This window comes from Mus musculus, chromosome 2, assembly GCF_000001635.26.
Source record: "Mus musculus strain C57BL/6J chromosome 2, GRCm38.p6 C57BL/6J".
Lineage (NCBI taxonomy): Eukaryota > Metazoa > Chordata > Mammalia > Rodentia > Muridae > Mus > Mus musculus.
In genome coordinates, this window is record NC_000068.7 from 101549063 (window position 1) to 101693241 (window position 144179).

The 144179-nt window shown below is 41.4% G+C and overlaps 4 protein-coding genes and 2 long non-coding RNA genes across 10 annotated transcripts in view, besides 1 other annotated feature; 2 read left to right on the forward strand and 4 right to left on the reverse strand.

The window, feature by feature from the left end:
* Positions 1–774: 774 nt before the first annotated feature.
* Gm39887 lies at positions 775–8725 on the reverse strand. Its single transcript, XR_866575.1, has 2 exons — positions 6767–8725; positions 775–2735 (listed from the first exon to the last, which is right to left on the reverse strand). It is a non-coding gene; the product is annotated as a predicted gene, 39887 (long non-coding RNA).
* Positions 8726–11716: 2991 nt separating this feature from the next.
* Positions 11717–79969, reverse strand: Iftap (intraflagellar transport associated protein). 3 transcript variants are annotated; one of them, NM_001362688.1, is made up of 8 exons: positions 79819–79969; positions 61462–61613; positions 37250–37407; positions 36182–36253; positions 34459–34525; positions 26950–27089; positions 17286–17400; positions 11717–13292 (listed from the first exon to the last, which is right to left on the reverse strand). In NM_001362688.1, exons 2-7 carry the CDS (start codon positions 61592–61594, stop codon positions 17320–17322), a joined length of 651 nt encoding a protein of 216 aa, NP_001349617.1. In that variant the 5' UTR covers positions 61595–61613; positions 79819–79969; the 3' UTR covers positions 11717–13292; positions 17286–17319. The 3 variants fall into 3 exon arrangements, with proteins under 3 accessions (NP_001349617.1, NP_080868.1, NP_001349616.1); NM_026592.4 differs by lacking the exon at positions 17286–17400; NM_001362687.1 differs by lacking the exons at positions 17286–17400; positions 79819–79969 and adding an exon at positions 71836–71984.
* Positions 40926–45279: an enhancer, noted in NCBI's record as "VISTA enhancer mm1328". NCBI's record gives its function as "enhancer in: midbrain (mesencephalon)[8/9] | forebrain[8/9] | limb[6/9] | other[6/9]" and the evidence as "EXISTENCE:transgenic organism evidence [ECO:0001131][PMID:17130149]".
* On the forward strand, positions 75650–83466 carry Rag2 (recombination activating gene 2). Of its 2 annotated transcripts, NM_009020.4 has the most exons (3): positions 75650–75808; positions 79075–79137; positions 80260–83466. In NM_009020.4, the coding sequence occupies exon 3, from the start codon at positions 80285–80287 to the stop codon at positions 81866–81868; it is 1584 nt and encodes a 527-aa protein (NP_033046.1). In that variant the 5' UTR covers positions 75650–75808; positions 79075–79137; positions 80260–80284; the 3' UTR covers positions 81869–83466. The 2 variants fall into 2 exon arrangements, with proteins under 2 accessions (NP_033046.1, XP_017172095.1); XM_017316606.2 differs by lacking the exons at positions 75650–75808; positions 79075–79137 and adding an exon at positions 79315–79495 and having other exon boundaries at positions 80260–82728.
* A 5723-nt stretch (positions 83467–89189) lies between these two features.
* Rag1 (recombination activating 1) lies at positions 89190–100470 on the reverse strand. Its single transcript, NM_009019.2, has 2 exons — positions 100360–100470; positions 89190–95747 (listed from the first exon to the last, which is right to left on the reverse strand). The coding sequence occupies exon 2, from the start codon at positions 95731–95733 to the stop codon at positions 92611–92613; it is 3123 nt and encodes a 1040-aa protein (NP_033045.2). The 5' UTR covers positions 95734–95747; positions 100360–100470; the 3' UTR covers positions 89190–92610.
* An 8323-nt stretch (positions 100471–108793) lies between these two features.
* Gm34041 lies at positions 108794–116653 on the reverse strand. Its single transcript, XR_374820.2, has 4 exons — positions 116351–116653; positions 115529–115730; positions 114568–114650; positions 108794–108831 (listed from the first exon to the last, which is right to left on the reverse strand). It is a non-coding gene; the product is annotated as a predicted gene, 34041 (long non-coding RNA).
* Positions 116654–129357: 12704 nt separating this feature from the next.
* Traf6 (TNF receptor-associated factor 6) overlaps positions 129358–144179 on the forward strand; it is a 23249-nt gene continuing 8427 nt past the window's right edge. The window contains exons 1-6 of one of the 2 annotated variants that reach the window (NM_009424.3): positions 129358–129558; positions 131763–131965; positions 135417–135734; positions 139402–139552; positions 140994–141152; positions 142366–142437. In NM_009424.3, coding sequence (NP_033450.2) covers positions 135439–135734; positions 139402–139552; positions 140994–141152; positions 142366–142437 — 678 coding nt within the window. In that variant the 5' untranslated portion in view covers positions 129358–129558; positions 131763–131965; positions 135417–135438. The remainder of the gene's footprint in view (positions 129559–131762; positions 131966–135416; positions 135735–139401; positions 139553–140993; positions 141153–142365; positions 142438–144179) is intronic. The other variant, NM_001303273.1, reaches the window with a different exon arrangement.

The window sequence follows — 144179 nt, forward strand, 5'->3', positions numbered from 1 at the left end:
GATGGGATTAGACGCATGCCACCACACTCGGTATTAATATGGGTGCTGCAGATCAAACTCAGTGCTTTTGCTGGCATAGCAGGTAAAGTATTGGCTGAGCCAGCTCCTGAGACTCTTCTTCCCACGTTCCTGAACTCCACAGTTGTTAAATACATTAGACGAGCCTAGACTCTCACCCACTTGTGCTGGAACAAGCCAAAGAAGGAAAGGGCAGAACACAAATGCTACTTCCCCAAACACCCTCATCCTGTCGATAGGATGCCACCACAGTGACTTAGAAAGGCAGTAGTGAGGTTTGTTTGCCTCGACTGTGCTCCTTAAACTGCCTAAGGGGAAAATGAGGTGTTGGTCTGTCTTGTTTTTAATGTATAGTCTGTCTTACTTAGAGTTTCTATGACTGTGATAAAATACCATGACCAAAAGCAACTTGGGAAGGAAAGCGTCTGTATCAGTTTACAACTCTCAGGTCACGGGCCATGACTGAGAGTAGTCAGGGAAGGAACCTGGAGGCAGGAACTGAAGCAGAGGCCATGGAGGAGTGCTGCTCACTGCCTTGCTGGTTGTGAGTGACTGCTTTCTTACACCATCCATGACCACCTGTCCTTGGGGGCACCACTCATAGTGAGCTGAGCCTCCCCACATCATCCTCAGGCAAGAAACTGTTCCAATGACTTGCCTCCAGGCTAATCCTATGGAAGCATTTTTCAAGTAAGATTCCTTCCTCTCCAGGAGTTTCTATCAAGTCGCTATAAAAACCAGACAGCACGCCATCCATCTCAGATTGACATTTTATTGAGTAAAAAGAAAATGATCAAGAAAATAAAATGCTATTTGCATATTACAGCAACTTTAAACTGTTACACAGATTTCCAAATGCTTATTCAACATTTTTTAACTTCTCTTGTGGATGTCAGTAATGAATTGTTCATTATAAATAGTTCACAGAGCCAATCACACAGGACTGTGGACCGCATTGTGGATGGTTATGCAAATCATTATTCTATCAATTCCAGGCACTTAATGGCCAGCTTCTGTGTCTATACCAGGCACTGATGCTATTCAGACAACTGGCTTAAATGTTTTTTCAATATTTCAAGTTTCACCATGGCGGTTAAGAGAGAAGCCTACTATAGATAAAACCTAAGCCTAACTCAGCCTCAACTTCTCTTGTCTACTTTCTCTCCCCATAGCCAAACTCAGCTGTTTCCTCAGAACAAGCCCTGATCGTCCATTTCTCTTGACCTGCACTATAACACTCAAGCCACTCCTCTGTCACCTCCCACCAGGGTGACTGCAGTGGCTCTAAGTGTCTCCCAGCTTCCTCCCCAGATGCCATCTCAACCCCATCAAGTAGAGTTGATCTCTTCAAACAGAAAGTGTTTTACCACAATGAACACAACGCCTTGGTAAATACAACACCTTGCCATGGCCAATCTCATTCCAAACTACATTTCTATCCTTCCCCTAGCTACACAGATCTTCCCTTGCCCATTAAGTTTGCTCCCACTTTAGGGTACCTAATCTATTGCCTTAGCCAGGAACACTGTTGGTCTCAGCATAACTGTAACACCTTTAATGGGGCTTTTCACTTCTACCCAAAAAGTTTTTTTCCCTTCACTGAGATTTCTGTCATTGCTTGGCTCACTGCCTGAGTGACAAAACCTGCCATGCCATTAGCATCCAACAAATATTTACACTCCATAAGGAAAACTTCCAGTAATCCAGGAGTCTTTACTTGGTTGCTTCCTAATAATATGAAAAAAAAAAAAAACTAATTTTCTCAAAAGAAAAGAGTCCAAATAAAAAATGCTGAGGATTTCTTTGCTGACTTACTTGAGATCTAATTATGTGAAGAATTTTGATGAAAAGAAGGAAAAATATTATGGTGCATAATGGTGCTAATGTGCAAGTTTTTATTGTTTACCCCATCTCCTTCCTAGGGCTTTATTAATGAGCCAACTATCTCGTATTGGATAATGTATTACAATGAGTTCCATTTGGTTGCAGGTCAAGATAAAATAGCACAGTGTAATTTAAACAAAATGATGTTTGCTTGGTGAATGGCAGACTCATTATAATACTTGCTTCTTTCCTCTGCACTTTAGCTCTGCTCTCTCCAGCCCCCCTCCCTTCCAGATCTGGGGAGGAGGTAGACAAGCCAGCTGCTCCACAATCTAATTTGGCCTCTAAGCAGAACAAGAATCAAGGTGGCCCCTCAAATGGCCACATATCACAAAGGCCAGACACCTTGCCTGGCTGCCTTTGAACCATAGTGGGAGTTTGACAGCCATGTGTGAATTTCTGAAAAGCAAGGCAGGTCTTCACCACCTGGTCACTTCTCAGAAGCAACTCTGAGGCCCATGGCGCAGGACTAATCCCAGAGAGGCAGCATCCCCTCCAACAGCCAACCTTCAAAGGATGGGTAGTGCCCTACACCCACCTGTGTTAACCGTCAGCTGCCCACAAGGGAGTGAGTGCTGGGAATGCCCCTGTTATCTACAGCTTTCATCTCTGTGGTACAGAGACGCTGCTTTGGTGGGCTGCAAAGATAGGTTTCTAGGGTGCCTTCGCTTTTGATGCCACTTCACCATCACGATGAATGTGTGCCATCTGTGGAGCAGAAGTGCACCTGACAGGAGAGCTGGACCAGGCAGGGAGTCCATGTGCAGGCATCCTCAGTGAGGCGTGTGCTCAAAACCATCCAGCTTGCTCCAAAGGAATATTGAGCTCAAGTTCTAGAAAATACAAAGAATGCTTATTTATTTACCTGTTCTCTCAGCTATAAAAAGTACATATTGTGAGCCAATGAACCAAGTTAATATGGTCCCAAGGTACCACTGGGTCTCCAAGGTAGTACTCTGAGCACTTGGATCAGGGCCAAAAGGTGACTATCTGTGGTGCAATCATTTGTTCATTTATTTTTTTTTCTTCCCACATCTCATTTTAACATGATTTTGGAGATGTGGTAAATACTTGGCCATACTATACTTTCTACCTTCATCAATTACTGTTTTTTTTTTTTAATGTTGTGATTGTGCCACCTATTTGAAGAAGATGAACATGTGAGCAGAATTTCTGAGACCTTTACTGCATCTCTTCTTCCCTCATGATGCCACTGAGCAGTTTGTTATTTGATATACAGCATATTAGACCTTAATTACAGAACAATGCAAAGTGATCACTTTGGGTGCCATCTGTGTAAAACTCCTTGTGATTCTCTCAAATTGAGGACAACTAAATAAGATATAGTAGACTCATTTAGGCTGACAAATTCAGAAGCCATTATGTTAGTGAAAACACTCTTGAAAAGCAAATGCTATGAACAGCGCTCCATGCCGTCCCCGACATCTAGGGCCCCCACATGCCCGACTTGTTTATGAACTCAGAAGCATCTCAAGTCCGTCAAACCCTCATCTGCAACTTGCACGTGTTCTTCGTTTTGTCCTCAATTAAAACCCTTCTCCTGAGTTCTGTGCACCTGCATAAGAGCCACCAGGTGTTCAGCTGTTTAAATGCAAAAACAACAACCAACACACATTTCTATGTGGGACACACTTGATAGATGGGGGGAAGCAGAAGCTGGTTCTACAGGCAAAGGCCCCAGCCAGAACAAGAGAAAGGAAATAAAGCGGAATGAAAACAAATGCTTTGTGTTTTTCCCCGAGAAAGGTCAACAAATACAATTTCAGAAAAACAAAAAGCAACACAGCTTACCAACATTTGAAAACAAGTTGGATTCGACACAAAAATCTAGATACCGACATCCTGCATATATGCATAGTTTGTATATGTGCATGTACAGAAATGCTGAACGATCAGAGCCCCTAGCTAGTGCATCAACACAGATGATAACAAAATCAAAATATTTAACAAAAGACAAAGAACATTGTGGAAGAACAAAAAGCCTCTTCAGTTACCAGTAGCTGATCATTTCCCACTCTCTTTAAAGCACTTAGTAAAACATGTTTGCAAAGACATCTGATACTGTGGTTGGTTGTTTTTGGGTTTTTTTGTTTGTTTGTTTGTTTGTTTTGTTTTGTTTTAAGTCCTAATCTGTGAGTGATTCAAGTTCTTTGCAGGACTTCCCATCCTTGGAGAAAAGATGGCGAAGATGAGAATAATTAGTGGATTTTTCCTTCTGTCTGGTTGTTAAACACCCTAATTACTTCAAGCACCATTCCTACCACTTTCACACAAGCCATCCTTTGAAAACACTTTTCAATCGAAACAAAAATTGATGCTAATTTCTTTCCAAGAATATAGCCAGTATTAACACAACTTGGAGAGTCATTGGAATTACATTTTTGTTTTTGTTGTTGTTGTTGTTGTTTTGTTTGTTTTTTGAGACAGGGTTTCTCTGTGTAGCCCTGGTTGTCCTGGAACTCACTCTGTAGACCAGACTGGCCTTGAACTCAGAAATCTGCCTGCCTCTGCCTCCCAAGTGTTGGGATTACAGGCATGTGCCACCACTGCCTGGCCTGGATTTACGTTTTTAAATCTTAACAGGGATGTCAATATCCTGACAGCACACAATGGAGATAATCTACCACACCCAAAGTGGAACCAGCCAGAAACTCTTTACAGTGACTACACACTTTTGTAGACATAAAAAGTACTATAATTATATATCACGTACCATAACTTTTATTACTGGCTTGCCATTATTTTGGTACTAAAATGCCATCCTGTATTCCTTCATGCAAAATTTCCTTACATTAGAATTACAGTGCTGGACTTTTATTTTTCCCTCTTTTGTGCTGAAGAGAATAGCTTTTTCTGATTGTTATCTCAATAAATCAACATGTTGGTGAGGCCTGTGAGCACATTTTTCATTAGTTTCTTTGTCATAAATTCAATGGATTAATAAATCATGACATTATTTCTTTCTAGCATAAAATGTAACAATGGAACCAGACACGAGACACACACTGGCTGAATGAATAGTTTGTGTGCTCCAGTTTCGCAGCACTCCTGGCTGTTAGAGGCTAATGAAGTCAGCAATTAGAAACGTAATGCTCAAGAGACAACGTTCACCCGGGATGGAAAAAGAGTGAGATTTGTTTGACCCCTGCTTGGGGGTGGGGGGACAAAGTGTATCTAACAATAACTATAAAATAAAATGCAAGTAGCAAGTGTTACAAAATCACACCAACAGTCCCTCAATGATAAAATTACACCTGGCTGAGGGAATCAGAAAGATGGCATGCATGGAGCACATGACCCTTGGTATGCATTTAAAGGATAATAGAAATTCTCTGGGTAGAAATGAGTGGTAGCCATCCAGACAGAAACAATAAGAGCAAATACATACAGGCAAAAGAAAATGCACAGTGCCAAGTGTGGCCAGTTTTGCTTCTATCCTGGGTCCATGAGAAAACACCCTGAAACGCTATATTGAGACAACCTTAGTAAGTCAATAGTCAATGGGTAGCAGGTAGGAGTTTTAAATTGACTGCAACATGAAAATTAACAGGATATCAATGCATACAAGTTGGGATTGGCAAAATAAGGGCAAAGGATTAGAAAATACACATTCGATGGAAAATGAGTGAAGGTAAAAACACGAGTAATAGCAAAGAGAAGGCAGAGTGGTTAAAACTGTAAAATACAGGAGGGGCTGGGAAGATGGCTCAGCAGGTCAGAGGAACTTCTGCAAGTCTGAGACCCAAGCTCAAATCCCCAGCACCCATGTGAAAAATGCCAGGCATGGCTGAATACTCCCAGAAGCTGAGAGTTGGAGGAAAGGGGGCCCATGGAACCTGAGAACTCCATGGCCAGCCTGCCTTAGGAGTAAACAGCTAGCTTTTGGTTCAGTGAGAGACCCTGTCTTCAAGGCAGTAATGAAGAGAGCTATGAGAGATGCCCACCTCAAATCATGCACTTGTGTGGGCTTGTATGCCTGTATCATACACACACACACACACACACACACACACACACACCAAGCACATACTTCTATTATAATAGTAATAATAATTAATAAAGAAATTAGACTCTATGCATGCCTCTCAAGTTAAAAAATTCTTATGAGCATTAATATTTGTGAACTAATACTCAAAGCACCCTGCTTCAGACAGCTTATTGCAATCATCTTCTTACCTCAATCTTTAAGCTTTCTTTCCTACCCCCTTCCTCAGGCAGCAGTTTATACTCCTGGAGTGTAGAATATTAGTGACTTCTTTGTTACTTATAAAATGTCCATAAGTGGGATTTTTTGTTACCTTTTATTTATGTCATATGCATGTGCCTATGTGTCTGCACATAGTGGCCATGGAAGCTAGAAGGTGGCACTGGACATCCTGGAACTAGAGTTACAGGAAGAAATAAGCAGCCATGTGGGGCTAGGAATCAAAAGCAAGGGCAGCCAGTGCTCTTAACACCTGAGCCATCTCTCCAGCTCCAAGTGGTAACTTTAATACAAGAACTCATAAGAAAGAGTCAAAACAGAAATTGAGAAATGATTAAAGTTCCTTCAAAAGGTCACAGTGACAGAAAGAACTGGCATGCTGGACATGAGACAGTCAGACCGTTACCACTCCAGGAAGCAGCACACTACCTGAGCCTTGAATATAAATGATGTTCAGTAAATATCTCGGCAAAATCTGTGGCAGACACTCCAAATTTTTATGATAATAATCATACACTTTTAGGCTATACACCAACTATTCACACAATAGATACTTATGCTATAGATATTTATTGAGCACCTATCTTATCCTTTTCACAAAAAGATGGATAAACCATGAAAAAGACAGACTAAGTTTACCTTTCTAAAAGTCCAGTCTGAGCCCACACCCAATGTGTAGCTTACATTCCAACAGGAGTCAGATAGCAAAAGAGACATGGCGGTCACAGAATGCACAGTGTTGACAGGTTGAGAACTTTAAGTAGGGTTGACAGGGAGTCTGGCAAGGCTCCTGCCACCTGGGCCCTAACTAATAAAGGATCCAGCCCCATAATGACTAGGCAGAAAGGAGACTGAAACAAAGGTGCTAAAACAGAAATAAAACTGAGTGTTTGGAGGGATGGGAGGGGGGAATAGTTACAAATTACCAAGAACACAGTAAAAAATTTAAAAAGACAGTACAAAGTACAAGAGGCAAGTGGGGGCCTTGGTTACAAAGGCTGGTTCAGCCACTGCAAGAAGTTGGATATCTCATCTACAATGCAGAAATATGTTTTCTAAAATAGTCTCAGACTATTCTATAGGACTACTCAGATGGCTCAATGGTAAGACAGTTGACACCAAGGCTGGCAACCTGACATTGATCTCCAGGCCCCATGTGGTAGACAGAGAGAACTGGCTCCTGCAAGTTGTCCTTTTTCATCTTCATACATAGTTGTGGTTAATCCTGTCCCCCATATCCTCTTCTCACCCACGTCCCTACTGCCCATTGTCATTTGTACTCTTCTCTCCCAAGTATCCCTCTTCCACTCATTATGTTATGGGTATTATACTCCTCACACTCCTCCCCACACTCCTCCCTTAGAGCCTCATTTTTCTACTTTAATAGGTCTATTTCTAGTTTCCCAGTCTCAGCTCACAGTCACTCCCATGTGAATACACATATGTCAAAAGTAAAATCGAGGATCCACACATGAAAGGAACTAATGCTCTTTATCTGTATCTAGATCACCACATTCCACACAATATCTTCCAGTTCCATCTGTTTTCCTGCAAACTCCTTAATTTCATCTTCCTTTATTGCTGAATAAAATTTCATTGTGTCTATGTGCCACATCTTTTCTATAGTAAACATTTCCTAGGCTAGAGTCCCAGACTGAATCAAAGCAGCAGAAGGAGAAAAGCAGCTGAAGGGCAGCTTTCCTCTTTCTCTGCTCTCAACATCATTTGTCACGCATCACTATGTCCTTTGCACACTTTCAAACCTTAAGATCCTGCTCCTTTACTGACTCAAAACCAAGAAACATGGTTGTACAAGTATCTCATGGGAGGATATACAGTCCTTTGAATATTTTGACCAAGAATAGTATACCTAGGTCATAGGCAGTTCCATTTTTAGTTTTGTGAAAGGCCTCCACATTGATTTCCATAGAGACTCTGCTAATTTAGATTCATCAACAGTGAATAAAGATTTCTTTCCTTACACAAACACCAGTCCTTGTTGTACTCAGTTTCCTAATGGCAGCCATTCTACCTAGGATGAGACAGAATCTCACAGTAGTTTTAATTTGCATTCTAGTGATGCCTAAGAATGTGGAAAAATATTAAAAATGTGTGATCTGCCATTCATATTTTTGCTTTAAAAATCTGTTAGTTTAGTTCATTAGCCCATTTTATGGACTAAAAATTTTAGGTTTGATGCCAAACCTCCAGTAATGTTCTTCACAGAATAACAACAACAGAAACCCAAAACCTTCTAAAATGTATATGAGAACATGACAAAGAAAGCTGAAGTACAAAAGATGGCCAGAGATGATAACACAATACCTGACCTCAAACTACAGACATAGCCATAGTGACAGTCAGCATGGTATTGGTATAAAAAGAAAGACCAATGGGCTACAATGAAAGACACTGAAATAAACCCAGTGTACACACCAAATTTGTGACGAATGTTTCAAAAACTCTAGAATAAGAGACAATCTTACTAAGTATTATTAAGATGGTGTCAGCAAAACTAGAATGCCCACTGTAGAAGAACAAAATCAAATCCATGTCTCAGCCAGGCAGTGGTGGCGCACACCTTTAATCCCAGCACTTGGGAGGCAGAGGCAGGAGGATTTCTGAGTTCGAGGCCAGCCTGGTCTACAGAGTGAGTTCCAGGACAGCCAGGAATACACAGAAAAACCCTGTCTTGAAAAACAAAACAAAACCAAAATGAATCCATGTCTTGGTTTCTGCACAATGGTAAGTGGATTGAGGACCTTAGTTTAAAACCTGAAGCACTGAAAGTGTCAGAGGAAAGCACCTAAGTAAATACTTCAAGACAAACATATAAGCAAGAACTTTCTGAATAGATCCACAATACCACAACAGGGAGCCCCAAACTTTGACAAATAGGATTGTGTGAAATTAAAAAGCTTGTAAACAGTAAAAGAAACTATTAGTAGAATTAACAGTCTACAAGATGGGAGAAAATATCCCCCAGCTGTACTACGGACAAGGCATAACATCTAGAATATATAAAGAACAGCAAAAATTAAACACCCCAAAACAAGGTGTTCTTTGAACAAGTGAATTTGTCATAAATCACTGTCTTTGCTATATGCAATGTCACTGATGGTCATAAACTACCACATGCTGTTGGAACTCACTGAGGAGGTGACTCGGGGATAGGACCTTTGCTCTCCCTTCTGATTTCAAACCCAAGTATCCTCCAAGGTGCCTTGTCTGAGGAAGGGCTGTCTCTAACTGTGCAAGACAGCAGGGCTGTCTTACTCCATGATGCCAACCAGGAGGCAGAGAAGAGAAAGTCAGTGCTCAGCTGGCTTTCCCCTTTCTATTCAGCCTGGGACTCCAGACACTGGGATGTGCTGTCCACATTTAAGATTTGCACTACCTACTTCTTTTTTATATTTTTTAGGCATTTTTATTAGATATTTTCTTCATTTACATTTCAAATGCTATCCCCAAAGTCCTCGATGTCCTCCCCCCGCCCTGCTCCCCAACTGGCAATTGAAATTAACCACCATAGGAAGCTAGGGAATTGTCACAGAGGAGACAGCATTCAAGTTTGGTCATGAATCAGTAGATTCTGAGTCAGTCAAAAAGGACATCAGAATTGGAATAGCAAGCTTTCTCCTTAGGGTCCAGAGAATGGCCTACAACGTCATATCTTCAGTTTTAAATTAGTGAGAATATAGCAAGTCAAAGTAAAAGAATAAATATCTAATCATATCTCGTTAGCAAAACACACCAAATCAGGCACTCATGACCTCCAGCAGAGATTGACTGTGGGAGCCCCTTAAAGGAGTTCCCAACAGAGACGGTCCGGGCCAGAGCAAGTGTCTCCTTCCTGTCACCTGGCCAGAGCAAGTGTAAGGCTTCCAAGTAACACAACAAATAATAACAGAAACATCAGATGGGGAGCTCAGAACCCCTAGCAGAGATCAGCAGAGTGAAAACACTGTCCTTGAAAACAGCTGAAGGGTCATCCTTTGCAACAGACCTTATTGCTGCTCATCCTGGAATTTAAAGGGTCCTGCAGTGGGAAAGAGAAACTGGAGATCCGCCATGAGATGCTTAGTTGGGAACTTCAACTGCCTTACCTTTCCCAGTCTCTGCTAGAGGTAACAAGTGCCTGATTTGATGTGTTTTGATATTTATAGACTATTAGCAGTTTATTCTTTTACTTAGGCTGGCTCTATACTTAATAAGCTCACTCATTCAAAACTGAAGATACAACTTCATAGGTCATTCTCTAGACCCTAAGGAGAAAACATACTACTCCAACTCTGATGTCCTTCTTGACTGACTTAAACCCTCCTGAGTCATGACCAAAGTCAAATACTGTCTCCCCAGCGTCCAGTGGTGGTTAAGTTCAATTGCCAGCTTGAAATTGTAGTGCAAACCCTAAATTGAGCAGCACCATCCCAATGGCTGGAGTCCCAGGTTGAAGAGAAAGGGGAAAGCCCGCTGAGCACTGGCACCCGCTTCTCTCTCTGCTTCCTGGTTGGCATCATTGGAGTAAGACAGCCCTGCTGCCATGCCTTCCAATCATGACAGGTTGCATTTCTCTGAACTGTGAGCCAAAATAAGCCTTAAGTTATTATTGCTCACAGCAAATAAAATAAAATAAAATAAATTAAATAAAATAAATAAAATAAAAGTACTTCCCAGACATACATTGTTTCGACCTGTTTTTGCCCAGGACCCCTTGGTAAAACATGCTTAAGACCCAGGTCACCATAGGCCAAGTTACAACTAAAGGAAATATGCCTGTGATTTGTAGAATTTCAAGTTTCCCAGTAGCCTTGTTTAAAAAAGTAAAAGGAATATGATAAATCTTAATAATATATTTCATTTAGCCAGGTAATTCAAGTCACTTAAACCCATAATGCAAAAATGATGTAGTATTTTTCACATTAATTCATCGAACTCCAGTGCATTTTACATGCACAGCATATTTTAAATTAAGACACTATGCTGTCATCAAAACTAATTACTAGTACATACATGTAGCTACATAACCACTAATCCGACATTTCAATTTACAAAGTGTACATTTGAAAAAGTAGATTCACATTCCACAGTTCTAAATCTGCTTGAAAGCTTTCTGATAACTGGGTTAAGTATGTTCTTGATTTGATATTGAAATATAAATCACGCAACAGAGCTCAGCTCCTTGGTCACAGCTGCTGCATCCCAAGCCCTCCGCACTCCAGGGTGGAGTTAGTGGCTGTTATACTGGGTGCTGCAGCTCTGCCCTAACTATTAGTGCATTTACGCCTCCTCCTCACCAAAAGACCCGGTCTACGGTCCTTGGATCTTCCCCATGTCCTAGTGTAAATAGGGCTTCAGTTATAAATGATGAAAGCTGATTCTATAAAAATAAATATGCAAATCATCTCCATCTCCTGTCGGTTTAAAATTGAGAGAATTCTTTTGTACAAACTATAAGCAGCATTTGTATGAATATAAACACACACAAGTCCTCATACATGCACAAGCACAAACTACAGCTTGACTCACAAGAACCAGGATCCAGAAACAATTTAAATGTTCAGACTGATGAATAAGGAGAAGTGTATGTACATGATGTGACACTCTTTATTCAGCATTCAGAAGGAACAAATCCTGCCACGTGTGACCATGTGAAGGAACCCAGAGAATATTGTCATAAGTGAAATAAGCGAGACACCAAAGGGCAGACAATGCATGTCCATTTCCATGGGGTGTCTCCAGCAGTCGAACTCAGAAACAGAAGCCATGGAGAACTGAGTGTGGTTTCGGTAGCAGGTGGGTAAGTCCTAGAGATACGCCACAATATTGTGTACATGGTTTGCAATATTGAACTGTGTGCCCAAGCATTGAAGATGGTGGCTCTCATGTCTTCTTACCACAAGAGACGAAAAGGAACAGAAATAGGAAAGACTCAAAACCAAGCAGCAACAAGCATACTCTGTGGTGTGTGGCTTAAGTGTAGGGGATCAGAGAAAGGGAACGGACGGCAACTATGCTTCCTAAGACGATGATAAAATGTAAAGGCTACTTAAAAGAAGAAAGAATACCAAGCACACTTGCTGATTTCCTCAATAATAAATATTATTTCATACAGATTGCCCACCTTATCCTTCTTCAGTGCCTGTATCCCTCTCTACTCGTTCCCTCGGTGACCTTATGAGTCATCTGCAGAGTTACTACTCCATGGTACATTTTAAAATTTTTATCTTTTATTATTAGTAGGAGAAGGGGGGTGCGCTTGCCTTTGCGCCTGTGGAGGTCAGAGGACAGCTTTATAGAGTCATTTCTCTCTGTCCCCCTTTACGTAGTTCCAGGGACTAACTAAGGTCAACAGGCTTGCCTAGCAAGCACCTCTACAGAGCCCTCTCACCAGCCCCATAATACCATTTTACATTCTCTAGCTGTTCTTAAACTTCTGGAGACAGAGCCTACTCACTCTACTTTGTAACTGTCAGATATGATTTACTGATAACTTTTTTAAGTTCCAGAATTCCATGTGAGACATCAAAATCAGCTCTGCAGTGCCTTCCTTTTCAGTGAAGCTCAGTCTCTCCACAACCACACTGAATCCACCATCTCCGGACACACAGGACCAAAGCCCTACATACATATGTGATTCTGTTAGTCCTGGTAATGTTTGGAGCGTGTGATTGTCCTTCACCTCTAAAAAATGCACATACATTCCCAGTCTTCAGCACAACACACTCAAGTCCTTGTATGGTGCCTTAATCACATGCAGATTCAGCATCCCTTATCTCCTGCCCCATTTCCCTCTTCCATCGTCCCAAGCAGTCACAGGACATGGCCATGGGACAGAAGAGAAAGCGATCTCTTTGGTCTTGATTAATCTGTGTCCTGGTGATAAACAACAGTGACAAATGAATACAGCCGCGTACATTTCCACAGAGGGAATCAGTTGACATATGCTTTATTCTAATGTCGCTTGAGTGTGAACAAAATAAAACTAAACCCAGAGACATCAGTCATGGAGTTCGCACACGTTTGTACCGGAACCCACTCTCTTTTGCTTAGATAGCTCTTGGATGGTTGCTATCTCTCCAGCAGTAAACTTAGGAGTGAGAGTCACATTGTCATAATCAAATTCTTCATCGAGAAAGAAGGGCTGAACTTCATCTCCAAGTATCTGTAAAAGGTACCAAAGGCAGAGAGAAACATCACTGAAGTGAAGATGAAGTTAAAAACACAAACAGCCTATTAATACTTAATGAAGCTTTTTTTAGACTCTCGGCACTCTCAGCTGATTAAGCTGTTTTTAAGTAAAGAAATAAATTCAATTATTCAATTTGACCTAATTTAAGCCTCATAATATGCCCCATTTGTATCATGCTGTATCTGAGTGAGTATCATTAACTAGTTCTGCCCCCAAGGCAAGAATCAGGTCTGCCTTGCACACATTCATTTCACTCTTTGCCACGAGGTAGTGCCAGCAATAGAGGCATACGGAAAAGCTAGATGCTCCATTAAACTATAAAAAAAACACCTTAAGGTCTTCAACAACCTTTTCACCATTAGCTAAAAAAATATCTATAAGGAAGTAATCTTTCAAACTTAAATTAAAAACACTCTACATTTACTATACTTGAGATAATGCCCATAACCCCTGTCCAATAACAGGAGGAACTGAAACATGTATGATCAAACTTAAAGGTCCAACATCCTCCTCTTTCTCGCTTTTTATATATTACAGTCTACCTGTAAATCAGCATAGCTGCAAAGAAAGGTGAGTTTTGTATGTGTTTACATTTTTGTGCATTTTAAAGACCTTCTAAAGGATGAGCCATTCAAAGCCCACTTCCCAGGGCAGATGGTGTGTTCAGTTGACAGAGTACTTGCCTGGCACATGAAAGATCCTGTTTGGTCTCCAGCATGGGAGAAAAGTTTGGTTTTTTGTTTATGTTTGTTTGTTTCAAAAGAGTATATGTTCCAACAAACAGAAAAGAATGCCTTAAATCTCATTAATTCACACCCTGAAAATTACCACGCAAAGCCAATGGTGTGTGAAACAGTGAAAACACGCCCCCCCCCCCATCTGCACCTGGTGCAGACACAGCTGAAAACTATGGCTTAAACAGTAGTGCAAACATGCACAGAAGCTTTGCTGTTGTCAGCTTTCAACATTCTCGCACGGAAGATGATCTCTGGAGGAGCTTTTCTGCAGCATGTGTGAAAAATGCCACACGCTGCTACTACAGTGAACAGAAAAGCAGAAAAGCAGAGCTGTTCAGAGAGCCCTATTAGGGAGTAAAGTATGACGTGCCAATAGCAGACTGCCAGCCCCTCATTGCCCTGGGGCCTTAAAATCAGCCACTATGATCCACCCAACAAGTTCCAGAGGCCTGGTCCTCTCCTCCATGTTCCTGATGAGGAAAGGTAAGAGCTGCCATTGAACGATTTCCCATCCTGGGTCTGCCCCAGCATCAGGATTCACAAGTGTATCAACAGTAACGTTCCATCAGCCCTGCCAGTGCCTCCTATGGCCTCCCAGTCATGAAGCCTTGAAAGACTTCAGAGCATGCCCAAGGCTAGTAAAGAAGAATAGCCACATTTGAACACAGTTCAATCTGCTTCAAAGTCACATTTGTTCAAAAACCACAAACAAAAATCAACCAACGCTTAGTCCTTTGGGAGAAGCGACCTTTTCTGAATAGGCTGTACAGTTCCCACAGCCTCCACTGAAAGTGTACTCAGGGCCACGTGCAAGGTCATGACTGTATTCAGAAGAGCAGCTACATGTGGGAAGCAAATCAGCCTGCACAAGAAAGCGACTGATGTGCCCTGATCACTTTCTGAAATTAAATTTATCTTCATTACACAGTAACAGAGACACTGTTGATAAGACTGGCTCCAATAAGAGACATGCACACATGGTGACACTTGATGTTCTTGTCCAGAATGTACATGTCTAAGCCACCTCCAACTCTGTCAAGAATTACTGAGGCCTGCAGACCAGGCTGTAGTCTACCTTAACTAACTATGTAGGCACCTGATTCTCACTGATCCTGGCCAATATCCTCTACAAATGTATTCTGTCTCAGGGGATCTTTGAAGCTCTTTATGTCCTCATCAGAGAACAGTAACTGCATACCTACCAAGCTGCAGGCATCTCACATATGTCCCAAGAGAGGATTCAGAATCCCACCCTGAGCCTCTGAACCCATCCACTCTCATCACACGTGGACACTTGGCCTTCATCTACCTTCCAGGGGGGCTGGCCTATTACTTCAAATTAAACGACTCCCTTGGCTATGAAAATCCCTTTGATACCATATCATGCTCTTCCTACTTCCTACATAAACATTTCCAAACCCCTCCCCTTTACCTGTCCACTTAATAAACACTTATTAAGAATTAAGTACTGGGTACCACAAGAGGAAATCTGCCCCTGACATTGCCTGGAGAGCCAGGACCCAGAGACTAAATACTAGATAGCCCAGAGTAGAACAAAACCAAATATAACTGGCAAAAGAGAGGAGAAGGAGAAAGAGGAGGAGAAGGAGGAAAGGGGGAGGAGGAAGAAGAGAAAGAGGAGGAGATATTCTGCTATACTCATAGACTGGTGTCTAGCCCAACTGAGAGGAGCTTCATCCTGGCATCTAATGAAAACATACAGATACCCATAGCCAAACATTAGGCAGAGCTTGGAGAACTATGTGCAAGATGGGGAGGAAGAACTGTAGGAGCCAGAAAGGTCAAAGGATACCACAAGGAAACTCACAGAATCAACTAACCTGGGCTCATAGGGGCTCACAGAGACTAAACTGACAATGAGGGAGCCTGCACAGGACTGACGTAGGCCCTCTGCACATATGTGATCATTGTGTACCTTGGTCTTCTTATGGAACTCCTAACAGTGGGAACAGGGGCTGTCTCTGACCCTGTTACCTGCTTTTGAGACCCTTTTCCCTCATCTAGCCTTAACACGAGGGGAGGTGCCTAGTGTTATTGCAACTTGATATGCCATGTATCCAAGGGAGGCCTGCCCTTTTCTGAAGCAAAACAGAGCAAGAGTGGATATTGGTAGCAGAGGAGAGTTGGGAAGGAAGGAGTGGGGGGACTGGAGGAAAAGGAGACTACAGGTGAGGTATAAATAATAATTATTATTTTTTGTTTTGTTTAAAAAAATCACTACTTGGTAAAGTTACTTGATTTTTTTCATTTACTTAAAAACAAATTAAGCGCAGTTAATTAAAGGTTTTTGGTAGGCTGCAGAGGTCAGAACTCAAAAGTCATATACATTGTCTCTACTGCTAAAAAGATACTAGGGGTAATTTGAACAAACTCGTGTTGTCCGGTCACTAACTATCTTCTCAAACATGGTTTAATTTCTCTTTTAAAACCCCAGACTCATTAATACGACTTTTTAAAACACAGGCTTTAACTTGCTCTTAGAATTTAGTTCTTTATAATTGAAAAATATTACATATATCATTTGAAAAAACTAAGATCTACCAAAGAATGGTTAAAAATATAATAATAATAAATGTCCTGTTAACCCTAAAAAAAAAAATCAAAAGCCAGTATTTTCTAAAGACTTATGAAGTGGAAGTGACAAAGAAATGATGTGAGTGAATAGTGGCAGATTGGTAGAAAGAAACCGGGATGAACTTGGGAGGTAGTGATTATTTCAGCCTACTAATTTCAGGTTATAGTCCATTATTTTGGAGAAGTCAAGGAAGAAATTTGGAGCATCTTGGCCACCTTATATCTAGAGTCAAGAGTAGAAATAAATAAATAAATGCATACATGTCTACTTGTTTGCTTGCTTATCTGTAATCAACACAATTTCTCCACTCAAAGGAGGTTCTACCTAGGGAATGGTGCTACCCACTGTGAGCTGGGTTTTCACACATCAATTAACTTAACTGACATAGTCTATAAGGACTAAAGTTAATCTCTTGCCCCACTTGCCCAAGGACAGATTAGTCCCTAGAATGCTGAGGGCTACTGTTTATTTAAATTAATAACTCATATGTTTTCACTTTAGAAAGCAAGGTTGGTTACCCCAAATGTACAAAATGTGCTTGATCACAAGAAAGTGTGAGGTACGTGGGCAGTAAGTATGTTAAAATATATGCTTGGCCCGAGCTGGATGCAAGTGGGAAGTACCAAAACCTACATTCTGGCCTTGGTAGACACCTGACTGATCTAACTCAGCACCATTCTCTGGGAATCCCAGGTCGGTACCTGGCCAGTCCATGTTCCTGGCCAGTATTAAATAAAGCTTGCTTCAGCTGAAAACAAAAATAAAAGAATTAGATAATGGGAACACAACACGAGTGCAGCAAAACCTGGGCCTATAGGGTTTCATGACCAAGGAGAAGACAAAATAAACAAATGTTCTCACTAACCTGTGACAAGATCTTCACTAGGATAACTGCATAGCATAGCATGAACCTCAGAAGTCTCATTTTCCCAAACAAGAATTATTCCTCTTCAGAATGTATACCAGCCCCCATGTCACCTCACCTCACTCTCTGCCACTTTGTCAGGTGGTCTGAGTGAACTAGGCTCATGGTTTAGCCATCTCAGAGCTCCTGACCAGGGCTAACTCCTTTGGCTAGGTTAGATCTTCAGATACCCACTTCCAGTGCCACCTTATACCCCCATTTCCCTGAGATCCAATCATAATGTGGCTGGATTATTGTTCCAATCCACATTGGATTGAATATGATCCAGTCCATATTGTTGTGGAAAGTACCATCATAATGGTACTACAGGTAAAGAAATTCTCTCTTAAATGAAAAAAAAAAAGGTGTTTTTCCATACAGTTGAATTCTCACTGTGCTGAGAATTTTTTTACAGGAATTTTGAATTAAAATTAATAGCAAAGGATATATTTCTTTTAAAAAACGGATAGATTTCTGAAGGCTAAAAAACTTGCCAATACAAGCATTATTTATAATAAACTCCTAAAAATAAAAATATACTTAGATATTTGTCACTTACAAATGAATAGTTATTAATAGCGGCTATTGCTAGATCCTTTTCTTAGAAAATGACTTAAATGCTCAAACAGAAAAACAGAAGAAACTAAAAATAGGCATAATTTCATATTTATAATGCCAAAATACACTCCTCAGAATATGTGAAGCCATGTGGGGGATGTGCTTCAGTGTGGCTCAGCACCCAAGGTATGAGAAGAGCTCCCTGCAGCCATGCAGGCATTTTTATTCTTCTTAAAATGTACATGGCCCTCCCTATCTTAGCCATTGTCTGAGGCTCCAGGACACAAAGAAAGAGCAGCATAAAGTCACCGACACATTAGATCAGCACAAACCTCGCATGACAGTGAACTGTGAAGTGGTAGGATCTGAGGATCACAGGAACATCTGAAGTGGGTTGGGAAGGAATCAGAGATGGTTAGACACCTAAGTGAGATCTTAGAAAGTTTACTGGCTAGCAGGCTAAGAGTACAGCTTTTCAAACAGGAGAGTTTTTATGAGCAGGCTGTAAAGATAAGGTGCGGCATTTCAAGTCTGAAAGTTCAGCATTATCTGAGCATACCTGTAAGGGGGCACAGTGATAAGGGATGGCAAGGCAGCAACATCATCTTAGAGATGATCAAAAGCCCCTAAAGAATCTTTAGAAAGCAGGAAAGATACTTGGTCTTGTATGCACCCCTTCATGTCATAAACTTTTTAATGAACACCTATAATGGAACAGGTAGTAACAGCACCAAAAAGAAGGATGGCCTGCCTGTCATCTTGGAGATTAGAATTAAGTGACTCACACTGAAGGGTAAACTGAGGGTTTAACTGATTCGGAGGGATGAGTCTGGAGTCAGAAGGCTTTCCAGACCCTGCTAGAGTGGTCTGAGCAAGAGTCAAGGCAATGGAGCACTGGTAGGAAAGATATAAAAAACATGTAGGAAGGAAAATAGGCAGTGCTCGGTGGGAACTGGCAGCAGTGGCAAAGGGGAAAGACAGGCAGGAAAGCAGCAGGGAACACACTGTACTTGAGGATCTCTGGAAGATGCTGAAGACAAAGGCAAACCTGAAGCCAGAGTGGGGAAAGACCTGAAGATAGACATGCCCATTTAGAGATATAAGTGCAATAGGTAGAATTTAAATGAAAATTGATTCAAACATTTAGAGAGAGAAGAGTTACAGGGTATATGGATGGAACCCTGGGGAACACTGACTTCTTAGGAGAGGGTAGACAAAAACCTCCAAAGGAGGTGAGCAACAACTGGGAGAGGCAGTAAGGCAAGAGTATAGGGTAAAGCTGAAATCGCAGTATAGGCAGGGATCTCCATGTCCCAAAATGCCACAAAGGAACCACTGGGCTGGGCCCCTGAACAACTGGTACCTTCATTCTGAATGCTTACAGGAACTCAACTAAAGCCAAAGCAGTAGCTTACTGAAAGAGGAATGAGAGGAGAGTAGCCAGAGCCCTGATGAAGTCGGGTAGAAACCAGAGGGGAAAGGAATTCAACTGGAAGCACTAACAAATTTGAGTGAGAAAACAGGGAGAGAAACACCCCAGCCAAAAAGCAGTCCAGGGGACAGAAGGTTGTTCCCTTCTCTTGGTCCCTTCTTGTCAACAGTGGGAAGAGAGATGTCAACATGTAAAACATTGTGGGAAAGGAGCCAAGAGAGTAGAAAGAGACAAAAGCACTGGATTAGTTACATTTCAGATCACTGGGAGCAAAGACCTGACAAAATCAACCAAACGGGGAGACCAGTGTCTTGGCTCAAACGGTAAGAGGTACAGCGATCATGGTGAGGAAGGTATGATAGCAGGTAAGAGGTACAGCGATCATGGTGAGGAAGGTATGATAGCAGGTAAGAGGTACAGCGATCATGGTGAGGAAGGTATGATAGCAGGTAAGAGGTACAGCGATCATGGTGAGGAAGGTATGATAGCAGGTAAGAGGTACAGCGATCATGGTGAGGAAGGTATGATAGCAGGTAAGAGGTACAGCGATCATGGTGAGGAAGGTATGATAGCAGGTAAGAGGTACAGCGATCATGGTGAGGAAGGTATGATAGCAGGTAAGAGGTACAGCGATCATGGTGAGGAAGGTATGATAGCAGGTAAGAGGTACAGCGATCATGGTGAGGAAGGTATGATAGCAGGTAAGAGGTACAGCGATCATGGTGAGGAAGGTATGATAGCAGGCAGCTCCATGGGGGTAGGAGCACATGGCAAGCACTTCCTGGAATCTACATAGGCTAGGAAGCATAGTGAGGACCGGATGTGGGCAGGCTATAAAACCTAGAGGTCCACCTCCAGTGACCACACTTCCTTTCACCTTTTAAAGGTTCCACAACTTCCCAAAACAGTATCACTAGCTGTAGACCAAGTGTTCAGACATAAATCTACATGGTTCGTTTTATATTCATACCAGGACATTCCTCTTGCCCCCATAGGCTCATGACTGTGTTTATAATGTGAAATGAATGCAGCTATTTCAAAAGTCCCATAGTCTAGCAGTTCTGTAACTACTTCAAGTGCAGTCTCTTCTGAGACTCAGACAACCTTGAAACCATGAGCTCCTGTAAATTCAAGATGCCACACACTTCCAGCAATGCCAAAGTAAACATGCCAACTCCAAAGGGAAGAAAGAAAACACAGCAGGGAAAGATCAGCCCCAGCTCTTGGTGGCGTCATGTGGGGACATATTACAACTGCATGTTCCCATCAACACAAAGCAGGAAGCAGAGGACAGGCAGGGAGACAATGCTATACAGCCTCCAATACCTCACTACCTCCAGCAAGAGCCCAGCCTCCAAAAGCTCCACAAGTCCCCCAAAATAGCACTACCACTTGGGGACAATATACAAAGGCATGAGTATGTGGGGGACGGGTCATATTCAGACCATGACAGATTTCAATCATATGACTGTCACAAAGTGGCTCCCAGTTAGTAGTAAGAATTGGTGTGTTTTTTTGCCTGTTTGCCCTCTTTCTCGATGGAAAGCTCATTTATCCTGTCTCCGATACTAAGATACAAAGAAGTAGTATTAGAACCTACTACTTTGGGATTCTGATGGATACTGAAGACCAACAGCTCTCCAGGAAGCCCCTAGGTCTCCAGCACTGGTTTGGGACTGCTAAGGCATCCAGTCTTGTGCACTGGGCAGCTAGTTCATTGTGGTCTTTCCATCAGGAGACAGCCATTGCAGGACTCCCCGGAGTACTGGCTGTTAGCACTCCATACAATCTCTATCCATTCTCTTTAGAGAGGCCTGACTAACACACTATCCTTTCTCCATATCCTGTGTACCTGAAGACCCGAAGCAGGTTTCCTCGAAGGACACCTTGAAGCTCTTGTTCATCCCAACCGTGACTCAGCAACTCCTCTATCAGCACTGGTGCCCATGCCTCCCACAGCTCCTTCTTCCCCCGAATACTACCACGTCCTCTACAAAGGGCATGCGCAAGCCCAGATTGCCTGGCATGGAGAGACATACTGCCTGATTGGAGGCTACCGTGTCTACAGAGATGCGCCGCTTCCCACACCTGCAAAAGCTGAGCAAGAGAAGCCAGCATCCAGTGGGGCTCCTAAGAGACAGCGAGTTCAGGAAGAGTCAGATCAAGATCTAGGCTGTCCCAGTGCAAAAATTCCTCTCCTGAAATTGAAGCTTGGTGACAAACGGTAGCCGCAGAGAGGACAAGCTGGTAGCTGCCTCGGAAGGCTGAGCCCTCTTCAGCAATGCCCTCCACTGACCACCAATGTAGCAGAACCATAGCTGCTCTGCCAGTGCAGAGCCTGGTGCAAGCAGTGTTCCTAACCACTGAGCATCTCTAGCTCCTGGGCTTTTTAAACTTTGAGTTTGGAAGATTGAACTCAGGTCCTCAGGCCTGTATGGCAAGGGCTTCACTGACTGAGCAAGCTATCCCCCCTCGTTCCCAGCTCTTCATTTTTTCTTGGGAGTCATGAGCCCATGTACCACAGGCTGGTTATATCTTGAAATGCCCATTCTTCCTGACTCTACCTCTCAAGTGCTGGAGTCGCAGGACTCTCCAAGACTGATTGTATGTAGTGTTGGGGACAGGGGATCAAATCCAGGACTTCCTGCATGCTGGGCAAGCCTTCTCTACAAGCTGAGCTACATCGACAGCCCAGTATTAGCTCTTAATATTACCTGTGATTATTGCAGTTGTTATTGATGTCTGCTCAGGGCCCAGGAGCAGGATAGAATGGATGCCTAAATAGTTTGTACCTGGTAGAGAGGAACTTCCTAGGGTCTGGCGAACAGCACATGTAAGGGAGTCCAACCATTGGAGGCCCATGACTATTATATGTCCTGGCAGTCTGGCCTTTGTCCAAACAAGAATGAAAGTTATTCACCATCCAGTCATATTCCCTTCTTAGGGATCAAAGGAATTCTTTGAGGGATCATAAGAGTGGGAGTCAGTGGTTCAGTTTGTAGATTGAGATAAAAATACTAAGAACCCCAAAATTCACTTTCCCAAAGCCAGACCCACCCATTGGATTCATCTTGTGCTGAGTCCAACCCTCTGGGTTAGACAGGCCATTGCCAGCTTCCTTGAGCAAATGGTGGCCAAAATGCCTAGTTCTACAAACCACCAGTGCAGGAAGCCTGTGTTAACCTACTCTACTTCAGAGAAGGACACTCACATCTGTTTCTATATCCAAAGCATTTACTTCTAGGAAATATTTGCCCCTTCACAAGTGGAGGGACTTTCAGGGTACTAGAATGATATCTGAGAAGACTGGGTGGGTATCCTCTAATTTCGATTGTGAGAACTTGGGTGATAACTTGAGTATATGATATTCTGGACAAAAAAAAAAAAAGAATTGGTGTATGTTGTGGACTGGTTCTAATGCTACTTATGTTAATTTAGCTCCCAAAATTACAGAGAAAGCCATACATCTGTATGTAAGACACTAGGTAAGTACCTGTCTCCAGTTGACTTTGATTGGTAAATAAAGTTGCTGATGGCCAGTGGCTGGGCAGGGAGACAGAGGCAGGGAGAGGTTCTCAGACAAGGAATACAGGAGAGGGAGGAAAATCACCATTGCCAGGGAAGGAATAAGATGCGTGCTTGAGAGCTGCAGAAGACGGAATACCAGCCATGTAAGAGCCGGGGAAGAGCAGCCCCAGGCCACCACCCCCTGCCCCCAATTTGGGTCTAGGGTAGCAAAGATGGAATATAGATTTTAGTAAGTAATAACTCAGGAGTATCAGAGAGGAGGTGTTAGCAATATGGAAGTTTCAGAGTGGTCCAGCCATTGCGATGTTTAAAACCTATTAAAACAGAAGACTGCACGTGTGTGTGTGTGTGTGTGTGTGTGTGTGTGTGTGTGTGTGTGTCTTTTATTCAAGAATCCAGAGTTTGGGGCAGGTGGCAAGGAACATGTGAGCCACTGCCGGGGAGATTAGAGCAGAGTAGCCAAATATTTCAGCAGGTTTATTTAGTAAATTATTTGTTGCATATCTATGTTTGGTTCTGAGCTCATTCTGATACTTATGTTACAGTAAAATAAACTTATAGAGAGTTGGAGAAATGAGTGACAAGGCAGGGATATGTAATCCCAAGTGAAATGATGTATGCATGTCACGCCATTCAGAAAGCATCACTGAGACCATCCAAGTGATGCCCCTTCACATACAGTAAGGCTGCATGCCCTTCACATACAGTAAGGCTGCATGTCCAGTCCATGTTCTAGCTACTGACTGCTGTGTTAGCTGGAAGCCTTCTTTCTAGGTGAGTTTATTTTAGGATCTTAAGTTATATGACTACAAAGTTTCAACTACAAATCGAAATTCTGGCTTATTTCAGAGAAGAATCACTGTTATACAATGCCAAGTCCCCTGCTGCTAAACAAAAAACAAGTGTAAATTAAGTTATTAACTTGTTATTTTTGCCTAAGGATCTGAGAGAAACGTGTGGATTTCAGATGTCTAATTTCAAGTCTAATTGAAAATTGTTTGTGACCACTAAGGGAATAGAATTTGTGTACTATTAGGAAACTTTGAGTTTCCTTAAAATTGCTCACATGACTGATTCTTGCAGAGACACTGCTAAAGGAGGAGCCGTTTTCATTCAAAATACCACATAGGCAAATTAAGGAACACAGACTAATGCTCAAATCAATAATGGTAGCATTTAGCTACAGGCTAGAACAGAGTGGTGTAGTAAATTAACTAGCTGGGTGGGGAAGGGTTTCGAATCCCACTGTGAAATGGAAAACACAGGCCCTCAAGCTCCCTCCTGACCACTGCCACAGCTGCCTCTCCAGGGAACCAAGTTCCCCTCTCAATGGGATAAACTCTTCTTGCCCTAGAAAGCAGTTCCAAACCTCCAAAATTCATCCAATCAGAGGAATCAAGGCAAGAATTTATTGACAAATATTAGTTAGAGATCTGAAAAAATGCCCCTCTCAAAGGGGGAAATACACATACATAAACCAGTAATAGAACTGGTAGGGGCAGGGGCTCAAAGAGACCAATCCATATCAGAGAGGTGTGGGATCTGAAACGGCATTTGTGAGGAAGGAGGACTCACAGCAGACCACATTCAGCTTTCAGACTGAAGCCACTGAAAGCAGCCACCAGCTCCAGCCCTCAAACGCTCCTTGATGGTCCCTCAGGAGAGAGACACTTGCTGGAAAAGATGATTAGAATCTTTTAATGATCTATGTGGTTAAAGATAAGATTTGAGCTACTAAACCAAGGCAGAGTTGGTTCAGTGTTAGGATGCCAGGCAGTACTAAAATGACTCTCAAACAAATAATGATTTAAAATTCCCAAGTGGGCGTGGTGGTGCATACCTGTCATCTCAGTGCTAATCGGCAAGAAAATAAGCACATTCAAGGTGGACCTGGCTACCTCATGAGCCCCAGTTGCAAACAAAGCAAACAGAAAGCAATGAATCTTATGTCCAAAGAATCAGCCCAGAGAGCCCAATGGCAGCCAAAACTAGTCACAAGCAGCTCTGTAGTTATCAACACCAACGTTGCTCATATTAAAGACTCAACCTTTTTTTTTAGATTTATTTATTATCTATATCAGTACACTGTAGCTGTCTTCAGACACACCAGAAGAGGGCACTGGACCCCATTACAGATGGTTGTGAGGCACCATGTCGTTGCTGGAAATTGAACTCGGGACCTCTGGAGGAACAGTCTTAACTGCTGAGCCATCTCTCCAACCCGACTCCAACATTTTAAAATGTTCACGCTTTCTGTTAGGACACTTAGAGTCCTATAAAAAAAGTTGGCTATTGTGGTACTAACCTAACATCCTAGTACTTAGGAGGTTGAGGCAAGATAACAGCCAGCCTAAGCTATGTAATAAATTCAAGTGCAACGGTTATACAGTAGAGATTTATATAGTGAAAGAATTTATGGAAAACTTGGGGGAGAGGTTAAGGAGGTAAGGGTGAATTAGGAGAAGTCAAGAATTGGGGGTGAATATAATAAAAACACATTTCATGAGAATCTTAAAAAAATTTTAAATGGGGAAAAATAAATGCTTACCTATTTTGTGCAAAGCCTTGGGTATCAAACTTGCCATTTTAATTTGAATTTCACTGGCTATCATATAGATTCCAGAATAAGCACCTTTAACCACTAGCTGAAACTAATTTATAATAATTTCTATTACTGTTCTAAAATATATATATATACTAAAACTGACTTAAAAGTAATTGCATTTCTTAAACTACAAGGTGCCATGCCAAGTGTGACCCAGTAACTTATATGGCCACAACTAGCCAAGAATATAAACAAGCCCTAAAATGAAACAGACTTCTGCTTGGAGGAGCCCTGTAATTTTAGCTTCTTACAGCTCAGAGCATATAATCTATAATTCAAACAGCATATTGGAAAGCGGCTGTCCTGGCTGATTTGTCTAGTAAGCAATTTGGAAGTTCAGTGCAAGCCTGCAAGCACCCTGGGTACACTTTCAATATAGTAAACCGAATGCTCTAAGGAAAAGGAGCATTGAAGACGGAAACGCATAGGTTATCTCTGATTGAATGACTGGTTCCATAACTGAATATGCAGTTACAGAGCATCTGAGCGATTAAGTAAATCAAAGAGAGACCCTAGAGGTTTTTATTAGAAAGCACTAATAAAGAGTCCTTAGCAGCTTCCTGTATTCACCCCCCACCCCCGCAGTTATATTAAACAGGGTAAGCAGTGACTTCCCAGCACACCTGCAGTGTAGTTGTTAAATGTTTATAGAAGAGCTGTAAAGTGACAGCAAAAATGGCTCTCAGGTAACACTCTGGGGAGAATAAGCTAGAGTAGAGATTCTGTTCCTCCCTCTTTTGAAAACTATGGACAGGTGACATTCCCGAGCCTTCCGTGTGCCTAGATATGAACAATTACTAAGCAGTTGTCAATAGATTCAAGTCAGAGCCTTTGTTCTCTGATGAACAGACCTGTTCACTGTAGGAAGCCTGTACAGATTTTTAAATACAAAAAATAAACTTCTATTTCTTTCAGGCACGGATTTCAGCCTGGGATTCTCTGTTTCCAGTCTGGCCTTACCTTAGTAATAGAAAGGTTTATAGGACCTCAGAAATGACAATCATGGCCAGGTCAGACGAGAAGAGAGAAGGAAACTGCCCTTTCATCTGCTGAGCAGTTCATATGCAGAACTACTATGAGGTAAAACGTGCTTCTACAGCCAAACACCATTGCTTCATATAAATCAGATATAAATGGAAATAAGACCAACTATACAACATAGACTCTAAATTATCCCAAACCAAGGAAAAATACAAAAGCATGCAAGTATAGGGGTTCCCTGAAATAACAAAATCCCAGTACTGTCATAGAGGAACCCCCCGGAAAGTACCTCTTCGGTTTGTTTCTGAGTCCTTCCCACAGCAGGCTTTGGCCTCACCTCAGAGGTGAGCGGTAGGTCCACAGAAGGATCATAAGATGGAACGCTGGTGCTTATATCCTGTTCCACCTCACCTGGAAGTAGCAGGCAATCTGTTGGATACAAAATATTTCAGCTGATCTCTTGTGAAGTTCGTCATCTCCCCCAAGTAATCTAAAAGCCGGTGGCAATGCAAACAGGCAGATAGATCTGCTAAGGGAAAGATGAGCCCTAGTACATGCCGGCGGGTCTTCGTCTGTGAACCTGACTCAAGGGCATCCCTCTCATAAAACAGAAAGCACCTGTGCTCTGACCTTTATCGCGCTGTAAGATATAGTCCAGCCGGGCGGTTGGAGAGACTGAGGAGTGACACAACAGGCTAAGAGGCCTTCCAGGCCTGACTCTATTTCTACCGCTCAGGAAAGCAAGGCAGGAAGACGCTACTCTTGCCTCATTTTCCTATGGTTTCCTGAGGGGCTGAAGAGTAAGAAAATGGAGTGCAGACTTCATTCCCTAACAATGCAGCAATATTTCAAATATATACATATATATATCAAAATGAGGTTGCCAGAAGGAAAGTACTTTAACTTTCAGCAGAAAAATGAAATACTCTGCCATATGAAAAATGCACAGGCTCATTTTCAACACTTGCAGACAACATGTTTCCTGCTTGTTTAGCACAATCACAAGAATTCAAAACCAATCTTAGTTTCCCCATGGATTTATTGGAGGTGGTTGTGCTGGCTTGTTTTCACTTGTGTGACACTTCATGACTGTATCACAGATGCCAGTTAACTTCTGCGACCTTTAAGGTGAGCAAGCAGACACACTGAAGAACATGACCTTCCCACCTCGGTCTAAACTTCCAGAATACCTGAGAAGCTAGTGAGAGCCCCTCCCTAGTCAGTAACTGGAAACGGGGTGCTATTAGTGCCTGCTTCTCGAGAATGGTCCTCACTCAGTTCTCAGTGGGTGTGATTAATTAGCAGCACATGTCCCTGGGCTAATGGCAATGGCAGCATCTGTAGGAAGATAACCATTCAGGTCCGATACTCAAAACCTTACACTGTCCTGAGATCCACCCTTCACCTCTGTAGCCATCACACCAACAGAAATAAATCACTGCTGGCTTTTGATTGTGGAGAGAAAGAACACAGAATCAGATCTTCTGGAAACTGAGAGCTGTGCTGGGAGGCTGGGAGGAAGAAGTCTTACTGAGCTCAATTACTGGAATTTTGGAACATCATCTCCTTAGCTAGCATAAGTAAAACAAATAGTATCAACTGACTGTGATGTGTCCAGTATTTTACAAGTGCCAGCATGGCTAACCCTCCCAAAAGTTCTCCCCTGTTTTCTGTGTTCTAGGCAATGAGCTCTACACACTGAGCGATCTCACTCAGAATCCCGCAGTTAGAAAGGCAGAGTCGGCAGTCTGCCCAGACCTCAGGCAAACAGTGTTAAACAAACATTTTTATTACGTATTTAATTTTGCTTCATTATATGGAATGACTATGCTCAGGGCCAAGAAGTGTCACCTGTAGCTCCTGAGTGTAGCAGGCAGCAGCACTAAGTGCATTTTCCAAACATGTGATGCCCAGACACAACATGCTTATTAACCTCATTAACGGTAGGAGAGAAACTAGCCTCCTAATGTACCTTCTTATAAGTTCAAAGCCACACTCCTACACTGAGCTCCCTTGTGTAAGAGCATAGGATAGGTCCAAGGCTGCTGAAGACCTGCCAACAAGCAATAAAGACAAGGCTATGCCTCTCAATGTGAGGAACATCATCTATCTGGCCAATTGGCTGCTGGGGCAAACATTAGTTCTGATGTGAAATGAGAATCAACTCTGCTCTCCAGGCTTATGCTATGGTTCTGTCCAACAAAAGATGTGGCACGCAGGACAAGCATGTGAGTCCTTTACTGAGGCTTCACAGCCCTGGTCTGTTTTCATCGAAAGCAAGACTTTCAACAACAACAAAAATGACTTCGTTTATAACAATTCTACCGCCACGGGAACCGTTGTTTCAAAGCAAAATAACTCCACACCTCAGCACCTTACATTGTTGTCATCTTTTCCCTGAGGTAAAGAAAGAATTCAAGAATGCATACTGTTGGAGGCCAACACAGTTCCTTATGCACAGTGAATTCTAAACCAATACTCGGAAGCAGGAAATGAATGTGATGTGTACTTACAGTAAAAACCCCTCAATAGGAATCTCCAGCCTCAAGGTATGTCTACTCTGAGAGAGCTGCACACACACAGAAAACAAGACACAAAATTCCCAACAGCATGAACCCCACAGCAGAAACCAAGAAGTTGATCCACATATACCTAGGTTTTTTTTTTTTCCCTGATCTGATTAGGAAAACTCTTCCTTACCTTGGATAAATTATTAAAAAAAAGAAGAAGGAGGAGGAGGAGGAGGAGGAGGAGGAGGAGGAGGAAGGAAGAAAGGAAGGAAGGAAGGAAGGAAGGAAGGAAGGAAGGAAGGAAGGAAGGAAGGAAGGAAATAATTAGCTTTCCTATTTTACTCCCTTCTCAGGAAGAATATAAATATTTCTTTATGCAATAATAAGTACTGGAGAGTAGGTTTTTTTCCTCTGGTTAACATGGCTTTCCAATTACATCTTCATAGATGGAAAAGTTAGCAAATAGAAAAACTAGAATAATGGGAATAGAGGACCATTGCCTTCAAAACCTGTACCACCGGTGTGCCTCTTACACATTACCAAGTACAGCTGCAGCACAAGGTACAACCTTCCTTGTGCTCTCAAAAAACACTTCCCAGAAAATTCCATCTCAATGATGCTGGTCTCTTAATCACTACCAGCTAACCAGCATCAATTGCCCTAGTAGTCCCTTCTATTCTAGACTCTAAAGCTAGGACCACATGGCCGAAGCTGTCAAGTTCTGCTGCTTGCTGGAATATGGCCCCCTGGTTCTATTAGATTATCACTAGTTTTCTGTTTTCCAACTCCTTCCTGCTCTAAACTTGGCTGACCTGGATCTTGCTCTGTAGATTGACCTTGAACTAAGAGATCTGCATGCCTATCTCTTGGGATTAAAGGTGTGTACTACCACACCTGGATTTAAGTTTCTCTTCACCTAGAACTTGCTCAGTTCTAGGCTGGCCTTGAACTAAGAGATCTGCTTGTAATTGCCTCCTAGGATTAAAGGCTTGTACTACCACACCTGGGTCTAAATTTAGCTGGGTGGAATCTTGCCCCAAGATCTTTACTCCTTCGTTTCAAAGAAATATCCTTGAACACAGGATTCAGCTCCATTTTACTTCCTGGTGCCCCTTTAATGCTGGATTGTAGCTCATTCCAGATATAGTTAAGTTGACAACCAGGAAAAGCTATTACACTTCCTAAGTGTAAACTGAACAAGAACAACAGTAGGTGTGCTAAAGTGGATGCGGGAGAGACCACGAGGCCTTGATCCTACCTATACAAATAACCTTAGGCAACTCAAAGAGTGCAGAGGGCAGGAAGAACTGGCTATCAAATACCAAAGGGTCAGCCCTGAATACACACATGTACATAGTATAACAGACTGAACAAGTTGTACTTATGTGTTGAGAAATATATACATGTACATACACATATATTTAAATAACAGCAATTAATGAAAAAGAAGGCCTTGAATTTTAAAGAAAGCAAGGAAGAGTATATGGGAGGATGTGGACGGAGGAAATAGAAAGGAGAAATGATGCAATTATATTATAATCTCAATAAAAGAAAGTTTTTTTAACTTAAACATCAAATATGGCTGCAAGTGTTAAGCAGGAGTCGGTGCCCATCGTCATCCAACACAATGAACTACAGTGTAAATTCACCCACTGTAAGGGACCTGTCTGAGGATGATTATGAGAACTGGACCTCCAAAAACCAGTCTCTCCAGCCAGCCACACTGAAACTGAGAGACAATAAATATTTAAATAAATAAATAAATAAAAGTCTTCCTACCCTAATGACCTCCATGTAATGACTGCAGCCATCCCAAATCATAATTTTGTTGTATAGTAATTTGAGCCATCTTGTCTGAGGCAGGGCAATCACCAGGTTAACTACCCTATCCCGAATTCAAAAGAGGAAAAGGTGCTAGCTAACTAATGAATGCAGGGTACCAAACCTCACAGGAAGCATTACTCTGAGGCCACTCATATGACTGCATTGTGTGAGCTCTGTCAGAAACCTGACTCCAAAGCGCTACTCCTTGGCTGTCAAAATGATAAGGCAAATACTGAAAAAGAACTGTGTTCTTGAATCTTGGAGAATATCTATGATCATGGATACAGTGAATAAATAAAATCAATGGTAGAAAAACAAACAAACAATACAGAACATGCTTCCTTGTTGCCTCAGGCAAATCTGTTGCTTGAACAATAACAACAGAATCTAATCAGTAAACTTCCCAGCTGCCAAAATTATATGAGCAACTTGCCCATTTAAAAATGTCACATTCCCCATCTGATATAAACATTTGCCTTCTGCTCACATTCCTGAAGTGCAATACAAATTAGGCCACACACTGAAATTCACCTTGGCACAGAGTATTTAATTTCTTTCTTCTTTTCAAGTGACCCAGATTGTACATTATGAAAATTGGGAAACCCTGGTGGTCTTTTTGGTGATTAGAACTGAATCAATTGTCAACCATCAATTCACACATCATTTCACACAGGAGACAGTCTTAACTACTTCATTCAAGTCCACTGAGACTTGGTTCAGCCTCAATAACTGTTTATCCCCAAATGCAACACCTTCTGCTATCGAGTTTCTGGAAACATGAAACTAGTGAGATCTTTTATTCAACTTTTTAAAGAAGGAAGTAAAGCTGGTAACTGAAAAGCACACTTTATAAAAAATATTAAAAGAAAGCTATGTCACAAACAATAGAAAACGTTGATGTTTTACGTTGATTCCCCTGAGCTCGTGTCTCTAGCTGCATATGTAGCAGAAGATGGCCTAATTGGCCATCATTGGGAGGGGAGGCACTTGGTCTTGCAAAGATTATATGCCGAAATACAGGGAAATACCAGGGCCAGGAAGTGAGAGTGGGTGGATTGGAGAGCAGGGTGGGGGAGGGTATAAGGGGACTTTTACAAACTTTGCTAGCCACATTGGTTTATATCAGTGTGAGACAGATGAAGGGGAGCCACTTCTTTCTGATAACCTTGCCTGGTGTTCACCACTTGTACATGGTGTTAGAGGCTTATAAGTCACTATTAGCATTAGTGATACCTGTTTAGGTTCTTGTTGTAAGCAATGCTGATCATTTCCCTGCAAATAAGCAGAGATGTTGGGGACAGGACGATGTGACTCCCTAATTCACAGCTGTTATCCCATGTTGCACTGGCAGCCTTCAGCATTTGACTTGTAAACGGCCACCTGGATTTCTCTGATGCATGTACTAGCTGTTCTGAATACCACAGACACCTTGAGAAAAACACACACTAACCACACAGTGAGCCCAGGTGATCACTGCAGCTCCTGAAGAACTTTCACTCTCCAGCAACATTTTGTCAGTTTCACGGGAAGAGCTCTAGAAACGCTTCAAGCCTGGAGCCAAGGCTCTCAGACACCACAGGCTCTGCAGGTACAACACTGGCCCTGCCAGGGGTGGAGGAGTGCCAGCTCCCTGAGCCTACACTTATAAAGCTAAGGATTCTGGTCCCCTAGACCTATTCAAGAATAGCTGAACCAACAAGTAAAGCAAAGGGGCCCACTCATCAGAGCCAGCCAAAGATGTACAACTCTGGAGGCTGCTCCATGCAGGTGCTCCCTCCTGTCTGTGGCTACAGCTCACTGCTATCAAATGCTAAGGGATATAAAAACTGCCAAATACCACCCCTCAGAGAGGTTCTCCTCAGCTATCCACAGTTTCCATTGGGACGAGCAGAACAGCAGGCCATATGGCAAGTACAGACCTACTGCTAGTGATGAAGAAACTCCATCACAACAGTGCCCAACACAGCACTCTCCTGCTCGACTATGAAGCTGATTTTGTCAATGTTTAATATACAGACAAGAACCAACAGTTTCAATGTATCAACCTCACACAATAGCAGAATTAGGATGGCTAAATTCAGTTCACAGGATGCCACCAAAGGACTAATGAATTCAGTTTTCTTGTAGGTGCAGGATATAGGAATCTGCATTTTTAAAACAAGTTTTACTCTCAAAATCAATCAAAAATGGGTGCTTTACCAGCCTTGGCTCTCTCTTAAGCAGGTCTTACAAAAACTCAAGAGTGACTGGGGTATGAAGTCAGCCAACACTCCCTGAAGGACGCAATTTCCTTCCATCTCTGATCTCGCTGAAATGAGTAATTTCAAAGTCTTCCAGTCTTCTGGCTAATGGGTACTTGAAAAACATCTCCAATGGAGCAGTAAGACATTGGAGAGCAGAAGAAATATTTTCATTGCTTTAAATTCCCAAAGCCTTATTAATTCAAGGAGCCCAGAAAGCTGGGCAGGGCCCTACACCACCAAGTGAGAAGCTGTTGCTAACCCAGATCAACTCTCCAAAGCCACTGTAATGTCTATCTGGTTCCAAGGAAACCTCTTCTCTCAACAACAGCAATAACTTAGGTTACGACTAAACTGTGTAGCAGCAGGAGAAGATCAACTTCAAGATGTCCTTTCACATCCACTAGAGAGTCAGCATTTTCTGTTGTCCCTACTGTTATTGTTTGCCTGCTTCTTTTGGAGACAGGTTCTCATGAGTCCCAGGCTAGACTTAAACTGCCTTTGTACTGAAGGATGACAGGAACTTCTGGTCCTCATGTGCTGATGTTACCCCATGGGCTACCACACCCAGTTTTAATGTTGGGATGAGGACACTGAGCAAACACTCTATCAGTTGAGCTATATCTCTCCAGCTCAAACTCCAAAGGTTCCATGAAGAAATATACATGTTCTTATACAAAAATATTAACCAGGAAAGAAAGCAATCTTCTACATGAACATCAATGGATTAGCATACAGCCTCTTTCAGTAGATTATGAGAAAAGAACTCAGAAAAAAAAATATGTGCTCATTTAAATATTTCATAAATTTTAAAGGCAAAATTCTGAATATTATTGTTCATTGTGTGACCAATATTTTTATTTTTATGATTTTATGGTCAACTGCTGTTTTACGTTTTCCTTTAAAACCATATCAATTTGTAAGACAGTTCTGAAATATAAGGCAATGACTTTATAATAGCTGTATGTGACACTATTATTTAATAGTTTAATTTATCTGAATTTGGGGGAAAGCAAAAGGACAGCTCTATTTCACTTAAACCAAAGGTTTCAAAAGGCTTTGACCAATTGTGTAAAAGTTTTTGCTTTTCAAAGAGAAATTTCACAACCTCAGTTTTTGTCACATCAGGAGAGGTAAGGATTGCTAAAAATAGCAAACCAACATAAATCACTTGTCGTTTCTAAAAAGAGGCCACACTGTATGGAAAAGAAGGAGAGCACATACCCTTGTTCATCTGGGGCTTACTCTCTTCCTCCATGTCCACATCTTCTAAGTCTAGGAAGTTGTCTACCTACAAGAAGATTGAAATTATCTTGCATATATTAGACATGCAGAAAGACAATGCAGTCATGGATTCACACACACACAGCACTCTGTTGAAGGCTGGATATGCTTTCCTGTGAACTCTCAAGGCCCTGTTAAAGCTGCTGTCCACAAGCTTTTCTACTGAAGAAAGCAAGACAATTGCAAGTCCAGGGCTTTACAACACTGTAGTCTGTTTTCTACAGTGAAGGGAGACACGCACAGGCTGAGAGGTTTCTTGTAAGGGACTATTTCTCATAGAATAGCACTTCCCATTGCACACTGACAATGAGGCATTTGAGATTAACAAATTTTCTCCCCATGATTTTTAACATTACTATCAGAGACAACAGGTTCCTGGTTTGGTGCTGGTGGTGGTGCTGGGCTACCATCCTTCCTCATAGTATGCTTTCTTACAGCACTCTGGAGAGCCAGAGAGAGAAAACTAAAGCAAGCAGGAAAGAAAAGTTCACTCGGAACAAAATCATCCTGCCCAGGTAAATCACAGGAGAGGTAAGGAGGGCAAAACATCAAGTGTTCGCTCTCTTTCAGGCAAGTACATCTGAGAATTACTTCAATGGTAAAAAGAACAGCAAATGACCTTCCTAGACCCAATCGCAGCATTTCAATGAAGAACTATTCCACATAGAATACCAATGCACACTGACAATGAGGCATTTCAGATTTACAAACAAATGCATCTCAGAGGACTATCGAAGAGTATAAATAAGAAAATGCTGGCACATGGAATGTAGTAAAGGCACAAGGTCACCATCCATTTTATGCTCACAACCTGACCATAGGCTTAGCATGTACCTTAAAATTATAAACTGAGATTCCTTAACTGCTGTATCTTCCTGTCCTGAGCCGAATATGTAGTAGGCAGACCACACTGACCCCATAGAAAGTTCAATAGGTAGCTTCCATGTTTCTAAGCAAGTAACTGCAACTTTAACTTGACATACATACCCAACAGCAAAATTCATCTGACAGTTTCAATATTAAAATTTGAGAATCAGTTACATTATAGCATCTTTTTTCTTAATGATTAGGCTAGAAAGTCCTTCCCATCTGTTAAACCTTAGGGAAAAAAGATCAAGCATCCAGCCAAGCACAAACAGTTTAGATATTCCAACACCAACTTAAAAAAAAAAATCCTTTCAAGGATAAAATCTGTTCACTCATCCAGTTTTGTACAAAGGAAAGCAAGAATCTAGTGTGTGTGTACTGGCTTATATGGTAGCTTGGTAAGAGGTTTCTCTTATAGGCTCTAGTAATTGAATATTTGGTACCTAGTCAGTAATGCTGTTTGGAGAGGTTTAGGAGGCAAGGCCTTGCTGGAAGAAGTTTGTCACTGGATGTATGCTTTATGAGTAAAAGGCCCTGCCTTACTCTCATGCACTCTCATTGCTTCCTGCTTGTGGATGAGGATTTGCGTTCCTGGCTTCCTGCTGCCTGCTGCTGGTTATTATGCCTCCCCACCATGTAAGGCTTTTATCCTTCTGGAACCATAAGCCCAAATACACTCTTTTCTTCAAAATTGCTGTGGTCATGGTGACTCATCACAGAAACAGAAAAGTTGCTAATACAGTTCATTTGTTTGCTGTGTATTCTTCCCAAGGTAGGTAACTGAATCAGGCCTTACCTTCACCTTTCCAGCCCGGGTCATATCACCTTGAAAGGAACTCCCAACTTTGTGGCCTTCATCAATCACAATCTGAAAACAGTAAGAACACACAGACAAGAATGAATGGTTATATTCCTAGCTATTTATGAAAGGCCAGACTCTAAGCAACAGCAGTGGTGAGGGAGAAGGTTCCAACAAGTCTAACTGCAATTCTGGTAACCTAGTCTCATCTACCATCTAGCAGATTAGCTAACCCAACCACGCCTGCCTGTGCATAAAACAGGGAGCTACTCCACCTCCTAGGCCATCTCCCACTAAACCTCTGATGCACAAATCAGAGGCGGCGGCTGCTACAGTGTTTCCAAGGTACAAGAGGATGGGGCAATTTAACGGTTCTAGGACTCTTCATATTTACTATATCTCAACCATCACCAGTAGAGTGTGAATCCTTTATGGAAAACAATTCATAGCTCACAGTCATCAGCAGCAGCAAGGGGTTATATACAAAAGTGTTCTATACAAATTCATTTCTATCACAGAGACTTGTGACCCCTTGTAAAATCAAAATCTCTTGTAATTCTGTATATAGTATCACATGGAAAACATTCCAAAAAAGAAATAGAAACTCAAATGACTTGAGAAAACTAATTAAAATTCAAATAGCTTAAAAAAGTAAACACAATGAATTATCACTCCATGATAATTAAACACAATTGCCAAAGAGGAATAGATGAATAGTGTCAATGAAGTCTTGACATTTAGAGGATAGCATCTAATATCTAGGAACCAAATCTTAGAAAAAGCAAAATAGCAGCTTCTACTTTATGTCTAAACATGATAAACTTAGGACAGGTAAAAGTAAGTCCATTTTATACAAAGAAGTGGAAAAGGGAACTCTTATTAAAAGCAAAATATATAATTTCATGAAGCATTTACACATAGCAAGTCCCTAAGAAGTTTTACCAAAAATTAAGGATAACCAAACACTGGCACATAATGATTTAATTCTCAACAGAGTGCTGTTGCAATTCTAAGAAGAATGCTTTCTTCTTCTCCAAGCTGTTTCTATAAATGTAAGAGAATTACCTGGTCCTCTTCTGAGTGTTCCGATGAAGTGTGAAGAAAGATGGATGTATTTCTAAAATGACGACCATTTGATTCAGTTTTATGATTCCATTTTACAGTAGAAAATATATTTTCTGATGAATCAGTTCCATGTGCTCCCCATTTGGCCACATTATCCTCTGAAATGATAGTTATGAGTTATTAAAAATACCCTATGTGATCAAGTTGATTTCTTTCGTGTTTACCAAAAAAATTTCTTTTTAACCACTCCCCCCCCCAAAAAAAGAATACTTTTCAAAGAACTATGTAAATAAAGTTTTTTGAAGCCTTTAGGTCCTCTTAAATATATTAAAATTATTCTAAAATTGCATAGAAAGATAACACAACTTCGACACTCAATGAATATTGTCTACTATATACCCAGTACTATTTTTATCATTGTTTAAAAGTTCAAGAAAGTATAATTCTCTCAAGAATTTCAGACACTATTTATCTCATTTTCTGTTAAGTTTGGAGTTTTTTTCCTCATATGGAAGCAATGTATGCCTACTTTTTCAAACAGTATAAGGAAAAGAGCAAATAGGAAAAGTAGCCTACACAGAATCCTACATAACAGAATAACCACATAAAATTCTCTGATTGCTTATCTGTGCATTTTTTACATATCCATGCACTTCTAAAATTCAAAAAAGAATACATAAATTATAAATTTAATTTGTCAACATTTTATGTTTTTGAATATTTTTCTACATGAATTTTATTAGTTAGAGAAAACAATTATATAAATGTAAGAGAGACTACTTAGTCAATGCTCATTCTTAACTATTTACAATTATAAGCAATACCTTTCACTGGGTGGTGGTGGTGGTGCACGCCTTTAATTCCAGCACTCAGAAGGCAGAGGCAGGCAGATCTCTGTGAGTTCGAGACCAGCATGGACTACAGATGAGTTCCAGGACAGCCAGGGCTACACAGATAAAGCCTGACTCGGAAAAAAAAATATATATATACTAATTAGCATATGTATGTATGTATGTATATTGCATATATGTAATACCTCTGTATTAAATCTATGCACAGCTATTGTTTTTCCTTAAAATAAGAAAAGAACCTAAGATTAATTCAAAATTAAGAGACTAACAATCTATGATACCATGAACAGAAATTGGCAGAAGAAAATAGAGTCAGTTGGGTAAGAAATAATAAATCTAGATCTTGGATGTTGCATTTGAAGTAACTGTTGCATTTAAGGAAATGGTGCAAACAGGGCTCCAAATGTAGGCTGAAATGTGGAAGGTACATCACAGTTGAGGTGACTATCTGTCATCTACATTGAGGCAATGGGTTAAGCCAAAAAAAAAAAACCATTAATATTAGCATTATGATGGTTAATATTGACTGTCAACTTGACAGGATCTAGGATTGCTGAGAGACAAGCACAATGCACACCTGTGAGGAATTATCAAGGTTAGGTCTGATGAGGTGGGAACACTCACCCTGAACTCAGGAAGCCACACCCCATGGGCTGGGTCTTGATCAAATAAAAAGGAGAAAGCACACAGAGAATAAGTACTCATGTCTCTCTGCTTCTTGACTGGGTACAACGTGAGCAGCCACGCTACCTCACACCCTCACCACCACACCTTCCCTGCCATGATGGGCTTTGCCCTCAGACTGAGACGAAATAAATCCTTTCTTCTTTCCTTAAGTTGCTGTCAAGAAATTTTGTCACACACCGCAATGAGACAATTAATACAATTAGCAATATTGAAATTAATAATGGCTAAAAGTCACTGAGTATTGAGTGTCCTTTTCTGAGCATCTCATGAATCTTCCCAGAGGATTACTACTCAAGATTAAATCATATGTCCCAGGTAATGTAGCTGGGAGGTAAACACTGGGATTTGAACCCAGGCCCTTCTGAAGCTAAAACTTAGCCCAACTACTGCTTTGAGTAAAACAAGAGGAAAAGTTCTTGCAGGGCAAAATAGGAAAGAAATATGATAAGGAAAAGGGAAAGAAAATTTAAAAAATAAATAAAAGCTTTCTACAGTCAAAGAAGAGTCAAGGCTTCAGGATACCTATATTTAAAATAAATAAATAAATAAACTAATTCACTGTGTCAATCACATATATTTAAGAAGTGATAAAGGATTATAAATCAGTCATGTGGTCGATATCAAGCCATCCCTGGTTGGGGAATTCTATGCCATGCCCTAACTAGACTATGATGAAAATGTCCCAGGGATTTATTTTATCTGTGATCTGGAGATAGGTCTCTAGAAGCCTAGCACAGCAGAGCCACCATACTTACTTCCTTTGAAACATCACTTCCCTGACACCAAAATCTGCAGTTCATGCTTTCATGCTCACAGTCTGATAAGGGTCCAGTTGGAACCCTTAGGAGATAGGTTTCAATGAGATGACCTCCATAGGCTCAAATATTTAAATACTTAGTCATGATGTTTTGGAACTATTTTGGAAGGATTAGAGGAGATGGCCTTGTTAGCATAGGTGTGACTTTGTTGGAGACTGTATGTCACTGGGGGTGGGCTTTGAAGTTTCAAAAGCCCATACTAGACTGAATTTCCCTCTCTGACTGCTGCCTGTGGATCAAAATGTAAATCTCTCAGCACCATGCCTGTCTGCTTCTGAAAGACTCTGAGAGGAGCCCCTCGCTCAGGCCTCAGGACCAAAGAACTCACAAGAGACCAAGCTTGATGCAAACCACATGAGGCTTTATTCGGGGAAAGCCAGAGCTCTGGGGACAACTCATATCCCACTCAGGGGTAGAGGAGTTGACCGTGAGGGGAAAGGGGCCCCAGTTTTTATAGGCCCTCAAGGGGGGAAGGAGAAGAGGGGAGTAGGGAATTTCCAGATCTAAACAATATCTATTCTCAAGAAATGGGTATGGGAGGGGTACAAGGAAAGAGTCTGGTGCAGGTGTAGCAACTCAGGATTGGCCCGGCTATGGTTGCTGGGGAGATTTTCCGACTCTTCCCCAGCAACCAATATCACAAACACCTGGCAATGGGCTTCATCGGTGGGCACACACATGGGTTCAAGGAACGGTCAAAACACTGGCAGACACGGGTTTAAGGAGTGACCAGAGCATTGTGCACCTCTGTTTTTCTAAATCAGTGAAGCTAGTTCTGCTAACAATGAAATATATTTTGCCAATTTCAGGGCTTCTGTGACCTTTTATATTCTGTCAGGATCTTTCACTTCCTACCATGGTAAGAGTCTAGCCCTCTGAAACTATAAGCAAGCCCCCCAATTAGTAGCATGAAGATAGTGGTGCTATAATGGTAATATAAACTGTGGGGACTCAGGGGGAAAAGAACATTATCAGCTGACCTAGAAACTATTCTCATGATATTTTGGTTTTTTTTTTTTTAATGTGGTAGCTTTTCTCCTTTTCCTAAAAACCTGCCTGAAGACCCAGAGAGGACACTGCATGAAGCTGTGAAGGTGAAATCTAGATGGATTGCTTGGAGACCCAAAGATGTTGGTACTACTCTAGCCATGCCAAAGAAACCTGCTAAAAGGAGATGGGGCGGGGGGGGGGGGGAGGGGGGAGGGGAGAGAAGTGTGTGGCAGTCAGCAAAGCTGGAGTGAAGAGCTCTCTAGGAAACCCTTTAACATCGGACATGGAATTGTATAATTTGGAGTTTGTTCTGCTGGCGTTCAGTCTTGTTTGGCCCAGTATTTCCTCACTATACTCCTTTTCTGCCCATGTTTGATTCTGAATACACTGTTAAAAGTAAAATTAAGATTTGTAGGGGTGTTGTCAAGAATTAACACTAAAATTTTGTTTATGTGTCAGGGTGTTATGTGTAGGGTGCTTTGACTAAGTACATGTTTGTACATCTTTACATAAATGCCTAGTGCCTGAGGTCAGAAAAAGGCATCAGATGCCATGAGACTCAAGCTACTGATAATTTAGAGCCACCATATGGGTGCTGATAATTGAACATGGGTCCTCTAAGCCATCTCTCAGCCCCCACCCCTTTTTTTCAAACAATGAAATACTGTTATAGAACAAACTTAAAGTAACATAGACTGTAATAATAATTCACATTTAAAGACTCATTTTCTCTTAAAAAAATGAAAAAAAGCACATATCCATCTTCTTTGAAACCAGCTCTCCATTACTGTCTACTACACCAGCACTAGCAACTCCTCTAAGTAGCCACCACTGGAAAGATGACCTCTGCCTTTTGTGCCAACAAATTCTGAATGAAATCTCTGTTGAGAAGTGCGAGCCCTGGATGCCAGAGGTAGAAGAACTGAAGTGGGTAATGTGCTAGGAGAGTTGCTGAAACCACTGCTGGGATAACAAACAATATGAAGAGTCAGACAAGTGAGGATGAAAGCACTTAAGGCTTAGTCTCCCAGACCTCTCGGTGTTCGAGTCAGGTTTCTCATGGTTCTGGAGGTAACAGTAAGTAATGGTAGTCAAGTGATGTGGAGATGCTTAGAAACAGGACAAGCTACTGAGGGATGAACAGATGCCCCCGAGCTTCATCACAGGCAGAAGAGAAGGCTCTTCTGTGGCTCCCACCATTCCTCAGCACAGATTTTTTGTTGTTGTTACACAAATTATTGCAATAAAAGAAGGAGCAGTTTCAGTCCTCCTGGGTATCTTTTAAGTTAAACAAAACTACATTTGGTACTTACCAAGAAAATCTTACATACTCAACCCACCATTCCCGTTCTAGTCAACTGACTTCAATACTTGAAAAGCACAGTGGTCTCAGCAAGGAGACGTTCTGAAGGGACAGGTCATGTGTGTGCTCAGGTCACTCCATGCTCTCCTCTCCCAGTTCCCAATACAACGCCAGGGGACCTGACAGTCACCACATGAATCTCCTCTGACAAAAAGTGAAGTCCAAATTCCTGGTGCTGTTACTGAATTACTGATCTACTTAGTCCCATACCCAACAAAAACATCCCCTCTCGTAAACGTGAGGCTGTTAATCTTGAAAGCACCAAGAGACATAGGAAAGAACTTGCTCTCTCCTTGATTAAACTTAAAGTTGAAAATGCTTCCTAAACCCTGAAATTAACTTTATAAGACTGTAACACCATGTCCCTGCAAAGACCCAAAAAAGTGCTTTTGTATACGGGCCTGTTATGGGTTTTTAAACCTAGTAAGTAATAAATCTCTTGGCAGAACGAGATGAGAACAAAGTTCCTTTTCAATATGATAATGTCAAAATGGCAGATGCTGGCACAGCCCTGACTTGGAAGTGGCCAGCAGCCTGATTAGAGACCAGATGCTGCTTCCTTCCCAGAGTGAGCCTGGTGGCAACGCACACGTGCCACCCAACTGTTCATCTCTAAGCTTCTGTTTTTCATCAGAGTCCTTTTCTACCCTTTTATCTTATCCCTAATGCTCCTTGCTTTGAAATGCACATCAGGCGTAGTTCGGCATGGAAATCTAACAGCAGTGTTTCCGCGAACACACGGATTACAGAGACCAGAAAGAGCATTTCTTTGGGCATTTTTGAGTCAAACTTCAATAAAGATGAGAAAGTTTTTTTCTAAAGGTTTCCAGAGGTTTCATTATTCTGAAGCGACGAAATTTCAATTTCCTTTTGATACCAAACAGACAAGCTTCCAATAGGTCAGGCTTACAGGGCCATCTCCACACCATCAATGTCTAATTTCAGATGAAAGGGAAAGGTCACACTCCCTGAAAAAGCTGGAAGTTTGGGTGACAAGGTAAATTACACTTTACAGGGTAAAGTACATGTTGATTATACACCTTCGAGGTAAAAGTGATTATTTGGGGAGAGCTCAATTTTGAGGGAAAACTTTTATAAAAAATTCAAATTCTTCTATACAAAAGTCAGAGCCATATCTGTGTACTGAGAAACACTCCACACAACAGCACAGCCAGTGTCAGAATCTAAGAGCAAGTCCTGCCAGCCACCTCGAAGTATCCATTCTTCTGCAGTGTGGTCAAGAGCAATATAAATCAAGAGCATGTTCTCAGTCACAATGAGATACTGACTACATCGCTGGAAGGGAAGAAAAACCGCAGTGGGGAATGTTCTGTGCCACACTAGGCAGCCACAAACAGCCCTCTGCAAAGAGAACAGGGGATAAGCAATCATGCTTGTAACAAGGCTGGGTCCTCGCTCAGAGTCTGGGGTGATTTTCCCATTACACAGCAATGGTCCTGGGAACAATAATATCTTCCCCTAATCTGTCCATCCAAACTACTCCAGGCCACTGCTTCTTGTTCACTTGCTTCCCTCCATAGCCGGCCTCCCCTGGAGCCATAGTCGTTAGGATTAAATAAGCAATTTAAAAACCAATCAATCATAAATCAGAATAAATCCAAGGAAGCTAAATTCAGCACACCCGTGTTTTGTCTAAATTCCCTTTGCAGTGCTCTGAATTCCAACTGTTTTATGTTCTCCATCTGAAAGGGCACCGGGAGGGGAGGATTACCTCAGCCTGGCCAGGCAGGAATAATTGTGCTTTCCCTGAGGCTGGATGATAATTGACTCATTATTCACAGTCGTAGCTATCAACCTGCCAAGGCACAAATGCACAAGCCTGGCCTGGAAAAAAAATACATGTCAAAAGCCCTAGATGAGGGACACATTGGCAATAAGATGAAAATTTTGAAATGTCCAGTGTAAAGCACTTAGAGAGAGTGTAAAGTTGCTAACGTTTTGTTAGTTACGTTCAGGAAGGAAACCTGCAATTAGTAGGGCCCTGACGCTTAGAGAGTCCAAAAGCGATATTCCAGGCATCGACTATGTGCCCTCAAGATGAGAAAGACAACGGAGGCACAGTACCCCCTCCCCTTACAGAGTATCCAAGCTAGGAGGTAAAGACATGTGTGCAAACACCCAAAGAGAAGGCATCCGTGACAAACCACACAGGAGAGGCTCAAAGTCAGAAAGTGGCAAAATAGTAATTGGTTTTTGGAATCATGAAAAGCTTCAGTAGGAATGAGTCGTGCAAGATAGGCTTTAAAGAAGCTGACAAGTCCAGCAGGCTAGCTACAACTTCGAAGAGCTTATTATTCCATGAGGGATGGAGGGCAGGGTAAGCTCATGAGTGAAACTTCCAGGACCAGAAGGCCAGGGCCTAAGGCACAATAGTGAATCTTCCAGGAAAACAAGCACACACATCCTGTGGCATGGAACAGGGTAGATGTGGAGAACTTGAATAGAACTATGCGCTTGACCGTGGGAGTTGACCCCCAGTACAGCCGAGACACTGACTAGTGCAGACAGGCTAGGGCATAGGAAAGCCACCAGACAAGTGAGGTGCGCACTGTAGTGTCTAATGTGTAATTCAGGTGACGAGGAATGGAAGACACAGCTACAGAGGTGGTAGAAAGAACCACAGAGATTCAAGAAAGAAAAAACAGCCTTTGAAATGAGTTCTTGTGAAAACAAGAGAGAAGACACTATCTCCTATGAGTTACGGTCCCTCCCTCTAGATATCACAGACTATGTTCCTTATCTTCCCACTGCCATCTTCAGTCTTTTACAATCAAATTGGCATTCCTTAGTAACTTTCTCTGTTATGGAGGATATAGATAACACGGTATGCTTGTAACCTGTCAGGTGAACTAGAATTTGGTGCAGAGGCCACGCATGCCTACCCAACAAGCTGTGCTGAGCTGATCTTCCCCACTGACTGAGTCAGGAACACAGAATGAAGTGGCCCACCATGCAAGCAGATACAACATTATTTGAATGTTTCTTCCTGTAGCTTTGATCTCCATTAGAGTAAAAGCTACTGGTGACAATGTCAATGCAGGGTAGACTCCATGGCATCAGAGAAGTTCATTTGTTATGCACAAAATCCATTCATATTAATCCTTCAGATTAGCATACAAAGTATTAAGGTTCATTTGGGCACTGTCCTTAGCTTCATGAAACTAGTAAGTCAATGTGTAGTTTATTCCCTTGGCACAGAAAGTTTCACACATAAGCTAGACTCTTCTGGTTCTTGAGCTAAAGCCATGGGGTCATATGGTAAAGAACTCCATGAGAGACATCTGTCCCTCTCCACAGGTTTATCCAGGGGTAACTTATGCACCATCAGATCCATTCACTTTAGCACAGGATCCAATGATTACTAGTGAGTGTGTAGTTATGTAACAATCGAACGGCATGGAACTTTTAGTTTTCATCGCCCCAAAAAGGTGCTTAGAGCCAATCTTCAGACTCCTCCCCACTCCCAACCCCAACAACAGGCAGGAGTTAATCTAACTTTTATTGCTAACTGGACATTATTATTATTATTATTATTATTATTATTATACATTATTATTATTATTAGACATTCCATTATAGTAAAGCCATGTCCACGTGATTTATTTTATTTATTATAACAATGAGATGCAGCGATGTCATGCTATACACTAATATTTCTCTTCTTTTATTGTCAAAAACCTTTGACTGTGTCTGTTTCTCCTTTCACCTGATGATGGGCATTCGGAGTATTTCCCATCTTGTAATCCCTTGATTACAACACTGCATTCATGGTGTGGACCAGCAACACTAACCCAGTTCCTTGTGGTGTGGTGAAACGTAAAGAAACCACACCAACAGAAAACTACAGTCTTGGCTGCTGCTTTCCAAATCAGATGAGGGCAGAGATGCACTGTTCCCTGAGGCTGCGACTCCCCAGTCATACTTCATACTATCACCACAGCTGTACAATTGGACACTCCATCACACGGCCCTAATTTTCTGTCTTCTAATTCATATGTATGTCTATGCAGAGCGGGGAGCTCACTTTCATGGCTCCAGGAAGGTAAGATATGACACAGAGCTAGGAAACAGACTGATAATCAACTCTTAAACCAGCAAGTTCTGCTGGCTACCCTCCACGTGTTTATTACTTCGCTGGGCTAGAGGGGTATGGAAGGTTAGGAAAGTTGTAAGACACAGCCTTTGTGAGGGCAGAGCATTTTATTTATCTCTCAACTAGCATATCACCTAGAATTTTTTTAAAAAAAAAAAAGATTAAATATGTGAGCAAAGACTTCTCTAAAAAGCCAATAACATCTATTTCCTTGAAACTTTCACTTGATTGATGCTATAAATTTTGCTTATTTTTGAACTACCATTTCAATGTATAAAATGTGTCCAAATGCCACAAATAAGAATGCTACGAGGTAGACAGACAAAAAGAGAGAGATTGGAGGAGGAGGAGGAGGAGGAGGAGGAGGAGGAGGAGGAGGAGGAGGAGGAAGGGGGAGGGGAGAGTAGAGGAAAGTTAAAGACAAGAGAAGGCAGGAGAGAAGAGGAGAGAAAGGAGGTGAGGGGAGGGAGGGGAGGGGAGTAGACAGGAGGGGAGGGGAAGAGAAGAGAGAAGAGAGAAGAGAGAGAGGAGAGGAGAGGAGAGGAGAGGAGAGGAGAGGAGGGCAGCCGAGGCTAAATCGTGACGAAGTCCTACAGTCCTATGATGACCCGCCCCTCCTTACTTGCCTTCTGACCTTAACCTCCACTCCTCTCACTCTTGTTCTTGTCACAGAGCCGCCCTTGGCCTTTTCACGGTGCCTAAAGCAGGCCAATATCAGCTTTATGCGGCCTCTGCACTGGCTCCCCTGGACATTTTTGTAATGTCCAGATTAACCCCTTGCTCTTTCTAATCTCTTTCCAATCTCATCTTCCATGGCTGCCAGCCCTCATTAATAAAGAATTTCAACATGCTCCCTCCTGAGCCACTGCTCCCTCTCTGTTCCCACTGCCCAAAGTTCCCATCTTTGAATAGATGGTATTATATTCATTGTTTAGGATCTATTTCTCCATTCTAGAACGCAATTTTCTGTAGGCATTAATTTTTATAATTTTTGTTCACTTATATGAACAACACTTAGCAAAATGACAATAGTAAAACAAATTACAGTATAGTTACACAACTGAATACTGTGCAGCCATCCAACACTGTTAAATAATAATATTAATTTCCAAGGAAAGATATTCATAACATTCTATTTTAAAAAGCAAGTTCAAAGAGATTATGGATAATATGATATCAGTTTTATAAAATTATTACAATAAAATTTTCAAATATATAAATGAAGGAAAACAGTAAGTTGTGCCTTTATAATTTGGGCATCATAAGTATAAATAAACATATATGTATAGTATATGTGTGTAATATTTAATACTGATACAGCTATTCAATAGAAATTACTACATATATTTCAGTGTTAATAAAAGTGAAGCTCAGAGTGTGAACAGTGGGTCTCTGATTCTTGTGTCTTCTCTTGGTCTCTTTTCCATCTGTCTGTTTGCTTGTTTGTTCATTTTACCCAAATCTGATGTGTTAGTTTTTGTTTTATCTTATTATATGTCTCTTTATTTTATGATTATCCCTTAAAAGCCTGTAATGGTAAAATGCCCACAAAGAACACAGTTCTCCGGGCAAGGACATTTTCCTGTGGTACAGTAGTTTGGGTCATGGACAGGGGCACTAAGACTTGAGACAGAATGTATGTGTAACCAAACCAAAGGCCACTCTAAGCTCTGTAGGCTGTTCTATCTTAGTCTCTTTATCAGAGATCACCAGGGTCACAGCAAAGCTATTCCCATAATTCACTACGTTCTTCCAGTCTTTAAGATAATATAAAATGATAACATTAAACAAAGATATATATATATATAGCAAAACAAATTATTGTTTCCTTGTTTTAGTATGTCAAAACTTTATGAAAGCTATAAATTTACTCTTATAAAATTCAATTTGTACCAATTTGCACATTTTTTAAAACATCCATGTATTTCCCTTTACCCATTTCCTTACACAGACATATATACACATGAATATACACACAATCATGAAGACATACACACATATACACACCTCCAATTCATTTAAGGCATACTTTTAAAGCTATTCTGAAAGTCAAGGTTCCTAGGTTGCACAATGATACTAGTCAATCAGAATTTAAAGAAAGAATCCTGAAATATGCATTTTAATAAGAACCTCCCAGGAAATTTTTGTGGAAATATAAGATAGAATTCCCATGTCAAGGTTTTCTGAGGTAGAATTTTATGGTTATGTGAACACTAGTATTTAGTCCATCCACCAGAGGCCAGCATAGGACCATTGGCTGACTTTTATAGCTGTACCCTATACCATACACCATATACAATATTTCCTGTACATAGTTGGTTTTAACTACCTCAAGAAGTGGAGTTGAAACTGACTGATACAGCACATCCAAGGTTTAACATTTAACTTTGATGTTGTTCTTTTAACCCCATGTGGATAAGCCACACTAAACAAGCAGAATTAATCCTGTTGTGTGAGTTTAAAGAGTAAATGCCAGGGTTGTGGTCTTAGAAAATGAAATGCGTGGACTAGTTCTTAGGTCTTCTAATGCGGAGATGGAATAGTGCTCTTCCTATCACACTGGCCCTACCTACAACCAAAAGAAACAGAAGGCCAGCTCTATTTGTTCTGCATGAAACATCTTCACACCCTGAGATCATGCCTGTCTTGCACCAAAGTACATTTTGTTCAACTCATTTAAATTGGAGGGCACTCTGGGGATTAGCTTTCTCTTCTTCTTCACAGATAAGTCTTTCATAGACCATCGTCTGCATATATTTATAATAATCTAACATTCAAAGATGGCGTCTTTGCTTTTAAATTATGTGAGTGTTGCAAATTCATTTTTACAGGACACTTTAGAATACACGTCATTTAAAAAAAAGCTTACAGTAAAGGAGGAAAAGTCTGCGCTGTTCTAGTCATTCTTACTGTTTTTCTCTCTTTTTGGGGGGTCAGGGGGAGGGTGTGGAACAGGGTTCAAGACAGGGTCTCACTCTGTAGCCCTGGCTGCCCTGGAACTCACCTTGTAGACCAGGCTGCCCTCAGACTTAGAGATCTATGTGCCTTTCCCTCCCAGTGCTGGGATTAAAGGGTTGCATGCTACACCCAGCTTGCTTTTTTTTTTCTTAATCCATAAAGATTCACTCAATCAAAATCTAAGGCCCCAGAATCAAAACCAATATTCTGAATCTAACTCTGTCAGCGCTGTGCAAAGAGTAGTTAATACGGCCTCACCAGTGAGCACTAACTGCACAGTCTATAAGTGACAAACATGGACAGCTACCCTCATTCATCAAAAGCCTCGGAGAGTCATAGCATCTTTCATAAGCAGACAGCAATAAATAGCAACATGGCAATTGATGAGCTCTTCTAGTGCAGTCTCATTTCTGCATCCCTGGATTCTAGCTTAATGCGTACAGCACAGCTATCAAAAGAATGCTTTCACATGCCGTCCTACCAAGTAGAATAGCCCATGATGCTGAAATGCTGCCAACATTACCAAGAACGGAACTGGCACTATAATTGAAGACTAAACCCAGAGGCCAGACTTAGATGACAGCTTGCAGTCCTTCTTGTCTATCAGTGGCTTCTAAGACCACAAAACCTAATTCGAAAGTCAGATTAAGTCCAGAAAAGCACATGAAACGAACAGGCTAAGGATTCCTCCCTACGCTAAGGGAGCAGTGGGCTGCAAACAAGCAAGCTGGCTGCCATCACCTAAATCCGCCTCACTAGAACAAATCAAACTAGGAAGAAAAAAAAAAGACACAAAAAAATCACATACTAGAGAGCTGTGGTTTTCATATACGGAAGACACAAGGATGGTTAAAGCAAAGTTTCCTGTCTGTATCCCTTTGGGCTTAGCCAACCATTTCAAAGAAAATATTATTGTTTCATGGCTGAACGAACACTGCCAAAACCATTCTGATTTGAATACATGCTTATTCAACTGAATCAACACACACAGTCTTAGGAAACCTCAGCTTCTCGTGGAGCAGCTTACCTGTTCCCTTAGGTAACAGCACACTTGCCAACAAGAAGTAAAAATAACACCTCCCTTCAAAGAAATAAATACCAAACAACCATGCCCCTATTTAATATTGTGTAAATCAGCTAAAGGTCAAATTAATTTAGCTCACTATTAGTAATTTTCTATATTTTGTAAAAGTTTAAAATCCCATATGCTTATTCAATTCTTTAATTTATACCCATACATAAAACATTATACATATTATTATAAAATTGAAACTACATACAATAGAAGAAAACATTCTTTTAATTATAACCAAAACAATGTTCTGTTTTTAAAAAATTCCTCTTAATTCTCTAAGGATCATACCAAGGAGCAACATCATTGTAACAAAATGGTATGCATTAAGAACACTGCTGAAAATAAATTTAATGATCATAATTCAAATTGCTATACACACTTAAATATTTTCTTTCTGTACCCAATTACATCTAAATTGAAGAAGACACACACATTAAAAAAAAAAAACCCTAATGATTATCTATGGACCAAATATTCCCATTTGAAGTGACTATGAATTATAAAGGCATCCACTGAAGATTTATGCTAATATACCTAAAACAAAATGGCTCCATCAGCTTGAAATCTGTCATAATTTGAGAAGGGAAATTTCCTTCTGCAACTGAACCAGCAGTTTCTGTGTTTCATAATTTGTCAATTTGTTCCCTAAGTGTAGTGATTTAGTGACGATGAAAGAAGCTGAGAAACAAATGAAAACTGCTTAATTACAGTTTGCAGATGTTCCCCCCAAAGAGAAAAACGAGCTAGTGCTACAAACGCAGGAGGATTCCTCCATGGGCTTTGTGTAAGTCGGTTCCCTGTCCTCCGGTCTTTTCTTCCTCCTTTGATGTTGGATGCAGTATTTGATGCTACTATGAAGAGGTCACATATAGAAGGCTACTACATGATCTCTAGATAAACATACAGTTGATTCTGCCATTTTCTTCAAGGATACTAAAAGGCACACCAAGCAAAGCCCCCCGGGCTATAGAGATGGCTCAGCACTTAAGAACACTTGTTCTTGCAGATGACCTGGGTTCAGTTTCAAGCACTAACATGGCTGCCATGGCTGCTCACAATTGGCCATAACTCCAGCTCCCAGGGACCTAACACCCTTTTCTGACCTTCAAAGTCACCAGACATGCAAACTAAGGATTTACACACATAATATAATTATCTTTTAATTTTTTTAAAGAAAAGCTTTAAAATAACACTGCTTCCCTAGTCCCTTTCTTAGAATGGCATATTAATGAGGCTTTCTCCTGATTTGTCTGGCTAGTCTGATTGGAAAGTCCTCATGTCATGGGTACTTGTCAACTTTCCATAAGGTTAAGTCAGTGTCTTACTATTTGCTGTGTTATTTCTTGATTGTGCTCTTTGCTGTTAAACTCACATTTGCAAAAGAGCTTCCTGGGTGGCCTTTTTTTTTTAAATTTTTTTTTAACTTTTTCTTCTTAATGTGGCTAACGGATAAAAGAAAAAAAAAAGAAAAAGGAAACAGAAAGACACCCTAAATGGGCCGTGAACTAAAAACACCATTCAATATTCAGGAGGGAATTAAATGACTGACAACAACAGCACAGAGCTGTGGTACCACAGCCACCTGGAAGCCTGGAGCCGGTCAGTCCGTTTCCAACTTCCTCCAGCAGGCGATCTGCCAGTTGCAAGAGTATCAAAACAATGCTAAGCCCTCGGGTTCTGTCTAATACTCGACAGAAAATAACTGCGCAGGGCTACACAGTGAGGATTATTTTTCTTGCTGTGTTTTCTTTTATGAAAGAAAGCTGTTTTTCTGCTCGACTGAAATTCCTCTCCTGCTTGGAAATGGGTAAGAGGGCCAGCTGCTTGCTATATTTTTCTCTGTGGTATTTTTCTACAGCAGATTTTAAAATTCATTCTTCAGACTGGGAAAAGCCTCTCTTTGTACCCAACCTCACTCGTGAAAGTTTAAAGATTCATTTCTAACGCTCAAATTCAAAATAGCTTTGGGGACCAAAATATGTCAGCTTTAGAAACATGTTGTTTTATGTGCTGTCTCCAGTTTCATTTTTAATTACATTTTTTAGAAGTTGTCAAGTATGAGTAGTAATATTCCTTTGGCTGAACTGACAGTCAAAATTTATCAGTCCAGACGTGTAAACCAAATCCCAGCACAAGATTCTAAGCTTCTGAAAGAACAGACGCTCAATATGGAAACAAATAATAAAAGACTCCTCAGATGAGAAGCATGTGGCTTTGAACAAGTAACTCGGCCTCTGCGGGCCTAGCATGGCCTAGGCAAAGCGCTCCTGACTTGCCTTTAACTCTTTTCATCTCGCTCTCCTGTCAGTCATCTGCTCCTCAGTGCTCTCTGCGTTGCTCTCCCTGCAACGCCTCAAGTGTCCTTTCCCCTCCGACAGCCAAGCTAACGTCTCTGCTCGGCCTCCAGGCCGGTCTCCCTGCTCAGTCTCTGCTCAGCCTCCAGGCCGGTCTCCCTGATTCTAGGGGCTTCCTACTGCTTTGCTCTCCTTTCTGAATCACCAGTAGCATCGCATAACTAATTTTTACAAATTTCTATGCCTGCTGGCTTCCCTGTAAGCAGTACTTAGGCTCCCAGTCGCTGTGTTTGTCAATGCAAACCTGGGATACCATGACCCGAATGTGGATATTCCTCAGAGTGGGGTCTGAGGCACCACCTATCTGCCATCAGTTGCCTCTCGTTTTCTGTTTATTCAGCCCATCCAATAGATATTCACTCAGCATACCCCTATTTCACCCTGAAAAAACATCATTGCTGGTGAGGAGGAGCAAGAGTATGCAACAGTATGCAAAATCCACCAGAGGCCAGATCTCATAGGGCTTATACTCAAGAAAAGGTAAAATATGTATGTCTTGACTTATGTCCCAATGGTTCAAATCCACATCAGTGTCTTCCAGACCTAGATAAAAACCATCTAGCACTATCCGAAAGGAAGGAAACGTCTTCAGAGTGTGGGCTTTGAAGTCATTCTGAATAGGCAGACAGTACAATTCTACAACCAATTTGTCACATGACCTATGGCAAGCTGGCCTGGGCAGCTATGACAAAATAACCACATGCTTGATAGTTTAAAAAACAGAAATGCCTACTGTCTTGGAGGCCAGGTGTTCTAGGTCAAGATTTCTTTTCTTATGAAAACTATTTCAATAGTCTCCTCTTTACTGTGTCATTCCAATGTAAACATCTCTTCTCTCTCCCCCATTCCCCAAAATCATAATAGATTGAAGACATATTCTAGACTCATTAAACTTAATTATTTCTTTAAAGGCCCTCATCTACTCCACAGTATGGTTAAGGCCTTTCAACATAACAATAAAGATGATCATGTAACTTGGAGCTTACAACACCTATTAACCATTAAATGTCAGATGATGCCAGTAATGTGAGCCTGTCTTTCTCACAGACTCACACTGTTGGGTATCCCTGTGGGAGAAATGTAATGGTCAACTGTCTGGAATCTGACACCAAGCAGATTTCCAATGTACAACAACTTTCTTATGGTCCCTGTGCCACTGTGCCATAAGAAGAAATGTTCATATTATTGTAAGAATAAAATTCTTGAGACAAATGATAGGTAAACATATCAATAAATGAATCAAAATTAGAGAGCTCTGGGCTGTCTCTTCTAACTCCAAACTTTAAGTAGAAACAAATGTGAACTTAGTAGCTTAGTATGCACAGCCCTGTGACAGTAATGTAATATAGACCAGTGGTCCTCAGTCAGTGGGGCTCAGCGTTGCTTCAGAATCACCTACAGAATCCTATAGAGAGAAAAATTTCTCAACTCCTCACTTTTAGGGACTGAAGTAGAAATTTCTAGTTTCTTTGGAAACTCAGTTATGTCACATGATGTTTTTCTGGAAAATGTCTTGTGAAAGAATGTTTTGCTGAAATAGCCATGTGAGGGGATGTTTTACTGAAGCAGATGCTTGAGATGGCATGTGATGTTTGGAAAGAGTGTAAGTAGAACCCTACAGACAGTGAAAGGATGCTCTTGCATTGCTATGCCTTGCAACACTTTGTTGGTCTTCCCTGGTTTTTGCTCATCTTGACTTTGGAAAGAGACTTGCACCAAAGAACTTCCCAAGGTATCTGAATAATTTGTGCTACTTCTGCTGACTCATGATGATTCAGATGAGCCTTGCAGTTTCTGCTGGACAGATCCAATGCTACTGATTCCAGTTTGGTGTTTGCTATTGGACTAGATTGCTGCTACTGATTGTGTGTGGTATATACTATTGGATTGGACTGCTTATATCTGGACAACGAAGAGCTGAATTGCCCCCAAAGAACTACTTCTAAACAGGTTCATAACCCCCTTTTGTATAAACCTTCTTTTTCCCTACTTCTGGTTGGTAGACCAGAAGGGAGGTTAAAGTGTTCAAGAACCCTATATAAAGTAGGCTTAGATTTAGTGGATTCACTTTGTAAATCCAGAATACCTTGAAGCCTATATTTTCATAAAGCATTGCCATAATACTTTCATAAAAGATAGCTCTGAGAGCCAGCCAAATCTAAAAACTATTATTCAGCAGAAATGCAGCATATGATTTTAAATTTCAAATAGTCATTTTTGAAAAAAAGATAAAAAATAAAGAGACAATTACATCCATATTTTATTTAATTCTATTTCAAAATAATATCTTAATATTACTGCCATATCACATAGACAATATAAAAATATCACTGATATATTCTACTTTTATATTGAGTCTTCAAAATCCAATATCTACTTTACATTTGTAGTATACTACAAATCAGAAGCCAAATTTTCATCAGAAATATTTTATTTTACTTTGATTTCCAAAAATTTGCCTTAAAAATGATTCACATAGCCAATTTGTCCCAAATACATTTAAACTTTTAGTCTAATAAATTACTAAGTATGCATTATCACATTTATATTAATTAAATTAATTAAAAGCAAATAAATATTGAGATCCAGATTCTCAGTCACACCAAACACAGTTTAAATAACAATGATCACCTGTGGCCAGTAGCCATTTTGCTAGACAGGGCAGGGCTGTGTAAGCACAAACCACACCACCACGCTCCCTGAAGTGTTTGAGCAGGCAGGAAAATACATAACTCCTCAAATAACCACATGTGAATGAAGAATACAGATTGAGTCTCCTGTGATGGTACGAGATATTAAACTCTAGGCAAAGTGGAAACCTATTTAGGCTTTGAAACTCTAAGACCAGAACACCACCATTTGTCTTGAACAGTCAAACAGAATGTTCCAGCTACTGTGGAATTTCTTTCCAATAACAAGTAAGAAAAGGGAAAGGGAGGTTGAGCTGGCAGGAATAATTTTTCCTGAAGATACACTATAAGAAAAATAAAATGCTAAAAAAAAAAAAAAAAAGAAAGAAAAAAACAGCAAACGAAATGAGAAAAACTCAGAGAAATTATAAGTGAAAGTTTCTATCAAAATCTATAAAAAAATCTTTGATTTCCACTTAATAAAAATAAAGCAGGTTAGGAGAGGTGGAGCAAAAGGAATCCCTTGGGAAGCTGACCTCTGGGTATTTTAAGAAATAAATAAGAAAGTTAAAAACAGACTAACTTAAGAGTTGCTATTCATATAACCACAGTAGAGATTCACTTCAATATCCTGGTGGCACACACCTCAAATTCCAGCCCCCAGGAGAAGGAGGCAGGAAGATCAGAAGTTCAAAGTCACAGTTGACTGGCTACCCTGAGTTTAAAGCCAACCCTGGCTATATAAAACGCTGATTAAAACACAATTCTCCATTTTAGTTTCCAAACTACTTTAAGGTGAATGGTAGGAAATATAGAAAACTTTCCTGGAAGTTAATAATTTGCCTAAAACACAAAATGGATATATGATATGCATGTGTACATATACAGGTATGTGTAAAAACCAGAAACTGGGAATTAGTAATTACTGTAATGATCTATGATAGTCCAATTTCTGTTGCTATATTAAAATGCCTGGGACTGGGTATTTTATAAAAATCAGTAGCTCATCACTTTGAAAATTCAAGAGAACAGTACCAGCATCTGTGGAGAGTGATGTCAGTGACCTGGTAGAGGCCTCATGACAAATGTCACCATATTGTATAAACAAGACAGGGGTGAGAACCCAAGACAAGATAAAAGCCAAGAGCCAGTGAGAGACCAGTGTTATTCTTTATAATCACCCATGTTAATTTGTAATTACTCTCTCCACAAACCAATCTTTCCTGAGGGCAGAATTCCCATCAGACTAATTACCTCCCACTATGCCCCATCCCTTAAAAGTCCCACCAACCTCAATACCACCAAACTGGGGACCAAGCCTTCACCATACGAACCCATGGAGAATTAGGCACATTCCAACCATACTACTCCAGCACTCCCTCAGAGTTACCATACCTAACAAGATGGAGCTGAAAAGACTTGGTGACAACTTCTAAGCCACTGCCTTCTTAACTACACAATCTGTGTGATAGCAGCAATGTAACAGCTTAGTAAAATAAGATCATGTGCTATCTTTATATGGGAGGAAATTAAAAGAAGTTACTTTTTACTTTCAGCAGTCTAGAAGTTATTCTAAACCATACTAAAGCAAAGTTACAGCTTCATGTAGAAAGTCTGTTGCTTAGAAGCACTGACTATATAAAATACTGACTGTACAAAAGTGGATAGATAGATAGATAGATAGATAGATAGATAGATAGATAGATAGATAGATAAAGACAGAAAGCATGCAAAACCAAGACCCCCATAGACCAACGTCCACAGATGGATTTAAACTTCTCTCAACGCCTCTTTTTATGTGTCAAACCTTTCTGTGTTTTATGTGGCATGTTAGGGTGGAAGGCAAGTGTTAACTCCATCTGTAGCAAACTCAGCTCATCCTTTCTGATGGATAACACAGTGCTTTCTATGCACTCTCCCAGGATTACAGGAGCTCTCCACACAAGGAGTATCTCTGTATAGATGGTGTGCACATAGCAGCATTGTTTCATGCTTGTTTTTGTATCTCGTACTGAACTATGAGTACTTGAGAGCACAAAGTATACCCTAGTTATTTTGAGTTCTCAGTACTTATATCAATACCTAAACCAAAAGAAAATGTTGAAAGAATAACTGAATGAATCAATGAGTGCATATTTATTAGAAGACAAAAAAATTAATTTTTCAAAACTTTTAAAAATGATACAAATTGACAAATAGAAAAAGAAAGCCTCTTCCACCTAGATATTCCAGAAAGTTCTTAAGTTATGTACACAAAGGGATACAGAGGCGTGAAGCTTAACACATCTTATCCACAGTGTCAACAACATAATGCTGTCTCTACCAATAAAGGGAAATGAGTTTCAAACACGTATATCTCAACTTAATCTATCCTCTTGAACTGAAGACACTACTAAGAATTCAATTATAACTGTCTGTTTCAAACTAGTAATTAATATCTCTAAGCATTTTGATAAAACATTGTATTTATAATCAAATATGTACCACAGTTTAAGAAATCAGAGTTGAGGGGCTGGAGAGATGGCTCAGAGGTTAAAAGCACTGACTGCTCTTCGAGAGGTCCTGAGTTCAATTCCCAGCAACCACATGGTGGCTCATAACCATCTGTAATGAGATCTGATGCCCTCTTCTGGTGTCTGAAGACAGTGACAGTGTACTCACATACATAAAATAAATAAATAAATCTTAAAAATAAATTCAGAGTTGAAAAAAAGCCTCCAAAATATAATCAACTTCAGTGCAGTATATTGAGAATTATGTGTGATAGTAACAGTTCCCAGCTGCTTTCCAGAGGTCTGAAGCAGTAATATAGATTTCTCTCAAAAAGCCTATATAGTTTAATTTTTTCAAGAAAATAAGATTAATGGGATTACTGCCCCTCTTAATATTCCTCTAAAGAAAGAAATCCCATCAGCATTCTGGTATATAACCATTACAGACATAAGTAGAACAGTCAGTCAGTAGACATGGTAATGGACTTGAGAACTTGAACCAACTAAGGAAATGTGCCTAACTCTGCCAGTAATGACCATGTCTGCAGAAAGAGTCATGCAAAAGAACCAAACACATCAAGACGAATAAAGCCTAGAGACAAGGTGAAGAAATGGAAACTTTGAGAAAATAACCTAATTTCTTAGCATGCTCGCTTGGGTCAACTATCCAGACTATCACTCAGTTCTGAGCCATGTCCCTAAATACTGCTTGTTCTCTTAGAAGATATTCAAATGTTTCAAGGGGAGGACAATGACTGACTTAAGATATATCTCTGTACATACGACTCTGTGCTTTAAGAGGAATTTTTTCAGGTCAGTGCTTTATAATGTGATCGGGCGCCTAAGGATATTTTTAAAGGAAAAAGCAGCCAGAGCACTTGGAGCTGCAGTTTATGTGGCTCGCATCCTCATTTATTTCAGCTCAATCTGGAGCCCGTGCTGACCTCTAAAGGAAGGCGCTACATCTGAGGAGTTTCTTTCTCGGCATACAATGACCAAATCAGAGCTGAAGACGGACTAGATAAAGGGCCTGCTAGTCCTAAGGTTTTACAATTTCACAGTACAAAAATAAAATCAGCCACACACTATACAAAGTAATATAGACTCAAAATTCAGTAATTCTTCCAGTTTAGTCTTTATTTGGACCACCTCATGCCAGCCACCCATACTGCTAGTTCGGGCCCAGAAAGTAAGGACTAAGTCACTCGGCTCAAGGAAGGAAGCAACTTCTAAACCCAAGTCTATTAACAAAAAGATGAGAGAAGCCAGGTTTGCAGACTAAAGGTCACTCTGACGTAATCCACATATCATATCAGTACAATTAATTCACACTGTTTCCAAATTAATCAATATTTCTAAATCTCCACTCTATTTAAATATAAATAAAATAAAAATCACAGACTACATTTTGTTTAGATGTAAGCAAAATATACAAGGATACTATTCTTCAGCTATCAGAGAAACACAACTCAATATTACATTAAGATTCCAATACTGCCGGAGTTGGCAGTGTTTTTGACATATTCGGATTAGCTATTTGAGAATTTCACATAGTGCTCCCCGATCACCTTCACTTTCCAATTCTCCCATGTCCATCCCACACATCCCTGTGGCCTTGCCACAAAAAAAAAAAAAAAAAAAAAAAAAAAGACTTTAAAAAAAAGTTCAATTTCAATTTCTGCTGTCCATCTAGGCACTGGAGCATGATTAAACTCCTGTTGGCAGCCTCTTCCCCATTCCCACCTCAGCCAGAGGCTGTCTACTGTCTATGAGCTACTTCAGCATCCTTATCACAGTTGTTAAGAGTTCTCTCCAGGCATCCTGTCTAGATCGTTACTTTGTGTGTGTGTGTGTGTGTGTGTTGGGAGGTGGGGGTGGGAATCTATGTCTCTCTTTCTCTACTACGAGTCTGCAGTCATCCACACCAGGGCAGAACGTTTCCGTGTGCTTTACAGTCAGCAGGGGCACAGTCCATGGACTGCCGCATGATTGACAGCACAGACACAGTCCCCCCCTGGCTGGTGTCAGCAGCACATGCCACAGACTTCAGCATGCTCTCTAGACACCAACAAAGGCCCCAGCTGCAGCAGGATCCCAGACTCACACATGGTCCCTGGCCGCAACTCAGATCACAGACAGCAACACAGCCTCAGACAGCAGCACATGAACAGGGCCTTCGGCAGTAGCTCAGGCTTTGGACATCTACACAGTTCAGTCTCTCTCCACTGAAACAGTGTCAAAATTTTATATATAATATATATAGGGGAAAATGACCCAAGTTAAAACTTGAAATTCATTTATGATTTATATACTGTAGTATGAAGGTAATTTCATACAGTATTTTCCTTTTCCTTTCCTTTTTTTTTTTTTTTCTCTCTTTTGGGTTTTTTCAAGACAGGGTTTCTCTGTATAGCCCTGGCTGTCCAGGAACTCACTCTGTAGACCAGGCTGGCCTCAAACTCAGAGAAATCTGCCTGCCTCTGCCTCCCGAGTGCTGGGATTAAAGGCATGCGCCACCACTGCCCGGCTTCATACAGTATTTTCAATGCATGAATATTTTAGTATAGCAACACATGAGGTAAGATGTGGACATTTCTACCTGTGGAATCATGAATTTTGAAGAATCTCAGGTTTCAAATTTTCAAATTGTTCAACCTATACTTTAAATAATCAAACAAACATGTCAAAGTCCATTTTCCTTCTCTTTATTAGAATTGCCTTAACCTTTCATTTATTTTTTTTCTTTCATTTATTTAGAACACAAGCCGTGACCTCAAATCAGATCAGGTTTACTATAAAGGCCATGGCCTTCCAGATATGAAACTCCCTGTTCTTAACTTTGGATACACACTGAGATCATCAGAGGAGCTTTCACAAAATGCTGACTCCTTGGCCCCAGCTGAGCTTCAGAATAGGCTCTGAAACGAGTGTCCAAACGACCCTCAAAGGAATGTAATGTGCAACTGCATGGAGGCTCAATGAGGTCACATGGACCCAAATATGTACTGACAGGCCAGAAAGGGCCAGCATTGAAAGCAAGTCAAGACACCTGAAAACAGAACCTAAAATGGACATAACTGCAGTGCTCATGAGTGAATGAGGCATACCCACACACACTTTCGGAACTAAGGCACTCCAAGGCAGGGGTCCTGAGCTCCAGCTAACACTGTGAGGGGAATCAGACACCAAAGCTTTTCAGGTGACCTAAAAAGAATAGAATTAATTTTTTCATAAAATCACTGATCATTTAAGTGTTGGTTCAATTAAAAGCCAACCCTACATAGAATGAACAAGCACATAATGAAACGCACACATTGACTTTAGGTTTTAGGTTATATCACCCCAGGATAAAAGGGATGTTCCTGCCTACAGCAATCTCAGCACCATTTTCATCATCAGTATCCCCATCATCATAGCAATAGTAACCACACACAAGGTGTAGCCACTCTGCTCAGTTATGCACAGTGTAGCCTGAGTCTTTACACCCTTTGAGTGAGATGCCATGATTAGTCCCACTTACCTACCAGAGTCAAATAGCTGGCAAATGATCACATCAAAATCCAGACATGTAGAGTGCCTTAGTTTAAAATGTGCTTTTAAACAACCTCTGTTCTGCATTTACATTTCTTAAAAAATAAAATGAAGTGAATAGCTAAATAATTCCTCTGCTCATCTGTAATTATCAGATGTCTCTTACTCTGCAACATAACTCTTGAATAGATAAAGGCATAGGTGTCCATACCTATAAGTCACAAATTCTCTAGTAAGAAGTATGTGCTCTGAAGAGTTCAATGAATGTTCACGAGTCTTCTGAAAAGATACCAAAGGTATAGACTTAAAAAGTTATTTCATCTATTGCTGTAAAAATTGTATAGTTTACCTTTTGAAAGATGAGTGAAAGTGCTCAGAAATTCTTCATAGGTTTGCTCATGGCAGTTGACAAACTTATCCAAGACTTCTTTCATTAACTGATCTTCATCCATTATCTCTGGCCTCGGTATTTGAGCAAGCATTTCAATTCACAAGGCCACTCTACAAGACACAGAAAAGCAGACACTATAGAGTAAGGCAGCCTCAGCGACTATGGAGGGGTGGTGGAGAAATTCAGGGCCCAAAAGACGGGTGAGGATAGCAGCTGGAGCAGTGGGCGCCAGCATAAGAGGGAGAGACTTCAGCAGTTTGTGCTGCTGAACTGGTAACAGTACCTAATTTGGTTTGGATTTCAGCTTTCTCATTATATGATTAAGACACAAGAATAATGTCGTGTAATTTGACTCAAAACTAGAACTCTTCCAATGTGAGGAAAATCTCAAAGGGCACCCACTAACCACCACAACTCCACACAGTGGCAATAGTGATGGGGACTGGTATGGAGAAACGGCCAACAATGAATGCTTCAGTGTTAGCTTCCACAACCATGGGCAAGTTCACAGAGCCAAATGTGCCTGTCCAATCCCTGGATTCAAGCCCTTAAAGCAGCATTCAGTACTTCCCTCCAACTACAGTCACCACACCAGTACTTGGTTAGCAAGAAGTGGCCCTGCCTGTATCTTAGCACACCCAGCTCTGCGAATGCTGACATCCCAGTGAAGCCATTGGCAACTCTACTAAAAACACCTAAAAGTGAGCCTGAATCTGTCTCCCTAACCTACCCCAAATGTTCCCTGAGACAGTGAGAATGGTTGAATAATTTTAATCCTTCTAGTACCTGACATCCTTGCAGGTACTTGAACAAAGTCAAACTGAACCATCTCACTCTTCTCATTCTATTTCTTGGGACATACTTCTTTTCCAAAACTCAGCTCAGAGTTGCGGTTTTCTACCACACACACACACACACACACACACACACACACACACACACCTGTCACCATTGTGGGAAGTTAGCTGTGACTTCTCATGCCACCATGTGCTATATTAGCACACTCACTGGGAAGACATAATTCTTCATCTGCTTCTACACTCACAGTCATGGAAGACTGAGCACATCTTCTCACCCTTGCACCCCAAACACTTAATACTTCAGGGTGTGGTGTGCACTAAGGATGCTCATCTAAACAGGAATGATGGTCAAAATGTCACTAGACTTAACAAAATCAACTGAACTTGGCCAATGTGACTTCACCTGACCTTGGATAGGGAGTCCCAAGAACCCTATCAAGCTCCAATCTATTAATAGGCTGGGAAAGAGTTGATACCACTTCACCTACATGTGTTTACAAAATGACGTCCAGAACTAGAGCTGAGACTCGGACATGGTGTGTATATAAACTAATTCTCACATTCTAAATACTGTACTCATCCTATCCAACTGAATATCATGTTTACAACACCCCTAGCCTCTTCGCACATACTTCATTGATAACTGCCTCATTCTTTGCAGTTTGAACTTGGTCTTCACTCCAGATATCATAGCTGATTGAATTCTGCTGGGAGCCTGCCCAGCCTGGAATGAGCTTGAAGTAGGACACAGCTTCGGACGTTGCTTTAAAGACTGGTGGTCTCTGGCCTTCTAACTCTCTAACTATACTGAATGCTTGCTGACAACTTCTAAAATGTTCAAAAAAACTTTCTAGCTTATTCTATGTTTTTAAAACACTGGCTTCCATTGGTCTTGCAAACTTTATATGCCTCAGTACAGGAGAAGGCCAGGGCCAAGAAGTGGGAGTGGGTGGGTAGGGGAGTTGGGGGGTGGTATGGGGAACTTTTGGGATAGCATTGGAAATATAAATGAAGAAAATACCTAATTAAAAAAAAAAGAAAGAAAGAAAACACTGGCTTCTTTTCTCTTTAACTCTGTGTTTCCTTAAATATTATAATTCTCTGTGTTTTCTTTAACTCTTTATGCTTAAATAAGTGCTAAGGAAACTTAACCCTTTCTTAGTGTCCTGTGCTTCATTAGAAACATAACTCTTTATTACTTGTGCTTTAATAAGCACTAGTATCTGGCAATTAACACATACTGTTTAGTAGGGAATTAGGTGAAAGGATTTATTTCTAGTGCTCCTTTCTCTGGCCAGACAGCCAGAAGCCCTTTGCTGGCCTGGCTGGTTGACTCTTTATGAACCAGAGAGGAAGGAAGGGAAAAGAATTAAGGTGCTTTGTACAGGCAAATATACACAGGCATATATGCACTCAAACATTCATACACCCACACTCTGGCTGGGCCCCACCATCTGTTATAATCAACTCCACAAGTATTTATGCATGCTACTGTACATACACATATACTCGCACACAAACAGACATATACATTTGAATGGATGGCTGGGTGGAAGGGGCAAAGCTCTCCAAGCCAAACCATTCAACCAAATACTTTATTTCTTTTCTCTGGGCTTTTTATACCTCCTTAGACAAAAAGTTCTTAGAAAATTACCTCAGAGATAAAATGTTACATAAATGGGAGTTTCAGAAGGATGTTGACATTAAGTTCAAAGCAGTGTTTCATTATAATGCACTCATTAAAAGTTCAAAGCAACATTTTATGCATGGCTGTGCCTTATAGTATATACCTGTGACTTTATCCTTGGACCTAAATGTTTTTCCTTGAACACAAAATTGTCCCAAGTCTATTTCTCATTTTAGTGTGATTCTGAAAGCTCACTGTATTTCTTATTATGCAGGCTTTACTTACTATTAAGAGTTATTATGAGGAGTTAATATTATGAGGAGTGTGTACATTCTATTCTTGATTCTAATTTTATTACATCTTTCTAGCAACTAAAACCATCTCTAAACACTTTCTTCAAAAATTATTTTAATCAAAACAGGAATTCTATAGAATCATTATCTATTTGTCTATATAGCATCACTACAAGATAGTACATCTTCATAGTTCTGCAGAGATCTGCTTAAAGGTGTGAGATAATACCTAGTGATTTTTATATATTCAATAATAACAGGAAAAGTATATTAATAGCAGAAATCTTTCCTAAAACGCATCTCTCCTGGGCCTTGCCTATCAGAGCAAATCCGTTGTGGATTTTAATTCAAGGTAGATTCATCTCACGAAGATTGCCTGGTAGTTATTAGCTTTTCCTATGATGGCTCCTGACAGAATTCCATTTACTCTGTATGAAATATTATTCGATAAGGCTTTTGGAAACTTGACTATCTACATTAAGAATAAACACCACCACAGTAATACATGCAGGATAATAAAAAGGGGATATGGGGTCGCCTTACAATATGGCAAGAAAAGACAGCACCAAGCTTCTTTCTGTTTTTCTGAAACAAGAATAAAAATCTGAAACAAGAATAAAGATGGAGCTAGGGAGAAAGCTCCATAGTTCACATGCTATTCTTACAGAGGACCAGAGGTTTGTTTCCAGTACCACAATGGGATGGACACAACTGCCTCTGTATCCAGCTCCAAGAGCATCTGATGCTTCGGGCCTCTACATACTTACACACACACACACACACACACACACACACACACATTCACACACACACATTCACACACACACACTTAAAAATAATAAAAATCAATCATTTAAGAGCTATTTTCTTTCATTTTTGGGTTTTGTTTTTGTTTTTTGGGTTGTTTGTTTGTTTGTTTGTTTGTTTCAAGACAGGGCTTCTCTGTGTAGCCCTGGCTCTCCTGGAGCTCACTCTGTAGACCAGGCTGGCCTCGAACTCAGAAATCCTCCTGCTTCTGCCTCCCAAGTGCTGGGATTAAAGGTATGTGCCACCGCTGCCCAGCTATTATCTTTCATTTTAAAAGAGAATAAAAATGTATTACCTATTAACCTTTCTCACCCATTTTCCTTTTTAAATGTATTTCTGCTATAGAAGTAGTCATCCTTTTAAAATACAAACCACACAGGAACGTGTAAGGGAAAAAGCATTAACGATGTTCTTAACTATCCTCTGACCCTACGAGTTCCACCTTAAGCTCTTTCAGGAGTCTAGTAAATATATTTCTAAATCTTTCCCTATTACGTTTATGATGATGGACTTTTTATAAAAACAGGAAAATATATGCTATTCCTTATAAATAGATTTTTTTTTAGCTAAAGAATATGTTCTTTTTAAACATAACAAGAGCGATGACATTCTATGGATCTAGAAGTAGAAATCTAGCCTGCTGTTTCACACAGCTACACAGTCACAGCCCACTCTGCTCCTTGTGGACCACCTTTGAGAAAGCTACTTGACATCTCTGAACCCCTGTTCCTCTTTTCTAGAAAGGGCACTATAATGGCTCAGCCTTGTTTCCTAAACCTCAGTTCTAAACATCAAATGCTAAGTGGGGCTGGGGTGTAGGGTTTCTTATGCTGTTCAAACTCATTCACTGACAAACCTGACCTGAGTTGACATGAGAGCATTTGCAGTTGTTATTTCTTCTACAGTGGAACTATCCACCTGTCCCTTAATGGGACTGGATATGAGGTGCCTTCCCAGCCAACTGGAGGTCTGCACAATGCATGCTATTTGTACTGCCTGCCTTAATAAAATCTAATATATTCTGAAACACACGTGACTCCATGGGTTTTACGAAACCGTGAAGCTATAGGAAGCTCACAAGATAGCCCTGAAGATGAAATGTGTGTCCACCTTAATAAACATAGCCTTCCTGGTGACTGTGAGGAAGAAGATGACAGAGAATCCCCTTCACTGAGACCAGTCTGGCGTTGAATGCACTGATGCTACCCACAAGATACTACCTTGTCCATCCCAATCTCACGTGAAGCACGATGCTAGAGGACCACGTGAAAACAGTCGTTTAGGTATCAACTTCAAAGGCACTGTTTTAAGCTACCTGTACTTCAAAACTGAATACCTGAAAAGTCATCACATACAACACCTTCACCTGCACCAATGCCCAGGCTTCAACAACGTAAAGCTTATTAGAGAAGGCTTGCAGCTGAAAGAGAATGAATACCAACTAAGAGCCTCTTCAGTGACGACGAGTTCACTATCAGTAGGACACGTGTGAAAACGCAAGAATCTCCTCAGCTGTTGACTGTTCCAGACCTGGAGCACAGTATCGTAGCAACAATCTCTCCCTCAAAGCATTCAGCCAGTCTCCTCAGTGCATGGGAATGGCCAGGTTTTCCTCCTGCTGCAAATGTCCTCTCACAGTTATGTTAAAAAGCAGTCATAGGCATTCCCTTAAGGCTCCTTCCAGAGCACTAATTGGTATACTTTGAATATTTACCCTCAATACAGCTCAGCACTACCAAAGACAAATAATTAACAGGCTATACACAGCTCAGAGGCAAAAATCCTTTGAGGCTTCTCGTTCCATTTCTGTGTGTCTGACAATCCAGGCATTTCTTAGCTTTTAAAGACTTTCACAAACAGTCAAAGTTGAAAACCCTAAGGAGCACCCATCATCCAATTTCGACCTTTCTTTACCTAGAAAAGCATTAGGAACCTGCTGTTAAAGGTCTCCAGAGACTGACACAGCAGATCACCCTTTACCAGACAGTCTGGTGGTTTATGCAAATACCAGTGGTTTTCTAGATGAAAGCATGCTTTTCGTTTACCACCCACTCGCTAGTGTGCTTTTATCATGAAATATTTTTCTAAAAGAAAAAAGAGAAAGAGAAGCTTGCTAGAACAAGATTCCCTTTTTTGGGGGGGGGGCAGGTCTTGGTTTGATTTATGCTTTGAGCACAACATGAAAGCATAGGACATAATGGTAAGTAAAGGCATAAAAATGGCTGTGAGTAAATCATAAGCAGGATTTGCACCGTCTGAGCCTTGGAAAGGAAACAAAATACAGACCACTCTGCTCTGGCTATCACTGTCACTTGGAAACCACGTGGTTAGGACCTGTCTTTTCTCCTTACCCTCTGTCCGAGAGATGGGAGAAAAATCCCCTCGCCTCCCAGAAGTCCTGTTGTGTATTATTAAGTAATAAAGCCAACGGTCATATAAGCAGCAGCATGTGCACTAAGATGTATACGACAATGCCTGTGGAGCGTGATATCATCACCACCCACTTAGCACATCTTAGGTGTCTATCTTCATATCCTTGAGTAATGAACTCATCCAAACAAAACCAAGTGTTCAAGACAAGAGTTGTAAGCATTAAATTACAGGCCCCTATGAACTATTTTTTTCTTCTCGGTGCACTACCTGATCTCTTACCTACACAGAGAGTCATTTGTCTGCAAACTGTTGTTGTTGTTGTTGTTGTTGTTGTTTTTAACCCACAATGTGTCCCACTGCAACTTGGAAAGAACAATAAATGTCTGAGGAGCCAGGTTTCTCAGAGCCCACCTGCGTGTTACAGGTCTAGGAAGTAAGGACCACTGAAGGAGAGAACACATCAGCAATGTAATTTACTTTGCCTAAGGAAACAGAGCCATCAATCTTGGTTCTTTAAAGTGTGGCTGGCCTTTCATGTTTGCACAAGCAGTCTAGTCTCCAAGAGACTGGACTAAACTGGAATCACATTCTGATGACTGGTTGCTGAGGCAGAAAAGACCAGGTGAAGAGGTGACCTCCTTGGCTGACCTGCAGCAACTCTGCACTTTTCCCCCAAGTTACCAACATTCTTTATCCCATACCAAGAACAAAGGAAAAAATTCAGATTATTGGGGCTAGAGAGGTTGCTCAACCGCTAAGAGCACTTACTGCTCTTCCAGAGGATCTGAGTCCATTTCCCATATACGAGGCATCTCACAACTACCTGTTAACTCCAATCCAGGGGATCCAATACTCTCCTCTGGTCTCTGTGGGCATTGAACTCACATACACATACCTACACAAGGACAGTCATACATATACTTTTTTAAAAAGTTTTTTGGTTTTGGTTTGATTTTTTTCTTTTGTTGTTAAGAATTCTGGATTCTCAGAGCTAACTGTCACATGGAGTTTATAGAGTACAAATGAAAGAACATGAACAATATGGGCAAGCAAGTTCACCTGGGGTTTTTCAACTGCTACCACTGATGAGTCACGAACGGTTCTCAGGTTGTAAACAATCAAGAGATGCTTATGACCATGAAGACAAAGAATCATGAAGGAACAAAAAAACAAAAAACAAAAAAAAAAACAAAAAAAACTAGTGATTAAAGAAAGAGGCTATGAATTTGAGGGAGAGTAGATGGGGGCATATGAGCAGGTTTAGAGGGAAGAAAGGGAAGGGAGAAGTGGTGTAATTATAATCTAAAAGAGAGAGGGGAAAAGGGGAAGGAGGGGGAGGGGGAGAGGGAGAGAGAGAGAAAGATTGTCAACTTCTGTATGAGAGGGAAAATGAAATGTGATGATGTGTTCAGATCAGAAAACTAAACTAGAGTGAAAGTGATTGGCTGCCTTCTAACTGTAGAGTACAGCTGAAAACCTCTTCCCACTTGGAATTCTTCTTGACTTTGATGCATGCTTGTCTCCCAAGAGGAATAAAACAAAACTAAAACAACAGAACTAATGTTGGATGAATGCCATCATGCCTCCAGCTACAACCCAGCCCATCTAAATTCAATACACATAGGGAATGAGTGTATATGTACACTCAAGAGACTAATAAATATATAGACCTATACATCTATAGACCAGTAAATACACCCAGGAAAATAAAAAGAGAACAAAGAAGAGCAGAAATATAAAGCAAAACATAGTTTATAGAATAGAAAAGAACCTGCAGTCCTCTCCTGTTCTTTCATCAGAACGAGCATCAAAGGATACAGCACACTTCAAGTTGCAGACTTCTAGTGACATGCCTTTGCACACATGAAAGCCAGGGGGACTTCATTAACACCCAGAGATGAGAGTGTAAGCATCTGGACCCATATCCCCAGGCACGGCCTCTGTGATGAATAGTAAAGGAAGCATTTGAGGGAGGTAGGAAAGGCTTTGGGATGACTGCTGACCACAGTTTCCAAAGACAGATGCACTGTCTTCCAGACCCCGGACTTAGAAGTAGGGATATCCTAACCACTACCCACTTTCCTTGACAAACATAGCATCTTATGGAAAAGAGGAAGAAAGCAGCACAACGGCTCTAAGACTGTACACCAGTTAAAAAAGTGGGGGCCAAGTGCTATATGCGACTGTAGATATCACAATGGCAGCTTCAACACACACCTGTATCCTTCCTAAAGAGGTTTAAAAATTCCTTACTCTATACAAAAGCCCACTTTGCTAATAAGAATGACTATGAAGAAGCATCCATGATGGTTTTTAAATTACAGGAACATGAAATTGAGCAAAAGAATGCTAAAAATTATGGAAGGAATAGAAGTAGGAATAACAGATCCAGGCAAAATTTATGCTGTAAAGAAAACAGGAAAAATGGAAAGTCTTCAGGCCATCGGGCTCGGTGAAGAGTAATTCTCAAACTGGAGCCCAAAGTGCGCTGCGCAGGAGAAAAATCTGACTCACTTAAAGAGAAACTAAAAGTACTCTTCTGCCAAGACCTATCAAGATGCAAATAAAAGCTGGGAGAAAATACTAACAAATCACATACTCAACAAAAGAGCAGCATCTAGAATGCGCAAATCCCTCATGAAATTCAGCATTTCATCAACTTCAAAAGACAAGAGACATACATAGACACTTCAGCCAAGAGAAGACACAATGGCAAATGGAAACCCTGAAGATGGTTGGTATTACAACTATCAGAAAAATACAGAAGTATTTTCGTTCACACACTTGGACACTGATGTTCACTGTGGCTTTATTCATAGCAACCAAATACTGGAAGCTACTCAAATATACTTTAACTGGTGCCTGGCTAACCAAACTGTGGTGCATCCTCACTAGGGAATACTAGTAAGCAATATGATGAAAACAAGCTGTTGATTCGTGCAACTTAGATTTCAAAGGATATAGGCTGGGTGCAGGAAGCCAAGATTAAAAGGTATATATGAGTGCCTCCATTTGTGACATGTGTAAAATATATAATTTTAGAAATGGAGAACACATTCGTGATTACTAGGGCAGGGGTTTAGGAGGGGACAAGGACATTTGCCATAAGTCTTGTGCTGTACAGCTGTGTGTGGATTATGCAAAATTCCGTATGATGTAATTGAGGCACAAGTAACGCAAATGGATGCACACATAACTGATGAAATCCAAATATATTTTGTGGTTCACACCAATATCAATTTCTCAAATTTTATATTAGTTACGCAAGATGTTAACTTTGCAGAAGGCTAGACCAAGGATGCATGGGGCTTCTCTGTTCACTTCTCTGCAGCCACCTATGAATTTATCCTGTGGTCATTTCAAAATTAAAAATTTAGAAGTGCAAAAAGAAAGGTAAGGCAATTAAAGCCAAAGAGATTTAGGGACGGAAAAGTAGCTCTGGGACTTCTACTGAGGACATGGGCTCTGGCGTGCTGACAGCTTTCTCCTTGCAGAGACACTTGGTGGCAGGAAAAACACTAATGTTATTAATAAACTACATGCTTAAGCAGAAACACTCTGCTTGGAAAGTTTGTTTTCTTTTCCTGCTCATCCACCCAAGCCACTATAATAATGTTTCTTGAGGCAACCATTCATTAAGCCTTTCTACTCATCAGCAGATTTCATGAAATCAATTTTATCTCCCCAAAATATGTTTTTCCTCCCAGCAAATGAAGTCAGCCCAGAAACCTGTGTTAAGAAATTGAAGCAGTCCAACTAAATATAAAGTATTTTTAATTATCATTATTAATAACATAAAACAAAGAAAACACACATGACTAAGCATCTGCACTTCCTCTCCCCCTGCTCCCTGGCTTTACAAAGCTGACTAACTATACTCAAAGCTGACTAACTATACTCAAAGCTGACTAACTAACTATACTCAAAGCTGACTATACTCAAAGCTGACTAACTATACTCAAAGCTGACTAACTAACTATACTCAAAGCTGACTAACTATACTCAAAGCTGACTAACTAACTATACTCAAAGCTGACTAACTATACTCAAAGCTGACTAACTATACTCAAAGCTGACTAACTATACTCAAAGTTGACTAACTATACTCAAAGCTGACTAACTATACTCAAAGCTGACTAACTATACTCAAAGCTGACTAACTATACCTGCAGGAACTGTTCTTGAAATCAGGAGGTTGCCTTCTTACTGCCATGCCTCTTTCACTTTGTATTTAAGGTACAGCTATGTAGAATCATAGATAAACACCCTGCCCTTAGTTTTGGCTAAACTTCTGCAAGCACAGTTGTGACCGAGAAAAGTTTGCACACTTAGCAATCACATTCAAAGCCGACATCCTAGCCTCAGAGATACCATCAACTGTATTAGTGATTTCACAGAAGATAACGGGTGCTTCTGTGAACCTTTTTCTCACCATTCCTCATAGAGCTTCTAATTCAGAGGTATCCAAGACAACTTTAGAACTCCAAAGCTGTACAGTGTTCCACTCTTAAGAGAGGGATCAGCTCGAACACAATCCCACCTCCCATGGTATGCAATGCCCTGGTGACACTTACTGCAACTGCATTGCACGACAATCTGGCAGAGGCACACTGCTTAGTTAAAACTGTCCCCCCTCTGCTCACCTGCCACCTGCACAGTGCACAGCACTTTTACAATTCCAGAACATCAGCTTTAAACAAAACCCACCCAGCTGGTCAGGAGCAGCTGTAGACCAAGGAACAAAGTCAACACGGCCTGCAGGAATACATTTCTAAGTGTTTCAAAATGCCAGATCTTGCAAATAAAATTGACCTTTTCACTTGGCATTCTCTTAAAAGAAATCAGATTTTTGAGACCTGCATCTCAGCTATTTTTAATTCTAGACTCCTATGACTGTAGAATAACAAAGGGCTTTGAGACAGAATGCATTGCTTCTATTCACAGTTTTGCCTCCACATACACAACTAAGCACACGTGTGCATACATACAAACTTCTTTGCCTACATGGTCTCTATCTAGAAAGGATCACAAACCCCTCTTTCTCTAAAAATGAAAGGTTTTTAATGATTTTTTTTTCCTAGCACATTACAAAACTCTGACATCTTTTTGCCACTTTATTTTTAAAGCAACGACCTCATATTGAATCAGAGAGTAGGGAACATTTACAATAAAATACCAAGCCTTCTGCTCAGGGGACTTTACTTAATTGCTTTAAATAAAAAGTGACAAATCATCTGACATGCCCTGCTCTTGACAGCCTGTCACCCTAACTGTAGATCGCATCCTTTTCTACTTCCGTTTCCTTCCTCTTTTCTCTTTTGTCAGTTTCAGCCATGGCTCCAGTTCTCAATTCACCTGACAAGTCGTCCTCCCTTCCTCCGACTATTTCTACAGCTTCCCTAAGCATTAGCTCCCACTACCCGAGTCATAAGAGCCATGCCTATCCCCGGGCCATGAGAAGATGCTGCTCGCCTTGTTCCCATGCTATCATGAAGCTGTTCCTCCACTTAGAGAACAAAGGTGGACCAGCTTAAAGGGAGCAAAGCTGAGAGTCCTCAAACTGGTGGTGCTCCTCCTCTGCCTTCCCCAACCCGCCAGCACGCTCCCACCAGCTCCCACAAGTGCTACTGTTGGAAAGTTAGTTAACTGCCTGTCCTTACGAAGTTTAAATAAAAAACAAAGGCACTGGGCTTGGCGCTGTCTTCCAGCTTTTTTCTTTTTTCCAATTATGCTTTCTTTATTGTTCAATTACAATGTCAGTCTATCCTATTACTAAGTCTTTTATCTCTCCCATGAAATAAAGCTATTTTTAATTCTGTAACTAAATTGACTTGTATTCTTTAGTTCTCCCCTCTTTTTTGATTTGAAAAGGGATAAATCAATGCATTCCAGTAAGAGATGGAATCTGATTCTGCCTCAAGGTTTTAAAATCAGCTAAGCAGCCTAAAACTGTGATTTCCTGATGGACATCTAAGAACTCTGAAGGAAAGTTGAATGTGGGAAGAACATAAGGTGTGTTCGCTGGCAAGATAGCTTAGCAGGGAAGGGCATTTGCTGACAAGCCTGACAACCTGAGTTCAATCCCTGGGACACACATACACACACATACACACACACACACACACACACACACACACACACACACACACACACGTAAATGTACAATCATGGCTGCTTCACTCCAGTATAATATATGCTGCTTAAGTGCAAGGCCTAGGTTTGCAAGGTTTCTTTGTTTGGTCTTTTCCCTAATCAATAGTTAATCCATGGATGAACATGGATTTAGGATTTAAGTCCCTAGTTCCCCTTAATGCAAAGGGCCTGTTCCAAACCTCCAATGGATTCCCAAAACTGAAGGGTTATCAGACTCTACGCTGACACTTTTCCTATCTATACTTACAATACAGTTTAATGTATAAGTTAAGGTCTCTTACTTATAAGTAAGAGTGAAAAAAAACAAAAACAAAACCCACACAATAAAATAGAACTAGCTCTTCACTACTTTAAAATTATATAAATAAGATCATTCTATCTCTCTTTCATAACACTTCCTCAGACTATGCTTACAGGAACCACTTTAGAGTTCACCTTTGTCATATCCAAATTTCCAGTTTCACCACCCCTCTGCTTTGGGCCACTATTAAACAAAGCAAGGGTATTGAATGGGATAACTATAATGACATTTCATTTGATCAGTTAACAAAAGAAGCTACTGAGTGAAAGCAGGAGGGTACTTTACACTGTGTGAACACACTGTGAGAGGCATGATTTATGTCCCACACAGGATGCAGTAGAAAGCTACAAGACCTCATTGTGCTATTCAGGGCACCCTACAGTTTAAAACTCAGAATTGGCTTATGTCTGGGATTTTCCATTTAATACCTTTAGACCCCTGATGACTATTCTTCGGCCTCAACATAACAGACACATACAAGGAAAGTGAAACCATGGCTCCGAGAGTATTACTATGCTAGTTTCCAGTCACCTCCAGAGATAGATAACCTAGTCAAAGACTAAGTAAAAACTGCCAGGTTAATGATAGTGTTACAATCTAAAGACTAAAACACTTGACATAAGCTACTTATTTCAGCTCATAATATTAAGTGAAATCTGTTTTGTAAGACTGTAGAACCATCTAGAACATCAGCTTTATGAGTGTTGCCACCATTGCTGTAGTTTCAGACATCATAACTCACACAATGGTACTGACAGGAAAACAGCCAAATGTGCTCCTCCAGACAAGCAAAAATCATCGTGGAAATAACTAGACAATGATAGTTGAACCAACATTTTCAGATGAGAAGAATCAACAAAGGAACGGAGCTGCACATGCATTTAAAAAAGAAGAAAGTCAATCCTGAAACCAGATCGAACATTTTCAAATAAAATTAAGTCGCTATGTATACAAATATACCTATAACACCACTCACCCTCATAATCAAGATTTATTATGCACGCCCACTTTTCCATACATGGTCTGTTCAGAAACATTCAGATCTTATCTTGGAGATAAGAAAATTGAAGCTCAAAAGAATAACTCTATTATGAGTGATGGAAGAAAAAGCCCTACCAGATCTGTCTACCCCTCGTCACTATCTGTGGCCATCTAAGCTTTGTGGAAGCTGACTGAATGACAAAGCAGAAAAGGTCCTTTTATACTCAATGTTTATGCTCAGTGAAATCCCACACAGCTATTAGAATTGTAAAGGAGGTTCTGCTAACAAGTCCATATAAAGTTACAACGCTGCCTCTGACTGAGGACAGTTCATAAATTGTCATGTAAGGTAACACATTTCTTTATTAGGCTTGAGGGTTAAGTAAACCCTGTATTCACAAGCATCACAATGAATGTTACACACAGCCACAAAGCAGACAGAGGTCTCCAATATGTAGAACCCTTACTCCTTAGTCTGCACTAAGGCAAACCATAAAAGAGACATTCTGATCTCTGCTTCAGAACAGATAATTTCCCATTTAATTCACAATAGTATTCACTTAAACCAAGCTTAAGACAGTCATTTTTTGTGGGTTTTCTAAAATGTTTTTAATTTTAACAAATCGAGTTTCAATTAGACCTTGTCTTTACAAATGACTGGTATCTCGGGACTTAACATTTTCAATCTGTCAGTAATGAAAAGGTTAAACTTGAGAGGAACACCCTGGTGGGTTTCTGTCTCCCTCAACCATCACAGGGGTGCAGGGAGGGGGAAGGAGGTCACAGTCAGTTACTCCCGTTACACCAGCACACCAGTGCTCACTGGAACATCTGTAGGCACACAAACACTCTACCCTGCAGCCTTCAGCTTGGCACAAACTAAACAGTGACTCTTCCCCAAGTGCCGAGTTTAATTCCTGGCTTGGCCGAAAGGATTCAGAGAGGGATAAGCAGCCCCTCTGGCCTTCAGGTAGGTCCAATACCTTCATTTCTAGAAAAGATAAACATTTACCTATGTTGATAAACTTTAAGGGGCTGCCGATGCCACACTAAAGCAACTGGCTACAAGAGGGCAGAGCATCTGGGTAAGGGAGACGGGTCTTAGATTTTGGAGGTATGGTTGTGGTATTCAGCTACTGCAATGACTAATTCCTTTGGGGCGCTATTATTAATCTTGTCAGATAAATGACCCTGTGGCATCAATGTGGGAATAAAGACCTAATCCTGGTTTATTGCCAGCAGAAATTATATAGTGTGTGCCTCAAACCTGATTAACCATGCAAACCAGTGTTAGTTAACTCACACTACATAGCAGCAGTCCATGGGCGTACTTGCTATTTTGGAATCAGGAAACATAAGCAATGCTGATCGGTAAGACTGAATGCTTCAGAGTATATACTATCTGTCGTTGGAGAGAAAGTCAGTTCAGACACAGGAAACTACAAACCCAGACCTCACACCATTAGTTCCCTTCCTTTTTTTTTGGGGGGGGGGGGGGTGTTTCGAGACAGGGTTTCTCTGTTATAGCCCTGGCTGTCCTGGAACTCACTTTGTAGACCAGGCTGGCCTCAAACTCAGAAATCTGCCTGCCTCTGCCTCTGCCTCCCAAGTGCTGGGATTAAAGGCGTGCACCACCACCGCCCAGCTCATTAGTTCCCTTCTGATACTCAACTATGGCCTTGCTTAAAGGTGACTTAGGTGAAAACCGCCCTGCTGCGGAATGCTAGCACAGGACTGAGGACACGGCACCAAGGATGCTGGACCTGGATTTCTTCCTTTCAAAAAGCATCTTTAATGTGTTGACTTTGAAATTTCCCTCAGTTGAAGAACACAATCTTTTTTTTTTATGTCTATTTAAAGAAAAACCTTCAGTGGGTTATTTTAGATCTAACATAATTTTTAAACAATTTTAAAAACCCTAGATGTAACTAATGTAGTTATATTAAAACCATGGAAAAGGTATACTCTTCAACTCCAGTGAAAATCGATTCCAGCCCATAAACCAAACTTTCAACAACTCAGTGCGTCAAAAACGCTCACATCCCTCCAATGTTTCTATTATTTAAACACACAAATCCTCTGACTAAACTGCCTCACCTAAGACTTAAATGGGCAAACACTTGTCTCTGTTCCAAAAGGAGACGATGTTTTTAACAGCCCTTTGCTGCTTTTAAGGGCTCCAAGTTTATTACACATATGTTTTGAGGGCTCCAAGTTTATTACAAACCTGTGCATTATCTGAGAATATGCTCTATTTAATCCATAATAATCCAAAATCCCTAAGACAACCGTAACATGACACAGCAGGCTATAATTTAAGCTGGGGTTTGGGTTTTTTTTTGGGGGGGGGGGGAGGTTAAGTCCTTGGGATCTGGAATCCATTGCCCCTTGTATAGAACAAGCAGTTTTATAATTCTGTATTGCTTTTCATAGGTATTTGATCTAAAGGAGCTTCAAACTCAGTGCTGCCTCTGTCAAAGATGGGGCAGATGTCTGGAAATAATCATTCTGCATGGAGAGTGTAACCACCCAGGGCACCCAGGGTTTTCCCTACTGGATTAGGGGTTAACGCTTTCGCTTAGTACCTATGGGCAGAATGTTCTCAGTTGATAGAAGGTCCTCCCTCACGCATATGTGAACAGCCCAGGAATAAATTAAACATTTCCCTAAGTTATTTCAGAATCAGAGCAAGCTGCTGGATCTACAATCACAGTCTGAGGAAATGGAAGGCTTGCCTTCATAGCTGCAGAAATACTCTTTCTCAGACACCATTTCCTCACATGATTTACCCCACAAATGAATATTAATAGATCACATCTTGAGGACTCTCTGGCTGCGAGAAATTGCTTAGAAGTTAATGACATATAAACTCTAGAAGTTCTTCAGGCTAGAAAATATATATGATAGAGCAATCACAGATATTACATGGCTCAAGGGACATTTGCAGGGGAAACAGAAACATAGTGGCCAGTAACATTTGCTGACTAATTTCTGTGAACCAGTCATTGTGCCTTATAATTTGCATGTGCTCACTTACTTCACAAAGCAATCCAATGAATAGCTATTAATATTATCCCAATTTACAGGTAAAAGAAAGACAATAAGTTGCCAAAGTTGATAACAGACACAAAGTGGTAACATCCCAGATTTAGACTTGTAAACCACAACTTTAGATCTTGTATACACAGTGATGGATATGCACAGCGACAAGAAAGAAATGCCCTGTTTTGTTATCTACACTGAGTCACCAATACTCTTTGGCTTATACATTTATCCAACTATTATTGGTTCAAAAGTTTAGCACTTACACCATCCCCTCTGCTACCTATAGAATATCTTGAAAGAATGGAGGGACCTGGAAGATGTTAAGAGCCAGAAGATAGAGAAGCTTTGAAATGCTATCTTTAAGATGACACACCCACTGGAATCATGAACTCACAGTTGCTATGAATACCTAGACTGGGCCTGCACAAGACCAGCCCTATATAACAGGCAGTCATTGCTTAGAGGGGAGCACATGAGGCCATACCCCATTCTGCTGCACAACTGACTACTGAAAGATTTAGGGAGAGAGAGACAGAGACAGAGAGACACAGAGACTGGATAGTTCCAAACCCATGGCCACACAGATGTTTCTGGTTAAACTCAGGGGTCAAAACTCAAACAAAAAGATATTAATGTAGGAAATGTGAGAAAAAAATTTTAGGAAGGAGGGAAGGTTGGCAGGGACAGGAGGGAGATAAAAGAGGGGGCTGAATCATAAGAATAAACTATATGAAACTGTCAAAGAAAAATAAACTAAGAATAAAAGGTTTACCTGTCTACATCCACTGACCAAATTCCATCATCCTATAGTCCCTTCTAATCATCTGCAGCATCTCTCATGTATGCTCTCATTATCAGCAGATAAAAACAGCCTTGCTATCTATTAGTTCAAGGACAATGGTATCTACTATATACTGTGTACAAGGTCTGTTCTCAGTTCGTTACAAGTCGTAAATTACTAATCATAATTGACATCAATCCATGTGGGTAAAATCACCTCATTTTACAGAGGAGAAAATCGAGTTACAGAGAGTTGGTTAAACAGTTTGCTCAAAGCCATGTAGTGACTAAGTGGCAGCCAGGATTTGAATCTAGTCTGATAGTGTTGAGTCCTAATCTTGACCATTGTCTTATGATGCTTTTTAAACAACTTACTTTTAAAAGTAAATTTTATTTTGTTCCAACATTTAGTGCCAAAATAAGAAAGAGTATTTCACATCCACAAGCAGGAAGTACACTTCATACCTCTCTAAGGTAGGTAATAATAACTTACCAAGCTTACTTTATCTGACAGCAGTATGAAAGGAGGCCCTCTTTGTATTCAATATAAAATTACTCGAGTCATCTCACAGTTCATGAGCTGAAAAGTGAACTAAAACGGGATAATTTTATTTTCCTAGGGGGCGGTGGGGGTGGGGGTTAGTTAAAGAACTTCCTCTGTTTCCCTGAAAGAATCCTCAAAACAAAAAGGAAAGAAAGCTGCGACTGGACGGGCTTGGGCTCTAAAGTATCCCTGGCAACCGCCTAATTACTTACTACACTTCCGTTACTATGTGCACCAGCGCGGGGGGGGGGGGGGTCAATTTCAAGCTGTTTCTCCGCTTTATGCTAGGTATTCTGAGACTCTTCTTTCTGTTTTGAAAGACTTTCCTAACTTCTTGTCCCAACAAGCGAAGTGTCCCTCAGAACGCAATTCTGAGTCTCGTTTCTATACATCCAGTGCAGAGTCAGTAGAGACACCTCATCCACGGTTTCCCTTCCAACTACTGCTTCCAGGCAACCATACGGGCTAGAAGCCTATGTGCCTCCGACAGGGTTACCCTAGTAAGAGTCCCAGGAGAAGCTGCAGCGACTTTTGAGCACGGGTTTGCCAGCGCTCCTCCTGATACTCTTGCCTTCCAGCACCCCGTTGTCGACAGAGGGCCGAACTCTCACCTCCCGTTCCCTAGCTGTCCGTCACCATGGCGTCCATCTAGTCCCTTCGCACGTTTGGAGTCCTTATCCAGTCAAACAGCCTATAAGGTTTCTGTCATGAAGCAGCGAAGACAATTTATCCAACTACACAGCCCATAGAACACGGATTCCTGGGAAATGTAGTTCTTTGGGCCCTCAAAGCAAGGACGCTCTAGGAATGCAGGACTACAATTCCCAGAAATCAAAGCAAAGCCAGTCCGCCACTAAAATAGGTCCAAGCTGCTGCCACAATAAAGTAGTGTCTGTGATTTCCTAACGGGGGCAGGAGGTGTCTTATAATTCTAAGACAAGCATGTAAAATGACTTTTCTTTTAAACAAGCCTTTTGTATGAGGAAGAATCTAAGCATAATTACCAATATGAAAAGATATTCTAAGTTATTGCGTTTTTTTAATCCTTTCAGATAAAAGACCTATTCACAATCAAAAATGTCCCTGCAGATGGTAACAGTGGGTCATAACATAGCCTTAATTCAACCAGGCTTCTCACTTATGAATTTTGATGGCCAAGTTTTCTTCTTTGGCCAGAAAGGCTGGCCTAAGAGATCCTGTCCTACTGGAGTCTTTCATTTTGATATAAAACAAAATCATCTCAAACTGAAGCCTGCAATCTTCTCTAAAGATTCCTGCTACCTCCCACCTCTTCGTTATCCAGCTACTTGCTCATACAAAGGCAGCATAGACTCTGACAAGCATCAATATATCATTCACGGAGGGAAAACACCAAACAATGAGCTTTCCGATAAGATTTATATCATGTCTGTCGCTTGCAAGAATAACAAAAAAGTTACTTTCCGTTGCACAGAGAAAGACTTAGTAGGAGATGTCCCTGAACCCAGATACGGCCATTCCATTGACGTGGTGTATAGTCGAGGGAAAAGCATGGGTGTTCTCTTTGGAGGACGTTCATACATGCCTTCTACCCAGAGAACCACAGAAAAATGGAATAGTGTAGCTGACTGCCTACCCCATGTTTTCTTGATAGATTTTGAATTTGGGTGTGCTACATCATATATTCTCCCAGAACTTCAGGATGGGCTGTCTTTTCATGTTTCTATTGCCAGAAACGATACCGTTTATATTTTGGGAGGACACTCACTTGCCAGTAATATACGCCCTGCTAACTTGTATAGAATAAGAGTGGACCTTCCCCTGGGTACCCCAGCAGTGAATTGCACAGTCTTGCCAGGAGGAATCTCTGTCTCCAGTGCAATCCTCACTCAAACAAACAATGATGAATTTGTTATTGTGGGTGGTTATCAGCTGGAAAATCAGAAAAGGATGGTCTGCAGCCTTGTCTCTCTAGGGGACAACACGATTGAAATCAGTGAGATGGAGACTCCTGACTGGACCTCAGATATTAAGCATAGCAAAATATGGTTTGGAAGCAACATGGGAAACGGGACTATTTTCCTTGGCATACCAGGAGACAATAAGCAGGCTATGTCAGAAGCATTCTATTTCTATACTTTGAGATGCTCTGAAGAGGATTTGAGTGAAGATCAGAAAATTGTCTCCAACAGTCAGACATCAACAGAAGATCCTGGGGACTCCACTCCCTTTGAAGACTCAGAGGAATTTTGTTTCAGTGCTGAAGCAACCAGTTTTGATGGTGACGATGAATTTGACACCTACAATGAAGATGATGAAGATGACGAGTCTGTAACCGGCTACTGGATAACATGTTGCCCTACTTGTGATGTTGACATCAATACCTGGGTTCCGTTCTATTCAACGGAGCTCAATAAACCCGCCATGATCTATTGTTCTCATGGGGATGGGCACTGGGTACATGCCCAGTGCATGGATTTGGAAGAACGCACACTCATCCACTTGTCAGAAGGAAGCAACAAGTATTATTGCAATGAACATGTACAGATAGCAAGAGCATTGCAAACTCCCAAAAGAAACCCCCCCTTACAAAAACCTCCAATGAAATCCCTCCACAAAAAAGGCTCTGGGAAAGTCTTGACTCCTGCCAAGAAATCCTTCCTTAGAAGACTGTTTGATTAATTTAGCAAAAGCCCCTCAGACTCAGGTATATTGCTCTCTGAATCTACTTTCAATCATAAACATTATTTTGATTTTTGTTTACTGAAATCTCTATGTTATGTTTTAGTTATGTGAATTAAGTGCTGTTGTGATTTATTGTTAAGTATAACTATTCTAATGTGTGTTTTTTAACATCTTATCCAGGAATGTCTTAAATGAGAAATGTTATACAGTTTTCCATTAAGGATATCAGTGATAAAGTATAGAACTCTTACATTATTTTGTAACAATCTACATATTGAATAGTAACTAAATACCAATAAATAAACTAATGCACAAAAAGTTAAGTTCTTTTGTGTAATAAGTAGCCTATAGTTGGTTTAAACAGTTAAAACCAACAGCTATATCCCACACTACTGCTGTTTATAAATTTTAAGGTGGCCTCTGGTTTATACTTATGAGCAGAATTATATATATTGGTCAATACCATGAAGAAAAATTTAATTCTATATCAAGCCAGGCATGGTGATGGTGATACATGCCTGTAATCCTGGCACTTAGGAAGTGGAAGAAGGAAGTTTGTGAGTTTGATGCTTGTTGAGGTATGACCTTTTGCTATGTATTGTAGTGTATGAGCCCCAAGACCTGCTTGACCCAGAGACAAGAGAGTCCACACATAGATCCAAGTAATGCTATGTGACCTTGCCCCCCGGTTACTTGTGATTAGGTGAATAAAGATGTCAACAGCCAATAGCTGGGCAGAAGAGCCAAAAGTGGGGATTGAGGGTACCCTGGCTTGATGTAGGAGGAGACCATGAGGAAAGGGGAGAAAAAAGTGATGGAGGAGGAGAAAGATGCCATGAGCTAGGAGTTAAGAAAGCATGGCCATGAGTGCTGGCCAATTGGAGTTAAGAGCAGCCCAGATGAAACATAGTAAGTAATAACTCAGGGTTATCGATAGAAAATAGATTTTAGTGCCGTACTCTCCCCAGCCCTAGAGCTGACTATGGCTTACTGTAAATATAAAGTTTGTATGTGTCTTTTATCCAGGAACTAAATGGTCAAAGGTGGAGTAGAAACTCTGGATTGGGATTAAATTTTTCTACAACAAATGCTGGCCTGGGCTAGATTTTATCTCATATCCGAAGGCTGACAGAACACAGAGCACTGGTAACATTGCCACCTGCCATGCACAAAGACCTGAGTCTAATACTGTGGACATTTTCTTGAAGTATCTACATGTACTTCTGGAGTGAAAACATATTCCAACAATATGCCTTTGTTTAAATCACTCACTCACTTTGGGCCCTCACATTATATCCTTTCAAAATCAATGGTTCACCCCTTTGAAAATGCTTAGCCATAGTCCCTCATCTTCCTTAAAGACAGTTGTCATCTCTGGAAATAGTCACATGTCATTCAAGGTCCAATACTGTGCAGCTCTGAAGTATGGCATTACCACTTTAAGTGAAAAGTGAAATATGAACATGAGCTCAGACAAAGGTTTGGGACTATCACTCTCAAGGAGGCTCTACTGCTAAGTCCTGAACTGCTTTCACATGAATACAGAAATTATAACAAAAAATATGTAATCAATAAAAAGAAAACTTTCATATTCCATAAAAGTCTTAGTTTCTCGTAGGAAAAGCACCAAATTTCTCATTGTGGCTTGACATGATTCTTTAGTTCCACCACCTCCTTCCCTAAACGCAGTCTGTACCTGAGTCCCCATCGTTGTTCAACATTCTTTATCAAAAAATAAAACAAGGTGGATGGCAGCTGAAGAGAAACAACATTTGAAGCTGGTCTCTGGCCTATATCCACATCCACATGCCCATATGTACACATGCATCCACAGCCACATGACCACGCACACATATGGATACACACACACACACACACACACACACACACATACACACACTTTTTTAATTCCAAGAGCCACATTAAATATCATGGGACCTGCAAAAAAAAAAAATCATCTCTAGAGAATTTGTTGTCTCGCTTAGAAAGAGGCCAAGGACAGGGAAGAAAAGATACAAAGCACATCTGTATGTACCTGAGCCCCAGAAAAGGCTGCCCATGCAAATACAAACTCTTTTCTAACCTGGAATATACTGACAAAACTTCAGAATGGGGCCAAAGTACCTCAGACTATTTTATATCACCTCTGCTGAAGAATTATTGTGGCAAAGATAACAAAACCTTTAGACTAAGCCATTTGAAGTAATTACAAAATGTATAGTAATCACTTTAAAGGGGAAATCTGTGTTGCAAAGGATGACCATATCATTTAAGACAACAAAAAAAAAATGAACTTGTTAGGGGCAAAGATGGAAAATAGATGTAGAGATGGACCAGTTCACTAGACTTTTGATCAGACTTCAGTGTAGAAATACACAGATCTTGGCATTCAGTAAATTAGGGTGTGTCTGTCCGTCTGTGTACATACACGTGTTCCTCTGTGTATGTCCATTTGCATGAGTGTGTACACCTGTATATGAGAGTGTGTGAATGTGTGCTTGTGCCTCTGGAAGTCACAAGACACCCATGGGTGTCATTCTTCAGATGACCTCCACCATTTTTATGACAGTCCCTCACTGTCCTGGAACTGACTAAGTAGATTAGACTAGCTGGACATCAGAAATGGCCTTGTCTCTCCCTCCCAGCACTGACATTAAGAGAATGTTCTAACACCTTGGTTTTTTAGGTGGGTTCTGAAGATCAAACTCGGGCTCCTGGCATGCAAAGCACTATAACAAATCAGCTATCTCCCCAGCCCAGAATGAATAGTTTTTTTTTTTTGTTTTTGTTTTGTTTTGTTTTGTTTTTACATCAGAAATATATTGTCATCTTCAGGAAAGAATAAAAAGCAATAAAAGGAGAAAGGAAATTTCTATAAGACCAAAGGGGAAAGAACGGGTAAATAAACAACTTCATAAAAAGATGGGACTTTTACGCATGAATAATCCTCCTCCATCTCTTCCCACCTGGGCTTGGGAACTGTTGTCTGAGAGAATGAGACATTAACTTGTAGACGGTGTACCACTGAAGTAAAAGAGCATGCTCAAACTTGTCTCCAGTTCCCTAACCTTTCTCAAACCTGGCCAGAGTCCTTGAGATTAATACTTTCCTAGAGCATTCTCTTGTGCCTTGTTCCATTGTGGTTTAGACTGCATCATATCCTCAAACTCCAACATGGTTTCCTTTTATGCCCAAGGGGTGTCCACTGGATCCGACAGCACAAAGCTTCTGCCTGATTCTCCAGCAGTCCAGCCCCAACGTCCAGTCTGTTACTGTCAACTTGTCTTTCTTAAATTCCCAAACCCTCTGAATGCTTTCCTGCCTCGGATCCCCAGAGGCTGTCTTCTCTAGGTAACTGACCTAACTTCAACCCACTCATTCTTTCTTCCCAGGTGGTTTTTTTTTTCAGACTCCCCAGTTTTAAATCCTACTGTCACACTGTACTTTTTTATACTTATCTATTATAATTGCATCTAATGTTTTTTCTCCTCCACAGTAGAGCATGAGCCCTCATTAGTCTTACTGTTGATAACTTGATGCCTAGCTCCTTGTGAACCAAAACTATGCTACTTGCCACTGTATCTCAGTACCAAGTATACATCGCCTGCTTAGAAGAAGCAGCCCATAAACACTTACAATAGAGTCTGATGATCTGCCAAAGGAGAAATTTAGTCAACAGTCTTATATAGCTGTAAAGTTTCAGAACCACAAAAATGATGGCACTAGCAAGATATCCTAGCTGTGCAAGAATGAAACTCAGGGGAAACTAACAGTTGTCTAATTGGAACTAAAGCCCACTCAATTGATGGAAACTCATGCCTGATATTGTAAACCTGGCCAAAAGCCCATGTTTAGAGATGTCACTGAGCTTAGAGGAGGATTTATTATTGCCATATTACTGAAGTAATTTTCGATTGCCTTCTAAATGTCCGTCCTTCTACCCATAAATCAATGCAACTCTCACACCACATGAAAAAAGCTTCTTTTTGCAGCAGACAGAAACTATTGCTGATATCCTCAACTAGTCAAAATAAATGCAGAAAATTAGTAACCATGGTGCACCCAGCCTCTCAAATGGGGCATCTATAGCACAACCCTAAAAACTAAATCTCAGGGAAAATCTCTGGAAAAAAAGAGATGGAGAGATTATAAGAGCTTGTGGACCAGAACATCTGCTGCATGGTAGTTTCCTCTGGACAGGACAGGGATGTTGCTCCCATGAACTCTCAATAATATGGCTACCCAAAGAAGTCCTGCAAAGACCACATGAATGAACATACTAACATGGGTGGAAGAAAATTCCAAGGTCCCCATTTCCTCTGAGATACAGGCAGTCAATGGCTGCTGAGGAAAGGAGAACCACTTCTATGTGGTTTTGTATTAAGGTGTTGATGGTGGTGCTGGTGGTGGTGGTTGTGCTGCTGCTGCTGCCGCTGCCGGTGGTGGTGGTGGTGGTGGTGGTGGTGGTGGTGGTGGTGGTGGTGGTGGTATCTTCAGAGATGAGACACCAATCCTATAGAATCATCCCTAAACACATGCAAATAAGGGAAACACTAGCTTTACTTAGTAGTTTGTGTATAGGTATAGTGGTATATGTATGTGTGTGTGTGTGTGTGTGTGTGTGTGTGTGTTTGTGTAAAATAAAATACAGTCAAGAAGCAATGTATGAGAGAAGAATAAAGAAAAAAGATGGGTAAAGAAATCTGTTTCCTCTGGGTACTCATCTCTCACGTCAAGGCTGCATTTTGTGTTTTCTCTGTGCTCTCCTAACCATGTGAACTTTCTTCTAATGTTATTGCCCATGGTTTAACATCTATTAAGCCTACTCAAAGTAAACTGAATAAACTGGAAGACATCAAAAAACAAAAATAAATATACAAGAAATTATACATTTGAGAGGGGCAGTTGGAAGAAGATAAAGGAAAAGTTAAAGGAGAGAGTAGGGTTTAAAAGCCAACAAGTGCTTGCTGACAGGAGCCTGATATAGCCATCTCCTGAGAGGCTCTACCAGAGCCTGACAAATACCGAGGTGGATTCTTTCAGCCAACCATTGGACTGAGCACGAGGCCACCAATGGAGGAGCTAGAGAACTGACTGAAGAAGCTGAAGAGGTTTACAGCCCCACAGGAGGGACAACAATATGAACCAACCAATACCCCAGAGCTCCCAGTGACTAAACTACCAACCAAAGAGGGACACATGGCTCCAGCTGCATATGTAGCAGAGGATGGCCTGTTGGACATCAGTGGGAGGAGAAGCCCTTAACCTTGTGAAGGCTGGATGGCCCAGTGTAGGGGAATGCCAGGGTAGGGAAACAGGATGAGCAGGGGGAGGGGTGAGATAAGGGGTTTTCAGAGAATAAACCAGGAAAGGTGGTAACATTTGAAATGTAAATAAAGAAAATATCTAATAAAAAAACAAACAAAGCAAAACAAAAATTATGCAAATACAGTGTACTCATGTATGAATCTTCAAATAAAATAAAATAGAGGCTGGAGTAGTTAGAAATGATAGCATAAAGGAAAAACATTCCACTGGGCCTTACTTTTAAGTAAGGATATACTACATTTTCAAAAGCAGGATTAATATTCAAATACTCAAAAGGTCAGGTCCGGAAGTATCACTAGGGGTTAACTTGTTACTATGTTCTAAAATGATGCTGAAAGGAGATAATAAATTAATATAAGGGCAATTACAGCAAGATTTTGCTGACAGGACCCTGATATAGCTGTCTCTTGTGAGGCTATTCCAGTGCCTGGCAAATACAGAAGTGGGTGCTCACGGTCATGTATTGGACGGAGCACAGGGCCCCCAATGGAGGAGCCAGAGAAAGTACCCAAAGAGCTGAAGGGGTCTGCAATCGTATAGGAGGAACAACAATATGAACTAACCAGTACCCCCAGAGCTCATGTCTCTAGCTGCATATGTAGCAGAAGATGGCCTAATCGGCCATCATTGGGAGGAGAGACCCTTGGTCTTGAGTAGATTATATGCCCCAGTACAGGGGAATGCCAGGGCCATGAAGTGGGAGTGGGTGGGTTGGGGAGCAGGGCAGGGGGAGAGTGTAGGGGACTTTCAGGATAGCATTTGAATTTGAATAGTAAATGAAGAAAATAATGGGAAAAAATTAAAACAATACAGGCAATTAGGTCTTGGGGATAAGCTATTGGACTATAAGTACAGTATTTTAAGAACTGGTACAGCTATATATAGACAGAGACTAAATTTCAGTCCAAAGTGAAAGGGATCGTGAAGTGTGTCGAGTTAAGTAAAGGGAAGAGTCTCACAAAGATGAGCTAGACGGAGTAGATGGTAAAGATATGATTCTGGCTAAGATATACTTCCCTGACCACATGTGAAATGGAAATCACAGAAGCACCTAGTTCAAAAGGATAGGATGTGGCAACATATGTAAAGTTGTTTTACACCACTTTACTTGACACCACGGAAAAAAAGAAGCTTGGTAAATGATAACTATCTGGTTTGGATTTGGTTTTGTGTCTGTATCTATTTAGTTGGCTTGATTTTGTCTTTTGTGCCCAGTAAGTCAGCCTTGGATTCACAATTCTTCTGCATCAGCCTCCCTAAGAGTTGAGACTACAAGTGTTTTCCACCATGCCTGTTTCATTATTATTGCTAGCAGTGGGCAATGAGCCTGGGATCTGACTAGTTTTGCCAATAATGTAAGTGGCCAAGGGCAACTGAAAAAAAAAATCATAATTTTAATCACAGGTTTTGGGTTTATAAGAATCTCTAGAAGATTCTTAAAAGCATGTTTAAGGTTTTACTGTTTACATTATCTGGAACCAAAATCTTTCACCCTACATTATGATAAATTATATTCTTAACTAATCTAGTACCCTTGAAACAAAGGTGGTTCAAACTTTCCATAATGCTGTGATAAACTGTCCCCAGTGACTCAAGTGCAAACAGATTTATTTCACCTCACAATTCAAAAGCATCCATCACAGCAAGACAGGGGCCCATGAACTCGAAGTAACAGGTCAGAAAGCAGAGAGCCATGAATGCTTGGGTAGCTCACTTTCTCCCGGTTCACCCAGGCAAGGATCCCACACGAGGGAACAATGCCACTGACAGAGACCCATTGGTTAGCCCAATGAAAGGATGCTCCCACAGGCACGGCCAGAGGCCTGACTCTCGGATGATGCTATTTCTCCAGTTGACAACTGAGACTAAGTATCACAGTCACCAAGTTCATTTTTATGTCCTTCAAATAAGGGAGATAATGTTAAGTATGGGCAGTCAACATAATTGATATGAGATGATATAGCACCAATATAAATCACAACGCCTGTTATTTTCAGATCTTAAACTTTTATTCCAAATACTTAAACACAAAATTGTGAAATCAATCATAATGCTAAAAAGTAAAATATGAAAATAAGTATTTGAACTCATGTTCTTCCATTTGAAAACATTTAACATGGAAATATAGGTCCTCAAATCAAATAGTACATTGCATCCTGGTGTCTAAACCTCCCCTCAGAGAGGAAAAGTAGACTCGTGGAAGCCATTGAACAAAATGTATCATTCAATATATGTAAAATAATAACAATAATAACAATAATAATAAAGTAAAATACAACCCCACAAAATATCTCCCAAAACAAATTAATTCCGGGTTTTGCTTACATAGATACTTAAAGAAAGAAAAAAATTTTAAATGTCTACAAAGTATCAACTCTGATTTAAACTATCTTATAGGAAAACTAGAACAACTGCCATACAGTATCTAATGGCATACACATGTATCAAACAACTGCTTGCAAAACTAATCCCGTGGGTGGGCACACATATGTCATCCCAGTTACCCAAAGGCTGGCATTGGAGAGTCTCAAATTCAAGGTCAGCCTGTGAAAATAGTGAGACCTTAGCTCAAAAACTACTTAAAGGAAGCTTGGAATATTCCTCAGAGGTATACACTTGCCTAGCATGTGCAAGACCCTGGCTTAGTCCTCCAATCCTGCCTCCTAACTGTGTAGAATTTGAAATCTGTGTGAAATCATATGAAACCCATACTTTCAACCCCACTCCCCCCCCCAAAATCTTTATTTTCATGCATACTTTGTGAAAACAAATTGAGACAAAATTAAATTCCTGTCCACCTGAGAGAGAAAGACATCTTTCCCCACTGCTCTGGCATCTGTGTGCATGCTTTTAATCCCAAGACACTTCTTAACCTCTCACCCACCATTCATCAATTTTCATCAGCTACAGTCACTGGTCCCCACAGTGCGCGGCAGAAGGCTGGCACGTAGACCTGTAGAAACAGGCTTCCAGTTTCAGAGCAGAAAAAAATGCATTGTACTTCTCCAGCCCTGCTGGGGCAGGGGGTGGGGTGGGGGAGTGGGGGTGATAGAATCCTCCATTCCTTGTGGTGAATTTCCCCCAAAGTATGTGCCTGCATTTGCAATGGGGAGTCTTAAAAATAAAAGTAGAATATCCTAGACCAGGGTCAAGTGTGCAGTCTCCACACTGAGGGAAACAAATAGCCATAGGCGATAGTCTACATAATGAAATCCTGTGGCCAGGTGCTCCAGAGGTTTATCAGAATGTGATCTGATTAGGAGAGTCAGGGGAAGGATGTGCTATAAATCAAGCCCAGAGTCAAATGCTTCTGAGATTGTCCTACCATCCTAGCAAGGGGAATTTAATATCGGGCAGTATTTACAGTGCTGCCAACTGACTAACCGAGTGGATGGGAAGGCATCTACCAAAAGCGCCAGCATGCTCCAGGGAGTAGGAGGGTGGCAGGAACTTAGCTGTTTATTAGTGCACAGACATCTGTAAGGATTAAATGGGATGAAAGGACTGGTGGTTTAGAAGCCTATTAGTTTGCAAATGACAAAACAGAGAGGGTTTTTAGGATAATACTTAAGTGTGTGTATGTTTTTGACAACTAAATTACGAATGTCTTCGATGTGCTCCATGCAGAAAGCAAAGAAAATGGCTGCATCTTTCAATAGAAAGCACTAAATTCAATCCCTGCCTATGCACCAAACATGTGCCATTTAGGATAATGTCATTTTTGCACACTTGACAACTAAATTACAAAGCTCTTTGATATACTGTGTATGAAGACTGACAATTATGACCAATAAAATCAAAGGAAGAAAAAACTAATTAACACTAACATATCATTATGACTCACTAGCAAATAAAATCCCGTGGCTGCTCTTAAATTGCTGGTGCCTGGCAAAATACTGAATTCCTAAGGACATGAATAGTTTCCAAATAACTGCAGCCACTAGAGGGTTTATGGATTCCTTGGAGGTTTGACCCAATTTTATTCTATCCAAAGGCCCAAGACAAACAGATGACTTTCCATCCCCAAAGACATAGCTCTTGGGATTATAAACTGTAGTGTTTAGTGTAGATCCCAATTATGTTCTGCTGCTACTGTATAGACAACAGAAACACAGTATAAAGAACCCAGAATCAAGAAACTAAGGCTTGGGTTCAGATTCAAAAATCGGGTATTGATTATCCCTGTAACTTTGGGGATAATCCAAAAAAATCCAAAAATAATAAAATATAAATAAACAATGTACACATGTTCATTCCTCTACTCTGTTATGAGTAGACCCCATCTAAACTTAACAAATAGAAAAAGCACAGCACAGTCCTGCTACTAAAATCTGCACACACTGAAACTCAACTGATCATAATCAAAAGAATAACACATTGCCAAAAGAGGAAGACTTTAGAAAGCCTGGACTTATTCAAACCATGTTTCATATAGAGAAAATCTGACTGACGTTTTTAGCAAGGTATTAAATCTGCTTTTGGGCAGTAAGAAAATGTGGACTTTAAAAATCTGTAACCTTGAGATTACATAGAAAAGCACTAAGGCTATAAATGACTCTTAATTAAAAAGTAAAAATAAACAACCAGAGCTGGCTCTAGATAACTAAGCAAGCATGACTTTATTATACTTAATAGGTAGCTGTAGCTAACAGGTGCATTCTCTAACTTCATTATTGAAAAATTTATGACACCAGATGACCTCCTAGACACTGAAGGTGACAATACTGAGGCCATTTAAACCTGGAAAAGGATGATTTTCTGAAACCTCTCTTGGTTTAATTTATTTATGCATAAATGTAGCAACGAGAAAATGCACTGAGATCCCTTGGAAAGGCCACCACGTCCTACACATGTACAGGGTTGTTAGAGAAACCTCAAAGGCTCCTTTAAATCTTGTAGGATAAATCAACATATGTGAAATTTACAAAATAGTCCTATAAAATATGACCAAAAAATATGACATGGCAAAAAAACTGCATAGATCTCAGCACAAAATATAATAAATTGAAGTGGAAAAAAAAACCATGCCCAAGACAAATTTCTTTCCTAGCATGCTTGGCCGTCCTTTGACAGCCTTGGCTTCAATTTTCATGGCACACAGTGGCATGCACACACATATCTCTGTGCATCCCTGGTCCCCTGCAGCTACCGCTGCTCCAAGTTATTGAGCTTCCAAATAACTGATTTCTCCTGTTGCTCTTCTGGCCTCACTAAACGGCTCAGGCAATCTCATCTTGTCAACTATCGATCCCTGACCAGGTGACAGCACCTCTGGCCTCTCACTCCAACATGTCACCCCTTGGGTGATAAGACCCACCCACATGGCAATGTGCTAGGTGCTAGGAGAAGACCTCACTGCAACCCAAAGGAAAACACATTGGCAAATACCAACTTCTATGTGGAGATCCTATTTAAAACTCCATTGAATCTTGGCTTTCCAGAGAGTCCTCAATGCCCAAAGGGTCCCCTAAGGTCTCCTTTGAGTTCATGGTAAACCCAGAGCTTTTTAACGCGTTATGAGCATTCATAAACTTCTGGAGGTATTTTGAAGTATACAGCCAGTGATGTTTCAGGACATCTTCCATCTCATAGCACTTGGACTGCCTGGCATTCATTTTCCGAAACCGTCTAAACAGCTTGTTACCCGATTCATTTCCCTCACTTGCCCAGGCCCCGATAGAGCCATCCCTTTCAATAATTTCAGGGACATGTGCCAAGGTTTTGTGAAAGTAATTGGTGATTTTGCCCTCGTATCTATATTTGAACTTGGTGGAGAGGAGTTCCGCGAAACGCTGTGAGTTGAAACTGTACTGACAGAGGGACTCTGGACACTCTTTAGCGGGACATGAAGAGCGCCACACGGGTTTCATCTTCAGGTAAAGGTCCATGAGCTCCCTGAGAGCTTCATGCCTCTCCTCAGAAGGAATTAACTCACAAACTGCGTCTACAGTCTCTTGGGTCATAAGCTTCCGGGCAAAGTTGCCATTCATCCTCATGATTGGTTTTAAGTTCATCCTTTTCCGGAGATGTTTGTCCAGCGTGGCCTGCCATCTCTTCCTTTCCTCTTTAGAGGCATTGGGATGTTTATACACTTCCCCTATCTCCAGCTGGAAAATCTTATAGAATTCAGCTGCATTGCCAATGTCACAGTGAAGCGCATCTATGGAAGGGACTGTCTCGATGAAAGGTTTGGCAGAGACCCCTTTCACCCGGTCCCGGAGCTCTTCCACGGACTCATGATACGGATTGGACCGCCAGACCTCATAGCGCTGCAGGTTCTCGGCGTGGCTTCTGGTTATGGAGTGGAAGACAAGATTCTGAGAGGCTTCCAAACGGGTGGTGTCACAGAGTGTACAGATGTAGACTGAGCCAGAAGCTTCCAAGCCTTCTACTTCCCGGACAAGTTTTTCATCGTATCCAGTGCCCCTGAAGATGAATTTAAAAGTCCTGGGGATGCCTCCCATCTCCAGCGTTAATTCACTGCTCTTCATGGCCTCCCTCTCGGCAATGAGGGGGCTTAGAATAGCAGTAAGGGTCTCATGGTCAGACTCATCTGCCAGCATAAGACACAACGGCTTGCAACACAGTTCAGAATTGGGCTTGGGTTCCTCAAACACCTTCACGTTCTGTGAACCATGCTCTATCGTAATTCTCATGACTGTGAAAGAGAAACGAACGGCCTTTTCTGGAACTGCGGGCCCACTCCCGTGCTTCTCACTCACATCCCCCATTCCATCGCAAGACTCCTTTACCACCACTGTGAAGGGACCATTCAGGTAGTCATCAAGATCTTGGGATCTCATGCCTTCCAAGATGTCTTCTTCCATGTCCATCAAAGCAGACACCAAAGCAGAGTCGTAGCGGAACCTCTTCGCAATGGTATCTACTGGGTACTCATCCACAGAGGAGGCAAGTCCAGACAGCCCATCAATAATTCCAACATCAGTTCTGGAGGACACATTCTTCAGTGGGGGCTGCCACTCAAAGGGATGGTAGCCTGGCAGAAGGACTTTCTCGGCATTCCGAAGAGCATGCAAAGGTTGAAAAATCTGCCTCCCAGTGATAGCTTTCACAGTCCTGTACATCTTATGGTATTGGCTACAGCTGAGGAAGGTATTGACACGGATGGCCAAGCAAACAGCTGGTTGAAGCCCGGAGCCCCTGCCTTGCATGATGGCCTCTAATTCATCAGCTTGCCTGTGCTCATTCCTCGCCCTCAGTGCCAGGAGAAACAATGTCAAGCAGACAGCCTTCACATCTCCACCTTCTTCTTTGTCAGCAAATTCTTTGACTTGAATCTTGAGCTCCCTCAGCCGATGTTTCTGCGCCCTTCTCGTCAGTGACAGGAGATGCTGGCGAGGCCGTCCCCCTTTATTGATATGCACCAAAGTCTCTTTAGATTCTTTGTGGCTTGACACATGGTGGTTATATTTTTCCAGACTCACTTCCTCATTGCAATCTTGCGCGGGACACTTGACCATGAGAGAATTCAAGATGTTCAGAAAGGACTTCACTGGGCTCTCCAGGTCAGTAGGGAAGCACGGATATCGGCAAGAGGGACAATAGCTGCCCATGACTTTGAGACATCTGAGAATGCAGATCCTACAGAATAGATGCTTGCAGCTGGTCTCCACGGGATCAGCCAGAATGTGTTCGCATATCTGGCAGGAGATGGATTTCACAAAGTGTGCTGGGAAGTCCACGGCAAGAAGCTTGGTACTGAGATGAATCTTACTGCAGTTGGAGATCTTCTTCAGGACTTCCTTGCTGCTGACCCTAGCCTGAGTTCTCTTGCGACGGTCCCGTCTCGCGTGGTTGAGCACAGTTTTTAGTTTCTTGCTGAGCTGCACATTGGGCTGATGTCTCTTCCTCTTGAGTCCCCGATGGGCAGTAAAACAGATGTCACAGGACGGTGTGTGGGGGTGCCACTCCACGGTCACTTTCCTTGGGAAGTAGACCTGACTGTGGGAACTGCTGAACTTTCTGTGCATGATGCTCCAACAGTCATGGCAGAATTCCGTCGGGTGGATGGAGTCAACATCTGCCTTCACGTCGATCCGGAAAATCCTGGCAATGAGGTCTGGCCAGGAAGTGACTCTTTTTTCCTTCTTTCGGAAAAGACTTTGGGTTTTAGCGTCCACGGGCCCGTGGACTGGGTATCTCCGGCTGTGCCCGTCACTCTTGAAACGATTCCCACAGATGCGGCAGAAGTGTCTAAGCCTGGCTTGGTGAACTGCTTTGTCGCTTGACTTCCCATCAGCATGGAATTTCTTTGAAAATTTAGGATGGAGTTTCAGTGCTCGTTGAGTCAGAATTGAGTTCTGACCACCAGGCTTCTCTGGAACTACTGGAGACTGTTCTAGGTAAGGTTTCCCCTCTGAGGAATCCTTCTCCTTCTGTGCTTCTTCGGGTGCCTTTTCAAAGGATCTCACCCTAAACAGCTTAAATTTCCACTCGGAAAATTTGATTTGTGGGTGTTGAATTTCATCGGGTGCAGAACTGAAGCTCAGGGTAGACGGCAAGGAGGCAGCCATGTTGGCTAAGCTACCTGGGAACAATGGGGGGGGGGGGGGGAGTCAAGTTAAGAAAAGAATCAAACAAGCAAACAAAAACAAAAAAGAAAAGTATCAATAGCGTATCGCAATATTTTGGAAATAACTGATTGATGCCCTCAGTTTTTCATTCATTTAATTCTTTCCAACAATATTTATTAAATCTCCTATTTTAATATTCTCTGTTGGGTGCTGATCATACAGCCAAAATGGCCAATCCTTTCCTGACAATATTTGGGGACACTTATACTAAATATATGCATGATTTTAAATACATGTATATGTGAAATTTAATTCCCTTTCCACAAAAACCTTGACATCTTTGAACACAGAGCCTTTGACTAATTTCATCTCCCAACGTCCCTGGTACCTATTAGGTGCTCAATAATTGTTTGTGAATAAATGCAATGATAAACTGGATACTAAACCAGAGAAAAGTAATATTTCTCACATTGTATTAGCCTCATTACACTAACTGGACAATATATTTCTAGATTTTTAAAGCATTCTTCCGGGAGATTGGTTGTTTATTTCTTCTGAACGGGTCATAAAGAGATGATAAAGCTACAAACCCAAAGAAACTAATTACTCACTACTTGAAAGGATGAAGTGAATTTTGAGCTTTATGAATGTAAGCTAATAATAAGTATCATGGATAGTAATTATGCTTACAATTTTAATTAGCGAATGCTGCTGTAAATTAGAAGGCTGGGTCTACATTGGAAACAGAACCACAGAGCTCTTTAAACCTGCAACAAACCATAGCACGAGAATACTAAGAGGCTGACAGACTCCTAAGATGAAAACTTCAAGTAGTTTCAGACAAAACTCACACAGGTCATCCTGAAAGTCAGTGCAAACCAAAGGTCATTAGCACTCCAGTTAGTAATGATAAGAGATACGAGGAATAATTATCTTCTGGTTAAAAATATTACAGGTGAGGGAAGTGATATAGTTTCATTATAATGTCAAAAAGTAAAGATTTTTTTTTTAATCACAGAAGAAAATGATGGTGCTTGTCTGTGAATCCAGTACTAAAGAAGAGGAGCAGAAGAAGCAAGACAAGTCTGAGACCAGCCTGGCTGACTCTAGAGAGTTCTAGGCCACCCTGGACTAAATAATGAAACCCTGCCTCAAGAGTGAAAACAGGGGACTGGAGAGATGGCTCCATGGTAAGAGCACTGACTGCTCTTCCAGAGGTCCTGAGTTCAGTTCCCAGCAACCACATGGTGGCTTATGACCATCCGTAAGGGGATCTGCTGCCCTCTTCTGGTGTGTCTGAAGATAGCTACAGTGTACTCATCTACAGAAAATAAATAAATCTAAAACAACAACAAAAAATAGTAGTAGTAAAAAACACTAAATAAAATATGCCAATTACAATATAAATATCAAACACTGTGTAGAGGAGAGTAAGCAGTGTCCTCTGAGTCCTCTGGAATTAGATCACATGTCCTACAGTTCTCTAGCTCACCCATGCTTCCCAGCTGTGATTACGTTAACTCTTTTGACCTACAACTTATGTCTAGAAGCTCATTTTCCCCTCAACAGATTAACCAACTCAATGAGCTTTCTAGCCATGTAGTCAGGAACACGATGCCCCAGATGAACACATTTTGACCAGGAGTGGGACTTTGGGCATCAGGGAAATCGTGAAGGAGCTAAAGAATAGTCCTGGATTCTGCTAGCAACATTTCTTTTGAATTCTTCCCTTTAAACTAACATACTTTATTCCAGGTATATCTGTATTACACATCAGAGATATTTTTTATTAAAATTAGGGGCAAATTTCTAAGACTTGATTGAGAGGGAAACACAGTTTGGCTGTTCCTCATGCAGGACTATGGGAGTAAACAATCCTAGAAACATTTCAAAGGTCTCTAGAACCCCAAAGGTATTTCAAGTGCAACCAAACAAAGGCCTCAAAGTCGTTTCTTGATCAGTTGTTTCTTCATTCTGCCTTGTAACAAATGCAAAGCCAATCTCTGTGTTTCTTGCCTTTGGCTTGAACCAAATGCCACTCTCACCACATTAAATATCGACCATTCACAGTCAGCAAGTCAACTTCCCCTGACTGCCTCAAGCCTGAAACATCATAACCAAACCCACCAATCACATCTGTTGAAATGTCCCCATGGAAAACTGTAGTTACTAGCTAAGGCCAGGCAAACCAACCATATTTATTAGGTTGTTTCACAACTCAAATTATAAAAATGTATCCAAACTTTTGAAACAGAATGGAGGTGGGAAGCATGTGATATGTTTCAAGGGACTGTGCACAAGGGTGTTCATGGGGACTTTCTGTGGAAGCTACATACTTTATGAGTTTGGGAAAAGGTAGAACTTTTTAAAATCTGATTTAGTGAGTCCTTGTAATCGCTCCAATTATCAAAGACTAAAAACTATTGCTGTCACTTAGTTTTAATGAAGACACGAAGAAATTAAGATACCTTCCTACACCCTTGAGAGGAGCATAAATGTAAATGAGCACAGTGACACTTTAATAAAGTCTTTTAAATGCTAAGATGTGTTGCCTTTGGTTCAATAAATTTCCTTTGGGGAAGATATTCTATAGCTATTCTATAGAAATGCCTCCACAAGTATATGTTAATATTTATATAATGCCCGGGGATATTTATTTGAAAGGTTGTTAGCTACTTTGAAAGGCAGAATAGAATACAGATTATCGCCAAAGGGGCATTATTAAATAAATTATGATCCAGAAAGAGAATAGAAACTACATTATGTATATATTACACATATGTGTTATTTCTATAGACATAAGTAAACAAAAGAAGTTCATGTGCAGAAATGACAATAGCAAGTGCAATAGGATCCTACTTATCCATACATATTTATACTTTATACACACAGAAATACAGGAATTCTAGAAATCTGTGCACTAAAATTCTAATAGTGCTTAATCTAGAAAGTAGAAATATAACTAAGAAAAATATCTGTTAATTTAATTATTTTTTTCATTTGAAGTTTCCACTCAACACATGTAATTTTTTGTTAGTTTTATGTTCAATTCAGCTCAAATAAAACTTTTTAAAGACCAGATACGTAAGTATTCATGATCTTTTTTTTAACATTCTTTCTTTTTCATTGTTCTACAGAAAAGGTTTGAGACCTGCCTAAGTCTTAAAGCTGACCAGCATCTTTACTCTTGTTTGTTTGTTTGTTTTCTGTTAAATATGTCTCAGGGGGACTAAAATCCAACCTGTAGACAACATGAAGCTAGGACCATGGAAGGGTGATTTGAAATCCTTCAAATGCTCTTGTCTTCTCTTGTAGCAAAAGGTGTGAGAGTAGACACCTCAGAGTCTAAAGGCTGAGGGTCTGATGCTGGCTCAGATCTATCCCAGTCAGCAGCATCACCTTGGAATTGTTAGCATCTACCACCGTGTCTGTAATGTCGTCCCTCCATAGGCCATGGACTCTGTGGGAAACCAGCCTGGGGTGATATGGACAAGCGAGACAAGACTGTGGCTTAGAGTGAGATACCATCAGTAACCTTGGGTGTCTAGAAAGCACAGCAGCAGCTCATTTCTTGTCAGCTCTAACTGTAACCCATGCACTCCCCTGATTGACTCACCCTCTCCTGCTAACAGTGATATCATCACTGACTGTCCAGTAAGCCCCAAAGACCTCTTTCTCCCTGGTGCTGAGATTACAAGAATGGGATATCACACCCAGCTGGTTTACAAAGGTTTGGGGAATCCCACTTGGATCTTCATGCTGTGAGCACTCTGTTGACTAAGATCTCTCCCCATCCCAATCACACTTCTGTGCACCCAAGTGTGACCCCTCTTTGACACATCTGACCTACCCCTTTGTTCTCTCCCTGGGTACCACTCCTGATTATCTGCCCCACAACATGCACGAAAACATTTCTAGCATCTACAAAATAACCAGAAAATTCTTTCCCTTCTTCCGGGGGACCCATTACTGAACCACTTTAGAAAGAAACGCACAGTTGCAACCCCTTGTTACACATCCCAAGAACATAACCTCCGGGTAGGCTCTCCTCCATGGCAATTCTCAGAATTAATATGAATCAGAATCACTACAGAGATTGTTTTCCAAAACATGCAGATCATTAGCTCCCAGAGAATCTGCCTATTTGCTTAGGATGGAGTCCAGAAATTGCATTTTTAAATATTGCTGTGGTCCTGATGAAGTGGTGTACAGGTCATGTTTTCTGAAACACCGGACTTCTCAGCTCAGCAAATGTCAAAACCTGGAAAACTGTTCCTTTCCTCCCAGCCTGGAATTCTTTGTTCCTGACTATCTTCTCTTGCCTGAGCTAACCGTGTGCTCCTCTGTCTCCCCTTCTGCAGCTCTTCCCAAACCCTCCTCTGCCAATAGCATTCATTTATATCCACCCCGGTGTGTTCCATCTGTTCTAGATGCCTGCCACGTCTCTGAACTTGGCCTTCTATTCCTTTCCTAGTTTTCCTCCATTCCAAACAAAAGCTAAATCAGTTCCAGCTTTTCTCACCCCTCCTTCGGTGCCTGTAAGGAAACCATCTCTCTTAGTTCTGATTAGAAACACAAAAACATAATGAATGTTTTGGCTCAAGGCACGAAAAGCACAAGAGTTACCTTGCTCCACAGGCCTCCCGGCCAGAGTGCTAGAATGTCTGCAGCTTGGTTGTTAACACTCGATGCCACAGAGATAGCAACATATGCTGTCTACTCTCTCCTTGCTCTCTTGTCCCATAGTGCACAATGCTGCATTATGTATCAGCTCTCACTGCCCTTCCCACTCTCCCACACCACAGACGGCTAACCACAGATGATGATAGCCAATCACAGACCAGCAGACCCCCCAGCTCCAGCTGGCACCTGGCTCTTCAGGAAGTTTAGCTGGGGGACCTGAGTGCAGAAACATTCAGGGTGTTTATTCTGAAAAGCTAGCTGTCATTTCATCTCCTGAGAATGCCTACGGTGGAAATGATATCGTCACTCTAATCTCTGGTTTCTCCCTGGACTCTGAGGCTCCGTGCCTCAGTTTCTGCATGAAAGAGCTAGCAATAGGAGCCAGCAATGGGAGCCAACAATGGAAACCAGCAATGGATGCTAACAGCGAGAATGCTTAGAGAAAAAAATTTTGGAATGGTACCTGTTCTTAGTAAATTTTCTTTTAAATATTAATAAAAGCATACATCTTTATTTATTGTATATTATAAACACCCCCAGAACTCCTCCACCTGATCAGATCTCTGTCAGGTGATACATTTTTTAGAAGAAAATCTTTGATACATCTAGAAAGAGAACTAAGTTTAAACATGATTGTATTTCTTAAAATCAAGAGACCTGGATATAAATGACTTAGGTTTTAGATACTTAAACACTGTCAGTTTAAGTCTGATCACCTACAACTTAGTATTGGCCTTATTACAGCAATGGTCTTGTTCTTTGGCTGCTTTCTACATACTTAATTCTTATAAAACTCATATGCAATCGATAGTATTATCTCTAGAGAAAGTTTTCAAGTTATAGAAAAATTAGCCCATGGTTACCTAGCTGATAGATGTTGAAGATCGGTTGGAATTATGAAGTCTTCTCTATGTGTCTCTGTATGTATCTCTCTGACTCTACCTGTCTCTGTCTGTCTGTCTGTCTGTCTGTCTGTCTTTCTGTGTGTCTGTCTGTCTCTTTGTTTCTGTATCTCTGTCTCTCTACTTGTCTGTCTCTTTCTCCCTTTCTCTGTGTGTCTCTGTCTTTCTGTTTCTGTCTGTCTCTCTGTGTCTCTTTCTCTCTGTCTCTGTGTGTGTGTGTGTGTGTGTGTGTGTGTGAGAGAGAGAGAGAGAGAGAGAGAGAGAGAGAGATGTTTGTTTGTGACCACACTTGCAGGTGCAGGTGCATCTGTATGCAGTGTACATATAAAGGCCAGATGTGAAATCACCCATTGGCTGTCTTGCTCCATTGCTCACTGCCCTTTTTTTTTTTGAAACATGGTTTTTTGTTGACCACGAGGCTCAACAATTCCAATAGATGAGCTGTTCAGCAAATCCCAGGGATCCTCCTGTCTCCACCTCCCTAGTATTTGGACTGTTGACATTGCACCGCTGTACCTAACTTTTATACCTGAATTCTGGGATTTGAACTCAGGTCTTCAATTCATGCACTGGGAACAAGGCAGAAGAGCCATGGAGTGACTTCCATGAAAGCAGGAACCCTCCCTACTCATCCCATGAGATCACAGAAAGAAAAAGAGGAAGTCAGTTGTTCATGCTTCATCTTGAAGGAAAGAGAAAAATACATATTATCTCAGATTGCTGGAGCAAAGCAGCAGCAAGCCTGGATATCCCAAAACCTGGCCTCAGTTCTCTACACACATTAGAAACCAAATGATAGCAAGGTGACCGAGCCACTGTCGCTTGCCCTGGGTTCCCCTGGGCTTTGTATCCTAAGTACAAGGCAAGTAAACTTGATGAGTTATCATTTGGCTTCAAACCAGAGTTCGAATATTTTTCTCGACTCAAATATTCATAAGTACAATACTTTTCATATTTTCTTGGAAAACGTAGACTCAACAAGAGTATATGTATCAAACAGTTTAGGATAAGAATATAAGGGAGAGACCCAATAATTAACAGTGTTCTCTCTGTCTCTCTCTGTTTCTCCCCCCTCCCCCCACCCGTCTTTCTCTCATACATTTCTGTGTTGCTTACTTTTATCGACCCTATATCACTCTTATATTTTTGGTTGTGAGCCTAGCCTTTAATGGCTGAGCCATCTCTCCAGCCTCCTATAACACTCTTATAAACAAGCAAATTCAGAAGTATTACAAGTTGATACTAATGAATTATTGAAAGTATTGGGTGCATACAAAAACAGGCTTAAAATTGTTTAGTCCCAAAAACTTCAGATGTGTTTATACCAATTATTCTAAGTCAACAGCACTAGTATTTTAATATTCTCCCCAATTTTTCCATCAATCTCTTCTTTGATACCCACATGGCATTCATTTTGCTGTTATTTGTCTCCTACTGTGAGCTGAGACCACAAGTGTGTCCCTGGTCCTTTCACCTAGGGACAAAACTTCTATTCATGATCCTTTCAAATATTTTCAATGAAATCAGCCCCACCTGAAGCAATCCCTGACTTTCATCATAAAATTGCAAGGTCAGAGCTGCCTAAGATTCTGTGTTGTTCCAAGCAAATGAAAAATGGAACATGCTGACAGGTGTTGGCCAACTTTTTCAGGAGGCAAAAAAATGAAAAGGGCCAGGTAGAGTCTGGACCACGTAATGCCAGGTTCCAGCCTGCATCATAGCCGTTTGGCTGAGTGATTAACTATGGAGAGGCTGAAATGCTCCCAGGTCCTTTGCTCTCTGGGCTTCCCCAAGCATGCCTTCCTGCTGTTCTTCCTCCCTACCTGTCCATCCAAGTCCCAAAACCTCCTTAGCAACTGCCCGCCTGCGCTTATTTCCTGTGACTTCCCAAAGGCCCTTTTAAAAGACCTTTTCAAATTCAATTTCTTCCCAGACAGCAGTGAGCTCTAGTTGCAGATACCAATCAGAATCTCCTCCTGCAGCCAGGGTCTGAGTAGGTAAATGCCACATTTTCCACTCTTATCATAACCCAGCAGATGCTGTTTGCTGGGCATTGTGATTACATACGTAAGCATGTATCTATACATCTCCAACTCAAGAAAGCCTTGTCTTCTAACATCATCAAATGCCAAAACGAAAGGGGGACTTAGAGGTTATCAGGTCCTGAGGGTGCATGTTGAAGGTACGAAACAGTTCCTGAAGGACAAAGTGCCTCCGTGCAATGTCACAGGAGAGAGAGAGAGAGAGAGAGAGAGAGAGAGAGAGAGAGAGAAAACCCAGGACAAGATTCTTTCCGCAACAGTGAGCAGCAGTCCCTACCCCCTCCCACCCCTACACCATCTTGACTAGCTTGGGCCAAGAGTTGCGTTGCTGATGGGTCGGAACCTAAACAGGTCGTTGCTAGATTAATGCCTTGGGTGATTGTGCTAATTTGCACGCTGCGCGAACCCTGGAGAGGCAGTGTCTCCACTCATTCATTTCTCTCCCCCCACCCCCACTTCCCCGGCCTTAAAATTGCTTTCTAATTAACTCAGTGTGGATTATCCCTGTTAGTAAATTTCCTAATGCGTTATTAATTACTCTAAACGTCAACTACAGCTCATTTTCGGTACATTCAGGAGTGCTACAGCTGGTTTCCTGACAGCGTCCAGCTTGTTTTCTAAACAACTAGCGCCACCATGTGGCCAAAAGGACCGATCCTTGAGGAGTCAGAACCAGCCCTCAGGAAAAAACAAAAACAAAAACAAAAACAAAAACAAAACAAATTACTGAACTGATTATGAAGAAATTGTGTGTTCTATTCTCGTCCCTCCCTTCGTTTCCACCTCTAAACCTCTACCTACCCCTTCCACCATGGCTTGCCACTCCAGGGATCCTCCCGCTCATCCCCATAGGAAATAGCAGTAAAATCTTACAAGGTCAAAGTTATCTGCCCAAAAGTTCACACCCTAGTTAAAGTCAGTGTTCCACCGACGTCAAGGGTTCAACATGGAAATCTAGCATCGTACTAGCGACTGCCCTCCACCCTTCCACCCACCTACCCCACTACCACCCACCTTGTGGATGCCTCCTGCTAATTCCCCAAACAAGTAAAGATGTAACAACTCTATCTTCCTTCGTTGAAGATGCTGGACCCTGAAAAGTGATGGGCAGGGCACAAGTCTCTTCTAGACAACTTTTTAAATCTGGTGACAAGCATTCCTGTCCAAACCCAACAACAGAAGGGTATCTCTTTGCCACCATTCCATTTAGCTGCTGGGCATTGGACAGTGAGTTCAACGGTCACTGTAGGATTGAATTGCTCTAAAGTTCTCAGAGCCGTTGATGCTCTGAGATTGAAGAGCAATTGAATGAGATGCTCTTCATGTTTGAGGAGCAGCCTTCGCTTAAAAATCAGAAAGCGCAAATGTGCAAACATTTGAATGATGACAAGACACAAGTGGAAAGCCCTTTGTTCCATGCACAGAGTTGTAGGTCGTACTCAAAGCCATCCTCAGGAATGAGGTAAGAATAAAATGGCTCCCAAGGCATTTCATGAGGCATATAGTGATAGTTCCAAAATATGGAGATATTCCAAATGAGGACACATGCAGACTTAATATTTTATTTCATTATAACAGATGGTTTAGACCGTCTGAATTCTACTGATTTTTACTTATGTCAATTCACAGCTCTTTATCTGCAGCCACTCGGTGACCATGGATTTCTTCAGGCTTCTCTGAGTCTCTCCCCTCCTCACCCCCACCCCCACCCCCAGCACTCTCCTCACTCCAAAGTCAGTCACCAATGGGGACAAACAATGATGTCATTAACACATGCAGATGTGTGTTACTTGAATGGCCCCTAAGGTTTCCTATCTAAATCAACTCCTCCTTGTGGGACTGTAAGAGGACATCTGGAGATGAGGACTTGGGGAATGATTGGGATAAGCTACAGTCATTAGAGCAGAGGTCATGACAGAATCCTTGAGGAAGAGAGACCTGATAGAGAAACACGTTGACCCACATGTTCTCTCCCATGCTCTGCACCACTTCAGAACTCTTTTAGCAAGACCTCCTGTGCCTCTAGAACTGTGAGAGGAAATGAACTTCTTTCCATTATGGAAAGCCTGCCTCAGAGATTCTGCTACAGCAACCAAACACTGAGGAACACAGAAGTGTTACATGTATCATATGCAAAGACATATTCACAACAGTGTGACAATGTGAGTAGCTTCCCGGTCTCCTAAACGTCTCCATGGCCTCATAGTTATTCACCAGCCATCTTTATTACATAGAGACTGCATGTAAGATACAGGGCGGGGGCTCACGATTAGGTGGTTTCTCATCACAAGGATTTATAATCTCCTCTCTCAATTAAAGATGTTTCGTGAGCTGATGGAATTAAATGGCCCAGTACTGGTAAAGGCTTCCGCTGCCAAGCCTGACTACCTGAGTTCAATCCCCGAGACCTGCTTGGTAAAAGAAGGCACAGAGTCCCTCAAGTTGTAGCTATCATGTGACCTCCGCACGACTAAAATGGCACATGCATGTGAGTACACACACACACACACGGGGGGGGGGGGAGAATAAAAAATAAATAAATAAAATGTAATGAAAATTATTGTAAGCACGGTAGTGGGCTCTGGAGAGTTGGTTTCATATTTAAGAGCACTTGCAGTTCTTCACAGGACGGGAGGACTGGAGTTCAGTCCCCGAATCCATGTCAGATGCTTCATAATAACCAATCCCTCCAGCTACAGGAGATCTGATGCCCTCTTCTGGCTTCCATGGGTGCCCACACATACACACTACATAACACAGAAATGCACACAAACACATAAATAAAATATGGCTATGCTTGTTGATCTTATAAGGGTCTGTGTGCTGGTGCCTTGGTGCCCAGTACCTTAGACTGTGATGATCTGAAATCAGGTACTTGCATGAGTCAGTGCTCCCCAGAAAGAGGACAGTGGGGCAAGAGACCCACCGAAGGATATGAAGTGAAGGATGGGAGTTTGGCTCCGTGATTATGAAGGCTGGGAAAGAAGTGCCACAATCTAACAAACATGAACTACAAATCCCAGGGGTGTGAATCAGCCTGAGCCTGAAGGGGCGAGAACCAGGAGCACAGGTGTTCAAGATCAGGACATGGAAGGCAGAGCTGGAAGAAAGCAAGTGGTCTCTTCCTGTGCCTTTGTCTTCAACTGTGAACCTCAACAAATCAGGGATGCTCACTGTCACTGATGAGGGCGTCTTCTTTGTTCCATTCATGCAAACACTAAATTCTCACAGATAAGCCCACGCTTACCAGCTACCTGGGCATTCCTTAGTCCAGCTACAACACACAAAAGCACCTATCACACTCCCTACAGGGGTGATTAAGCTAAAATGAAGCCATTAGATTGGGCCCTCATATACCAGTCTAAAAAGGCAGAGACACTGGTCAACAGGTAAGAGCACATGCTGTTCTTTCAGAGAACTAGAGTTCAATTCCCAGACTTACACAGAGTAGTTCACAACTGTCTGTAACTCCAGCCGTATGGAATTTCATACTCTCCTCTTGCCTCCCTGGGTACCTGTACACACATGATATACATACATGCACATAAAGAAAAATAAATGTTTGGGGGAGAACAAAGGAAGAGGAACATCATGAAAAATGGGGCAGAAAAATCGTAAAAGCCAAGGGATCAGAGAGCTTGCTGTGAGATTGTGTCCCTTAGTAATGTCAGAAGCTACACCCATAAAGTGCCCCCAGCATGACAGCCTAAACAGGAGCTGAGCAAGAATAGCAATAGGCATGCTAGAATGGACAGGGGAAGCCAATGAAGCCCAAGCCTGCACAGAGAACTACAGTAACAAGGAGAGCTGCGAGCAGGGGAAATAGCCTTTCCCCAGGTAGAGCACACCAATTGGTTATCCAATACCCAATGGTCAGCCCTGAAAACACACATACAAGTACCATACAGACCGGACAGGTTGTGTTTATGTATCTAGAAAGAATATATGTATATACATATATGCATGTAATATATACTTAATGAAAATTAGAGGTCACAAATTTGAAAGAAAGAAGGAAGTGTGGGAAGATTTGAGAGGAGGAAAGGGAAGGAGAAACTGATGTAACTGCATTATAATCTCAGAAAACAGAAGAATTTTTAAAACAATTTAAAAATTGTGAGAAGATGGTTCAATAGTTAAAAGCACTGGCTGCTCTTCCAGAGGACCCACGTTCAATTCCCAGCACCCACAGGGCAGCTCACAGCTGTCTGTAACTCCAGTTCCAGGGCTTCTGATATACATACAGGTAAAGCGCCAATGAACACAGATGAAAATGAACTATACCTTCAAAAAAGTTAAAGTTTCCCCTTCCGCTTTTTTAATCTGTATGATTTAGCCTTATCTCTTTTAATCTGTGTGAATTTGGGAACATTTTATTAGTCTCCCTGATACCACCTTTTTTATTTAAAAATTGGAATAACAGGGATGGAGAAATGGCTCAGCAGTTAAAAGCACCTACTGTTCTTGCAGAAGACCTGAGTTCAGTTCTCAACACACACATAATGGCTCACAGTCACCTGGAACTCCAGTTCCAGGAGATCCGGACTCTTCCTCCATCTTCTGTGGGCACCTGCATGTGTGTGACATCCATGCACACACAAATAATAGAACAAAATCTTTTTCAAAAAACAAGTATAAAATTGGAATAACAATGTGTGCCTGGTAAAGCCCTTCGAAAGACTTGAGCAAGTTAATAGAGGTGAGGTGTTCAGCACACCGTTCGTTGTCCTCGATACACTGTCCTTTCGAAGTGTCCTTCAGTTTTCTTAGTGGCAACTCCACACTTCTTGGTCAAGACCAGATTGTATTCACTGTTCTTCTCTGAAGACTCATATCCAATCAGTCAGCAATTTTGTTTGTTTGTTTGTTTGTTTGTTTTTTGTTTTTTCGAGACAGGATTTCCCCGTGTAGCCCTGGCTGTCCTGAAACTCTGTAGACCAGGTTGGCCTCAAATTCAGAGATCTGCCTGCAGCTGCCTCCCGAGTGCTGAGATTAAATGCACACATCAGCAAATTTTACTCTTCTCAAATATCTTGTGGAATATTTCAATTCTCTGATCTAAAATCCCCTGTGTGTCTTCTCCATCTTGGTTAAATCTAAGGACAAAAGCCTCACAAGAAGAAAGAGCAGAAGATCAACTCCACCCTCTTTCTGCTCCTGCTGCACTGCACCCCCTCCAGCCTTCCTACAGGGCTTCTCAGAAGCCAGGTGTGCTGCTGCTGCTGCTGCTGATGATGATGATGATGATGATGATGATGCTGATGCTGCTGCTGCTGCTGCTGCTGATGCTGCTGCTGATGCTGCTGCTGCTGATGCTGCTGCTGCTGCTGCTGCTGCTGCTGATGATGATGATGATGATGATGATGCTGCTGCTGCTGCTGATGCTGCTGCTGCTGCTGCTGATGATGATGATGATGATGATGATGATGATGATGATGATGATGCTGCTGCTGCTGCCGCCAGTCCCCTCTCTGAAATATAACAGCACTGTACTTAGACAGGCAGCTCCAAAGAACCCCCCCCCTCTCTCTCTCTCTCTCTCTCTCTGTGTGTGTGTGTGTGTGTGTGTGTGTGTGTGTGTGTGTGTGTGTGCTGTCTCAGTCTCCCTAGTGCTGGAACTGAGGCATCTATGTACTGGGCCGAATTTTAAGTTCCTGCCCCTCAAAACTATCCTAAATCGAAAGAAACAAAGATCCTTTCTTCTATCCTTGTGAGTTTCCCTAAGAAGCCCTAACTTCCTGGAAAATTACAGTAACAACAGAAGAAAAGCTTTCCTCCCACCTCTGCTGTGTCTGCAAGTTTGGCTTGTTCCTGCTTCTGATTTTTGGGGGTTTGCCACCCCCCCTTTTAAAGAAGATCAAATTTGGGTTTCTCATTCGCCCCCTTTTTTAATTGACACAAATTCATTTTACATAGTGCTGTGTTACCTAAAAATAATTTGTTCAAGTAAACCATGTATGTGTGTGTGTGTGTGTGTGTGTGTGTGTGTGTGTGTGTGTGTGTGTGTATGTATGCACACAGTCTGTCTCTTTCTGTATACACACACACACACATATTTGGCTTTGTGTACCTATGTACACACAATCTAGGATTCACAGATGAGCGAAAGTGTTCAACAATGAGTCTGGCTTATTTCACTTAATAAGGTAACCGCCAGGTACATCTATTTTGCAACAATAGCATAGTTTTGTCTCCCTGTGTGGCTGAGTGGAAATCCATTGTGTATATATACTGCACTTCCTTAGCCATTCATTTCTATGCCGCCCCAATACCTTGGCTAGTGCAGACTTGCTACAATGAACGTGAGTGTGAACGTTATCTCTGTGGGATGTTGATTACATTCGGAATGGCAGTTTGTAAAGGTTTTCCTTTCCCTTCATCCTTGCCAACACTTGATACTGTTTTGTTTCTTTGTTTGATTTTTGAGACAGGATCTTTCTACATAGTCCTGGCTGGCCTCCAACTCACAGAAATCTCCCTGCCTCTGCCTCCCGAGTGCTGCTGGGATTAAAGGTATGTGTCACCATGCCCAGCAACTTGGTTTTGTTAATGATAGCTATTTAGAATGGGCCAGGATGGAGCCTCAATGGGGGGATTTTATTGTCACTTGACTTCAGTATTTGTTGTTTAGATTTGCTCTCCTTTCTTGAGATAGGGTCTCATGTAGCCTAGGCAAGCCTTGAACTTAGTATGTAGCCAAGGATGATCATGAACTTGTATTCCTCCTGCCCCCACCTACTGAGTGTTAGGATTCTGGGTGTTTGCTGCCACAAGCAATTCCTGCAGGCCTGGGTATCGAACCTAGGCCTCCATGCATGTTCCTCAAGCACTATATCAGCTGCACTACACCTCAGCCCTCAGTGTAATTTAATTTGCCCTTTCCTCATGGCTAAACATTTTTTCATGTTTGCTGGCAATTTGTATTTCATCTTTTGTTGGTGGTGGTTTGTTGGTTTTGTGTTGTTTTTGTTTTGCTATGTTTGACTGGGTCTCTCTTTGTAGTCCTGGCTATCCCAAGGTCACTATGTAGACCACAATAAACTTGAACTCACAAAGATCCGCCGACCTCTGCTTCCCGAGTAATTATACTTGATTAAGTACTTGAGAACTGTGTTCATTTCATTTGTACATTTATTGACTGGGGTGTGTGGTTTCTGGTATTTAGTGTCTTCAATCCTTTATACATTCTAGACAACACTCTTCTATCAAATGTCTAACTAATTAAACATTTCTCCCATCCTGTGGGCTACCTCTCTACACGAGCAACTGTTCCCTTTGCGGTACTTCTCTTTCCATTTCATGACCTGTCTGTGGGTCCTTGATTCTATTTCCTGAGCTAGTGGTATCCTTTTCAGAAAGTCCTTCCCAGGGTCTAATCCTGAATTGTCTTCCTTGAGCTTTCCTGCAATGTTCTCAGAGTTTTAAGTCTTGCATTCAGATCTTTGACCACTTTCACTTTAGTTTGGTATTTGACAAGACATGGGAGTTCCGTCTCACTCGTTGACACGTGACTATCCAGTTTCTCAGCATCATTTGTTGAAGAGCCCATCTTTTCACAAATATGGGTGGGGGGATTGTATCTTTTTCAAAACTCATGGCTATAGTTGGATGAGTTTAATAATGGGTCTTATAGTTCATATCTAGTTTTGTACCACAACCATACCGGTAGGTTTTGTTTCTGCGTTCTACAGTGTCATCTGGAGTCAAATACAATGCTACCTGCAGCATTGTCCAGCAGCATCCAGCTCAAGATTCCCTTGGTCATCAGGACCTTCCATACTTTCATATGATTCTCATTTCGAGTTCTGTGAAAAGTTCCATCAGAATTTGGATGGGGGTTACATTGGATCAGTTTGGGTAAGCTGGTCATTTCTATTCTAGTCTGACGATCCTTGAGTTTACTCTTAATATGTTTTTAATTATTGTGAATGGACTGCTTCCGTGATTTCAGTCTCAGGGTGTTTATCTTCGTATCTTGGAAGGCTATGGTACGTTGATTTTTGTATCCTGGTGCTTTTGCTAAAGGTGTTTATGAGTTCTAAGAGTTTTATAGTGGAGTCTTTAGAGCCTTTACATACGGGACCAAATTATCTTATCTACAAATATGAGTGACTTGATATCTTCCTTTGCTGTTTTTATCCCCTTTCTTGGCACTATTCACCTCTATTCTAGGAAACAAGGGAGTCTCATTCCAGCCCATGGTTCATATACTTCCACCATCTGGAACACTGTATTGCTCTGACTCAGAGATTCTCCCCTGTAATCAAAGGCAATCAACATACGAGAACTCAGAGACTAGTCCTGAAGTTTGCCCTTTGTCCCAGAGTGCACCATGCAGAGAGGAACCTGGGCCTCCAGGGCTCTCTAAATGCTGACTCTTCACAGCTCTTTTACAAATAGCTTCTTGGGTTAAATGATGAGAAGACTTTCCCAGAAGTCTTATGGTAAGCAGACCCAAGATACCTGCCTGTCTGGCTGTATCAGTTCAGTGATGCATTCAGCGTTGGTTGTGATTTTAGTGTCTCTGAATCATTTTTATTCTTTCTTTGGATTCCTGAAGGCATCCTGCATGCCAGCATGACCAGCTGTTCCTCCTCTTCCCACCTTTACCCATGATCTCACTACCTATCTACCTACCTACCTACCTATCTATCTATCTACTTACCTACCTATGTATATCTATATCTACATCTACATCTATATCTATCATCTACCTGTCTCTATCTATCCCTATCATCTATTTCAAAATTATAACATTTTCATATCTATACATCATTGTACTGTGCTTGTATTAACCTCCCCACTGCCCTGTCCCATCCTTCCTCCCTACCTCGCTGCTCTTCCTTACAAATAGCCTCCACTCTGCTTTCATATGATATGAGACAGACAGACTGGGCTGGAAGCTTCCCTCCTACTGGCTAACTTTCCTAGTGTTGGGAATTGCTGTGCAGGATTCTAGGAAAGAAGAGGTAAGAGCTGGGTCTTACCCAGCTGTGAATCCAGTGAACTACAATACCTGCCAGGGAAGATGTGCCCACTGGTGAAATAGTGCTTCAAGTGTTACAGAGGTAATCAACCACTCTCTGATTGGATTTGAGACCTGCTCTACAGGGAGAAACTCATACCTGTAACTATAAACCCAATAAAAAAAAAAAAAAAAAAAAAAAAAAAAAAAAAAACATGGCCCAGAAAATCTTTGGCCGTAGAGAGAAACTTACTGTTATTGGTTAGCTAAATTGATAAAGGACCAAAATGCCTTTTATATATTTGTGTTTAAACCAATAGACAAATGCTATGCTCAGCCTTAATCACAGAAGCTCCTCTTTGCAGAAAAGGTGGTTAATGTAGAGGTCCATGACTGCTTATGGGGACAGAGAGGGTAGAGTTGAGAGTTGTGAGAATGCACTGTATACATGTATGAACTTGTCAAAGAACAAATTTAATATAATTTATTTAACATGTACAAACCATTTAAGTTAAAAGAGAGAAATGGATTAGTGTGAGTTTCTCGTGCATGCAGAAAACATCCCAGGAAAGATGGGTGGGAACTCATCACTCTGGTTGCCTTCTTGAAGGAGAAGTGGAAAGAGAAAGGTGCCTGGCATCTTTTAAACTTGCAGTCTTAGATTATAATTAGGTCACTCTCCTGCCCTGCAGAGTTGCACTCTTTGTGTTCCATCAGAGAGAGCCAAAATCTCAATCTGGACCCCAGCGGTCACATTGTCTTTTCTAGCCATTGTAATTCTTCTCTTCCTTATGAGGAAATCCGTGATCACAATTCAGGACCTTTCTGCTTGTTCCAGGATAATTCCCCCATCTCCGACTCCTTAGTTTATTCACCATCTGCAACTCTTCTACCACTTTCAGGTCCCTGGGATTGCGACTAGCTATCTCTGGGAATCATTACTCAGCTTACTGTAGCTATCCTAAGAGAATCGCTAAAAATGTCTTTACTATTTATGAACTGCAGAGAATGCCTTACACAAATATAAGATATAATTAATAGAGAAAAACAATAGTAGGATATATGGGAATTCCCCATACAATATTCTCAATTTCTTTGTAAGTCTGAGCTCTTATTTTTAAAAGTCTATTAAATTATATAATATTAACACACAGCTATCATAAGACCCAAGAACTGGCCACCTGGGCATTGATCCTAGAACTATAAAATTGTGTTCCTGCAAAAACTTCTCCAGTAATGATTATAGGAACTTCTAAGTCATCTGTTGAAATTCATTACTCAAAAAATAAATCCAAGAGAAATGTTTTGGTTTGCCTTGGCCTGGGATTTGAGAACCTCATATACCCCACAAACAATTAATTTGGATGAAGTCAAGTCATCCATCCCCACCTGTGGGAATTAAATATTCCAGTATATTGAAGAAAAGGGTGGAAGAAATGAAGAGCCTGAGCAAGACAGATGCTGGGAAGAAAGGACCATTTGTCCAAGTTCCAGTGCTGAGTTTCTGTGTGCATCTCCAAACTGGTATGCTGAGAACCAAATGTCCAATACAACATTGTTGGACATGAGACCTTTAAAAAGTGGTGAGGTCACAAGGACTCTGCCTTGTAAATAAGTCATTGCATGTTATCTTGGAAGAGGCTTCATTATCACAAAGCAGATTTAACCCTTTCTGTATTCCCTCCCCAGAAAGGACAAAGCAATACCTTCCACCATGCTTTATGTTCAGGAAGAAGACACCTTAACCTTGGATTTCTCAGGCTCCACACTTGTAATAAATAGTTTTCTGTTCTTTACAATCTATACACTCTAGATTATTCTTCAGTCACAGCATAAACTAGACTAAGAAAACTATAGAAGTCCAACTCGGGAAGTCACCATAGAATTGTTTCATAGTAAGTTTTGGGATTCAAGAGCAGAAAGAATCTGACTTCCTCCAGAGTTCCTGGAAGGAAAAATTCTCCCAGTCATCTGGAGCATTGCTCATGAGGCCCAATGACAGGAGAGTCACTAACGTCACACCCTTAGGGAGTCAGGCCATCAGAGGTTTGAGACATCCCCACCATGGGCTTTCTGGGGCTGGAATGTAAACATATCACGGGCATGGGGGAGAAAGGGCCTCACACCCACAAGGAAGAGGAAGCAAACATGCAGACTAATGACCAGTGATGCGAAGTCCACAGTCTCAGCCGTGACTGGGACAATGCCCAGGAGTCTGAAAGGATATATGCTAGATCCCTACCTGCCATCCCTGAGCTGTGATCCAGAAGTGCAGGAGCCACACCAAGGGTAGGAGACAAGATGGAAAAGCTAGGGCGGACTCATCTGAAATGACCGATAAAACTGAACATTACACATGAGAGACATTTTTTGCCCTTCTTGTTCAAAGAAAATGTGTGTGTGTGTGTGTGTGTGTGTGTGTGTGTGTGTGTGTGTGTGTGATATGTAATGTGTTTGGGGGAGTAGTTCCATGTCATGGTGCACACATGTGAAGTTCAGAAGAACACTTTATGGTGTCGATGGTCTCCTTCACTTTTGTGAAGGTTCAGGGCATCAAACTAAAGTCACCAGGCTGGGTAGTAAGTCCCTTTGCTTACTGAGTCATCTGCCCAGCCTCGGAGGGGATTTCTGATACACGGTCTATTGGCTTATAAAAATGAACACTCTCTTCTGTCCACAAAACTTGGCTTTATAACAGCTTTGCTTTTATATACAATCAGCCTTCAGTCCAGTGCATTCTCCATCTGAACATCCAAGCAACCATGGAACAAAGGATTATGTCTGGAAAACATGCACAGATAGTTGTTTCTTGTCATGATTCCCTAAGCAACACCATATAACAACTATTCAGACCACACATTGTATTACATATTATACATAAATGAGATCATTTACCATATAGAGAGGACATGGATAGGTCGTATTCAAGTACTACATTATTTTATGCAAGAGATTTGAGTGTTCCATCTATGGTATTGGTACAGGCCATAAAATTAATCTACACAGATATGAAGAATTATGGCATGAAACTTTTTCTGTTTTTCTATACTGGAAGTATCAATACTTTTCACAATAATTAATTAAAATATGGCACACAAGAAGCGGCCAAGCTCAACAATGATGACATCAAGCCTCATTTTCTTCACACGGCCTTGCCAGCTCATATGCCCTCTGATGTGACAAAAGTTCTAGGTTTCCTGTACCTTTCAATGTCACAGAGGCCACACTCCCAACTGCCCTCACATTCCTCTTCCCATGAACTCCTGGGGACCATCAATGGGTGGATGCGTCAGAGATGTTCACAGTGCGCCAGCCATCATCAAGCTCCATGAGATGAGAAGAAGCCTCTCCTGGTAAAGGAAACGCAGCCTTTTCTGGGCAGCCTTCTCCCTCATCGTGGGCACCCTGGCCATAACAGATGTCATGAGTCAACTATCCCCATTCTCTGGACAGTCACTTTGTACAGCACAGAAACAATGGGGAGCTGTGGGCCAGTTGATCCGTATCAATCACCTTCCCACTTTCTCTTGATCAAATACCACCTTCAGTGTTATTTAATATCCATTCTTAAAGTGATTTGCATTTTTAAATGGAATTCACTTGCTTGATTATTAGAATTAAATATTTTAGTGATAGCAAATGGTAGTAGCGGTAGTAGCAGAAACACAGAATAGGATAGAAAACAATAGAACACAACAGAAGAATGGAATAGAATAGAATAGAATAGAATAGAATAGAATAGAATAGAATAGAATAGAATAGAATAACAGAATAGAATAGGCTCTCTGTTAGAAAGGGCGTGAGTACAGACAAAAATGTCTGAAGATCTGCCAGCACCACGCATACCCTCTCCCATCCCAATCAAAAGGATTGAATGAACATTGCCAACGCAAGTCACTGTTAGCATTTGCCCTATAGTTATGAGCACTCACTGCTGTCACCTTGTACGCAATTAAAAGCCATTCTATGTTCTACAATAACACAGAAGAACATACACTCCTTCACGTCTGATTCATTCTACCTACCAGTCACTTTGTGTCTATGGCTGTCCGGCTGACAGTTCAGGAGAACGACCAGTAGGTGGCAGGATTGAAGCGCATGTGCAGGCAAATGCAGGCTGTTCCTGATCTATTAATAGCCCCATTGTTTACAGCTCTGCAGCTGCTGTTTGTAAGTCTGCAGCATGCTTGGTGGCTCTTCCTCCTCACCTGCTATTTGTCTACATCTGTGTCTGCCTCTATGTCCCCAAGGAGAACAAGAGAACAGTATACCATGTCACGTGGGGACCAGAACTAAGGAACCCTATTTGTGTTTGTTGGGAAAAGTTCCTCTCCTGCCACTCATGATCTAAAATAAGGCAACTAAAAAAATCAAGGTCCCTATGTAGGACACAATTCAAGAATTTAACCAATCAACCACCTAAAATTTTAAAGCATCAGCACTGCGTTAGACAGACATTACAGAACACGATAATGAGCTAAAGCGTAGCTAAACAGATGGCATGAAAACTGTTGTTATCAATAAAGAGGCACAGTCTAAAGGCAGGAGAGGCCTTAAGAAAAGCAGACTTTCAGGGAAGATTTATATATGATCACATGGATCCACTTTCCAAACAGCCCCATTACAGAGCCTACACAACCATCCAACAGTAAAGAGACTTTTTATTTTCTCAGAAGTTAGGAATGAGCACTAGACATATACCAGAACTGCCAGGAGTTGCTACAAGTTAGCAGAACAATAATGGGTGGACACAGTATCCTTTTGGCCACCTAGTTTTGCCTCAGCTAAGCCATGACTGTGGAGTAAATAGCAGGCATTTCTTGCTGACAAAATAGAAAGCCAAAGTTCCAGAGGATGAAGTTGGCAGGTTTGCCTTATACGGATAGGGCGGGTGCCTCTTCTTGGTTCAAAGGTATTGTTATGCATCTAGTCTTATTGTCTTGTCAGTTTTCAACCCTGGAATCTCTCCATCTTGCATCTCATAAAGATCCAGGCCACATCGATCAGGACTTCACCTTTACAGTCTCCTCAATTTCTTACCAAAGGCCCCATCTTTGAGACAGTCACACTGGAGCACACACAGCTTAGTCCGCAACGCAGCTCAAACCAACTCTGCAGTATTTCTATTTTGTCTTGGTCTAGTTTGGGTTTGGGTTTGGTTTGGTTTGGTTTCTTTTGTTTTTGTTTTTGTTTTGTTGTTTTTTTTTTTTTCAGAGAAAATAGCTAAGAAGGAAAACAGGAAAAGAGAAGAATGAAGGGAAAGAAAAAAAGAAAAAAAAAATCCAAAGTGCCTGATGACAGACCTGAGGCCAACTCTAAGCCCCAGTGCAGTCTGAAGGACAGCATCCAACTTAAAGATGGAAAGAGAGGTGGACAGAGTCACCCAAAGTAAAAGCAATTAGAGGAAGGAAGCTGAATATGTGGACCCAAGGATGGAATCCCACGATCATCTCAGGAAGTAGATATGCAAGAAGCTTCAAATCAAAAAGTTCTGAAGAGATGAGCAATAGGAGGAACATATCTCAAAGTAACACAGCCTACATAGACCAACCTTATATAAAGTGTGCTCAGAGTGTATTCAGTTTCCACTACTATAAATCAATAACAAGACAAGGTGCTCACTTTCTCCACTCTTATTCAATACAGGGCTTGTAATCGTCACTACAGCAATAATACAAGAGAAGGAAATAAAAGGGACATACAGGGAATAAAGAAATAACCACCTTTATTTGCAATAGATATGATTCTATTAAATGAGCTATCCTAGAGATTTTAAGAAAAATCAGTTACGTTTTCTATCTGGTAAATAGCTTCAGAAAAATATTAAGATGCAAAATCAACACACAAAAATGAGTGCTATCCCTGTATTCATACAACAAGCATTCTGAGTAAGAAGTCAGGAAAGCAACCCCACCCACCGTATTCTAAAAACATTATTTGGGAATAAATATAATAAATTAAGTGAAACATCTCAACGAGAACATTAAAACATTAAAGAAATAAGCCAAGAGCACAACAGAAGATGTTAAGATTCCCCACACTCGTGGATTAGAAGAATTACTATTGTAAAGATAGCTGAGCTGCCACAGGATCAATACAATCTCCATTAAAGTCAAAATGCCACCCTACAAAGAGGAAACAGAAATCTTAAACTGGAATGAAATCCTAAGACACCCTGGCTAGCCAAAGCAATCCTAAGCAAAAAGAATAACCCTGGAGGTATTGAGGTGTAGTCAAACCTAAATTCAAGTTATACTACAGAGCTATCATAACAAAGCAACATGGTGCTGGCATGAAAGCACATAAGTCAACTGAATATGATAGAGATTCCAGATAAACCCCACACCACAGCAGTCAAAAATACACATTGCAGAAAAGACAGCTTCTTCAAACAGTTGCACTGAGAAAACTGAATGTCCATACATAAAAAACAAACTAGATCCTTACCTCTTACCTTGTAGAAAAATTAACTCCCAAATAGATGAAAGACTTTCACAGAAATGCTGAAGCTCTAAAACTGATAGAGGAAAATGGAGTAACGTCAACAGCTGGCTAGTGGAACACCATCACATTCAAATGTTTCCATACTGCAAAAGCAAACAGTGATCCGTGAAAGAGATAGCCTACAGGGTGGAAGGAAATCTCTGTTGCCTGTGTGTCTGGCAGAGGGTTGATATCTAGAATGCACAAACAATTCAAAAATACTAAACAAAAAGTAATCAAGCAACCCAATCAAGAAATGGACTAACGAATATACAATTATCAAAAAGTGAGCTACAAATGGCCAATAGACACTTTGTTTGTTTGTTTGTTTGTTTGTTTGTTTGTTTTCGAGACATGGTTTCTCTGTGCAGCCCTGGCTGTCCTGGAATTCACTCTGTAGACCAGGCTGGCCTAGAACTCAGAAATCCACCTGTCTCTGCCTCTCAAGTGCTAGGATTAAAGGCGTGTGCCACCACTGCCCGGCTAGACACATTTTTTTTTAAAGTTCAGTCTCATTGGCCATCAGAAAAGTGTAAATGAAGCCAATGCTAAGTGGTTAAAGGAACTTTCCAGCAAGCTCATATAATCCCCAGAATTCAGGTAGTGAAAGGAAGAACTGGCTACCATCTCTGTCAGGTTGTCATCTGAGCACATGCAATCCCTACATAATCACACACACATGAATACACACACAAAGCATTGCCCTTAGCAGAACTACATATAAAGCTTGATAATAATATCTATTATTTAAATAATATTTTAAAGAAATTTACTGTAAGTTTTTTTAACTGACTTCTTATTCTCACAGTGTTATAAAATCCCTATGACATTATTTTACCTGAATATTTACCATCTGCCTGTATATTTATCTCTCCTCTGTAACCTCAAATTCAAGTATGCTATTTGTGTGTGTGTGTGTGTCTGTCTGTCTGTCTGTCTAGGCCAGAGGTCAACATCAAGCACCTTCCTCAATTATGCACCACCTTACTTTTTGAGGCGTTGTCTCTCACTGAAACACAACCTCAGTGACTCAGCTAGACTGGTGGCCCAGTGAGCAGCAGATGTCCTCTTATCTTTGCCTACGCAGTGTAGGACTGATAGGTAAGTGCCACCATGCCTGGCTTTTCTGTGAGTGCTGTGGACTGAACACAGGTCCTCATGCTTAGACAGCAAGCACTTTACAGAGGCATCCGCCAACTTGACAACCCTCTTAAAACTTTAAGATTACTGGACTGCACCATACTGGGCTGCAGTGTGCTATTTTTATTATATTTGGTATTGTATCTTCTTATAGCTCTTTTTCTATCATTTGTTTTTGTAGAAACACTTAGGACATTTTCATTTTGAAAATACCAAGTAAGTTTTCTCAGAAGAGTACACACTATTTGATTTCCTACAATAAATATCTATTCAAGGGTCACTTTTCCTTCTTTAAATGTTCTCATATTTCTATTTCTTAATAAAATTTTAAAAGATTTCTTTATTTATTTCATGTGTCTGTGGGTGTCTGGGCACACAGTGTCCAGATACCAGATGTCAGACCCCACTTCTTCTATTTTTTTTAAGATCTATTTATTTTATATATATGAGTACATCATTGCTCTCTTCAGATACACCAGTAGAGGGCATTGGATTTCATTACAGATGGTTGTAAGCCACCAAGTGGTTGCTGGGAATTGAACTCAGGACCTCTGGAAGAACAGTCAGTGCCCTTAACCACTAAGCCACCTCTCCAGCCCCAGATCCTTCTTCTTACTACAGATGTTTGTTAGCTCCCAAACTTTGGTCCTCTGAAAGAGCAGCAAGCACTGAGCCATCTCTCAAGCTCCCTATGTCGTGATCTTTAGCAACGAATGTTCAGACAGAAGTCCTTTGCTTCAGTTGAGTTTAAGATAGAATTCCGTTGTGAAGCCAAATCTGCCGGTGTAGACATTGTGACCACGAGGACTTTTGAAGTTGCTCTTGCCTCTTTAGAACACACTTGTTTAACTTGAATCTGGGACTTTTTCATTAAGGGGGGGTTCCAAAGTTTTAGTCTATCATGGTGGTGAGGGCAAGAAGAAACAAAACAGAATTCTTCATGGCTGCCAGGACAAAGCTGTGTGTTGGTCTTGAAGGTAAAACTTCATCTTAGAATCCTGGGAAAGTCCGTGCATAGCAAAATCTACATGGAGCCCAGAAGGATAGGATTGGTCTGAGAAGTTATTGGTAATAGATGCCCGGAATATTCATAGCCTTTGGCCTACGAATTCCCTTAAAGGAGTTGACTTTTAAGTCATAGAGGAAGAATGATCCTCACACGAAAGCCCGCTATAAAAGCAAATATATAGTAATGGCCTGACTTTGGCCTTAGAGAAATAATGAATCTACCATAGATGGTTGAACATGGAGGTAAATGAACACTCCTCCACCTCATGTTCGACTTTGTCACTACAAGAGGAAACTTTTCGTGCGCAAGTTAAGTGATATAAATAGAAGCCGTGTTAATAGGTATGACTAAAGATTCCCAAATTGTTCCAGTTTCCAGCTCTTTTATGGCTGTTAATCCTTTATTTCCTCCCTGCGTTATGATTCTTGCCACTATCCTGTTTAGTTTGGGCAGAACAGGTTCCGCCTCTGAAAGTGCACATCTTCTAGATCTGACTGGAAATATCTCCTGCTTGATTGTTTCTAGTTTTCACCCCTTATAAAACTGCTTCCCTGCTATAGAAACCAAAAACTGAGCATAACCTCTCCCCTAAGAAGACCCTTAAGACACAAGGCAACACCGCCTCAGTGCAGTCTTATGAATCCAACACTACCTATCCCCTTCCGAGTCTTCTTTAAAGGCAGCAGTACCTGTAGCCACAGCCTCAGAACAGGAAAAGTCCTTTGTTATAAAGAAATTGCATCCCCTCATTGTTCACTGAAGCAACATTCAGAAAGCAAGGCATTCTATTCTAGTAGGAATCAAAATAGAAGTGATTATTTGGGGTGGATAAAAAGCTGAAAGTTCAATTTGGGATTAAAGATTTTGTTCTGGTAGTAACAGCAACACCTTATGAAAAGGGCCATGGGAACATGAAAAGTGCATCCTACTGTGACTGAAATCTGAAACCGACAAGGGTTAGGAACACACACACACCTGCACAAGAACTTCCCACTTCCTCTGGAAGCAAGCATTTCATTTGTGATGGACCTAATTTTACCATCATGACAGACATTCTAGTCTGCTCCAAATCTATGAAAGAATGGTATACTGCCTCCCCCACTGTTTTTATTTAGTTGTCTAGAACAAAATATACACTCTCTCTAAAAAGACAGACAGACAGACAGACAGACAGACAGACAGACAGACAGATAGACGCTATAAACCAGAACTAGTTTCCATGTTTGCCCTAATAAAAGACTTTTGGGTTCATATTGCATCTGAAATGTTTGCAGTGAAAAGATACAATTACTGGAAACAACATTGTTGCAGAGAAAAGGCACATTGTTTCAAACATGTTGTGGGTAATTCATGAAAATGGATTCTAACTTAATCGCCTTTTGGGACAAATTATAAATCCCAATTAGGAGCTCTGGAAAGATCTTTCCTGTTCTTCCTACTCCAGACGTGCCCTGCTGCTTGCCTGCAGACAGTCTCGCTTCAAGGGAAGCACAATGGGCAGCAATTGGAAACCCACACAAATCAGATTTTAGGAACTGGGAGATGGCTTAGCACGTAAAAACACTTTCTATGCAAGCATGAAGAACTGAGTTCAAATACCCAGAACCCACACAGGAGAAGAGAGCCATACATGGCAGAAAGTGCCTGTAAGAGTGGAGCAGTATCTCCACGTCTGGAGCCCAAACTGAGCTTAAGGTTCCGTGAGAGGCTTTGTCTCAAGGCAACGAGTCAGAGAATGACAATGAAAAAGCACCCAACATCTTCCTCTGACCTCCACACCCAAGGGCATGCACTTTCACACACACTCACACACTCATGAATGCACTCACCACTCACATGTGCACAACACAAACATATCACGCATATATACACACACACAATCGTACAATAATTCAGATACATCTATTGTTCAAACTATGGATCAACCAAAAGGCTTATGTAAACCTCTTTTGTGTTGTGTTGCAATCCACGTTTAAACTTTACTCTAAGGATCCTGGTGCTCTGAAAGACACAACAGTATTGGATCAGTGAGTCACAAACATCCTGTGAGCTTTAGACTGACTGATGGAACATAGATCATTCTGTAGATAATGCTAGAAAGAAGCACAGTGGAGCAGGATGCAGCCCTGCTGAAGCACTTCTCAAATGCTCAGATGCAAGACTGAGACTGACAAGCCAGGAAGAGGAATCTACATCTTACTCAGCTCAGCCACACATGAGTTAGTTACCTGTAAGTTGCTAAAACTAGCTCAAAGGAGAATCAAAGGATGGAGATTTTTGTATAGGTCATCAGAGTAATGAAGAAAAGAAATGTGTACTTAATAGATAACACCGGCCTAGATAATATCCTACAGGATGGCAACTTAAGTTTCTTCCCCCCACCTCACTCCTTGGGATGGCAAAAGCTGAAAGTTAATACCTAGTTTCAATGTCTGCTCTCCTAGAAAGTACCACTAACAACAAAGCCACACACCCTCTAACGTAAAGTACTACGTAGCTTTAAGTAAGTGTGTCAAAAATGGTATCATTTCTTTATTTCAAGTTTTGGTTGAACTATATTAATATTAGTAATTTTTTAAAAGAAAAAAACATGCCCAGAAGAGAATGTACCAGAAGTTTTAAGTACTTTTCACATTGGAGAGTATGACCCTCGGTTCTGTCGATTCAAAACTTGATTTTATCCCCACTGTGTGCCAGAACACTAACTCAGCTCATAAGAGGTGGATATATTGATCAGGCAAAAGCTATTCCTTCACACCAGACCCATAACTCATAAGAAGATCAGATACTCACATTCTCCGACACTTGCACTCCTTCCCTCGAGGAAAGCAGTTAATTAGAGCAATTTATCATCTTGGTGTGGCTGGGTGCGTTGGGATGAAACTGGAGGGAAGGGGCAGTGCTGGAAACGTGCTTGCTCACCCACTCTCTGAGAGAGAGAGAGAGAGAGAGAGAGAGAGAGAGAGAGAGAGAGAGAGAGAGAGAGAGAGAATGAAGAGAAGATAGGGAGGGAAGAAAGGAGGGAGGGAAGGAGGGAGGGGGAAGAAAGGAAAGAAAAGAAACAAAATTAAAAACACACACACACACACAAAACCCACCAGAAATTCTTTCCTTGATCATAAAACAGGGAAAAGAACATGATCGTAAGATCCTACTTTCTATACTGGGATTTGGAGAAGGCATTCTTATACCTCACGGGAGAAAGGTTTACCAAAGATATCTCATTGCCCCGGGCAGTTGGGGGAACTTGCCCTCCAAGGTATGAAGGGGCTATGGTCTCAGTGCTGTTTGTCCTCTTGAATTTATGCTCAGCTTGAGTCCCAATGTGAGGTACCAGGAAATTAAACAGTTAACTCAACTGTGGTGTGTAAGGTCAGAATCATTTGGGTGGAGCCCTTGCGACTGAGTTTTGGTGTCTTCATAGGAACTCGATAAACTAGAATACCCAGACAGACACACGGAGGTCCTGTCTTTTCCCACGTTCTACCATTTGCTGCCTTTAGACCCTGCCAGAAAGGTAAGCATCGCTGGACATGAGTCCATGAACTTCTGGAAGTGAGAGTTCAAGAAACCTCATTTCTTTATAACATTACCAAGCCTCGAGGGAGTTTGCTCCAGGAATAAAACTCAAACATAGAGAATAATTCAAAACTAAACTTCTGTCTGTTAGTAGATCAGAGTCTGCTCCCAGCCAAGCAGTTGCCCGAGCCAAAAGCTCAGCTCCAATACCAGCTGCCACTATCTATGGTGTTGCCAGGAGCCTCTCTGTACATGTCTAGGCCTTTTACCTTCTCTTTGTCACCCTGCCTTACCATTTCACAATCGATTTTCCCCTCCTCTGCTCAGAGAACTTTGTCTCATTTTGGTGGCTAGAAGGGTTTCAACCACATCAACTTTATAGATGCTGGGAACAAATCAAACTCACTTCAGCTGAGGGCTCTTACAGTAGTTGCCTCCACTACCTGGGCCACTCTACTAAAAACGGCTCTGCATGAGGAAAATGGTCAGCTTTAATTTAACCCTTTAGTTCTCAGAGAAGCTAGTTTTGACAGGGTAGTATTAAATACATTTTTACTGGGGGCTGGAGTGATAGATGGGTGGGGTGATAGGCACAATTCCATGTGCCTGTAATTCTATTACTCCAGGCATGGGAACACGAGAATCCCAGGGACTCTCTGGCCAGCCAGTCTAGCTCAGCCACTGAAATCCAGATTTGGTAAGAAATTCTGTCTCAAAAAATAAAAAAGGTAAAATGTGTCTCTCGAGAGAAACCTGGCTCAAGCAGTTCATCTATCAGACCCAAGTTCAATTCCCAACACCTACATGAGGTGCCCAGGTAAATCCTGCCCCCAAATTACATAACTACTTCTGGTTTTTTGTGGATATGTGTACTCTGTGGTGTATACTCACAAAAACTCACATATATACACATACATGAAATAAAATAAATATTAAAAATAAGATGGAGAGCAGTTGAGAAAGACATCCAGACATTTACATAAGAGCTCTCACAGGTATGCAACACACACACACACACACACACACACACACACGCATGCACACATGCAATCTACACTCTCAGGGATTCTGACTTCCCGAGACTTTCCTAGGAGTTACTACTATTGAAGTAACCTCATTTATTCAGTCTGTATGTCCTGACATACTGAGTTGTGGGTCTTATGGAGAACAGACATGGTTTATTTATCTACCACAATACCTCCTGGGATGTAAAGAATGCCAACACTTTCCGTTTGCTACCTGTTACTGCGTAATAAATTATCAAAAATGTAGACCCTTGAGCAAACTCACATCTCACAGCTTCTGTAGGCCAAGGATTCCACTCCCTAGATGGTGTGCTGACAGACCCAGGCAATCCTCTGGCTATTCAGGAAGGCTAGACTTGTCTTTGTGTGAGCCTTTTCCTGAGCACTGCCCTGGTGTCCTTAAGACAGCAAGAGTCCCCTTAAAATGAATAACTCTGAGAACAAAGCATCTTCTGCCCTCTTCCTAGGCGGATGCATCCTGTCATTTCCACACTATGTGATTAGTTACATGAGTCAGCCATAGGTAGGTATTGTGAAGGATGATGTCACATGGATGTAAACGCCATCTCCATCATTATCCAATTTGTCGGGTCCCAGAGAAATCCAGGACAAGTCTAACTGGGTTCCTGTGGCTGCACCCAGCCCTTCTCACCCCTGAACTCCTCCAGGCTGGGGGCTGAGCTTCCCTTCCCCCAGCTTCTGATTCCTATAATCCAGCCATTTCAGCCATGGGCTCTCTTAGAGCCTGGTCCTCAGCTCCTCTCTCGGCCCCCTTGCCCTCTCTCCTCCCTCTCTCTCTCCTCTCTCACTCTCCTCAGTCCCACCTCTCATGGCCCAGTTCTGTCTGGATCCTTCCAGACTCCTCTGGCTCTACTCTCCCATCTACACTGAAACCCTTCTCATAGCCTCATTTTCACTTAATATTAAACTAATGAATTGTGTCTTAATTTGACAATTTCACTCCTCAAGAGACATCTTTTTTTTTCCCCCAGATGTTTGGGAAATACTTCCCCTCAATCTCTCTACCATATTGCCTGGATGGAATATTCTATTTCATCTATAAAACATCTTTTATTATATTTACATGTGTGTGTGCACACAAATAGTCCACATCACATGTATAAAGATCATAGGACAATTTGTGGGAGTCTTTTTTTCTTCTTCTACCATTTGGGTCTGAAAATAGAACTCAAGTCACTGGGCTTAATGGCAAGTGCCTTTATCCATTGAACCACCTCAATAGCATCTCCTGGTTTTATTTTGTTAAAAAAATCTATGTTTGTTGTGATGATTATATTTTGTATACATTCTGTTTATTTATAAGATTATTGAACAAGGTATTTTCAGCTTGCGTCATCTTCGAGAACCTGAGTGTTCGGATTGCTACATCTGTCAGGAACTCTGCTAGTCAGCACATCTGGCTCCTCCATCTGTACAGAACTTCCCAGTCTGCAGAGCAGCTTCACTACGGTCTTATCTGAAACCACTTCAGCTTTGAGAAAGCAAACAAGGTAGATTTCATTCTAATGTTATAGATGAGGACACCTGATCAGAATCCAGTTTTGCTGAGGAGCAGAGCCAGAAGTGCAACTTCGGTATTCTGATTGGTCTTATCAGAAGAGAGGCTAAGAAGGAAATGTGTCTAAAAAATGGGTGGGATTGCACTTCAAATGCAACTATACCATCTCATTGACTTAAGACAAAAACGCTTCTTCCCTGCTCATCTTTTCCAAAGTAGAGGCTGACTTTCCAAGGTGACTCCCCCCTCCTCATGACACAAGAACTTACTTCTTCCTTCTGAAAGCTTCTTTCTCCTTGGTCTCCAGGGTTGTAATGGTTAATCTTGACTATCAACTTGATTGAGAAATACTTAGGTTGGTAAAGATGCCATTAATTAGAGCATCAGTTGACTGCTGGGAAAGGATAACACTCTGAAAAGTGGGTCTGGACTGAGAAGGTCGGTAGTGAGTATGGGGAAGCTTCAGTGTCTTGCTCTGGTCTTTTCCTCTCCCCCTCCCTCCCTCCCCCACCCTCTGCTTCCTGGCTTCTGTCCTGTGAGCTGTTCACCCTCTGCTCTGCTGTACACTCTTTGCTGTGGATTTATATGTCTGAAACTGGGAGCTAAGATTAAATGTTTTCTTCCTTAAGTTCCTCCTGTCACATATTTTGGTTACAGCTTTACAAAAGGAACTGACATGGTCATTAAACATAGGCAGCAGCATGGATGGAATCAGACGACAGGAGTCCTTCTCCATCACAGCTCGAGTCCTGACTTTCTCATGGCCCTGCCTGACTGCAAGCAGACAGAGATGTATACGTTCCCTATGCCCAAGACTCTCTATTATACAAAAAGTAGTAGGGTGTGTATAGGACTTGCAGAATTAGGATGAGGTCCCCCCCAAGAACATTCAGAAAAACAGTTTAAAGAAATGAACACAGAGCCGGGCGTGGTGGTGCACACCTTTAATCCCAGCACTTAGGAGGCAGAGGCAGGCGGATTTCTGAGTTCGAGGCCAGCCTGGTCTACAAAGTGAGTTCCAGGACAGCCAAGGCTACACAGAGAAACCCTGTGTTAAAAAACCAACCAACCAACAAACAAACAAACAAACAAAAACAAAAAGAAATAAACACAGAACACCTGATCTTTTTGAAAGCCTCTTGCTAAGTTCTCCCACATCAATTTTTTTTATTAGTTCACCTTGACAACAGTGTGTAAGGTACCACCCATGATGTAAACCTGTTCTATGATTTAGGAAGTGGAAGCTTGTAATGTCTGTCACGTGACTAACTTGCTCCAGAGGTCACACTAATAAATGAAGGAAATCCAATGCCCTGCCTTTTCTTTTCTCTGTGCCTCTCTCTCTCTCTTTTTTGTAGTGTGCGCATGTGTGTGTGTGTGTATGTGTATGTACGTGCACTTGCACACATGTGCATTATGTGCATGCCATTGTGTGCACTTGTAGTTCAGAGGACAACTTTTGGCAATAGGTTCTCTTCTACGGTGTAGGTTCTGGAGTTCCAGCGCATATCGTCAGGACTAAAGTCATGTTTCTTTACCCGCTGAGACATCTCACTGGTCCTTTACCCACCACTGACTTTGTAAGATGATCCCTTTTTGCATACCTCAGGAGTTTACTTATATAAGTGGAGGGGACAGCTATACGCAGAGTATTGCAATTCAACTTGCTTCCTTCTACTTCTTAAACTGCGTGATGAGCACACAGAAGCCTGGGTGTAGCTTTTTATACTCTTCATGCCTTAAACATTTCAAAGCACTTTTTAAAGGGGATAGAGGAAGAATTGAGTTTGAGTTGTACTAGATTCTTATGTTTGAAAGAATCCTTCTACTAAGATGTCAGCAAAAGATAGTATTATTGATATTTACTGCACATATTATTTCCTAGATGATTTTAAATAACTTATTTACATGTATCTACTTACCTTACCTAACAGCCTTAATACACAATAATACCTTTCATATCAGATGGAGAAGATGAGTCAAATTTTCAGATGAGGGTGAAAATCTTTTGGGCATCTATTGCATTGTGCCAGTTACAATCCGTAGATATTTGCATCCAGTTAAACTGAGAACTCAAAATAGCTCTCCCGTGACAATGTTGGAGAATGGGATCATGCAGATGGCAGCAATTGTGAAGAAATGTTTCATGCATGAGACGACTGTTTTGCACTGGTCCGAGGAAGGGCTACGTGATTAATGTAAGGTTCTGCCTATTGAGAAAACTTCTTTGCGAGGAAGGGCGGGGTAAGGCTTCAGCGTGGAGGACCACAGACAGGGGGCGGCCTCTCCCGCGGGGCCTCTTTGTCCCGGGGCGCGCTCCCCTCCCCTTGCTGCTCCTAGCGAGCTGAGAAGGCGGAAGCAGCGGCGGCCGCGGCTGGGGCTGAGGCTCCGGCCGTCGGCGGACGCAGCAGCCGCGGCCCACGAGCCGGGAGTTTGGCGTCGGAGCCACTTGGTCTCGGAGTGCCGTGTATGTAGGCGACGCGGCGCAGCCCGGGGAAGCCTTCCCAGTTGGTTGTGAAGTCTCAGCGTGTACGATCGGTGAGTGAGCGGCTTCGAACTAGAGTTCCGGCGGCCGCGGGCCCGGGAGAGTCACCCCCGGTTCCCCACGGGACAGGGACCTGTCGCCGCGAGCCCTCGCTTCCCACAGATAGGACTGGCCATCTCCACGTCCTCCCTCGGGTCCGGGACTCCGCCCCCTTGCCCCCTCTCGTCTGGGTAGCCCTGGGACCCCCTGTCTCAGCACAAAGCCACCTCTGTCCCTGTCGCCTGACAGGTGCAGGATGCGCCCACAGTCCTCCCACGAGCCGGAGGAGCCCTCTGTGCCCTCCCCGGGACTGCGGGTCTCCCCTGCTCTAGCCCCACAGGTCCTGAACCCGCCCCTGGTTTAGGAGCCTCTCCTGGCGTTTCTGTCGCCTTCCGGCACACGGCATCCCTCTCCCCAGCCCCTCTCTTCCTCACCTGGTGTTTTCCCCTGTCCGGGGAAGGAAATCGCCTGCTGGGTTTTCCCGTCCCTTCCAGCTTAAATTAAGAAAAGAAAAGAAAAGAAAAGAAAAGAAAAGAAAAGAAAAGAAGAAAAGAGAAAATCCCTTCAAACTCCCAGAGTGCAGGGGAAAACTTTTTGTGTGCCCTTTTAAATTCGAGAGCGGTTCTAACCTAAGCAGCAAGTTTAAAAAAAAAAAAAGTACGCTGACACCAATGTTCCCCTCCCCACCCCTGCGCTCTCTCGATTGTTCCAGACGCCGTGTTGCTAAAGCTGTTCCTAGTATTTGGCTTCAGGGGAACTCCGGATGAGACTTAGACTGTCTTTGTGTGTGAACAGAAAGCACCTAACGCTTGGATGTATAGGATTAGCTTGTTTTCTGAGAGCAGTCCGCTAGCCTGTGACAGACGTCTAGAAACGAGAACAATTTGTCACAGCCGAAGTATTATATTGGCTTTGAGACTTGAGCTGCTGGCCTTTCATACCTCCTTTGAGGATGCCGGGGTGGGGAGAGCTCTTTTTGGTTTTTGAAATGGAGGGTAAAGAGGTGTCATGTGACTCGAGGAAAGTGTTTGAACCAGTGGCTTAGCCACATGATAGATACAAGAATCATATTTGAGTTTCAGCCTTGATGCCCTGTATATACTATTTCAGTATTATAGCCCTGTTTTACTTGATATCTGCTCCTCATCAGTTTTAGTCACTTGACTTGTATAAAAGAGGGTCCAAAATTCTTGGGTTTTAGAGATGCGAACAATCTTCGAGTAAGGAAAAGATCCTTGAATTTGAGTTCAAAGGTAAATTACATCAATCGAATGTTTGTATTATTTCTTAACCATTGTAACACATTTTCGGATCTTTGTATTTTAAGAATGGATTTTTAAGGATTTGGTAAATGGTTGCTGTTAGTAAAGTTTGGGTTTGATTTTTTTTTAACAGAATTATTTACTCTGTGTGTGTGTGTGTGTGTGTGTGTGTGTGTGTGTGTGTAGGCCTTCTAACATAGGCTCGCCTATGGAGGTCACAGGGCAATCGGTGGGCCCCATCTAGTGAGCTCTTTATAGTAGAGAATTAAAGGTAACTTGTCAGTATTTTCTTCTACGAAGTTTTGATTTATGAATTATATGTTATTTATATATGCACTCCAGCTGACTTAGAATGTGTAGGCAAGGCATTTGACAGCATTGTCTCTGAATTATAAACTGTACCTAGATAGAGATCTGTAGATAGAAGCCATGACTTCTGACAAGGCTGATTTTCTTATTAATGCACTGTGTCGTTGAGAGAGGTTGGTAATGGTTACCTCCACGGCGTTTCATTAAAGCCTGCCTTGCTAGGTTGTAAGGGCCAAACAACTGCAGTCATGAAGGACCAGATTAAAGAAAGACTTGAATTCTGCCCCTTCTGTTCATGGATAGAGCCACCTAAATAAGCTCTTTTTTAAAAAGCTGTGAAAAATATTTATACCAAAACATATGAACTTATTTTAGTGACTTTGGATCTCAATTTTGTAGCATCTCATAAAGGGACTCCCCAGAGCATAATGTTTCTACACACACTGTTCTTACCTTATGTCCTTACCTCTGTAACTGTGTCCGCTCAGTCCTCCTTCTTCTCGTTAATGAAGACAGCCAATAAGACCTCAGAGGAAGGCGGGACTTAGTGAGCTCTTCCCCAAACCCTGAAGATGTTCCCCAACTTGGCAGTATTAAGGAGAGAATCTTTATCCTTTTAATTGATTTATTTATGTTTATTTGTGTAGGGTTGTGTGTGTCTGTGTATGCCTCATGAGTGTAGCCCACGAAAGCCAGAAGAAGGTGTCAGATCCCTTGGAGCTGAAGGGATAGTTGGTAATAAGCCTTCTGACGTGGATGCTGGCACGGAAACTTGGGTCTTCTGGAAGAACTACAGTTGTTCTTAGCTGCTGGGGTGTCTCTGCAGCTCCCAAGGAGGGATCCTGAGCAGGTAATCATGGCTACTGAGAGAGCTAAGAATACAGTAGGTGTGTGAGTCCCAGAAGACTGCGGTCCCCATCACACTTCCTGTGATCTTGCCACTCCTTGGTCCATGAATGCTTGTATAGGTTTTGGGTTAGCTTTGTTTGTTTTTGAAACAGGGTTTCTCTGTGTAGCCCTGGCTGTCCTGGAGCCTCTCTATAGACCAGGCTGACCTCAAACTCAGAAATTTGACTGCCTCTGCCTCCTGCTTGTCTATGTTTTTTCAGAGTGCACTACATACTTACGGTATGGTAGCTCACGCCTTTAATCCCAGCTCTGGAGGCAGAAGCAAGTGGATCTCTGTGAGTTTGAGGCTAGCCTGGTGTACAGACTGAGTTCCAGGACAGCTAGGACTGCACAGAGAAACCCTGTTGGGGAAAGAGGGGGGAAGTGCACTCCTTCAGTGGAAATTGTTGCTGTTAGGCATGTTTTCCTAGAAATATGTAGTTCATAAAAGTTCTCTTTAAATCAGATGACAGTCAAATCTTGACCTGAACAGCAAGAAAGCAGTATAGAGACTGTCTGTAAGCCGAATTTTAAATTAACCATTTGGCAGGAAAGGAAGACAGAAAGTTCGTTCATGCTGTCATGTGGCCAACACATATGAATATGTGCTGTGCAGCTTAGTGACAAATGTAAATGTCTCAGAAGTAGCTTTACTAAGCAAAACAAAAACAGTTACAAAGTTGAGTTTAACTGTATTGTTATCAAAGTTATATTAAATGGATATTCTTATACATGCACTGTGGGGGTGAAGATTAGAAAGTCTTTGATACACATTGGCTAAGCAACATCATGTATCAGAAATCTTTAGAATTTACACGCCCTTTCACCCAGCAATTCTGCGCCTATGACTAGAAACCATGGCTAAGGAAACAGATACAAGAGTGTGCATGAAAAGGAACATAACAAAGGATATAACCCATAACTCTATGGCATAACTCTTATTTTGTCCTCAGATAGGAAGGCAGTAAAGAGGATTCTACAGTCAAGTCTTTGGATGAGTGTATGCCCATGCGTGCCCAGTCCTGCTGTATGTCACCGTCTCTCATTCCTTCCTGTCCCCCAGTGTGAAGCAGCCTTTCCTAGAAGCTCACATTAGAAATGGCAAGGCTTTGGGAGATAATTTCAACTTTTAAAACTTACATCAAAAATAAAGTTAAAATAGTGTGAAATCACTGCTGAGTCATTGGAGTTATATCAACTCAATATAATAATGCTGGACAACATTAAAGAGAAATAAATCTTAGATTTATTTATTTATTTATTTATTTATTTATTTATTTATTTATTTTTGTCAAAACCCAGATACACATAATGTGGTGCATAGGTGCCTAGGCTCTGCGGTCAGGTAGACTTTGGGTTTGATGGAACTCTGTTACTTTGCTGATGACCTCTGGCAAGTTTTAAGCTCCATGGTTTTCACTCTGCTAAGTGAGAACCGTACTGGGTAAAATGTATGAAAATAATAACTTGTTCTGATTGCCAGGTACAGCTCTCAGTGCTGAGTGCATATTAACATATGTAATCCTTGCAGGAACTCTCAGGTGGAACAAGAGAGGAAACTAACGCAGAAAAGGATTATGCACTCTGTCCAAGTACTGACCAAGTGACTGAGAAAGGCCTACCAGACTGTCCAGCCTAGCCTGAGCTCTGTGCTGCGCCACAGTACTGCCCATGCAGCCAGAGCACTGCCACCTTAGGCTTTGGCTTTGTTGTTTTGTTTGTTTGTTTAAGATTTATTTTATTTTTAATTATTTGTATGTGTGTTTACATACATGTGAGTTCAGGTGCTTATAAACGCCAGATCCCTTTGAGCCAGAGTCACAAGTGGCTGTTAGTCACCCAACATGGATGAAGGTATGAAACTCAGGTCTCCTGAAAGAGCAGGAGCTCTTAACCACTGAGCCGTCCTTCAGCCCCTTCTGCTTCTTTGTAGGTGCCTATCAGATAGGGATCGAAAGACTTGCAGCATATAGAAAGGTGTATGTTGTTAGTGGTAGAGAGCCATGAGCACCCATCTTTATTTCCAGTTCAGGAGATTGAACCTAGAGCCTCACATTGCAGGCGAGGCCTACCTCTGGGCTGTTTCACTAGCCTCCTTTTGACTGTTTTGAAGCAGGGTCTCACTATGTTGTCTAGGCTTGTCTAGAATTCTCTGTTCCCCTGGCTCAGGTTCCCTAGAAGTTGGGATAATAGACCTGTCCCTACTAGACCCAACTAAGAATTTCCTTCTTTTTATTATTATTGTTATTATTGTTAGGGGGTTTTGTTATTTAATACATTTAGGTATTGCTGTGTGGGAGGAGGGTAGATGTCATATGTATGGAGGTCCGAGGACAACTTGTGGGTTCCAGGGATTGAACGCATGTGGTCAGGTTTCGAGGCAAGCATCTTTACCCACTGAGCCATCTCAGGGATCTGGTAGCTGCTGCTTAATCCTCCATTTGGCATAGTGGAAGAAAGAATTTTTGTATAGACAAGCATGGAAGTAATTGTCTGCCATATTGACTAGAGGTTTGAATTCTGCTTTGAGAATTAGAGTTTATGTTAGGGATTTTCCTCAAGGATAATTAGCTAAGCTAAAGACATGGTCGGTCACGTATGTAAGATGGCAGTTTAGAATTTGAAGGCATCCGTCTGCTCCTGGTTTTCCATAGGCAAAGAGACCTCACATGTTTTTCCAGTCATTAGTAATACAACATCTGACCTGGCTGAAGGCAGAGGGAGACAAGCGTACACTTTTAAATTCCATTCTTTCTATAGAATAGAAATCACCAGACTGGGCATTTAGAAATCCACATGGCATTTTAGATACAGAAAAAGAAAGTTGCCAGTGGTTCCAGCTAGTTGCCCCAGGTCACATTCCCACAACTGACTGTGGCCCTTTGGCTCCCTGCTGTCTGTACCGGTCCCTTCAGTTCAGAGCCCCTAAAGGACCTTCAGTGACATAAAGAACTGGCTCAAGCTGGAGAGGTAGCTCAGCAGCTAAAGGCTCAGCTCGCAGCCACATCTCAGTAGATGCCTAGTAAACATTGACTGTTGTGTGGAAAATCTTGGGCTAAGGTCTGGGCAGGACAGCAGCCTCAGTCCTGTAAACAGATGACAGAGGAAGGTATTGTATTGGAAGTGCTTCACTGTTCAACCTTCTGTTGCTGCAATAGACCACAAACTTTCCTTGAAGGATCTACGTAGTCACCTTTGTAGTCTGCATAGGTGATTCATAAACATCTTGAAGGAGGGAAAGAGATAATTTACCATGAAGTTGTAGTTATGCAACACAGCTCAAAACACTTAAAGCTATTTTGTAAATAACATTGAAACATTATGGTGAACTATGAGGTGGCTATATTAAACGATCTGATCTATTTGCATGCTAAAGCGTTTTGTCGTTGTTTTTCTTGTTGCTGTGTTTGAAGATCGACTGACAACAGAGCTACTATGAGTCTCTTAAACTGTGAGAACAGCTGCGGGTCCAGCCAGTCGTCCAGTGACTGCTGCGCTGCCATGGCCGCCTCCTGCAGCGCTGCAGTGAAAGATGACAGCGTGAGTGGCTCTGCCAGCACCGGGAACCTCTCCAGCTCCTTCATGGAGGAGATCCAGGGCTACGATGTGGAGTTTGACCCACCTCTGGAGAGCAAGTATGAGTGTCCCATCTGCTTGATGGCTTTACGGGAAGCAGTGCAAACACCATGTGGCCACAGGTTCTGCAAAGCCTGCATCATCAAATCCATAAGGTATTTGATTTTGAGAAAGCATGGTGCCCTACAGCAACCAAATGTAAAGAGCATGTTAGAAACAGGCCATCCCAAGAATAGGCAGACAGAAAACACTGGTCAGGAACACAGCAGAATGGACAGAAACCTGAGACAGTTGGGGTCCCATCCCAGTTTGTACTACGGTATGAACAGAGGCTTGCTTCCGTGTCTTCCCACCCAGCCTCCAGGAAAACTGCAAAGTCCATAGCGACTTTTGCCTCAAGCAGTTCTATTGCAGACTAGGAGAGGATTCTGTGTTTCATGAAAGTAGTATTTCTAATTTGCCTTAAACTCAGCTACTTGTGCAGTGGTTCTCAGCCTGTATGGTTGCAACCCCTTTGGAAGCCAGACAACCCTTTCAGAGGGGTTGCAGATCAGATATTCTGCATGTCAGATATTTACATTACAGTTCATAGCAATAGCAAAATTACAGTTTTGAAGTAGCAACAGAAGTAATTTTGTGGGCACGGGGGTCACCAGAACACAAGGAACTGACTGTTTTAAAGAGTCTCAGCATTAGGGAGGTTGAGAACCACTCTCTGAGAAGTCCAACCAGGTGAGGAATGCTGATTCTGTGAGTGATTATATATTCTTTATTAGATGTGGTAAATTCTGTTGCCTCCTGTCTGTGAGCAACTGTAAAATGACCAGCATTTCCATAATCTAATCCCTTTTTTCTGCTACAACCTCACCCTCCTCACCCAGCTATACAGTAGTGTGCTGCCTGACATCAGCTCTCACAGACCTCCCTCCTCCTAGCCTTGCCCTCTTCCAGTCACATTACAGAAGCCAGATTGGCCCTGGTGTACAAGGCAAATGTCATCTCGTTGGCTCAGAACACCCTTCATGGATTATCTGGGAGTAAAAGTCCATGCGCTTCATTTTCTGCCCTCTCCCAGGGCTCATGCTCCTTCCATCCCTTTCTTCGTGCTGCCCATTGTACACATCGGGCACAGGGCTACCTTGTGAGCTGGAACACACTGATAGGTGTCCTGGCTACTCTATACCATGGCAAGTCACAGCCCTACCTGCCTTCCAGCACACCACATCTTCCTTACCACATTATACTTTTCTCATGTTCCCCCTGGCACTTTTGCCCTTAAATACCTTGTAATCAATGTGTTTTGTCTGCTTGTACAACTAGAAAGTAGATCCTTAGGGTGTTATATTGGTTTTCTCTAGTTACAAGATCAGCCCCTTCCCTACAGTAGGCACTTAGTGATTGTTTTAAGTGGATTAAACTATACAAGAGAAAAAGATCGTCCTTCGGGTCAACTAGGTCTCACCTCCTAGGTTCTGTTACCTCCACACTGACCAACAGTCTATAATCCACAAATGGATTAATCCACTGAGGAGGTCAGAGCCTTCGTGTAGTGCCAATCACATCTCTAACCCTCTGCTTCGAGCATTGCTGCATCAGAAAACAAAGAAAAATGATCCCTAAGTAGGCTAAGGCCATCTTGGGCTGCTCGGTGGTCTATACATTTTCATCTCTCAATTTCTGTACTTGAAATTCAGGTGACCATATCCATACCTGGAGCTTGAATTAAATACAGGGGAACCACACATCTCTTCAGTTTGAGGGAATGTATTCCCATTACATTAGTAAGAGCTTTAGGAGATAGGGTTATTAATTTGTGTGTTTGTTTCCCAGCCATGGCACTATTAATATTTGGGGCCAGATAATTCTTTATTGTGGTAGAATGTCCTCTCCCTGTTAGGCCATTGGCTGTGTCCTGCTATGTGTTCCCTAGATGCTAATAATGTCACCTTCAGTCCAGCATGTGAGGTCTTGGTGTCTCCTGGGGCAGATCAGGGTTTAGGCTCATCCTCCTGTATATGTGTTTTAAATTAGGTAAAAATGATAGCACATGGGACATGCTGATTTCTTATAGGTAGAGATGTGCACTGTTTTACTGAGTATCCAGGAAAGTGGCTGGTTAATTTAGAAGTCTTTGTAGCAAAAGATTTCGGAAGTTGTAGGACAGTGATATGAAAGAGACAAATTCCACAAAAGGATGTCTGAGGCTTTATTCCCCCATTTTCTTCAAAGTTAGAAGTGGCTGTGTATTATCACCTCAGTGCCCTTAAGAACAGCTTCCAAAAAGGCTTCATTCACTGCCATTCAAGAAATCAAAACAGCTCTCCGTCTAATTTCATTATCTTTGGATTATTTAAAACTATGGGTGATGGCTGTAGGCTTACTTTGTAAAGTTCTTACTTTCTCTTAGATGTGTATGTTTTACAGATATGTTCCTGACTTTCTGGGTTTTAAATGAATCTGATGGTTTATTATGTTTCTGTTTTCAGACTGAATATGTAGACCTGGTCTTCCAGGAGCTCCCTGGGTAGCCCAGGCTGGCCCTGAGTGCACAGAGATCCCACCCCTGGCATGCATTCTATAGTCCTAGTCAGGCCCTGTTAAGATAAATCTCTGTACTTCACTTTGATTGGTTCTGTGCTGCTTGAGAGCAGACGCCATGTCCTGTCAGAGCAGCAAAAGCAGTGTTGAACGAATGTTTCTTCACTTCATTTTTATGTCAACCAAACGATTTTATTCAATGTTTTGTGCATTGTCTAACTGGAGTCGATGCCACAATCTACAACCTGTTGGCTTCCTCAGATAGGCAGCGTGGTGCTATATCTATATATTTATTTCACAAATGAATTCATGGCGTGGTGCTATATATATTATATTTATTTCACAAATGAATTCATCAACTCTACGTTAGTGAGAATCCTGGCCGCACAGAAACACTATGAGAATTTGCTTTTGCTTTAATCCCAGGTCTGGGGTTTGGGGGCGACTTGGGACCGTCCACAGCAGCTGACTGTGATTTGCCTCCTGCTCTAGCAGAGGCGTGGTTTTGCCAACTGCAGATAATTTCTGTGATTGTGTGACATTGGGAACGCTGGGATCTTTTTCAGAGGCTATATGGGAGAGGGGTGGTTGTTGGTCGTTCATGGAGATTGGTTGCAGTTTGTTAATGGTTGTGCTCAAAGAAGAAACAAAAGGAAAGAAATTAGATTCAGGGATCACCCCCCCCTTTCCCCTCCTTCCCCTTGACTTTGTAAAATCCTGAGTTTTTCCTCCTGTCCCCGTGTTCCCAGAATGACGACTCTTTGACTCAAATATATTTATAGATACCTCAGCCATAAGCTTTGGCTGTTCCCCGTTTAAATCATAACTTAATATCCCATTTATTCTCATCTAAGTTCTGCCACATGGCTTGTTACCTCTGCTCACTTCCCATGCTTCTGACCTCTTCCATGTTCCAGGCCAGTCCTCCCATGCTTGGCTCTATCCCAGAATCCTTTCTAACTGCTGGATGCCCACCTTCAGTTCTACCCTTTCCTATTGGCCCTAGGGTATTTATTGACAAGTGATGCAACCATACAGTACACAGAGATTTTTTTCTGCGCCTCCCTATCCTTTCTCTCCTATCTAGTACGAGGGGGTGAAACAGGGATAAAGGGTGGGAAAAAAGGAGAACCTACAGAGTAGCAAAGGCCAGCTACACTCTACAGTCCGCATCATTCTGGCGTTACCGTGCCATGTAATGCATTCTGTTGTTGCAGATGGAGAGCCAGCTGGTTTCCATGTGGACGGTTCAGGCTACTAACTCTAAGTTCCTACTTCTTTTAGGGATGCAGGGCACAAGTGCCCAGTTGACAATGAAATACTGCTGGAAAATCAACTGTTTCCCGACAATTTTGCAAAGCGAGAGATTCTTTCCCTGACGGTAAAGTGCCCAAATAAAGGCTGTTTGCAAAAGATGGAACTGAGACATCTCGAGGTATTAAGGGTATTTTCTTTTTTTTTTTTTTTTTTTTTAGGGTATTTTCTAGCTGTTGTCGCAGTGTCGTCTCTAGAGCATGAAGCCTTTGTTCTGTTACCTGTGTATTGTAGGCTATAGGAATTGGCTAACAGGTCCTTGCAAAATACTAACAAACTTTTCATCATTAAATACAAAAACTTAGGAAAAAAATTTTTTTCTGTTTCAACTTTGTCCCAGCAATAAAAATAAGTCTGTGTTCTTGTAAGCTTTCAGATCAGGCCATCTACAATGTAACTGTTGAAGAGTTCCTTAATTGCAAGAATTATATTTTATTCCCATAACTTTATTTCTCTAATTTTGAATTTTTTTTTAAATAAAAATGTCTTCTAGCCATCATCTCAGCATCTTGTTTCTTTCTGTTTCTGTGTCATGCAGGAAGTATGACAACCTCACACTTTCTGTGTTTCTAAATTGCACATTGTACTATTCACTAAATATTTATATAGTTAAAAGAACTAACTAAAGCAATGAGATAATTTTCTTTTTAATTAAGGTAAATCAATTCTTTGTTGTTGTTGTTGTTTTTAACTAGAAATAAAATATGGATAATATTCTGTTTGAAATAAATGTTTAGGGCATATTTGAAGTCCATTACTCTTATTTAGCTCTTTCTCTTTTTTAAAAAAAGATTTGTTCATTTGTGTGCACGTGCATTTATGTGCATGTTTGCGTGTGTGCAGTGCCAGTGGAGGCCGGAAGAGGTACTGGAAGCCCTGCAGCTACAGACAGTTGTTAGCAGCCCAGTGTGGGTGCTGAGAACAGAACTCCGATCCTCTTGAAGAGCAAGAGTCACTTCTAGTCACTGAGCCATCTCTTCAACCCTTTTTGTGGGAGTGACCTTTTCAGCACAGTTTAAAATCTAACTTCTTTCTAAAACTTCCCTAACTGGAAGTATAAATTTGACACTTCACATTCTTCTTGATAAACTTGACATCCACAATAATTAATTGAAATTTTTCATTAAGACCTTCAGACTGTGTATGGCTAGAGAACGTGGACTTCAGTCACCGTTCTTACTTGGTTTCTGTTGCTGTGATTACTCTGACCGAAAGCAGTTTAGGGTAGGAAAGGGTTTGCTTGACTTAGAGTTCCAGATCATAACCTGTTATTGAGGAAGTCTGCTGGCTACTCACAGGCCCTTGCTCAGCCAGCCTTCTTATCTAGCCCAGGACCACCTGTCCGAGGAATGGTGCCATCCTCAGCGGGTGGGCCCTCCCACATCAGTTAGTAGTCAAGACAGTCCCTCAAGTGAGACTTTGTTCTTGTATGACTTAAGTTATAGCTAGTTGACAGTTAAAACTAATTCTGAAAGAAAAAAATGTATTATTAGAAGAGATTACCTTTAGAAAAAAATTTTTTAGGGTTTTCAAGTACTAATCAATTATTTTGCTTTATACAGGATCATCAAGTACATTGTGAATTTGCTCTAGTGAATTGTCCCCAGTGCCAACGTCCTTTCCAGAAGTGCCAGGTTAATACACACATTATTGAGGATTGTCCCAGGAGGCAGGTTTCTTGTGTAAACTGTGCTGTGTCCATGGCATATGAAGAGAAAGAGGTATGTGCTAATTTAAATCTGTTCATTGCTTTTTAAGTGCATATTTGAAAGTGTTAGCCGTACATAAGGATGTAACTACAAAAATGAATTTATATTATCGGTTTTTAAAAACTAACTTTTAAGAAAGGAATGCAGTTTCAAGGCACTCACAGTCCGTAAGTGTGGAGTTGGTATTTGCATAGCCTTACAAAGCATTTTCCTCCTTACTGAGAGTAAAGGGTGAACACAGCTGCCAGCAAAGGCAGCTGCTGGCTTACTTCCCTGTCTGAACTTTAATGAAGGATTCGTCATAGACAAACAAGTAGTATGATTACTGTGTAAGATTTCCACAGGCTTGTTTCACAAAGAGTGTGAGCTTTTGCATCTGTAAGAAAGACTTCATTAAATACAGCAAAGTGTGTTCCACTGGTGCCAAGTCAGTGCTCCATTCACTCCTCAGTATAGAACAGTGTGGTTCCCCGGCAGCCTCGTGCTGGTGGAGCGGTTTTCATTCTCCTGGGATGGAAGGAGGCTAGTCGGTTTCATCCTAACAGTGTTGGGTTGGGCTGACATTGAAATCCTTGCACTCAGTTACTTCCTTAAAATTTTATCCTTCTAAATTGTTCCACGGGAAATTGAGCATTTTATATTTCGTATGCTGATAAAATAGTCAAAATTCAGCCAACTTGCTACTAAATATGTAAAATCTCATTCATAATTGGAACAAATTGGTACCTTTCTCAACCTGAACACAGTGGGTGAACTTATGAGGAAAGTTATCTATTTCTCAGCATATCAAGTTATCCAGTGTTACTGGGTTCTAGAAAATGGGGCTCACCCTTCTGAGAACTCGGGCACCAAAGCTTGGGGCCCTGATGCTGTTTGTTTGTTCTTTTGCTCTAACTCACTGGAAACAATTGTAATTAACTTGTCGTGCTGCTGCTAAAAACTGATGCCTTTGGAGAATCCCACCATCAGCAAGTGCACTGTGTGCTAACCAGGGGTACTGCCGTGAGGTAACAAGGACCGAGCTAACTCTGTTGTGTATGCTGACACATTCTTTGAAGACCTCTGAAGACTGCGTCTCACTAGCAAAAGCCTCACATTTTAACCGTACATAAGCAAAGGCCCTTCCTTCACTTGCTCATGGTGAAAAAATGACTATCTATAAAAATCAATCTTTTTACTTTTTCAGATTTTCTCATACATTTCTTAATTCCCTCTTACCACTTAGATCCATGATCAAAGCTGTCCTCTGGCAAATATCATCTGTGAATACTGTGGTACAATCCTCATCAGAGAACAGGTAGGAATGAAACTCTTTTGCAAATCACCATTTCCTTAAGTGCTTAAACAACTGCTAAGTTTTTTAAATTGACAATTTAAATTAATAAGGTAAAATTAGTACATGTTTAGGTAATCTGCTTTTCAAAATATTATAATAATATATGTTCCCTTGGTTGGGAAGCCAGGTGGTATATGCCTTTAATCTCAGCACTCAGGAGATAGGTAGATCTCTTTTGAGTTCAAGGCCAGCCTTGACCACATAATAAGTTCCAGGACTACACAGAGAGACCCTTCTCCTCCCTGCCCCACAAAAAAGGATTCCATTGGAACTCAGGGGAGTAGAGAATTGACCTAGTGTGCCCAGGGCTCGTGTGATCCCTGGCACAAACAAAGCAATGAGCAAAAAAACTGAACCAAACAGATAATTTTAAGATCAAAACATTCAAGGTAAAGACCCCAACTTGAAGACAAAACAGACTTAGAGAGGAATGTATTTCTACACTGAAATGAGAGCCTCCTTGTCAGAGACTGGCTGAGAACAGGGGAGCAGGAGAAACCTCATCTGCTCAGTAGCTCGGGTCTGTGTCGTGCTAGCTCCTGGAGTGTGCAGAGGACCTGTAGCATCCCCGAGCCATGGTGATCATCATCGAAGGCAGTGATTGTGATTGAAAAGAAAAGGCTCTTATAATTATTAATCAAAAAAGGAGAATTCCATCCAGTTGCTATCTGTTAACGTTTAGGGAGTTGAATACCCACAACGGATGAATATTAGTCCCTAAATCTGTGTGTGCCCAGACAAGTCTGTAAGTGAGGAGACTCACTGACCATCGTACTTGTAGGAAGAAGCAGCAGGCAGGACCTGCCGCTTGACTGCTTCCCTGTATCTGTTAGTAGTGTTTTTCTGAGAATCCTAATTTGAATGTGTTAAATGTGTTGCTTATGAGGTCATCTCATACCCCTGATTTTCGTTTTTGTTCTCAATTAGTAGTTGATGGAAACTATGCTATACTTCTAAAAGCTCAACAAGAATAAAATGTAAAAAAAAAAAAAAAAAAAAAAAAAAAAAAAAAAAAAAGAATAAAATGTAATAAAGACAGAAGCCATAAATGAAACATCAGAAAAGTTGGACTTTGATCCTTGCTGTGCCGTTAACCCCATCTCGACCCACAGCTATGGCTCAATTTCTAGTGAAACTTGGGCCTACTTTTTCTGGGCAGGCTTCTTCCTTCCCTCTTTCTGTCCTTCCTCTCCTTGCTCCTTCTCCTTCCTCTACCCTATCTTTTCTTTTCTTTTTTTCCTTTCTTTTCTTTTTCCTCTCTGTGCTGGGGCTTTACATCCAGCTTCACACAGGCAAGTGCACTCTCCCAGCGAGCTGCCTGTCCAACCCCATGATACCTTTTCTGTCTTTGGTTGGTTGGTTTTTGTTTTTGTTTTTGTTGTTTTGTGTTGTTGTTGTTGTTGTTGTTGTTGTTGTTGTTGTTTTGAAACAGGGTCTCTCCACTTAGCCTTAGCTTGCCTGGAACTCACTGTGTAGACCAGGATGTTCTTGAATTTATGGGAATCTACCAACCTCTGCCTCTGAGTGCTAGGATTAAAGGCTATGCCATCATACCTTGCTCCCTTGGTACCATTTTTAAAATATGGCCTCCTTTAATTTGTCTCACCCTAAATAAGATATCTTTGAGCCCTCAAATCAAAGACCCATGGTGCACATGAATGTCCTAGCAGATACTCTAAAGAACATCCGCAGTGCCGAGAAGA

Excerpts from the sequence above, each read along its gene's own strand:
- Iftap (NM_026592.4), bottom strand. The coding sequence starts at position 61,594 with ATGCTTGCTCAAATACCGAGGCCAGAGATAATGGATGAAGATCAGTTA. Across the intron at positions 36,254-37,249 it reads AACACTCAGAAGAGGACCAG|ATTGTGATTGATGAAGGCCA; the intron begins GTAATTCTCTTA and ends TACTGTTTTCAG. Across the intron at positions 27,090-34,458 it reads TAAGCCCCAGATGAACAAGG|ATTGCCTGCTACTTCCAGGT; the intron begins GTATGTGCTCTC and ends TGTATCCAACAG.
- Rag2 (NM_009020.4), top strand. The coding sequence starts at position 80,285 with ATGTCCCTGCAGATGGTAACAGTGGGTCATAACATAGCCTTAATTCAA.
- Rag1 (NM_009019.2), bottom strand. The coding sequence starts at position 95,733 with ATGGCTGCCTCCTTGCCGTCTACCCTGAGCTTCAGTTCTGCACCCGAT.